This window comes from Hemicordylus capensis, chromosome 2 (assembly GCF_027244095.1).
Source record: "Hemicordylus capensis ecotype Gifberg chromosome 2, rHemCap1.1.pri, whole genome shotgun sequence".
NCBI classification, from domain to species: domain Eukaryota; kingdom Metazoa; phylum Chordata; class Lepidosauria; order Squamata; family Cordylidae; genus Hemicordylus; species Hemicordylus capensis.
In genome coordinates this window covers 68,660,010-68,804,188 of record NC_069658.1, presented here as the reverse complement: position 1 = coordinate 68,804,188, position 144,179 = coordinate 68,660,010, and the positions used below count along the sequence as shown (strand labels likewise).

The following is a 144,179-nucleotide window of genomic DNA, read 5'->3' as shown; positions in this document are numbered from 1 at the left end:
GGTGAACAAATGCGTCTTGACTGCCCTTTCAAAAGTTGTAAGAGATGGGGAGGCTCTTATTTCAGCAAGAAGTATGTTCCAAAGCATCGGGGCAGCAGTGGAGAAGGCCCATCCCTGAGTTGCCACCAGACGAACCGGTGGCAACTGCAGACGAACCTCTCCAGATGATCTCAATGGGCGGTGTGGTTCATAGCGAAGAAGATGTTCTCTTAAATACCCAGGGCCCAAGCTGTTTAGGGCTTTATAGGTTATAACCAAAACCTTGTACTTTGCCCAGAACTTATCGGCAGTCAGTGTAGATATCTTAAGATAGGAGTGATATGGTCTCTCCGAGATGACCCAGAGACCAACCTGCCTGCCGCATTCTGGACTAACTGCAGTTTCTGGACCACATACAAAAGCAGCCCCATGAAGAGCGCATTACAGTAGTCAAGTCTGAAGGTGACAAGCAGATGTACTACTGTTCTGTGGCCATTTATCTCAAGAAATAGACACAGCTGGCGTATCAGCCAAAGCTGATAAAAGGCACCTCTGGCCACTGCCTCAACCTGGGATACCAGGGAGAGTTTTGTGTCCAGAAGAACCCCCAGACTGCGTAACTGTTCCTTCTGGGGAAGTGTGACCCCATCCAGAACAGGCAGATCAAAATCATCTCCCGAGTTCTGCCCCCGCACAATAAGTACCTCCATCTTATCTGGATTCAGTCTCAGTTTGTTACCTCTCATCCAGCCCATCATTGCCTCCAGGCAGGCATTTAGGAAGGTTATGCCTACTCCCAATGATGCTGATATGGAGAAATAGATTTGGGTGTCTTCGGTATACTGATAGCATTTGCACCAAATCTCCTGATGATCTCTCCCAGCAGTTTCATGTAGATGTTAAACAATGTTATACTGATAGCATTTGCACCAAATCTCCTGATGATCTCTCCCAGCAGTTTCATGTAGATGTTAAACAACATCGGAGACAATACAGAGCCCTGAGGGACACCATACCGAAGTTCAGTTTTTGAAGAACAGTCCCCGAGAGACACCATCTGGAATCTGCCCGAGAGGTAAGAGTGGAACCACTGCAAAGCAGTGCTTCCCACCCCCAACCCCTTCAGATGCTCCAGAATGATATTATGGTCAATAGTATTGAAAGCCACTGAGAGGTCCAAAAGAACCAACAGAGTCACACTTCCTCTGTCAATTCCCAGTTGGAGATCATTCATCAGGCCAACCAAGGCAGTCTCCACCCCATAGCCCACCCGAAAGCCGGTCTGAAACAGGTCTAGATATGACAATTACTATATGTTGATTAAAACACGTGTCTAGCTTTGTGGAAAATTGCAGTGTGCCCAATAAACCATGTCCAGAACCTCCAAGCTAAATATATATTTGTTATCCCCAGAGGGCATTTTCAGATATCAGAATTATTCATGAAAATATTCCTGTACAATTAACTGTCATGTGGAAGCAGCCTTCCAAATTGTTCCATTACTGATGTTCCAGTAATGGAAGTTGGTTTGTTTTGTTTTGCAGCCTAAAGAACTGTAGGGATCATCTTGCAAAAACAAACATATCAAAAACATGTATTGAACTTTTCATTGACTGTAAGCTACAGGGCTTCAAACATATCTTAGAACTGCAGGGATGAGTGTGGTGACAACTTTTTCTGAAGGAACTGTTGGGGGAAAAGCTAACCTTAACATGACCTTTGGCATACTCAGTTGTAAGATCAAGAAGAAAACCAAAGAAATGTTCAGAAAACCTCTGCACCTCCCTGGAAATTTTTGACATTTTGGACTTCCTCAGACAAGCAGCTCTCAGCTCTTTATAAAATAATTTAAAACAGAGAGCAGATTCACTTTCACAATACCTTGGCCATGTGCACACTCTAGTGGCACACTGATGCATTTCTAGACAGCTAATTCCACCACAATGATTCCAGCTGTACAATAATATTGAAGTTTTTATTAGCTATATTTCATGCATGGAGCTAGTTAGGTATTTTAGCTAAGGACTATGCTGTACAATAGGTGAGCTCGTTAATAACTGGGCATTTTAATTAATACTAGCTGCCAGTGCTAGTATTAATGTGCAAGGAGAATTATGTTTTAGTAAGAATGCAGTTTTGCTGAAGGTCATTGGCTCAGTCTTCATATCATGCAATGTTTACACATTTACAATAAAAGATGGATGTGCTGAGACTCTTGGACCTGTCACTGTGTCAGTACAGGCACAGCAGCTTATACAACTGTGTTATAAAAGGGCCATGGGGTCATTCACACTATCAAAAACTGAGGCTATTCTCACAACCAGCAAAAATCGGGCTGGGAGAGCCTAGCTCGATTTTTGCTGCTCGTGTAAACCACCGGGCTTGCAGGCCAACCCAGTGGTTTACAAGCGGCTGACCCGCTTGAGAAGCCCTCCCCTTAGCCCAGGTTAGTGGAACGAGCGCTCCGCTAACTGGGAGCGCTCGTGTGCTGCCGTGGCGTGGCTCCACGGCAACTCACAAGGAGACCCCTGTCCGGGAGGCTAAAATGCAGCCTCCCGCATGCTCTGCGCACTTGCGCAGGGCATGCTGGAACTTCCGGGGGCCACACGGCCCCCGAACTCCCAAGCCCCCCCCTTTTCCGTGATGGAGCCAGCAGTTGTGTGGGTGGCCAATCTGACTGCCCAGGCAGGGCTTGCTGATCATCTGCAGGGAGAGTGGGCTTAGCCCGCTCTCCCTGCAAACCCTTTTAAAGCGGGTCTCACTGATCATGAGACCCGCCTCACTGTGTTCTACCCAGGCTTGGTAGCTGTGTCTGTGCCTAGTTTTTGATTGTGTAGAAGCAAGGTAAGAGGAAAACCTGGGTAAGAGTGATTGCATAGAAGCAAGATAGGAGGAAAAGCCACCCAGGTTTTCCTCCTACCTTGCTTTCACATAATCACTTCTCCCCAGGTTTTCTTCCTACCTTGCTTCCACACAACCGAAAACTGGGAGCACACACAGCTCCCAAACCTGGGTAGAACCATTTTTGATTGCGTGAATGTTCTCCATGTGTTCTCACTGGGATGGGGCAGTTCTGTACCAGTTCTGAGCACTGGGCCTGAGCCAGCCTTTTGGGAGGGAACTGCATATTGCAGTCTCTGTGCAATTCCAGCTAAAAGCCAACCCATCAGACTGGATTTCCTGACAGCTTTCAGCTCAAAATCTAGTGTGTTTATTTTAAAACAGGCATGATGCAATATGCCCTAAAAAGCTTTGGTGTGTATTGCTCACAACAGTGAGTAATGGGGCATTCTTCCTTGTAATTGCTTAATCAGGCCCTATTTGTGCCACCTGGAATTTGTTTGTGTAGCTGGAAAATGAAACTAGTTTGTGACAGATTTAAAGATGAGCCAAGAGAAAATGGAAGGAAAGGAGCTTATCAGATGCAGCACATTAAATAAGTGCTTGTTCTAAGGCAACAATCTGATAAGATGATATTTGAGCGGAGGGGTGGGGTGCTGCTTGAAATTGCTCCCTAGAGAATTACAAGAGAAAAGGCAGCTATGTTGCCAACTGACTCTGGAATGGTGAATATAAACAGTAAATGGATCTCCTTTCAGGAACAGCTGCCCTACCTGGGATTCCTGTTGGCTGCTCCACAATCTAATATTTGGCAACTGCAACCACTTATGTATTATAATCACAACTTAGTGTTTTAATTTAACTCTTATGAGCATCAGCAGTAATCAGTGCTCCTTTGTAGAAGGCAAGTCTGTAGTCTTGCGAGGATCTGCTAGATCCAAGGGCCCAGACACATGGGAACATGGTATTATTTTAAAAATCCACTGGGCTAGGGGTAAATTTCAAAGGAAGACTGTGCACTTGTTCATACCTTCCTGATTCCAGGGATTAAAGAAAGAAACATGTTATGCTTGACTGTGTCCTAAGACTCTATTGTTTATTTAATGCATGCATATAGTGCTTTTTAAAATATAAAATTTCCCCAAAGTAGTTAGCAATTAAAATAAAAGAAGTCCAAGTACATTAAAAACAAAAACTTCAAGACAACAAATAAAACAGCAGTTCAGAAGGACAGCTGGTCTTGTGGTAAAATAAAGTCGTGCCTTCAAGTTGGTGTCTACTCCTGGCGACCACAGAGCCATGTGGTTGTCTTTGGTAGAATACAGGAGGGGTTTACCATTGTCATCTCCTGCAAAGTATGAGATGATGCCTTTCAGCATCTTCCTATATCACTGCTGCCCAGTACAGGTGTTCCCCATAGTCTGGGAAACATAACAGTGGAGATTTGAACCAGCAACCTCTTGCTCCCTAGGCAAGTTACTTCCCCACTGCGCCATTAGGTGGCTGGTCTTGTGGTAGCAACCATGAATTGTCCCCTTTGGTAAGCAGGGTCTGCCCTAGGTTTGCATTTGAATGAGAGACATGTGTGAGCTCTGTAAGATATTCCCTTTAGGGGATGGAGCTGCTCTGGGAAAAGCAGAAGGTTCCAAGTTCCTTCCCTGGCATCTCCAGGATAGGGCTGAGAGAGACTCCTGCCTGCAACCTTGGAGAAGCCACTGCCAGTCTGAGCACAGTTGCAGTCTGACTTGTGTGATCAGCGGTGACTTGACATGTGTAAATAATACTACTTGGTAGCGGATGTACTTGCAATAGCTGTACACCTTGGGTAAACACAGCCATTTTTGTGGCTTTGTCTCATAGACTCCAGCTCAAGGTCACACCAAAACACTAGACTTTTTAGTCTCTGTTCCTCAAGAGCTGGCAAACCTAGGTATGCAAATCCCATCAGACATATACGTTATAAAATTATACAGGATTCCCAATCTGAGCTGTGTGTGCTGGTATCATGACACTATATGGTGTGGCAACACCATTCTCACATACAGTGTTCCTGGGCATGCACTTGGAAGCTGTGCCACTCCCAGGGGGAGAGTAACTGGCCCTATCCACCTCCAGCACAGTACCTCCAGTTTCTCTTGTCTATCCAGTCTATCATGTTTCTTTTTAGCTTGTGAGTCCTTTGGAGACAGGGATCCATCTTACTTACTTACTTACTTACTTACTTACTTACTTATTTATTTATTTTGTTTATTTATTTATATATATATCTCTGTAAAATGCTTTGGAACCTTTTGTTGAAAAGCGGTATATAAATTGTTGTTGTTGAAGTGTGGGAAGTGGGAACAGCATTTCAGAGTACAACTTCCAAGAGTGCTCTCAGGGACTGTGCACATGAGTGCTCCTACTATGTATAATATCTTCATAGGGTCCTTGTGTGTTTCAAGGATTTCCTTACATGCTTGCAGAGAAATTCACAGTGCCCACTATCCATTCACAGTGCCCACTATCCATAAGAAATGTGACCCATCAGCTTTCTTTTATTTCCTCACTCCGTCTTATCTTGAAGTACCCCTTCATAAGTTATGGTTAATAGTGCCTGGAGGTTCCCCTGTAAAACCCATTTCCTAAACTGTTTCTCCACCATGGAACATGCCTCGCAGGTTTTAAAATCTGAAAAAGTACATCAGGAGTAGACATGACAACCCAGGGAAAGATAACCACTTTTAAATCCCATGGGATTCACAACTGCTATTCTATTTTCACTTGCCTGATATTATACCCCGTTGATTATAGTGGGACTTAGTTCTGATTGAACATGAGTAGGATTGTGCTGTCAGTTTCCTACTGAAATCAGCTTTGGCTAGGTCAGAGGTTCTCAACCTTGGGTCCCAGATGTTGCTGAACTACAATTCCCATCATCCCTTCAAGTTCAAGTTCTTTAATGTTACAGCCACAAGCCAAAAGAGAAGAGAAAGATTACAGTTATATAATTGAATGTATGTAATTAAAACAGGTTGAAATTAGAATTAGTTAAAAAAAAATTGACATCATCCCTAGCTACAATGGCTTTTGAGTATGGTAGTTGTAGTTCAACAACATCTGAGGAACCCCTAAGCTAAAACATCCCTTTTTTCATGATAAAGTTTTAGGGCTATTTAGAATATGTCAAGATAATCAATGAGGTCATTCACACAATAAAAACTGTGTTCTACCCAGGTTTGGGAACTGTGTGTGCTCCCAATTTTTGGTTTTATGGAAGCAAGGTAGGAGGAAAAGCTACACAGGTTTTCCTCCTACCTTGCTTCCACACAATGGCCAAATTTGCATGTAACGCGGAACCACAGTTGAATTGGCCAGCAGTTCCATGGACATTACACCTGAATGTGGGCAAATGAGGTTTGGTGAGGCGACAAAACCTGGAACCCTGGTGAGGCGACAAAACCTGGAACTCGAATCTGAACCCTTAGGTTGTAGTGAGTTTCACAGCCGCAACCTGAGGTTCCACGCAGCCTGTTGTATGTTCAAATGCAGAACTGCAGGCTGTGCCCCCTGAAACCAGAGTTGAGGGAGGAAACTCCTCCTTCAGCTACAGCATGATTGGCTGTGCGGGCTGTCCTTCAGTCAAAAAGGAAGCCCACACAGCCAGTTACCCCTCCTCTCTGCAGTGGCCATCAGCAGATCTTGTGGAGCCCTCCAGTACATCTGAATACAAGTGGGAGAGCAGGATGGGGGGGGGGCATGGAACCGTGGGTCTGTTGGACCCACGGTTCCATGTTATGTGTGAATGCAGCCAATCACTTCTACCCAGGTTTTCTTCCTACCTTGCTTCCATACAACCAATTGGGAGTGCATACAGCTCCCAATCCTGGGTAGAACACAGTTTTTGATTGTGTAAATGACCTCAATGTTTTGGGGGTTTTTTAAGGCTCAGATTATCCACAAATTTTATTAAATATGCTCCCAAAAAAGTCTGGCTTTATCAAGTTCCAGATATGGTAATCTCAGTGTTAAATTCAAGCCCAACTCACCTCAAATCAGTATAATGAATTGTAAAATAAATATAATGAATTGATTTGTAACATTTCAAGCAGGGTGCTTTCTTTGGATTTTGAGTACTCAGTGTGTACTGCAGTTAAAGCATCTTTTCTACATAATTAAATCTATATTTGCTAGCTTTCTGCTGAGTTGAAAAAGAGTTTTAAAAGGCAGGAATATAAGTTAAAGCAGAAATTGTGTGATGATAAGAGCTAGCTTGATATGCCTACTGCCATTTTATAAAGCTGACGCTGTATTTGGAGAGTTAGGAAACTGAGTCTTTCCTTCTTGTTCATTACCAAATCAGTGAAACCTATCACTCCCCCTTTCCATTGACTTGAACACTCTATTCAATTACTTAAGTACTTCAGATATTTGAGAGAAATTTCCCAATCCACTTCTGGCCATAATAGCCAGAATTTATTTATTTCTTTATTGCACATTTAGACCTCCGTGTGTCTTTTGATCCCAAGGCTGCATAAAGAATTAAAATATCAAAACAACAACATAAGCACTCCAATTACAACATTTGGAACTTGTGGCACTGAGCTGATGGGGGCTGAGGCACATGACATCTTGGGATTTTAAAATGAAATGAAATCAAAATCCTCAAAGTAAGAGTGGATTATTGTGTTTCATTTCACAAAGGACAAGAAACCACCCCCAGGACAAGTAAAATAGCCCAAGTGGAGAAGAGCAAGATGGTAGCCATTTATCCATGTCATCTCTGCAGCTTTTACGGCCATTTTCAATACCACCCAGACATATAAAATAATATTGTTCCTGGCATAGGTGCCACAATTTACCCCAAGAAGGTCTGAAAATTTACACACACACACACACACACACACACACACACACACACACCTTTCCACAAAACCTTCTTATCTGTGCTGGCTGTTAGTAACTAGGGCAAAACTGGGACAGTTTTATCTTATTACAGTTTTGTTGGGAGGACTTCCTTAGCGATAAATTACTAGCAATCATTTTCATATTTTGCTTTATATCCACTGTAATGCACTCTCAGCCCTACAGAATCTACATTTTAAAATATTATGTGCTCTTCACTTCCCCAAAAGGTGATAAATTCCAAAGATGGCTACTGCGGCTTTGGCACCTTTGGAGGAGAGCTCATTGGACTTATTGTGTCTTTTTAATATTTTTCTTTATAAATATACAAATTGAGCACAAGTAAAGGCAAGCACCACACATGCTGCTCCATTGCAGCAAGTTCACTATCAGATTCTTAGAGAGGGGACCTATACCTCCAAGGTGCTTCAGCTCACACTCTCTCTCAGTTTCTCATATAGTCTGTCTCTCCCAGAAGCTGCCAAGCTGCCATTTCTTTACACTCACACTCCGTATCAGTCCTTTACCCTCAGCTGGGTCATGGGCATTCACCAGAGGGTAAATCAGAATCTGGACCTGGGAGCTAGGGGAGCCAGCAGAGAACCAGAAGCGAGCCCGGTGGTTCCTGAGCGGGTAAACCACTCAAGTAACCCGCCCCTTAAACCGGGTTTGTGGAGCAAGCGCTCCACAAACCCGGGTTTTTTGGATCGTGAGTAGCCGTGGCTGCTCACAAGGAGACCCCTGACCAGGAGCCTTAAAAGCAGCCTCCTGGCTCGGGGGTCTCTCCAGTATGCCCTGCGTGCTTATGCAGGGCATACAGCAGCTTCCAGGGGCCGCATGGCTCTCGATCCTCCCAGCCGGCTCCGTCACGGAGCCGGCAGTCATGTGGGGAGCCGATCCAGCCACCCAGGGCTGCTGCCCTGCTAGTCTGCGAGGAGAGCAGGCTTAGCCCGCTCTCCCTGCTAACCTGGACAAAGCAGGTCTCACTAATCATGAGACCTGCCTCCAAGAATGAAAGTCAGGATTCAAAGCATGACTCAGAGCTGATGCCAATGGTCAGAGTAAAGAAGAGAAACAGGAAACAGGAACCAGGAGCAGAAGACAAAGTGGACCAGTTCAAATGTAAGAGGAAACCGGAGGTCCCTTCACCCCGCCAGTTCCCTAACCCAAACACCTTAATTTGGGGAGATGGAGTTTGCGGGGGAAAGCAACCCACAGTTTCCCTCACCAAACTCCACTCTGAACCTTTAGTCAGAGCGGAGTTTCACTGCCACAAACTCCATTTCTGTGGTGCCAGGGTTACATCCAAATGCTGGCACTGCAGTTGGGCCCCAAGCTCCTCCCTCACTCTGGCCTTTTCCTTCAGGAAAGAAGGAAGCCTGCACAGCCAGCTCCTCTACCTCTCTGCAGTCTCAGTGACTGTAGAGAGTCAGCTCTCTGCATGTCCAAACGTGGATGGGTGAGCAGGGGAGGCGGTGTGAAACCGCAGGTCCATTGGACCAGCAGTTCCATGTTATGTCTGAATCGGGCCAGCCTGTGTCAGAGCTGAAGCCAAGGTTCAAAGCAAACAGGCCAGAAATAGAAGACAAGTCAAAAGTCAGAGCTGAAACCAGGGGTCAAGCTAAACAGGAGCCGGGATCAGGAAAGACAAAATACAAGACCAAAGAGATTTTGCCTCTGAGGCTAAGCCTGAGAGCAGACAGGAAGCCTTTATATCCTTCCTATCCTAGAACAGCCTGGCTGGGCAGGGTCAGGCCAGGACCTGAGAACTCCATGCTTTGCCAAGGCTGGGGTAGTTCAGCTGGCTATCCCATAGGATGGTAGCCTGAAGACTCTTAGATTCCCAGCCTCAACACAGGTAGCTCCTAATAGAGGAAGACCTTTCAACTCCAGTGGCTTTTCCGCATTTCACACATTCCAGAGCCATGTCTGTATACCTCTCAACTATCTGTTCCTATTAAAGGAATTTTTCTGGCCATGAAGGAACTTTTATCGGTTCCCAGACTCTAAAAAGGTGTTGCTTTGTGGGGGAGGGGACATAATGATAGGGCCACACTGGCAATCAAATCTACTAGGGATGTGCAAAATGTTTAAAGCTCAAAATAGCTGTTTCAAATGTTTTGAGCTCAAAACAAATCACCCTTAGAATTAAGGGCCTGTTTCGAGCTTGAAACAAAACAGCCCCGTTTTGACTTGAAACATTTCAAGAATTTTGAGCCTGGAGGTCTGTTTTCCCCTTTCTGATTGGTTTTCTGGCACCAGCTTCCAATTAGCTTACAATGTCATTGCTTCTTGATTGGCTTATCATTCAAATCAAGTGTTGTCATGGGGGCGGGGGAGGCCAAAGGAGGGAGTTTCAAAATGTATTTAAGAGGACGGGGACTGGGAGCAGAGCCTTATACTAGTGTTCCTCTCAGAGGAGGAAGGATCAGCACTGCAGCACAAAGAGGTGGACGAAGGCCTGTCTGCCCATGTGGGAAGAATGACAGAGTGTGTCTGTGGCTTATCTGTCTCTCTTTCTTTTTCTTTGCAGTGCCAACTGCTTTTTATATATATTTTAGGTTTGGCCTGCCTGTGTGGCTTCTCTCTCTCCTCTCTTGCAGTGCCAACTGCTGTCTATCTGTCTATCTATCTATCTATCTATCTATCTATCTATCTATTTATTTTTAATTGTACAAACAGCCCCAGTCACTTTGAAGGGGTGCTGCTGTGGATTTTTTCCCCTCCTTGTGTGAGTGGATTTCTTCTTCTTGTAGCCAGCCTCAGTGCCTTTAATAAGTGGGGTGCTGTGCTGGGACTTCTTCTTTTTCTTTTGCAGCCCCATGCTGCATCACCTTTGCTGCTGCTACTGTGTGCCTTCTTCTTCTTCTTTTTATTTATTTAGTTGGGCCCTCTGCCCAACTGTTGAGTCCCACAGTGTCTGCTCAGCACTGTTTGGGTACATTAGCAGTGCATTTTTTGTCCTGCCCAGATGGATGGACCTCCTTGTCAAAGAAGTTAGGTGAGCTGAGGAGAGGAGGCTGGTGCACAATCAGAAGGAGGGTGCTGGAGTGACTACTGCTAATGCTCAATCCACCCCTAGCAGCAGCATCACCACTGCAAGTCCCCGGTTCAGCAGCATGGTGTCCCTGGCAGGGCCAAGGGAGCCAGTAGTTCCACTTCAGTGTTCCACCCGGTGGTTCAAAGAGGGGTTCCTTCGCAACTTGCCATGGAGACAGGAGGAGCCAACCAAGCCCTCAGCAACAGTGCTGAGCAGTGTCTGCAGGAGCCGGTGGCAGGCCAGGAGATGGAGCCAATCCAGTTTTGGGCAACACATCGCCAAGTCCGGCCAGACATGGTGACAGTTGCCAGTCAGTTCCTCTTGTGCCCACCGAGCATGTCTAGAGCAAGAGGGTGTTCTCCATGACCAGAGACGTGGTGACATCCCATTGCTCATGTTTGGATGCTGACTTGGTGAAGCAGCTGGTCTTCCTGAAAGCCAGCCTCCCCTTACTTGACTATCCAGAGCAAGCCATGGAGGGTGAGTGACTCATCGTCACCCACACCCACTGCAACACCACTAGCAGCTCACCCCACCCTGGCCAACCCCAAACCCAGATATGCCACAGTCTGCCCATTAGTGCTGCTGACACACACAGACATGCACACAGGCCACTGCCATGGCCAATGATGAGATGATGGACTGATGCCCTGACCCATGTGTCAGGCTGTCAGCCAGGGCCCAGCACCAATGTGAAGCCATGGTGTTATCCAGACCCAGGCAGGCAAGCAGGAAGCAGTGTCGTTGCAAGGGATATACATAAGCTGGAGAAGAAGAGTTCTTCTTATAGCCAGCTTATTGTTTCTTCTTTTCAGACCTTTGGATTGCTCCACCTAACTCAGTATTGTCTACAGTACTGTGTCCACCTTTCTTTCTGTGGCAGGCTGGAGGGAAAGAAGGAAGATTTGATTTTGTGGTTTTCCTGTCAGCACTACTGAGTATAATATGCTGTGCAATTGCTGCTATAAATATCTGGTTTTTCTGGATCTCAGAATCCAGACAGAACTTGGGTGCCCGCCTTCCTTAAATTGTGGTTTGTTTTGTTTGTGAGATAGTGTTGTGGTGAGAGAAATGGATAGTGACAGGTGTGTGTGTAATATTTCTTGGAGATTGCTGTGATGGGTTCCATGTCTGGCCTTGAGTATAGACGCTTCACTCACTGCTCTGGTCTGCTCTGCAATCTGCATTGCAAGGTGTACTCAGTCAAAATGTGGCTGAAGTTGTTCTCGAGCATTTGGCTAAGCTTGCTGCTAAGTAAGGGTGCTGCTATGGCAGCTTTTGCAATCCTGCTAGGATAAAAAGTAACATAAAGGACTCATCATGTGTGAGAGAGCAACTTGCCAATGAGATTACTGCAGCACAGGCACTGTGGCTTGCAGTGGATTCTGGGTCAGTGATTCCTTTTTGGGGTCATTTTTAGACCGTCTTTGAAATGTGTGTTGTGTATCAGGAGGGTCAGATTCCCGTTTACGATGTGCTTCTGCAGTGTTTTTCAAGGCAGGTTGCACTTTTCAAAGCAACTGTGCACTCTGTTTGTTCCAGCCATAGAGAACAAAGGGGAACTTGAAACACCCCATTCTTCCCCATGGGTAGCTCCTAGGGACACCAAAGTGGGTTGGGTGATATGGCATGAGGGGCACTACCCATCACTCAAAAGAAATGGACAAGCAGGCAATTTTAACACATTTTAACCTTTCCACATAGAATCCTATGGAGGTTTGGGAGAAAGGTTAAAAAATAATAATAAATCAACCCACTGTCCATTTCTTTTGTGGTTGGGTAATAGGTAGCACTCATCATCCCTAGGAGCTACCCATGGGGAACAATGGGGTGTTTTGAGTTCCCCATTGTTCCCTGAAACACTGAAAACATTTCGGGTTTGTTTCTTCGAAACAGAGAAATGTTTTGTGTATTTTGCGTTCCGTTTCAAGCTCAAAATGAAACACAAAATCCATTCCATACACGCTCCTAAAACTTTCAACAATGTGAATACTTAAAAATCCATCTACATATAAGCAAACAAGAAGCTAAGGATGCAGATATGTTCAGGGGAAGTGCCAAACAGATTGTCAAATACACATACACATTAAAAGCTCTGCTGTTCAGCCTGATTAACTCTTGAAACTTTTAAAATATCTAGTTAAATCACAAGATGTGACACGGCCTTGATTTAATTTGAAATAATGTATTTTGCTGGTTCAAGAGTCCTCATATTCCCCCATATGACAAATTTTGTATAGCTATAGAATAGATCCTGCTAGCTTTGCTAGCATTGCCACCTGGTGTTGATACCAATGATGTTTCAAGCTGGGTAGTTTAAACAGCAAAGTAGCCCAGTCTGTAAGGAATAGGATGATGATGATCATCATCATCATCAACATTGATTTTGTAAGTCATTTTCAACACCAGCTATTGTTACACATTCCCTCAGCAGCTGCTAATGTGATCGTCTTGGCCTCGTGCTATTTTCACAGGTGATTAAGCAGAACCATCACGTTAGAATCACCAGTCGTGATGACTTGTAATTTTCATGTGTTTGTGTGCATTTAGCAAAACTAAAATGACACTGAGGTTTATGAAGTGTAAAGTAAAGCCACTCATCTTCCGCCTCCCAAGACCTCATCCCGTGTCCTGCCATTCCAAACGCGGCCCTTGGCTCCACTAACAGCACAATCCCCTGAGATCTGCCAGAATACAAATCTGATTCTACAGAGGACATCACCCATAATTTCTGTTAGGATGTAATGGCACCTATTAGCAGGTACTCGAGGTGACATTTTCCACAGTGCCGTTTAGCTCAGAAAATCATAATCTGGGAAAGGTCAGTAACTGGCTGGGGAATCCATATTCATGTTACTGTGGTTTTGTTTTGTTAGGAGCCAAATGGTGAAGGATTAGAGACCATGTGGCACCCTGTCTTCACTTAATAAAGCCTTATAAGCATCAGCAAGAAACATCCTTAGCTTCTCCTGAATGGCTTTTTTGAAGTGGTCATAGATCCAGTTCACAAGAGCTTGCCTTCAAATCCCTAAACACAACTTTCAAATTGGCTGATTAAAGCCAATTTCAATCACTAGAACAAGACTTCTGCCCAGCCCACAATCTCCTTTCTCAATAGGAAATATGACTTGCCCCACCCTTTGACATGTCTTCAGCTCTTGCAGTTATAAAAGCATCCTGCAACTCTGCAATGAGAGCAGAACTGGCAGGCTCTGCCACCTGCTTCTCATCCTTCTCTTCGTCACTTCTTCCTGTGCCTTTCTGCCTGTGCCTTTTTGCATGGAGCTTCTTTCATTACCCTTCTAATCTTCCTTGTGGAGGGAACCTTGACCCACTCTTTATAGTCTGCTCATTGATAATGAAACAACATAACACTGGATAGGCAAAAGAACTTTGTTGACCCTTCCTCCCCACCACACACACATTTAAAAAAAAACAAAAAACACCCATGTGCCATTCCTGTACCATATACAGGATTCAGGAAGAGCCAGTTTGGATGATACATCCAAAGTGGCTGCTCCCACACAAGATCAAGGACGTGTGTCCCACTCCACCGCACAGCATACCATTCTTGCTTTCATGATCATGCATTTTCATCCAAACAATCCGTTCACATGCTTAAATTATGCAATTATCAAAACTGGAATAACACACCAGTAAGTGGAACGGGACATGTAGTCTCACATCCCTAATCCCAAGAGTGGGTCCTGTTTGGACTGTGGCACGCAGTGACATAGCACTTTTATCTGCACTGTTTTTGCAGGGAGAATCTCCCCTTAAGTGGCCATTTGCCCTGGAAGTGGCTATGTGCAGCAAACAGGCACTTTGAGAGACAGGAGCAATGGTAAGTGCAAATGGAAAGTGTTAACCTTTCCCCACACAACTCACCATGTGCCACAGCTCTGAACCAACTTGGGATCCCTTGCAGCTATATCTGGAGATAAAATGACCACTTACACAGTAGCTGATTAAGCCCATCTGTCCATAATAGGTTTAATTTTATGTGTTGTTTGTTTCTGTGTTACTACCATACATCAAAGCATAAGATCAGACTTGAACAAAGATGAAAAGGAAATGTTACAGAATGATTGCATTTATTGTAGTAATCATTGCAACACTTGAGGAATAAATAGTAACATACGATCCACATTCTTCTTTATTTTACTAAAATATGCAGCCCTATCCTATGCATGTCAGTCTACTCAGAAGTAAATTCCACTCTGTTCAATAGGATTTACTCCCAAATAAATGTGCTTAAGAAATCAATCTAAAGCAGTAGCCCTATGCACGTTTATTTGGGAGTAAGCCCCATTGTGGTAGTTCTGAGTAAACCTAAATTTACTGAGCTGTAAATATAAATAAGTTGTTTTTATTTGCTTAGCCATACATCAGCACTCAATTAATGAATCCCAGCCATAATGCAAGATAGAGGCCGTTGAAATTGTTTCGCTGTGTTTCTACTTCCATTAAAATACTGAGCTGAAGCTAAAGTGTTAAAAGGTCAGTCCATTATCTTGCACTGTATAAAAACTAAAATCGTTGGCAACAAAGTCCTTTCACATATCCAATGTTATTACTTTGCTTCACTATCAATAAGCAACCTATAATGAAAACTGCCTTTTAGCCTTCACCTAGTACATTATCTCTTGGGGGAAACTGTGTCTTTGCAGACAATGCTAAGATAATGTAGTGCAAGTCCAGATGATGAGCAAGCAACTCTTATATGCTTTATATTGGCTACCATTTGGGAATGCATCTGAATAACAGCAGGATAAATTACCCTTGTGTGTAGAAGTGATGAATTGCTTTATTAGAATTGTTTTAAATAGCTTTCAGATGCCATCTGCTTTGAATGTGAAAACAGAATTATTAACACGTTTGATAATAATTGCTAATATTTTGTTGGCTATTCCCTTCATTGATGGATTCATTATTGTTCTTCCACATTAGGACTACATTAAGAAGTGATTCTTCTTAGGGCCAATTTGAATGACATTGAATTGTACATTGGAGATATGAATTTTTGCAGAGTTCAGTCAGTGGCAAGCCAATCAAGTGACTCATTGCAACTCACTTCTCAGTTACTACATCAAAATAAAGATGCTCACGTATAAAGTAACACAAACATTAATGGTGTACTGTAAATACCTGACCACAATAGGTCATACTGTTTGTTACAATGTCCTTGGGTAATTGTACAATTACCTTGATGTGTGTGGAACTTTTGCTTGCACGTGTGTTACTAATGGGAACAAAAGTTGGTTCGTTAAGGGCGTTCAATCCTGCATTGTGAATTGCTTAGTCATGTAAGTCAGCATGTTGTGCTGAAAATGAAATGTGTACAGCTGTAATCCCCCAGTGCCATGAAGACTGTACTGGAAATATGCCCACATTAATCACTGCCCCTTTGCACACTATACCAAACCTCAACAGATTTCCCCCACTTGGTAGACTCCAACATAAGGAGGAAAGGACACACCACCATGGGGGGGAAAGATGGGGACAGTTTGGACTACACATCCAAGCTGACCCCACCTATGCCCATATCCAGGATGCTTTTCCCATTCTCCTAATCATGTGGGGAGGCAATTCTGTGCTTTCCTACATGATCTAATTCACCTGTGAGGGGACAATGTGAGGACACCCTGACTCCAACATTAAACCCAGAGTTACCGATCCAGTATTATGTAGAATCCAGGCCTGTGTCTGATTCCATTTTATTAAGGAATCAACTAATGCCTGAATTCAGATGAACTGACCAGTACATGACACCCAGGTCTCATGACTGCCTCTGATAATTGCTTTGCGAAGGTAGGGGTAATCTAGCATTGTTTCTCAGTGTTTGTGAAATGAACACTCAAAGGAGACACAATGGCCAGGCTTGGTTTCCTGTCCCACATGTATCCAAATGCTAAGATTAACTTGCTCTCAGGTAATGTCTCTGGGGGAAGCTAATCCCTTACCTCCACTGACAGAATGCTTATCGTGTTGATGTCACCTATATTCTGCCTTCGTCAAATGTATTGATTAACTAGCCTCAAACATGTACCCCTATGCTGTTACTTTAAACATTCTTTTGTTATAATTACTTCCTAGATAGATGTACACAAGAAGTAATTTAATTGCTGTCTCACACATATAGACCTGATTCTTTACTAACACCTTTGACTTTTAACATTCTTGGGACCAGGTGGCAGAAAGTCTGGGGACAAGAGAAGATGCAGATTTGCTTTGGGGGGTGTCAATAGAACAATATCTTTCCCAAACAGCTAGCAGGAGATGGAACTCAGATACTGTTTACCCTGGACTGACCTAATATTCTGAGCTAATTTTGATAATTAAAAGATAATATCCAGAGGCTAACAGGAATGGACACCTTTTTGTGGTCCAGGAGACTCTATGGAGATCAAAGGGAGAAGCAACTATAAGCAGGGGCGTAACTAGGAGTAGGGCAGGCAGGGCACATGCCCTGGGTGCCACTTGAAGGGGTGCGCCATTTTGTTAAAAAAAAATTTTTTTTAATTGCTGCCAAAAACAAAATGGCCGCCGTGCATGCTCAAATGGCCTCTGTGAGGCCCTAGGTCATGCCAGGCCTTGCAGAGGCCATTTGAGCATGCGCGGTGGCCATTTTGTTTTCAGTGGCCATTTTTTAAAAAAAGATTTTTAAAAATGGCCACTGCACATGCTCAAATGGTCCCTGCGAGGCCCTAGAGGCCAGTGGGGGGAGGAGGAACCTTTGCAAACCCCCAGCCTTTAGGAAGCCCCCCAAAGAGGCTACAGGTAAAAAAAAATAATATATAATATAAGTCACTATACACATATTCAGATTGGCACTATGTACAGAGAATCAGGGCTTGTGAATACTGAGCTGATGCTTATGAGCTAGGATTGTATTCATTTGCTCTTACTTTGCTTCTTGTGATAAGTGAGTTAAATGTGATGTCTTGCTAACGTGGCTATTAATGGTGAATTTGTCTTTGAATCAGTGTGAAATCCTTAATATTAAGGCCCACTGGGAGTTTCTTGCTCTCTTTCTCTCATTTTAACTGTCTTTCTGAAAGACTAGAATATATTCCAAGCAGTGACACAGTTTACTCAGCATATCCTTTAATTACTTACAGAGTATCTGGGAAAAGTCAAATTCTCCATTTATTTTTAAAACTTATGTAATGGTGATGCTACAGTACATAGTAGAGAATTAGACAGGTACTTCTGTTTAGTTTTCCAAGTACAACTCCACATAGTATTTGGGTATTTCATGAGCCCCCACATACTGAAATTTGTAGTTTTCCAGCATTTTTTGGTCTGGCTAAGTCCACTGCTAAAATAGTTTTTGAAATATTAAAAGATTAACGAGCCTGACTTGTATTTTTCAGCTGATATTATGGTAAAGTTATCTGAAAGATGGGTGTCAGATGCTTGGACAGGGGGCGCAATTTCAGTGTTTGCCCTAGGCGCTATTTTCCCTAGATACGCCTCTGACTATAAGAATTGAGCTCACCAAACAGAGAGCTAGCAAGCTTTGCCTAACCAGCAGATCTGTGCTCATGTGCGCATCCCAAGTACTGCTGTCTAGCTACGCAGCTAGCAGAGACTTGGAACCTGCAGACAAGAGGCTGCTCAGTTATTATTGCCGCGTGGCGAAGAATCAAGGGCTGACTCTGTCTGTGAAATCCAGCACCAGCCTTTTTCCAGCTGAAGCCTGCATCGCTCTCAAACCCCAGCAATGAACAAATCCTTTGAAGACTTCTTCGTGAACCTGGTGAGATGCCTATCCAACGCACAGCCCAGCCTGCTCCCCCACTTCCCTCCTCCCTACTAATCACTGCCAACCCTTTCCTAAGCCCTCCCTTTCTTCTTCTCTCTCTGTTTCTCTCTAAATGTTTTATTAGGATTTATTAGACAGCTGTAATTATTGATTGCACACACATGTGATAGCTAGGCACATCGCACTAGACCTTGAACCAGAAACGTGTTTAATTTGGATGACCTGTTTGAATTTTATCCTGATGAGCAACTTTCTATAATAAAGCCCACTGAATTGTTTGAGAGTATTTTGGGTCTTCTTTCCACCTTCATGGCCACACTATACATGGTCACCATATAAAGAACTGGTCACTTTGTGACACTGATGAAACAAGCCTAATTTCATATGCTAGCTCTGGGGCATATCTAGTATACAAATCAGGCTTGGTTCACAACAACAGTTGGATGAACTGCGAGCCACAAAATCAAGAGTAGGGGAAAGGTGCATCAGGAGGAGAAGGGAGACTCTTGCACAGGGTTTCTCAACGTGTGGGTCCCCAGATGTTATTGGACTTCACCTCCCATAATCCCCAGCCCCAATGGCCTTTGGCTAGGAATTATGGGAGCTGAAGTCCAATTACATTTGGGGACCCACACGTTGAGAATCCCTGCTCTTGCATGTCCATAATCACATGTGAGCAGGACTGGTTTAGTCATATCATCCAAACCAGCCCATGACTGGGATGGTTCAGTAAAATGCAACCCCCACTAGTCCTCTACACATTTAACCCTGTTTAAATAGGGTTTTGCAGCAGGTGTAGAAGGGTGATTCAGATTTCCTAGCAAAGTAATCAACATAAAATGACTTTGCCTGGTCAATGACAGGCCTCGCCTATTAGTTAAAAATAAAGTCCATGTACACCTAATTACGCAGTGGGGAAATGACTTGCCAAGCGAGCAAGAGGTTGATGGTTTGAATCCCCACTGGTATGTTTCTCAGAATACAGAAAACACCTATATCGGGCGGCAGCGATACAGGTAGATGCTGAAAGGCATAATCTCATACTGCGCAGGAGATGGCAATGGTAAATCCCTCCTGTATTCTACCAAAGAAATCCACATGGCTCTGTGGTCACCAGGAGTCGACACCGACTCGCCCAAAATACAATTTTAGAGATTAACAACAAACATAAATGAACATTACTGTGGTTTAAAGTCACAAGTGGCAGTTCTATCTATATCTGGCATTTTTGCTAGCATTTTTTAACAATCAGAATTTAATTTAACAATTAAAACCTGTACAGATTCTCAAGAGATTGTAACTTACTTATACAGTGATGGGAGACCAGAAATGCCAACCTACAAGGTTGATTTCATCAGATTTCATGGTGGTTTTTCATATATAATACAGTAATATTGTGGCAATCAGCATCACATTACTGTCGTAATGATACTTTGGAAGACAGTTGAAATCCTTCCAGAGTTGTTAAAGATCAGACACATTAGGGACTGCTGACACGGCACTGTCACCAACATGTTTCTCAAAAGTAATAAGGTTGGAGGTACCCTTCAAATAACATGAAACATTCTTTTTTTGAACATGTTATTTCCAATTACTATTTCCCACTTCTCCTTCTAAAATGCTTAGCATGATTTAACGTCATAAAATAATAATGTCAGAAATCTATAAATAGAGCAGAGGATAAGAGGAAAAAAGATGTACGTGGTTTTAAATATCAATATCTTGAGGCAGTGTGGGAGAGAACTATGGTGGTCAGGCTATAAAATAATCATTTGACTAAAGAGCACAAATTGCCTGGACTGCAGTAATAATAGACTGTGTAAGAGAACCTTCCATAACAAGGAGGTGAAGTGCATAATTCCTAGTTGTGCAAAGCCAGTGAGATGGTCTTACATAGGTAAAAGGAGGGGGGAAGGCAGGGAGACAGTTACCGGCCTCTTCGGGTTGAATGACTGATGACATAACAACCCTCTGCCACTCGCCACTAAGCATTGTAACTTTGTTACATGTTCATTACATTTGAAGGGAATTATGTACATTACATTTAAGGGGAAAGGTAACCCACATATAGTGGATTGCACCCAGAAAATCCTGTTGGCACCTGTTTGGAGGAAACAACAAACTGAAAGTTGCTGGCTGTTGCATGTATTAATGTTTTGCTCTGTCAATTACTGTTTAGCTTCTATTTGCCCTTAGATGTCCTTTTGTCTCCCTCACTTCTGGTTTTTCATCACCTGTTAAGGCTGTTTTGTTTCCCTAGGTGTTTTGAGTGCTTTGAGCTGTTCCTCACTGTTACTGTTGTTGGATCTCAATATTCTGACAGTCTTTTAATCTTCATTTTGTACCTTGTTCTGAACATATATATTTTTATTGTGTTTCATTGATTTCATCTTTGATATTTTGTGAGCCACCTCAGGAACTGAAAGGCAGGGTATGCATCCATGGGTGTCTACACAAACATGTGTGCATGTGCACACATACACTTTACAGTTATCTTATGTAAAATTTTGAATTCACTTTAATTTGCTTGTAAGCCACCTTGGGGTTTTTATAATTTTTAGGGATGTGCAGAACTTTCCACAGTTGGAACGTTCCAACTTGAAAAGGGCCATTTTGAGTGTTCCATGCTCAGAACAGAATGCCTTTTGAATGAAGGGCCTGTTCTGAGCTTGGAACAGAACCCCGTCCTGAGTCGGAACATTATGATGGTTCCAATCACCATCTTGGACTCCAAAATGGTGCTCTTCTGGCCTCTGCAGATGCGTGGCAGCCATTTGTGTGGTCAGCACCACCATGCAAATAGCCGCCACATGTGCACAGAAGCCAGAAGATCACCATTTTGGATTCCAAAATGGTGCTCAGAATGGCTTGGAACGTTACGAGTGTTCCAAGACTGTTCTGTCAAAACCGGCTCAACCAGTTGTTCAACAGAATATTCTGCACATTTTCCATTCTGTTCTGAGCTCGGAATAACAGGCAAAATGCATTTCGTGCACATCCCTAATAATTATTTTTAATACATTAAATAAATGTCTAATTAGATTTGTATTGCTGTCTGAAGAACATATTTATTTCTGTACCAAATCTCTATAAGAAAGCTAATAGAAATGAAACAATGAGTTCCATATTATACAAGTATTTACAAGCAGGCTGGTGTCAAAGGTCACCATCTTTGGCATCAAATGGAGCCCATTAGCCCTACTACTCTTCTTCCTTCCTATCACTGTCTGCTCACCTGTCCTCTCTGACCAAACAAGCAGTACAAGGAATAAGGATAAGCAGCAGTAGCCTCTGCTTGCCTTGCCCTAACCCACCAGGCATAGGCAAATTGGGCCCAGAGGGAAAGGGTGTGTAGATAGACAATATCATGTGTGGTGAGGAGGAAGTGGGGTTAGGTGGGGGACAACCGAGAGTATCTTGCTAAAGAGGCTCCCAACACTGGAAGCCAGCATTAATCCCAAAATTTAGTGTAATTCTTGGAGTATAAAGAAAGATTTAATAGTAATTTTACACTCATAAAGTTCCATAATAAGAATCCAATAGAAGAGGCCTGATACAATATTTTATTTTTCTTAAATTTGTATCCTGCCCTTCTTTTTTCACAGAATCCAGAGTGATGTACATGGGGTACAGCAGATGGTCACCCAGCCAGGCACTGACCATACCTAGACTTGCTCAGCTTGAACAAGTGATGGTATCCTGTGCTTTCCGATCATGCCCTGGGACCCATACAGCTGAATTTCCAGCAGCCCTGTAGCTCAGGTGTCTTTGATCCTTTCTCCTGTGACAAGAGAAACCAGACGTTGTCAATAGGGATGTGCACAAAACCAGCAGTAAGCGATTTGAAGGTGGGGGGGATACCTTTAAGGGTGGGGGGGTGCTCTTACACCCCCACCGCATTTCCCCCGCCGGAGCTGCAATTTAAAAGGGTCCGGCAGGACAGCAGCATACCTCCCTGCTGCCCCCTTGCCTCGTCTGACCAGAAGTGACCAGAGTACCCTAACGAGGCAAGGAGGCGGCAGGGAGGTACACTGCTGCCCCACTGGACCCTTTTAAATTGCAGCACCAGTGGGGGAAACTCAGCGGGAGGGGTAAGAGCACCCTCCCCCACCCTTAAAGGTTGCCCCACCCTGCCTTCGAACCGGCTGAACTGCTGGGTTGTTGGAGCCTGTTCTGAAGCCCATAAGAGGGCCTCTTAACAGGTTCATGCACATCCCTAGTTGTCAATCACCTGAACATTTTATATTCTCATGCCAAGTCAGACAATTGATCCATGTAATCCACTATTGTAATGACTGATAGCAGTTCTCCAGATTTCAAGCAGAGGCGTTTCCCAGCCCTTCCTGGTGATGCTAGGGATTAAATTTAGGTCCTTCAGCATACAAAGCATGAATACTACCAAAAAGCTACCACTCATGCTTACAGGCACTTGTACAATGTTGGTGGGATATTCAAAGCTATTAAAAAGGAGGCACTCATAACTGGCATGAGACTGAGTGGCTTGAGTTGCTTTTTATTTTGTTAAGAATATAAATCAACTATATAAACTGTAAGGGAAATGTAGGGTCTCACAGGTTAATTGAGTTTAAGGAATAGACATTCATTTAGCCTGGTGCCTATCTCAAATGCCATTTCAAGTTGTCATGTGTGTTGTTGGTAATAAATGTATTGTCAAAGGGGCCATTACCAATCCAACGTCTAATAAAACATGCTATACATTCTAGAAATCTATGGAATTAGTTTTAATATCTTTGGCTGGTACGATGGAGGCATACATCTTCAAAGGATATTTGAAAAGCCTTTGGGGGAATGCATGTTTCAAATGTTGCTCATGTACTCAGAGGTGCACCAGAGTTGCCATTCTTCATGTTTCAAATGTCTCCCAGTATCTAGAAAGTTAATTCTCTCACTGGACGATAGATGCTTCTAGCATATGTGGGCATACTAAGGAGCTGCCTGTGATACGACTGCCATGTCTCACACTGTAGCTATTTATTTATTTAAAATATTTATACCCTGCCCCTCCAGTACACTACTGCTTGGGGAGGTTCACAACATTAAAGACTAATAAAGTTAAACAAGTTAGAAGACCAGGCTAAAAACACATTTAAAATTACTTTTTTAAAACTGATAACTATAAGAACTAAAGAACCTACCAGATATAAGCAACAGATAAAACATTAAAAAGCCTCTCTTAAAAGATGTGTTTTAAATTGTTTTCTAAAAACATTGAGGGAGGAAGCTCTTCGGGGAGGGCGTTCCAAAGCCAAGGGGCCACAACCGAAAAACTGCTAGCCTCATGCCCAGCGACTTTTGGTATCAGATGCAGCATGGGATGTTTCAAATACACAAAGTGTCCATAAAATATGATAATGAATAAAAGGTGGAGGGTATAGTCACGTATACATAAATTTGAGTAAAGCTGCCACTTGCTCATGATTTTTACACCTTGCAATGCAACCTGCAGGGTCCATTCTCACTTTACATTTTATACTTTGGCATGCATACCTGAAATGCCCTTATTCCTCAGCAAACAGAGTTAGGTACATGTGTTAGGCACTCAAAGTCACTTTAAATTACGTGTGTGGAATTGTTCCCATTCCCTAGAGAGCAGTGATCTTCACTGTTTTTGAAGTGGGGGGGCACTTTGGCAAAAAGCCTTCAATGTGAGAACCTTTTCGCACTGTCCTGACCTCCACACAGTACTGGGCTTTTCTCAGCACCAGGTGTACACTTCCCAGCATTCTAAGATGGTGCAGGGATTCAAAAGGGCTCCATTTCCCTTAAATGAGCACATGGTCCTGGACAAAATGTAGCACTGCATGGTGGAAATGGTTGCCTCCAAATGATGCCAGGAGGATTGTGCAGAGTATTCAGCTTTGATCAAAGCTTCTCACAGGCCCAATAAACAATTACCCAGGGAGCTACTGGTCCCTGGGCTTTACAATGAGAAACACTGCCCTGTACACAGACAGTCCATAAATTCCAATGAACACTGTTCTGCATGGCCCAAAAACTAAAATAGCCATGCAGCCCAAACCTATGCATGTTCACTCAGAAGTAAATCTCACTGTTGTCACTGAAACTTACTCTCAGGTGCAAATAAGAGACAACCCTCAAAACAATATACAAAATCAAAATCATTTCATGTGTTTTATTTCAGGAAAAATGCACCAACCATGTTTGCAACTGGAAAAACAAGTTTTTTGTTTTGTTTACTTATTTATTCTCTCTAAAATATTTTTTGTAAAAAATGTCTAAGTGCTAGAAAAATCCTGTAAGTAAACTAGAATTCCACAGAGGGAAAATCTTCTAGGTTTCCCTTGAGGCTTGTCTCTGTGACCTCTTAGGTGCTTCACTACAGCCCTGGTGCCCGGTATTGGCTGTGTCACTTCTTTTTCCTTCTTCCTTTTGTGTTTAAGTGGGCTCAATTCTATTACTTAAGTGGGCTCAATTCTATTATCCAGACTGAGAGTCTCAGGATTTGGTTCCTGAAGGCTTCAGCTTTTCCAGTCAAAGGCACCCGCAAATTTCATGAAGGCCAAAGATTACCACGGAAAGAACAAGCTCAGGGTAGAGAGATTCCCAAGGAAACAGTGAGGAATGAAGTGGTTGATCTCTAAGGAAGAGACGTGCAGAGGCTGCAAGCTACAGCTTTTGAGCTGAGGCTAGGCAGTCAGCACATAATGTGAAGCACCGTTTTCTATTATTTTATGTGATCCAAGTTTGAGAGTAGGCATTGGAAACCACTTCAAGAGCTGAACCCGACTCCAAGCATTTTCAGACACAACACGTGAGTTGCAGTGTTAAGCAGTATTTGTCTGTAAGTAAATTCCACAAAATCACTGGGGCTTATTGCTGGATAATCATTCTTAGAATTGGGGTCCAGCCTTTCAGCCACTCTGTGTGTTGGGGGGGGGGGGCGGGGGGGCTCTCAAAGAGAGCCCAAGAGAAATAGTGCTAAGGTCTTTTATTGCAGCTGCTTCTGCAGACGTAAGGAGATAAAAACTTACAACAATCTTTATATGTAAGTCAACAGGCAGCTCAGAAGTTTGTTCTGCCTAAAATAAAAGCTGGTGTTTAGTCATTTAATCTTCTTTATTCCTGGAAAATCATAGAAATTATTTACCAGGAACATTTTCACACAGAATAGCATTGGCAGCATTTTCTCTCCCACTGTTTCTGCTGCATGGGAAGATTAACGTGGAACGGAGAGCAGAAAACAATGTGTACACTAGCCAAAAAGAGATTCTTCAATCACATTATAAGCCAACTGACATCCCCCCAAATTCAGGGGGAAAGAAACGGAAATGTGGTGCAGAAACCAAGGAAGTGCAGGGCTGGTATGGGCACGTATGCACAGCAGGCAGGTTTGCAAGTTTTTGAGAGGGACTGGGTGGGCCGCCGTTTTGGCCCCCAAAACCTGCTCTGAAATAACTGGGGGGGGGGGAGAGAAAATCACCCGCCGCCACGCAGGACCCATACATTAAAAAAGCCAAGACACACAGCCTGCCCCTCCTCCCTCCCCACAGGGCTCTTTCTTCCCGCTTCCTCTGCACGCCTCGCACAGGCAACAGGCACCTCCCCGCTCGCGCGCGGCGCTTAAGGGGCAACGGGCCAGACAGAGGCAGCGCTGCTGACGACACAAGCGGGGAAAGAGCAAACGGCAGCCAGCTGGCGGAACCGACGCAGAGTCCAGCCCCTCCCCTTCCTCTCGCGCTCTGAATCCCGCGACCTCCGCAGGCTCCTTTCTCCGTAAGTCGCCCGGCGGCGCCTGTCTCCTTTGGGAACCGGCCTTTTACCGCCATCTCCTCCACCTGGCCCTTCTCGCTTACTTGCCCGCCTGGCCACCGTCCACGGGAGGCTACTCAGGGCGCGGAGAAAGCCGTGGGCAGGCGAAGAGGAGTCGCGTGCTCTCTGCCGGCTGTTTTGCTAGCGGCGGAGCAAGAGCCGGTGGTTGAGAGGCCGGCCAAGGACCGAGGCGGTCCCCGAAGCAAACTGGGAAACTTCCGGGTGCTGTCAGTGGCCAGTCCGCCCCTGTAATAGAGATCCAAGCTGATCCTTTTTATATCTAGTGGCGAAGGGCCATTCTTCGATCAACCGTAGTATACTGGTTAGGAAGAGGTACGGCTTCTTAGGTGGGTTGTCAGCAAGATATGAATTGAGATTTTGGTCAGCAAGATATGAATTGCCGCAGCCTCTGCAAAGCGTGGTGCATGTGATGGATAATGAGGAGGAGGAGGAGGAGAGCTGGTCTTGTGGTAGCAAGCATAACTTGTCCCCTTAGCTAAGCAGGGTCTGCCCTGATTGCATATGAAAGGGAGACTAGAAATGTGAGCACTGTCAGATGTTCCCCTCAGGAGATGGAGCCATTCTAGGAAGAGCAGAAGGTTTCAAGTACCCTCCCTGGCATCTCCAAGATAGGACAGGAGTTTTTTTAAAAAATAGGACAAGAGTTTTTTATTGAACCAACAAACTACCAAAGCATACAGTACATTACCAAGATAGGGCTGAGAGAGATTCCTGCCCGCAACCTTGGAGAAGCCGCTGCCCATCTGTGAAGCCAATACTGAACTAGATGGACCAATAGTCTGACTCAGTATATGGCGGCTTCCTGTGTTCCTAATGATGAACCAAAGTTTTCGTACCCTTACTGTGGTGGAGCATTAACTGTAACTGTTTCTTATCTGAAAAGCAATTCTGCAAACAGCCGATTTTGCAGTCTTCTCATATATAATATATATATATATTTGTGATAAAATTATCAAATTAATATGCAATATGATATTAAACTGGATCTGCAGAACGCAGTCCGGTGTTTTAAAATGTCTGTTGTGTTTTCAACCAAACAGATCATGGCAGATATTCAAGGGAATCCAAAACAACAATTGGTTGCTGAGTTTCACAATTTTGCTGCAGCTGGAGACAAAACCAAACTTACAACACTGCTCAGTCATTCTCCATCCCTTATTAATGAAACTGCTAAGAATGGGTGGACAGCCTTGATGTATGCTGCTAGAAATGGGCAGTTTGAGATTGTGCAGACGCTTCTTGAAAAGGGGTAAGAAAACTAATTATTTAAATGATCTGAACACATCCCATGTCCTGCTGGACCTTACAGCAGAACGATTCTGTGTTTAATTTTGTAGTTTTAAACCTAAAAAATTTAAATACTTTTTTAGCTTCAGGGTTAAAATTAAAATATAAAAACAGATTAAATAAATTCTGTTTATATTTCAAGCTGTTTTATTCTTGAAAGTTCACAGAGATACTTTCACTGAGCACTGATACAAACCAGAGAAAAACAGTGAATTCAGGTAACTTGTTAACCACAACTGTCATGTGGTGTGCTGGGGACTATGGGAATTGTAGTCCAAAACCAACGGAAGGGCTGAAGTTGAGCAGCCCTGTGTTAGACTCATAATGTAGGAGTTTGTCTTAAGAAAATCAATATATGAAGAAAGCTTCAAGCTAGGGCATCTTGATCATCCCAGTCCTAGTGAAATTAAAATTTTGTGCACTTACAAGGGAGGAGAGCATGAATTGTTTACTTTGCTAAACAGGATCTGCTCTGGTTTTGCATTTGGATTAGTGACTATATGTGAGCACTGTCTGCTGTAAGATATTCCCCTTAGGGAACAGGGCCATAGCTCAATGATAGAGCATCTGCTTGCCTACAGAAGGCCCCAGGTTCAGTCCCTGGCATCTCCAGGTAGCCTGGGAGAGACTCCTGCCTAAAACCTTGGAGAGCTGCTGCCAGACTGAGTCTGTATAAGGCAGCTTCCTGTGTTCCAAGGAAGGAGCAAGACCTTTGCCATCGTAGGGCTCCTGAACACTAGGAGCCTCTACACACGATCCATGTGTAGAGCCTAACTGGGCTCTCCCCACAAATGAGCAAGGAGCTGTCCCTGGGCGGGCGGCCAGATCAGCCGCCCACACGATTACCAGCTCTGTCACAGAGCTGGTAGGGGCAGCAAGGATCAGGGTCTGCCCGGCCCCCGGAAGTCCCAGGATGCCCTGCGTGAGTGCACAGGGCATTCTGGGGAGACCCCCGAGGCTGGAAGCCTTGTTGGTGCTCACTCCATTAACCTGTTTTAAGGGGAGGGGTATTTTTGAAGGCTTACTTCCAGGAGCCATGCAGCTCCCATTGCAGCACACGACCATGCAGAACCAGGCTGGCCTCCCTTAGCCCAGTTCCGTGCGGTCGTGAGAATAGCCTCTAGCTGTGTTGCAACGTTGCTACACCGCACAGTAGGGATATGCAGAACGGTTTGTGGTCGGAATGTTCCAACCACGGACCAGGCTGTTTCGAGTGTTCCGACCTCGGAACGGTACACAAATGCCATTCTGTGCACTTCCTTACATCTCAGTGCACAGGGAGTCGGACCTGGAAGCAGTTTTTCCGTATCTCACCTCCCTGTTCACTGTCAGGAATATGACTCTGAGGCCTATGTTACCTGGCAGTGAAGAGAGCTTTTGGAGGGAGGGAAGAAAAGGACTGCTTCCGGATCCCCCTCCTTGTGCTCTGGACAGCGGATCGGTGTTGCAACACAGCTAGTGTCCTGGCTCCCAACGAGCTCTGCCCTTTTCAAGCTGTGGAGAATGTGGGCCATTACATCCTGATAGCTCTAATTCTGTGCTACACAACATCAGTTTTGCGGCTAAGTAACTTGGTCTAGAGAGAGAAATATAGAGTGATTACTACAAAAATAATTGCTGTAATGGAAGAATGATTTGCAGATGCATTATCAGTATGACACAGAGTGTTCACAGCGAATATTTGGAAATAGATTATGGCTTCAATACATCCCCTATTGCATGTTGTCTCCCCAGTCTTAGTCCAACACTCTAACCATGACACACACTTTAGCCCTCCCACTTTTGACATTCTGTCTCTTGATAGGTTGTGAAGTTGCACAATGTAAGTTGAATGGTGTCTAGTACACTGTAAAGTTTTATGTGACAAACAATGCTCATAAAAAGGAGTTGTAACTCTTTAAATTCACTTTTTTTCCAGATGCGACAAATCCCTTATCAATAAATCAAACCAGACTGCACTAGACATTGCAAAATTTTGGGGCTATAAGAACATAGCCACCTTGTTAACTAATGTAAAGTATGGACAGAAGCCATTTTTCCTGAGCAGTGAAACTGGAGACCATGATAACTTCTTTTGCAGAACATTTCTAGACAGAAAAAGTGAGAAAAGGGTCGATTCTAAATGGCTAGACATAAAACAGAAGCAGCCAAATACTGTATATATCCTTTTTTCAAATTTAAGTCCATTAGCTATATCAGATGATGGTCATGATAGTCCCCAGTATCCAAAAGTTAAACTTTGTAGGTTTTGCTACAAGGATGTAAAGGAATATCTGGAGCAGACTGAAGCAGTCACCTTGATTTTTCTTGGATTGGAACTTCAGGGGAAAGACAACTTGCTTCCAAATGGGAAAGATGCAAATGAAGACGAAGACAATAGTCTAGTTGCTTGGTTTGCTCTCAGTATAGAAGCTCCTGCTGCTGAGAGCTTTATTCAGAAGCATAAGGGCTGTCACTTCCTTCAGCCACCAATGCCAGCTCTGCTGCAGCTGTCTGAAAACGAAGCTGGTAAGGTCCCCAGGCATTTCTATTTGATTGTTGGTTTATTAGGAATGAGGGGCAGTGGCCTACATACAGCCCAAGGACCCACTGTCTCGAGTAGTGATGTGCACGGAACCGCACCTCCGCAGTCCAGCTCTGGGGAGGGGGACTCTTTAAGGGCGGGGGAGGGTGTACTTACCCCTCCCACTGCTTTCCCCATCCAGCGCTCCAGGTTTTTAAGGCATTTGGGGTGGCAGGGTATCTCCCTGCCGCCCCTTCCCCCACTCCTCAGCTAAAAGCTTCAAAAGGCAGACGACGTACTTCACGTCTGTGCGTTGCGTGCGCATGTCTTACGCACACACGGCCGTGACACGAGCGCACGGTGTGTGCATGCGCAGTCCACCTTTTGAAGCTTTTAGCTGAGGAACAAGGGAAGGGGTGGCAGGAAGATACCCTGCCACCCCAAATGCCTTAAAAACTGGGAGCGCTGGAGGGGGGAAAGTGGCGGTACACCCTCCTCCGCCCTTAAAGTTCTACACCCACCACCACCCCGACATTGGACCGCTGAACCAGGTCCGGACCAGTCCGGAGGCCCTTAGAATGGGCTCCGGACCACTCCGTGCACATCCCTAGTCTTGAGCTGGGACCTGCACTGGTTCTGTCCATCTTAAAACCATGTGCATGCTGCTGCTGGAGAGCCTCTGTGGCTCTTAAGAGTAGTGTCAGCACTTACCAGTGCCTCTCCCATTATGCAAGAGACTCTGCTAGGTAACATTATTCTTCGAAGCCATGGAGGCTCTCCAGCAGCATGCGTTCAGTTTTCAGATGGATGGAACCAGTGTGGACACCCTGCTTTTGAGTCAGCAGGTCCCTGCGCTGTATGTAAGCCAGTAATAGCGAAGAGTACTTGTTTGCCGACCTCTCATGATATAGTTCCTATTGACGGTTTTCCTGCATTTGATTGGTATTATGGGTTCCTGCACCTGTAACATGCACCTGACATTATAGAAAATGTCTAGGGATTAGTTTAGGGACAAGGTTATCACCATGTTTAAAAAAGTGCATTGGTTTGAAGGCAGGATTATTATTTTACAGTTTGCCCTGTGACAAAGATGTTACAAATCCACAAACTAAGCACTGAGAAGATCGTCTGTAGGACCCTGTCATATCTTTGGCATTGTTATTACCCCCTTTCTTCCTTGTTTTTCTGCTAGAGAATATGAGGTATATTGATTTTTCCCCTCCCTATACAATAAACAAAATTATAACTGATTTACATTACATTATCTGTCTTCACTCACAAGCATGTTCTAGCCATGTAAACCACAAGTTCATGGATCCCTAGCATAGCAGTTGTTGAAATCTCGAAATTTCAATGATTCTGAAAGGTGGACCTCCATATCTGAGGACCATGGCCACAAGTAACACATGTAAAATGGATCAGTATGCAAATAAGTGCTTATATTAGATCAGCTTTTTTCTAACAAGCCCTATGTGAATTTTTTTTTAACAAATTAGAAATTTGATATTGGGGTGTGTGTGTGTGTGTGAGAGAGAGAGAGAGAGAGAGAGAGTGAGTGTGTGAAGGCAGTGGGGGAGAGAGAGAAGTATGTTGATCATTTTCTCTCTTGTAATTTTTAAGGAGTTGTGGCTCAGGCTAGGTCTGTTCTAGCATGGGATCATCGTTATCGGTTCTGCCCAACATGTGGCAGTGGAACTAAATTAGAAGATGGAGGCTACAGGAAAACTTGCTTGAAAGGAGACTGCCCCAGCCATCAGGGAATTCACAACACATGCTATCCAAGAGTTGGTAAGAGAACTGTAAACATATTGCTTCATCATCACTACATCTGTTCACCCAGGCTTTTACTTAATATTGTTTTAATGGTTTTAATGCTGTTTTAAAATATTGTTTTAAAATTTTTTAATTGTTGTAATGTTTTAAACTTTTTGTTCTTGTTTTAACTAATGTTTTACTTTCTGTTTTTATTTTGTAAACCACCCAGTGCGGTATAAAAATATGTTAGATAGATAGATAGATAGAATCACTAAGACAGCAGTAAGGGAAAGTAATGTTTGTATTCAGAATAATTTATATGCTCCTTTTCAACAAAGAAGTTCACTTTGTGGTATACATTGCAAAAGGAATGGTGGAGGGGCAGGAATGTTCCCTGCCCCCAAAAGACTCCCAGTATTACCTGAAATACAAGGGAGATACCAGTCACAGCCACTGAGAGAGGTGCTCTGATGGGTTGAATAGGGACAATTGTTCTCGCCTTACTAAATACAAGACAGTCATGACTTTAAAGAAGGGCTCTTCCTCGGTTAACATGGGTTTAACTATTTAAATGACAAAATGTTACACTGTACCTTGCATTCTGAAATTATTTTCTTGCACTGTGTTCTAATTGTACAGTGACAAGACCCCTTTTATGGTGCATAGAAGGTGAAAACACAAATTGGAGATAACGTATCTCCAGTTGTTTCACTACATGTAAAGGTAAAGTGTGCCATCGAGTCACAGTGTGCCACAGGTGTCAGAGCCCTGTGGTTGTCTTTGGTATAATACAGGAGGGGTTTGCCATTGCCATCTCCTGCACAGTATGAGATGCTGCCTTTCAGCATCTTCCTATATCACTGCTGCCCAATAATAGGTGTTTCCCATAGTTAGGAAACTTACCAGCAGGGATTTGAACCAGCAACCTGTGGCTTGCTAGTCAAGTCATTTCCCCACTGCGCCATTTGTACCTTACCTTTTTTCCTTCTTTAGAAATTTTCTTGCAGTTTGTGTTTTAAAAAATGTATCCTGTTGTCTTGCTTTCATATCTTAACAGCTATATATAAACCGCTTATAGCTGCTTAGTTTGATATTCATTCCAAATTGCCTTTCTAACCTGCACCTTCCTCCTTCCCTTCTCTGTCACAGAACTTTGTATGCCCGTCTCTTCTCCTTTTAATTGTTTGTTATTCTGCTTTCCTTTTGATCTTGGTTGATCTACTCATTCTTTAAATTTTACAGATAAGTTTGTTGAAGTTGCTAAGTTCTTAAATCTTTAGGAGCCTACACAAAGGAAAGAATTGTGAGCAGGATAAGATGTACAAGTGCGCTGAGTCAACAGTTGTGTTTCTAGTAACATTTCCTTAACAAAAGTAGCAGTCAGCAGGATTGGAAACTTCTGCTGCTTGCCTTACAGCATATACATTTTCCACAGGTCATCACTCTTTGAAACATATTTACCTAATGGGATTGCCATATCAGTCATTTTGACAGGAAAGAAAAAGTCTGAGATGAGAAGCCAACAAAAAGGGGAGAATGCAGCAAGAAGGGTGAATATCAAATTAAAAGAGATTCACTTGCTGTGTCTTCATCTGAAGAAGGAGCCTGAGTCTTTAAAGCACAAAGAGAAGATGCTGTTACTGTATCCCCAGCATGCTGCTCCAGTGGTCCCTTGGTCCACCACTAACACCCCTCCACTTCAGCAGAATCCTACTTGCTTGAGGAAGGTGGAAGGTGGACTGGTGGAGCAGTGGAGTGAAGGGCACAGCAGTTGTCGCCTCTCTCAGGCACTTTCTATGGATGAAAATCCGGAAACCTTGTAGAGGAGGCAGGAGAAAACCTGCAAGCACAGGCTCATTAGAAAAAACAAATGTAAAAAGAGTTTGCCAGAAAAGGAAATGAGTTGAACAAAAGGTACAGAATAAGAGCCAGACTATTAAGCACATGCCATGTAGCTGAGTATGAGGAGCATGTAATAGTCTGGATCCGGACCATGGTATGGGGAGAAAGTTTTTAAACTTTTGCTCCTGCCATAATCCTGATTCAGATTACCTTCCATGAATTACTTGATAAAGGAAAAGCAAGCAGCTGCAGAACCGGTATTTAAAGTAACATCTAGTTTTCTCCTCAAAGGGGAAAACAAAGCAGGAATAAAGATCCCCTCAAACATTGTAACATTGCTATATTAACCTTATTTTGTGGGGGTGGGAACAGTATAGCAAATTCTATTTCAACTTTGCATCAGTGGCACCTATGTTTCCCAGCCTATGATCTTTTGGTACGGTTTATAGACCAGAGTTATCAGAGGCATTGTAGGAATCTGCTCAAAACAAAATTCGGCATCCGAATCATAGCACAATCCCTTTAAAACCAAGAGATTACACAGCCCCTTTAACATGGAGGAGAGCAGGCCCATTCCTGCTGCTCCTCCACTCACCACCACTTCTGTAATTGGGGCACTCACCCCAGCTATGATTGCGCCCCACACGACACTGGCACGCACACGGCCTCTGCACATGCATGGTGGCCATGTGCTTGCTGCATGGGAAGCAAGGAGACACCTCACTGGCATGCAATTATAGCTGTGGGGAGTGTCACAATTATGGAAGTGGCGGCAAGCAGAGGAGGAGCAGGTATGAACCTGCTCTTCTCTGTGTTAAAGGGGCTGCATAAGCCCTCTGCTTTAAAAGGATTGTGCTGTGATTTGGATGCCAAATTGCATTTCGCACACATCCCTAAGCCACTGAAATATAATGCTAGGAAGAAACGGCTCATGCAGTATAATGCTGGGAACAAACAGCTCATGCACTTCCTCCTCCCCACATCCCAAGATTAGAAACTTCCAATTCAAATATTTGCCTTTTTTGTCCAAACCCAGCAAACTATGGCTTGCAAAAATCATAGTTTGCCTGCAAACCGGGATTGCAAAAGGTTGGGCTGGTTCTCACAATTGAGCAATGCTCATAATGCCATCTGGAAGCAGAAGCCTGTGCGATCCCGTGAAAGTTGATAAAGTGATTGTGTAGTGGCTCCAGTGTTGCCTGGGTGCAACGGCCCACCAAACATTCAACCAGTATCAGTAATCCAAGATCCAGTCTATGCTACTAATCCTGGTTGAATGTTCAGCAGTACACAGCACCCAGCTGACATTAGAGCTGGCACACCATCACTTTATGGGCTTTCACGGGAGCATGCATGCTTCCACCTCCCGAGTTTCAGCAACATAACTAACATTATGCAAACCCATCCATTGTTTACATACACACTAGGCCTCATTTGGAGTTGTCAGATAATTTGAGTGGCCAATCTTCTCTTCTCTTTAGTGAACCATTGGAGACACTCATTCTCTTCTAGAAATTAAAAGGCAATCTAATTGAAAGAGAAAAGGAATCCCACCCCAAAAGGCAGTGGAAAGTGAAAGGGCAAAATAGAGAATGACTTGTAAAAGGTACTGTTATGACACAGCTGTGAGGAAAACTGCATCTTATTGTGCTTCAAATTCTGCATTACATTTGGAAATATATTCACCTGGTCTGTTAATCTGTGACTGCAAGAAGCTGAAGGCAAGAATTCTTGCTGATTAAGTCACTGATTTCTGTTGAGTGTGTAAGTAGGTCACTTATTTCAGTATTTTTATGAAAAGCATGCTACAGTTGCAGGTTATTTATCTCCTGAGTTTCACTTTTCGACTTAAATATATCCCCGCAAGGTATCTGTGTTACAAAAACAGGTGAATACATATTTTAAAAGAACCTGCAATAAGTTTACTAGCTATGGGGCTTCTAGAAAATTGGACTTCAAGCTTTTAAAGGAGATATGAATACTGAGTGAGAAAGGGTACTCGTGCTCTTTGTTGCTGTCTTTTGAAGCTATTTAAATATGAATAACTTGTACCTGTATTCCAGATCCTGTAGTGATAATGCAAGTTATTCATCCAGGTGGCAACCACTGCCTTTTGGGACGAAAAAAAAGATTTCCTCCGGGCATGTTTTCTTGCCTTGCCGGATTTGTGGAACCAGGTGAAGTTTTCTTCATGTATATTGTGTCAACTTCCTGTTTTTCACTTCTACCCCAGAATACTTTCTTATCCTTTGCAGGACAAAATTTATCTATTAGCCTTTGTTTTCTAAATGGCAGCTTTTTGTTTGGCCTGTAGCAAACTGTGTTACTTTCTTTATAAAGCCACAGTATAAAGGTACAATTCCTGTTGAGTGTACTTTAATCATTCATTTATTTTGTTCTTAACCTGTATAAATTTCTTTTGAGTTTTTAACTCGGTGTCCTATAACACATATTAAAATAACCTTTGCATATCTTTATTATTGTAATGTTATCACATTTCCTCAAACTCATATCTCTTATTCATGGACACCTTGTTTGGGTGTCCTAGGGTGGCTGTGCACCTGACACTCTTGGGGCTAAGGAAACCTGTTCCATTCTGCAGCTGTGGAGCTCTAAAGCAGATGAGGAGACAGGCTGTTGTCTGTCCAGTAGAGCTGGCTCAGATTACTAGCTCCCACAACCAATCCGCCAGAAGCAATGCTTATATAATTTGGGTCACGGGGCTAAATAACAGACCATCAAAGGGCCAGTTCAGAAGCTACTTTTGCCCCCTGAACCATTCCATGCAATTAAGAAAGAGATGAGCCGAGCACATGCACATCTTGATCTCTTTCCAAGGTGTCCCTCCTGGCGTGCTTCTTTATGTCATGGGAGGTTGGTTCATCTGAACCATCTCTAAACATGTGACCCAGATACTAGTACTGGTGGTGAGAAAGTATAATCTGAAATGGCCTGTGGTAGAATATCTCAAAGAGATAAGTAAAGTCAAAAGACCAGGACTTCTCCAAATAGCAAGGTTTTTATTAGAGAGTCAACCCAACAGTAGGGGAATTAATTGAAAGCCATCTGAGAGTAGGGATTTTGCAACAACAAGTGCTGCATGGCAACAGTGAAAAGTAAAAGAAGAGAGAAGGAGACAAGTTGAGATTGTACCTATCCCATTATTCTGATGCAGCAGATCTCAAAAGAGGAGGGGTGAATCTCAAGTTGGGGATTGAGGGTTCCATGCTATAATAAAGCCTTCATCAGGCTGGATCAGTATCCTGAGCTGTGTGGATAGCACCTAATACAGGGAGTTCCGAAGGCATTTAGGCAGCATCCAGTCAAGGTATTTATGAGCCTTATGCCCAGCATGTGTCAACAAGCCGGGTTCCAAAGTGAAGGGTGCAGAATAACTGGGGTGCAGTGATAAGGTGATCTTTCCAAGAGCTTCAAGAGAAACTCCAAGAGCTCCAAGGCATGTTGTGTACCAGAAGCTTGCTCTAAAAAGCTTGGCACAGCTCAGATCCGAAAGAGTGCAGGCGTGGGCACTCAGCTGAGCCTTCTAGGGGGGATTTGGGCAAAGCATCTCCCAGTAAGCCTGTGGGGTTATTCTCACAATCAGCAAAAATTGGACTAGGAGAGCCCAGCCTGATTCTTGCTGATTGTGTAAACCACCGGGCTCGCAGGCGGCTAGCCCGCTTTTGTAGCCCTCCCCTTAGCCCGGGTTTGCCAAGCAAGTGCTCCGTAAACCCAGGCTTTCCAATCGTGAGTAGCCGTGCCGCGGCTCCGCGCTACGGCTACTCAGGAAGAGACCCCCGGAGAGGAGGCGAAAAGCCACCTCCCAGCTCTGGGGGTCTCGCAGCATGCCTTGCGCACTCGTGCAGGGCATGCTGGAGCTTCCGGGGGCCAATCGGCTCCCGCTTCCCCCAGCCCCCACTGGCTCTGTCATGGAGCCAGCAATCGTGGGCAGCCAATCCGGCTGCCCAGGGCTCCCTCCCTGCTCATGTGTTGGGAGAGTGGGCTTAGCCCTCTCTCCCCGCACACTCACAAAAACCGGGTCTCACTGATCATGAGACCTGGCTCTGCTTCTGAAAGTTCATTTGGATCAGGAATCCATGCTGAATTATAGGGGATTAAAGCAAAGACAACAAAAGACTGAAAAGGAGCTTCTTGAGTGGCAAAAGCAGATGTGCTAGTTTCTAGTGGAAGAGTCATAGAGATTGAATAGGAACCTCCATTTGATGGCACTCATTGTTCAGACATAATCTACTGTTTTTGGTTCTTACCACCACATCTCAAGGTGCTATGCAATTAGACCTTTGCTGACGATTTAGTGAGGTGCTCCTACTACTTTCCATCTTGTGGTGTGGTTGCTTTCCATCTTGGTTTGACTGCCTTCATTCTCACAAAATATGGATAAACTTTGTTTTCCCACCTTAGGAAATCTTCTGCTGATGCCCTTGGTCTTTGGCCAACATTCTCTTCCCTATGTGCTACAGCTGCCTTTGGTCAGTGTAGAAGCATATGGATCTGTAGGGTATTCAGCAAGCCTAGGCATGGGATGTAGACAAGAGGAAATCTTTGCTTCAGTGCTTCTACTTGGGGATCCTCTGGGGTCTGCTTCATGACTCTCTCTTCTATGTGTGCTGAGTTGCTCCCCATCCTGCTATTGGGAAGCTGCTTTAAACCTTAAATCCAGCATGCCTAATAGAGAAAGGACATGGCTGGGCTTTTCCTACATTTAGCTTCATCCCGCCAGCCAAAGAGATGGAGATACAGTAGCCCATGTTGTTATCAGACCTCAGCCTCCCTTCTTTCAGTCAGCATACTAAGCGACCTGTTTGTTGTTATGTGGGATGTCAGCTATGGCTGACAGTTGTCTCTGGTGGAGTGCTGCTGTCAATGCTGTTTTTACAACGATGTTGCCACCATTGATCTCATATGGAGAATGTGCGGTGGATAGCAGTTATTGTTGTACTATTACTACTATAGCTTACTATTCTTAGTAATATCTAAGGACACCTATGTGTTTGAATATAGTTTAGTGGCTTAGTTGTGCTAAAAGTTACACAACTAATACCGGAAGTATCCATAGGATCCCAGCATGTAACTGCAACTCTCAAAGTACTCTAACAGCCTTGTTCACTACACTGAAATTGGGCCTGTCATTATACTTTGAGGTTCAAAGGTATTCAGTGATACTGAGAAAATGGCCACTGAAAGATTTATAAAATCAACTTACAATGTTTAAAGTATATAAACTGAAAAATTATAGTTATTGGCCAACATGAGGAAAATTACTCAAAGTAGTCCTGTTGAAATGGGACTACTTTGAGTAATTTTCTTAATCGTGTCAGCTATTGAAAATTCATGGCAGTCTCTAATTAAAATCAGCCTAGAAAGGCATTGCAATGTTCTTGCAGTTACTGATGTTTTTCCCATTCTTCTGCATACCTCTTCTCAGGATGAGGTTCAGCTTTTGGAAATTATGAATAAGAAGGTGTTCACTTTAAAGAGTCAGCATTTACAGTATGGGCTATGAGGTTTTGAGTCCCTGACTTCTGCCCCAGATCAGGCAGCATCCTGACTAGGACTTGCACAAGCAAGTTCCCTGACCCACTCACGTAAGAGGAGGAGGGGTGATTTTTTGCTAGTCTCTCCTCCCTTCTGCCTTAAGGGTTATGTCCTTGAGGGTTCCCTGAGCCAGCAAAAATTGCCCCTCCCACCTTGCTTGTGGTGGTGAGCAAAATATCTTGTGTTTGCACAAGTACTAGATAGGATCCTGCCCATAATGTCTGCATCAACCATGCACAGTAAAAGTGGGATGCAATTGTTCTGGTAACGTTGAAGTAATACTTGAAAATATTGTTTTCTCTGTATTTGTAAAAACAATTGCTTAGGTCGGGGAAAGGCTGCAAACGTGGCACATTTGTACTCATGAAAGAACTAGCCAGCATTGCTGTAGATATCTTGGCATTTTTCTAGATGTGTTTTCAAGTTGGAAATATTGCCTCTCTCTGTTTGTCATACTTCCCTGACTTGCGATTGTGCCTTATCTGTGGGTTCTGTGGATAACATTTCAAATCTTTTTGAGTCACTTGAAAGTACAAGATATAATCTGTGCTTGGAGCTATGTCAGTTGCCTGTGCTTTCCTTTCTTGGATTAGGAGAGACAATTGAAAATGCTGTTCGAAGAGAAGTAGAGGAGGAAAGTGGAGTTAAAGTGGGCCATGTTCGGTATGTCTCTTGTCAACCATGGCCAATGCCCTCCTCCCTAATGATTGGATGCATAGCGGCTGCAGTGTCTACAGAAATTAAAGTTGACAACATTGAAATAGAAGATGCCCGCTGGTTCAGTAGAGAACAGGTAAAGTTCAATTTAATTTCCTTTCTTTATTGATTGCCCTCTGACTGTATCAGTTAGGGCATGCAATATGGATGTGTGTGTTTTTTCCCAGTTGGACAAATGAGTCTTTGTACTCTCTCTTTATTGTACAGTGATTTACAGTGAAATACAAAATTATGTGTTGCTAAAAGAATTGGTATAGACAATTGTTCCATTACTGAGCCTCTAGATCTTGCCAATAAGTCTTGCAGATGCATTTCAAAGGCAAGCATTAAATGTGCATGACTTTCTCCAGGGATGCCGATCATGCAGATTCAGCTTTAGTGTATCTGCCATACAGTAGCCAAGATATTTTTAAAAAATAAATACAGTGATAATCTTTTGGAAGAACAACTTCCATTTGGATAAAGGTATTCAAGCTTTTCGGTTAGTCTTACCTTAAGTGTATCATAATTAATGTAAAACTCCCTCTTCCTCACTATCGTTTGGGTAGTTCCACACTAGCACACCTCACTAGCATTTGGTTAATTCCATAGCAGACTAGTTATTTAGAGATTCTTGAACTGCCCCTCTTTTTCCTTTATACACCCACCGAAAAACATGGAGCCCTTTCTCGCGATCAAGTGAGAGGGCCTGAGGGTGGGCAGCAGGGAAGGCAGCAGAAGCTCACCTTCCCTGCAGACAATCCACATGGAGTTGCTGGGTGTGCGAACCATGAACCCAGATGGTCTGCGGTTGTCCCAGGCAGCATGGAGGTGTGTGTGTGGGGGGAGGGGTTTGGGAGAATCCCAGCCCCCAGAAATCCCACAATGCACTGTGGGATCCCACCCCCCAGCACTGACTGGGAGCCCTGCAATGTCTCCCCGCAAGCATCCAGTTCTGACACACAGGCAGTTACACAGGGTTAAGAACACAAGGGTGCCCTTAACTTCAGCTAACTGGTGGGCTTGTTTGGCGGGTTTGCTGACGAGGTGCCGCCGGGAGCCACTGATTCCTGGCAGTTCTCACGGGCAACCAAGGCTGCCTTCGCCTGGTCGTGGCTGCTTTTGACAGCAGCCTCACAGCGTAATATGTGGTCATAAGATTTGGAGAGAGAGAGAGAAAACCTCTAGGAGCAGTATTGTTTGTTTTGTTTTCTTGATATTAATAACTAGGTATGAAACAGCTCGGCCAAGCCATCATCAGAACAGTTACAAACATTTGTGGCTTTCCCACCACTGAGTTCAGGAATCCAGTCAGGAGAATGAAAGATGTTCATCACACTAGGAGTAGCACATGAGGGTGAAGATAGGAGCCCTTAATACTGAGGCTATTTTCATGACCTGCAGAAACCTGGCTAAGGAGCCCAGCCTGGTTTCTGCAGGTCGTGTGCTGCAACGGGAGCCCCGAGGCTCCCGGCCGCAAGCCCGCTTAATTGCCTCCAAAAAAACCAAGGTTAGCAGAGTGCACACTCCACTAACCACAGGGAGACCCCCAACAGGGAGGCAACAACAAGCCTGGAGCATTCTGTGACTTCCAGGAGAGAGAAGGCCCCCGATCCCCACCACCCCAACTGGCTCCGTGACCAAGCCAGTTATCTTGTGTGCGGTCAATCCAACCACCCTGTTCTAGCCGCCTGATCGTTTGCGGAGAGAGCGGGTCAAGCCTGCTCTCTACCGCGAAATCCCTTACGGCGCTCCACACTGCTCGTGTGGAGAGCCTCATTGGGGCTATTCTCACGATCAGCAAAAATAGGGCTAGGAGAGCCTAGCCCGATTTTTGCTGATCATGAGATCGTGTGAGCCCGGTGGTTCTAGAGCAGGTACCCCACTCAAGTACCCCTCCCCTTAGCCCGGGTTTGCGGAGCGAGTGCTCCACAAACCCGGGCTATCTGATCGTGAGTAGCCATGGTGTGGCTCCGCGCCACGGCTACTCACAAGTAGACCCCTGGAGGGGAGGTGAAAAGCCACCTCCCGGCTCCAGGGGTCTACCCAGTATGCCCTGTGCGCTCGCGCAGGGCATACTGGAGCTTCCAGGGGGCACGCGGCCCCTGAGCTCCCCACCTCCCGCCGGCTCCATCACGGAGCCAGCAATCATGTGGGCGGCCAATCCAGCTGCCCAGGGCTCCCTCCCCGCACACTCTCAAGAACTGGGTTTCACTGATCGTGAGACCCGGCTCATTGTGTATTATGGAATGTAGTTATAGGTGAAGTGACTGAGATCTTTCACACAATCAAAAAACATAGTCTACCTGGGTTTGGAAGCTGTGTGTACTCTCAATATTTGGTTGAGTGGAAGCAAGGTAGGAGGAAAACCTGGGTAGCTTTTCCTCCTGCCTTGCTTCCACACAACCTGAAATTGGGAGCACACAGCTCCCAAACCTGGGTGGAACACAGTTTTTGGTTATGTTAATGACCTCCCTGTCTAGTTTTCAACAAGATAACAGCACTTTGCATAAATAGTTAACTAGAATTGCACAAGAAGCAGAATCAATTCATATAATTTATGAAATCTCTTAAGATTAGCTTTGTCACACCTCTCTTGTTAAAACAATTGGGTGCTGTTGTTTGTAAAAGACTTCAGATTGAGTGGACTATTGATCCGATGATGTACGCAGTTTCCTATGTTGGTGTTTAACTTACTCAGATGCTATTTTTATGTGTTTCAGGTTGTGGAAGTCCTCAATAAAAGGAACCAGAGTGCTTTTTTTGTGCCACCACATCAAGCCATTGCACACCAGTTGATAAAGCACTGGATTGGAATGAATGCAAGTCTTTAAATCCAAGGAATTGATTTGTCTATCTTATCTCACAACTTCCTGAGGCTACTAATACGTTGGCATTAAACTCAATATAATTAATCACCCAGCATTGTAAGCTACCATTATTTTGGAGGTTTAATCTAGTAACCTCCCTAAATATAGCTGCACACATGGTACGTTTCTGAAATTTTCCAAGGTCTGTTCGTTCCTAGATTTCCAGGAAAACAGTGAGCCCTTTCTCACAATCCATGAGAAGGGCTTGACAAGGCACGGGGAGGAAACCTTGAAAAGCTTACCTCCCCCACGGACAATCCTCTCCTCGTTCTTGGGCGTGTAGATTGGCCGTCCAGATGATTGCCAGCTTCTGCTGGCAGCAGAGAGGTTTGGGGACCGGGAGGCCCCCGGAACTCCCATAATGCTCTGTGTGAGTGCACGGTGCGTTATGGGGAGTTTCGTGACGCCAACCGGGAGGCTGCTGGTGTGTGGGTGCCATGCAGAGCCGCATGGCACCAACACACGATCAGTTAACCTAACAGCCAGGGCTCCCTTGCCGGTTTGCCCCCAGTTTTGCCTGCGCGTGAGAACAGCCTCAATGTTTTGCATTCACCTGAGTCATGATTTTGATTTGTTGTCATACATTTTATTGATTGCTGACTGGTTTAACTTTCTGAATCTGATGCTTTGTTGGAGGAATTGAACCAAGGACTATTTCAGGATGCACACTTCTAGCCCAAATGACTCCCTGCTAAAGCCACTCAGCAATTTCTCAGAATCAGAGCCGAGCAAAATATGCTTTCTCTAGGCTGACAAAGGATTAGGAAGGCTAATGCTTCTGTTTATTGGAACAGGCATGTAATACTAGCACGTGGATACCTGTATTTTGGGATTTGTTTTTGTTTTTAAAGAAAGAAGCATTAACACAAAGAACGCGTGAGAAAGATGATGTGTAATCAGCAAAGTGTCCTCCAAGCGATAGGGCCAGTGTGGTGTAGCAGACGGCGGATCAGGCTAGGACCAGAGAAACCAAATTCAAATCCTCAATCGGCCACAAAAGTGACTTTAGGTCAGCCACTATTGCTCAACATAATCTACCTCATAGGGCCATTGTGAGGATAAGATCTGGGAGAGGGGGACAGAAAGACCCTTGTGTGCTGCCCTGAATTTCTAGAGGGTGAGGTAGGATAAAAATTGAAACAAACAATATATTCTCAGACTTCAGTGTCCACTGTATGCAGCAAAAGCTTCTTTGAATAGTTACTCACAGGACAGTGCTTGGGATTACTGCACACAGAATAACACACCATTTGTTCCTCCATGTTATTACTGCTGGCATGGGCTTGGACTGTACATTTACAGCAACTGTGAGCAAAATACGAGTTGGGGGAAGCAAGTGACTGCAGCTCTGTCGCCATCCTTGCCCTGGAGAGGAGAGCTGGTCTTGAGGTAGCAACCATGACTGGTCCCCTTAGCTAAGCAGGGTCCACCCTGGTTGCATATGAATGGGAGACTAGAAGTGTGAGCACTGTAAGATATTCCCCCTCAAAGGATGGAGCTGCCCTGGGAAGAGCAGAAGGTTCCAAGTACCCTCCCTGGCTTCTCCAAGATAGGGCTGAAAGAGATACCTGCCTGCAACCTTGGAGAAGCCACTGCTAGTCTGAGAAGACAGTGCTGAGATAGATAGACCAATGATCTGACTCGGTATATGGCAGGTTCCTATGTTCCAGGTGTGTAGTATTTTAAGCCTGCCAAAGATTTGGCCCATCAAAAATTTGATACTTGGTATAGGATTGTCAGCTTTTCACTGTGCCTTTTCAAAGCAATATTTCTAGTATTTGCAAATGCTACTTCTCATAGGGGAAGCAGAATATACCGTGTTAGTTCTGTGACTGACTGTATAACCCTGTATAACCTTCAAAGTGGCACTCTGGCAAAAATCCTATTAAAGTGACTATATTACGGTACAGCTGAGATCATTTCCTTATTACATTCTACGAGTTGTTTGCATTTCACTTCACACTGTATTTTACCAGTTACATAATTACAGCATTTTGCTAAATCACAGAGCTCCTTTGCTGATTTAAGAAAATCACATATTATGCGAATACTGTGCTACAAAACTGGATTTTAGGTTGCTGCAGAATGTGCGTTCAGTGAGCCCCTGGGTTTCTCTAGGGCTCTCTATGTAAGAGCACTTGGAAATAATAGAATCCTGGAGTTGGAAGGGACCTTGTGGGTATTCTAGTTCATCTCCCTACTTAGAACTGCCCCAAGTAGCATTGTGCTGGAGTGGTGAGATATAATATTTTAAATAAATAAGAACAGTAAACTGTCACAGTGTCCCTGACAGATAACTGTCCATCCTCTGAAAACCTCCAGTAAAGGAAAGGCCACCACTGTATGAGACACACTGCCTACTGTCCAGTAGCTCTTGCCATTCTTCCTAATGTCTAGCCTGAAGTGCTTTCCCAGGGCTGCTCAACTTTGGCCCCCCAGCTCTTTTTGGACTTCAACTTCCATAATCCCCAACCACAGTGGCCAATAGCCAGGGATTATAGGAACTGTAGGCCAACATCTTCATGAGGTCCAAAGTTGAGCCTCACTGCTTTAACCCTATTGGTTCTAGTCCTGACCTTGAGCAGCAAAGAACAAATCCGCTTTTCCTCCTGTATGCCAGTTCTTCAGATATTTGAAGAGGGCTATTATATCTCTGCTTAGTCTTTTCTTCTCCAAGCCAGACATGCCCAGCTATTCTGACCGTTCATTATAGGACTTGGCTTACCGATTTCTGGTGATCTTTGTTGCCTTCTTCTGAACCAATTCCAGTTCTTCAATGTCCTTAAGATGTGGTGTCCAGTACTGGACAAATGTCTGACCAGTGCAGAATAAGGTGGAAGTATTACTTTTTATTACCTGGACATTATACCTCTGTTAATGCTGCCGAATGCAACATCGCTAGAGGGGTAAATGTCAAAAATCACTATGAGTGTCCCCTGAGATGGTACCAGTGGCCAAAATTTGTGACCCTGGCTTATGGACTACAACTCTCATAAGGCTTTTGTTCTTTATTATTTTATATCCTGTCTTTCTTCTATCGTGGAAATCAAGGTAGGTTTTATAGGGTTCCAGGTGGTCATCCATCCAGTCATTGACCTCACCTTAGACCTGCTTTCTCCAGAAAGGTGATATTATTCTTGACATGTTAACACTCACTGGACAACTAGTCCGGTGCCTCTCTTCGAGACGCCATATTCGCAAAGAAACACAAGATAAGTTCTGATGCACCCATTTCATTTTGCTCCACAAAGGTTTCTCAAACCCGTTCACCCATTGTGCTGAAAGAGCACACCCAGCAAAGTTGCACAGGGCAAGGATTAACTCCTTTGTCCATCCCTATTGTCGCCTTTGTCAACAGAAAGGTGTGGTCAGCATGCTGCTAAGGGCAAAATCAATCAGGGAGACACAATCAATCAGTGAGACTCGCTGAGAGCAAGTTTGCGGGGAGAGCGGGCTTAGCAGACGGCAGTTCAGGCAGCCCTGGGCGGCCGGATCGGCCACCCACACAACTACCGGCTCTGTCATGGAGCTGGCAGGGGCTGTGGTGATTGGGGCCGTGCAGCCCCCAGAATTTCCAGGATGCCCCATGTGAGTGCGTGGGGCATCCTAGAGAGACCCCCAAGGCTGAGGGGCTTGTTTCAGCCTCCCAGCAGGGGTCTCCTCATGTTGCAGCGCCATGCCGCGCCATGCCACGCCATGGCAATACACGACCAAAAAAAAATGAGTTAGCAGAGCGCTCGCTCCACTAACGTGGGCTAAGGGGAGGGGGAGTTAAGCAGGTGACCCGCTTTGGGGAAACCAGGCTCGCCTGCGAGCCCAGTGGTTCCCACGATCCATGGGAAGTGGGGTAAGCTCCCTTAGCCTGCTTTCCACTGATCGTGAGAATACCCTCAGTGTGTCTCTTCCTTGGATTCACCAGTTGTGTGTCCATACGTTTAGGCATTGGCCACTTCATCTTGCCTTGCCTGGACTCCTGCTCCTATTCCGCTTGTTGCTACCAAATCGGCCCTTTTTCCAAGCCTGATCTGCACAGTACACTTGACTGTGATATACTGGTCTTCTGAAATCAGATCCCCTTTAGATTTGCCTGGTTCCTAGACCCTCGCTTGGCCCTTGGGTTGCTGCCTTTTGCCTTATTGCCTGTCCTAGGGGAGAGAGATCCCTCAGCATCAGCTGAGTTCCAAGAGTCCATTCACCCCACCGGACAGATTTAGATAGTGTAATTAATCTCTGCTCTGAAATCTCTGGCTCCCCTCCTTTCTCACTCCTTCTGAAATCCAAAGATGTTCTCTTAGAATATTTATTTGGTCAGCCTTGAGTGAACTTAATTCGGAACTCTAACCAAATTGCCTCTTTATTTATGTATTTATTTATCTATTTATTTATTGAATTTATATACCACCTAATATAGAAATTGTCACCTTAAGTGGTGCAGTTAGTCAAGAAATGCTTGACTAACAAGCAGAAGGTTGCCAGTTCGAATCACTGCTGTACTATATCGGGCAGCAGCGATATAGGAAGATGCTGAAAGGCATAATCTCATACTGCGCCGGAGGAGGCAATGGTAAACTCCTCCAGTATTCTGCCAAAGAAAACCACCAGGCTCTGTGGGCACCAGGAGGCGGAATCGACTTGACGGCACACTTTACATTTAATATAGAAATCTCTTTGTGAGCCATAACTTAGTCCTACTGAATTGTTAGTTTTGATAGTTAAGTATTGTGTTGCATATTCATCACTATTTCATTTCCTGTAGCCCAAACCCTAAATTAAACCTGATTCTATTTTTGAACTTCACACACTCTGTCAGTGCTTTCCGAGACCAGAGCTTTGCACAAATTTATTCTGAGGTGGGCTGCTCCATTCACGCTTGCCAGTTCCCCACACAAGCCCAAAAGTAGCTAAGGGTGTTTGCCAATTCCCCAGGGGCACTACCATTAACAAAGTATTCCTTCTAAAGTAAAATCTAGCGAGAGAGAGAGAGAGGCCAGTGATAAGAGGCTTACTACAAAGCTTTTAAAATGTTTTGTCTAAACATTTATAAAACCATTGACACTAGATTCCCAGAGCAATGTGTGATCTATAATTATGTGATCATATTGCACAAGCAAATAAATTAATATATAAACAAGTGAGTTTTGGCCCGTTGAATAACGGGCGCTAGTAACGGCGCTCCTGGCCCCCCGCCGCCATTCCCCCTCCCTCCGCCGTTCCCCACCCCCTACCTTTAAGGGCCAAATCGGCCCAGGCACTTGCCCCCGCCAGGCCAGGGAGACGGAGACCGGGGGCGGAGTGGAGGCCATGTAACATTAAAAAAAAATTTACTCCCGCGGCAGACGCCGCCGACCGCCCACCCTCCCTCCCAGCTGCCGAGTCCCCCTTACCCTGGCCGACTGCTGTCGGCCGTACACAGCCCTCAATTTAAGAGGCAGAGAGGAGCTCGCAAGCAGAGCTCCTCTCTGTGCAAAGCCTCTTGCCGAACTGCCGCTTTGGGCGCAAGGGACGCAAGCGCCCAAAGCGGCAGTTCGGCAAGAGGCTTTGCACAGAGAGGAGCTCTGCTTGCGAGCTCCTCTCTGCCTCTTAAATTGAGGGCTGTGTACGGCCGACAGCAGTCGGCCAGGGTAAGGGGGACTCGGCAGCTGGGAGGGAGGGTGGGCGGTCAGCGGCGTCGGCCACGGGAGTAAATTTTTTTTTAATGTTACATGGCCTCCACTCCGCCCCCGGCCTCCATCTATTTTGGCCGAGGCGGCGGCTCTGCCACCGCCTCGGTCACTTTCCCACCGCCGCCTCTCCGGCTTCTTCGGGGCGGCCGCTTCTGGCCGCCCAAGATGGCTGCCGGGTGCCGGCGAGCGTGTCTCCTTTGCCCTGTTCTGGGCCTGCGCTTCGCGCAGGCGCAGAACAGGGCAGGGAGGCACGGACACACGCTTGGTGTCCGTCCACGGACGGACACCAAGCGTTTTATTAGAGAGGATAATGTTCGAAGTTCTTATGAAAACAAGCTTAAAGCATGTGGGCAACTCCTGATTAAATCTCAGAAATCACAGTTGGAGCTGAACAGTTTTTCTGTGGTCCAGGATGTGATTTTAGTTCTCTGCATTGCTCTTCATCCTTGCCCATGACCGGCAAATACAGAACAGATCATGCAAAAATATGTGCAAACATAAATATTATAATATATGCAAACATTGAAGCTGTTCACCTAAACTGGGCTAGGAAAGCCAAACCCAGTCTTTGCTTATTGTAAGAACTGCTGGGAGTTGCGCAGGTCCTGGCAGTAGTGCAACAGCAAACCCCGCAAAAAGGCCACCCTCTTAAATGGGGTTAATAGAGCTAGCGCGCTCTTAGCCCCGTTTTCTTGATCATCTGCCAGTGGCTGGGAGACTGTGGGGCTCTCAGCTGGTGTCAGGGGGGATCCCCATAATGCATCATGCACTTGTACATGCATTCTGGGAGTTCTAGGGGGCAGGAACAATGATTCCCAACCTGCAACCCTCTATGCTGCCAGGTGCAGCTGGCAATTGTCTGGGCAGGCAATCTGCCCACCCAGCAAAGACAGAGGGATCGTTTGCAAGGAGCTAAGTGCTAGCAGCCTTCCTCCCCACTCTCCCTCAAGCCCTTTCTCATTGATCATGAGAAAGAGCTCATTATAATGCCAGCACACTCATCCACTGTTGATGCAGAAGGAATAGTATTGTCACACCACAGTGTTAGTATTTGTTTCTTTTTCATGAATCTCATATTCCTCACTGACTTGTACGAAGAACACCAATACAGACAGTCCTTCTTGAGTTTGGGAATTCTGGTTAATTGTTTGTTTGGATGTAAACCGTACAATGGTCACATTAATTAAGTAAAATTTACAACTTGCTTATAACATGGTCTTAAGTGAAAATGGCTTAGGTTGCTTCCAGACTAACCAGTTTCTTGAGAATTAGCATCTATCTATCTATCTAGCTAGCTAGCTCTTCCTCTTCCTTCTAGGAGCCTAGAACAGTGTACATGGTTATGTTTATCCTCCACAACAACCCTGAGAGGTAGGTTAGGCTGGGAATTAAGTGGGTGTCCCAGTAAGTTTCATAGTTGAACATGGATTTGAACTTGGGTATCCCCAGTCCTAGTCCAACACTAACCACTACATTCATCCACTTGCTTGTTACAGAGAATCTAGATCATGCCACAGCCAAACGCATCTATATAAAAGGCTTAGGTGGTCTGTGGCAAATGGTTTGTGGCAAGCCCTGCCCACACAGTGCTTTACCAATCGGAGGTAAAAGAGCAGGAGCACCGTGGTAATTGGGCAGTGGGAATTCCATATGCAGATAGGGAAGAGGAGCCTGTGATGATTAATGTCAGTTGGAATGCAGCTGTTGCTGGTGGGAAAATTGAAGAGGAGAGAAGAATCTCTCTATATAAAAGGATAGTGGGCAGGGGTCTGCGAAGAGAGGGGTTGTGAGGGAGGATAGAGTCCCTTCAGGAGAAGGAGGCTGCCACTGCGAATTAGATGAGGAAACAAGATCTGTTAACTCAGGAAGGGAGAGAGAGAAAAAGAGAAAGGAGGGAGGGAGGGGAAGAGCAAGTGAAGGAAAGAGAAAAAGAAGGGAGGGGAAGAGAGAAAGAGGAAGGGCAAGGGACAGGCCTGGGCCAAGAACAGGGCCTGTCAGTGACATGAGGGGAATGAGTGACAATGCTGGCAGCGAGGAAAGGCCTGATCAACTGTCGCTGCTGCTCAGAGCTACAGAGGCCATTGACAGAGGGAGGCAGGCAGGCAAAGGACAGGCCGGAGCCTGTCAGCGTCCTGGGGGGGATGAGCCGCCATGGCGGTGGTGGCAGTGAGGAAGGGCCCGGTCAATGGCTGCTGATACTCCTGCAGGGAGGAGCAAGTGCAGGGCTCAAATGAGGTTGGGGCGGCCTCTGGGGTTAGGGGGCTGCAGCTTGGATAATCAGCTCCGGCAACACTGCAGCCGCAACCAAGAGGGGTGAGTGGAATGGAAGCAATGGGATGGAGAAGAAGGAACAGGAGTGCCGCTCAGGTGAAGTGGGCTGTGGCAGGCGGGGGTGAGGGGAGCAATCAAGTACTAAAGCACAGATGTTCTGCGCAGGTTAAGCTAGTTCTAATGATTTCCCTGCTGTCCTTCCTTTATGGCAAGGTTTGTGTGATTGCCCCCCTGCCACACACACACACTTTTTAAATGCAACTGTAGCACCATAAGCAATATTTACTACCATCTATGAGATGTTTAAGGAATCATTTCTCCCTTGCCCTTCCCCCCCCCCATGGCTTCTGCTTTCCAGCCCCCATCCTTTAATTAATTGCTTCTTTTATTCATAGCATGACTGAATCAGTCTTTTAAACAATCATTTCCTGTTTCTTGCCAATGAGCTTTTTAATTACTTGTTTTCTGTTTGCTGCCAGAGCAATGGTTCATGTTTTTATTTTATCACAATTGTGCAAATGTACAAGACATGCATGCAAGCAGTCTATCTTCAGATGTGTTCATTAGTTGCCTATTGTTCTGACACAATGATTTTTTTTCCTGAACAGTTGCTTACCTTTGACCTAACTTGCTTTTTAAACACATAGTGATTAGTGCAAGGAAAATTGTAATGCTCATCTCCTTCAATCTGTTACATGTGAAGGAAAAAAAAGGTGGGTGCCAATAGACTGCTTAACAGTAGGCCCTTCCTGATGCTGCATGGAATTAAGTATACTAATCGGATTCTGAGCTTAAGGGTCAAAAATAGAAATACAAAGAAGTAGAGCAGGCCAATAACACTTAAAGACTTGTCCAGTCTCTGTCCTTTGTTTTAATGCCTTTTTTTTTTTTAGCCTTTTCCGAAAAACAGGGAGACTCTTATATAGAACTTGATCAAGTGGGTTGATTATCTTTTTCATGTATTGTTTGGCCCACCCTGACAATTAAACACAGTGTGCTTTTTCTCTTGTGCTAGTAAGAAGGATACATGCCTACACTTGTACTATTATTACTGACCTGAGCTGACAGTACGGAAAAGGATAAGTGTGAAGCAGGGAGAGGGTAAAGAAAGTAAGCTTGAACTATCTAGCCTACTTAGTTTCCTTTTGGCACCAAGTGCATCTATAGTGAGCTTGCAAATACAGTGATTAGACCATAGTTCAGTGGTAGACCAGATGCTTTATATATCTATCCTCTGTTAGCAAATGGGAGCCATGCATGCCTAAGGAAAATGAAGCTTAGCTCCTAGTCACTGTAAGTATTTATTTGAATATGTTATTTTATTTTATTTTGGTACATAAATAGCCAAATGATGCAGCTATGGAATTCTGTTCATTCACATGTTTGCTCCTGTGAAGTGGAAATGTTCTCTTTGTTTTCCTTGGTAAAAAGAATACTCCCATAATAGCTGTACAGAAAACTACTTTGGGAACAATCAGTTACAATTCAGAGTAAGATGTGCTTAATGCTCTTAAGTATTTTCATTTAATAGAATTTTTAAGTTTAAATATTTCTGCATTTTTAAAATACTGAAATGGCTAGAAAAACTAGTTTTTTAACTCTAGAATGTCCAGTCTAAATATGCTTGCATACACTCAGTGGATTTTACTTTTGTGTAAGTATACTTAGGATCATGGCTTTACTTTTAATTCCCAAGTGTATTTACTTTGGAGTGTGTACTTCCACTGTATCAGAAGACTTGTAAGTATTCCCTGAAGATTTTCTAGCTATATTAAAAAATTATTGTCCCCTAATTTTTTTTCAGATGATTCACCCTAGCAGGGACTTTTAAAATTAGGTAGCAGCTCAGCAATGTGCAAAATTTCCCTGAGAAACTTTAGCTACCTCCCTATTTGCTTCAAGTTCCTGTAAACAAAATTAGTTAACATATCTGTTATGAATGTTATATTCATAATTTCATGATAAATGATGAAATGGAGTATTCGTTTATTTAGATACATGTAATTTTCAAGTGCTGATTATCTGTAATTTTCAAATTTGAATTGCTCAAATTTCAGATGAGAGGGTTGGAGAAAAATGCAGGTTGAAAGTCTTCCTTCAATCCCCCAACACTGGCTGAAAGTGATGGATGGAATAGGCAGAGACTATATATACAGACATTGTTTTGTGTGTGTGTACAGGAGTCTGTACAGATGTATGCGGTTTTGTGTGAATGGCTGTACATACGTTCATTTTAAAAATGAACCTAGGAACAGGCCCCCTTAAGTGCAGGATATAGACAGGAAGTTTACAGGCATATCTGTGTTGAAACTGAATAATAGTATGTTCAGATCTGTATATGTGTACACTGTACACAAATTGCCCTGCATTAAACATAACTTAATGTGATTAACAAACTTGGAATTGAAGGGACCTATACATTTTGCTTTGGTGTGCAGAATGCAATTTGGTGGACTTTAATACTACAAATATTTAACAAATATGCAAGGTAGTGGTCCAGCTGTGAAGCAAAATTTGGCTTTTTCCCTCCCAAAGAGTTTTTGATGTAACAAAGAATATTTAATGTTTTAGAGTATGTTAAAGTAATATCAACACAAATAAGCATCTTTAAAGCTCAGTTTATCATACTGATAGATTTGAACCTATGTTTTAATCTGAGCTCATTGTTGATCACCATAATCTTTAAACGCAGATTTCCATTTTACTGAGGGGTATAACTGCCACCAAGGTTAGTAGAGAGGATAGGTTTCTAAGAAGGTTTTTTTCCCCTTTTAGTTTCAAGACACCACATATTAAAGTGCTCCAGAGATGGATGAATAACAGGAAAGTGGAATTTTTAAAAAGCCCTATGGCAAGCAAGAGGATCCTTTTTCTCTTCTTCCTACTGTTCAAACTCAAATTGCCCAGTTCAAATATTTCTAAGGCAATAGTCAAAATGCAGATCTAAAGGAGATGACTAGACACATTGAATATAGAACTGTGGAAAATGAATGGTATAAAAGAAGACATTTTGGTTTCAAACTTATTTATTCTTAGTGCATTCTGGGCCAGCAAGGAGATTTTCACTGTTATGCTGTGACTGGACTTGTTTTTAATGAAAGGAAAATGCTTGACCTACAGGTAGAAACACTCATATAACAAAATAAAGGTTAGACATTACAGTAAAAATGTGAAGAATATGTTATATAACTGCACAAGTGTGGTGGAAGTGGGCTGTTATAACCATTTTTTAATTTACTATTGCAGAAAAGTAATAAAATAATTTTAATTCCATTCTTCTTAGTTGCTTGGATTGCTTTCCCGTTTCTTCTCCCATAATCACTTAACAGTTTTACTTTGTTCCTTTTTTCAGGCCAGTGCTATGCACTATAAAGTTGCTCTGTGTTATGTTTTAGTAGCTATCTAGCCAGTTAAGAAAATAAATCAAACAAAAGGTTAATCCAGTCACCTGTGCATGAGTGTCTAAATGCATGATACTAAAGCAAAGGTGGTTTATATTTGTTGGCATGTAAATAAAGTGATACAGCTCTCTTCCCTTTTTTAAATGGAAAGGTTATTGTTCACTATCATTGTGAAAAAACAAAAACAAAAAAAAGCTTAATTTGGGTTGGAGAGGTAGTAATCCCTTGCATCTTTTACTTAAGTAGTTACAAATATGCTAGTTGCTTGTTCTGAATCCAGCCAGAGCGATGTTCCTTGTTACAAGCTTATTCTGAAACTTGATTGCTATTTCTGTATGGCCTGATTCTAATCTGGCAAATGGCTGAGCACCCTTGCTATCTCTTTGACTCAAAGAAAGTAGAGTGTTTGGGTTTTTTTCCAGGTTTAGGAGCTAGAGCTTACTATCCTCATTCATTCATGTAATCCTTAGTGAAGTCAATGGGACCATTCATATGTCTAAGGATTGTCGGATAAATGTCATTCCCATTAGAATCAACATATCTTACAGAGAAACCTACAAACTGGCAGGTAGTGGGGGAACTTGAAACCATGTAGTGCAATCCTTTCAAAGGCTATGTACTTGCAAGCCAGCTTCACACGATAGCATGCCAGTAGTGAATGGGGACACACAGACCTATTGCCAATAATGCCACTTGGTCAGGGTTGTCATCTCTATTCTAATCTACTGCTATCATATATCAGCATGAAGCAACCTTTTATTTTACATTTCTATCCCTCTCTTCCTCCAAGGAGCCCAGAGCGGTGTACATGGTTATGTGTACCCTCACAACAACCCTGTGAGGTCGGTTAGGCTGAGAGATATGTGACTGGCCCATAGTCACCCAGTGAGTTTCATGTCTGAATGGGGATTTGAACTTGGGTCTCCCCAGTCCTAGTCCAGCACTCTAACGACTACACCATGCTGGCTCTGCAGAACACTCAGGGACATATTTGGCAAAAATCTCCTCTTCACCATTATACATGTATGTGGTACATGGCATTCACCTGGGTGTTGGCCATTGTTCTGCCTCGAAATAAGAAAATGTAAGTTGAAAATTGTCTCTGTTTAGACTACAGGAATTTTGGAACAGAGAATTGTTCATTTGTTTTTTTGTATACAGGCTAAAGTATCGGAGCCTGAAATACAGGCTTCTCTGTGAGATTGTTACGGGTTCCAGATACAGGACTGTAATAAGATCTATCAGCAGCCCCATGAAACCATTTTCAAAAGAGCTGATTCTAAACTGTCTATAAACCACAGATCTCACAGTCTTGCTTAGCATGATAAGAAAAAAATATCAGCCCTAACAATATTGCTATTGTTGCCAACTGGTTTCTGTAAGAAGGAGGAAGTTTTCCAGGATTATGTCTTCCTCCTCCCCGCTATATCTTTACCTGTGCTGATGGAATCCCTCTCGATACCATATTTCTCTATAGCTGGATATATATATATATATATATATATATATATATATATATATATATATATATATATATAGGACCAAAGAGGAAGATGAGACAAAATCAAACTGGAGTTCACAAAGTTCATGAGGAAATAAGCAATTGCCAATCACCAGCTTTTTGGCCCATCCTCTTAGGAATGAGTAGAAATATATTCATGTTAGGTGCCAAGGAACATAACAACCATGCTGGATCAGACCCAAGGCCCATCTAATCCAGCATCCTGTTCCACATAGTGGCCCAGCAGAAGCCACTGGGAAGCCCACAGGCAGGAGCTGAGGGTATGTCCTCTCTCCTGCTGTTACTCCCCTGCAACTGGCATTCAGAGGCATCCTGCCTCTGAGGTTGCCTATAGTTCTCAGACTAGTAGCCATTGGTAGACCTCTCCTCCATGAAGTTATCCAAACCCTCTTAAAGCCATCCAGGCTGTTGGCTTTCACCACATCCTGTGGCAGAGAATTCCACAAGTTGATTATGCATTGTGTGAAAAAAGTACTTCCTTTGGTTGATCCTAAATTTCTTGGCAATCAAGATTCTTGGCACAAGTATCAAGGACTATAGAATAATTCTTATTTAATGGGCAGATAAATGGCAGGGCTCCGAGCACTCAGTGCCATGTGTGGGCTGGAATCCACACTACCATTGGTGTATCTATCATATGTTGTTCAAGTACCGCTGAATCAGCAAGTGATGATTGTCCAACTCCACAAAAAGGGCAAGTTGCAATCTGGGTGCAAGTGGACTAGCACTGTGAATTATGTTTCCCATCAAGTCCCGCAATTGCACTTTTGAATAGCAATAGCAATAGCAATAGCACTTACATTTATATACCGCTCTATAGCCGGAGCTCTCTAAGCGGTTTACAATGATTTTAGCATATTGCCCCCAACATTCTGGGTACTCATTTTACCGACCTCGGAAGGATGGAAGGCTGAGTCAACCTTTTGAAGTTGTCTGGGTTCCTACCCTTCCAAGGAAAGCTGCTGACACTCTCAGCTGGCTATGGTGTTCCCTTCTCTAGGTTAAGATACAAGATTACCCCCATCAAGCACATCCTTTGCATTGGCAGACAATGTCTATTCACATCAACTAAATATCTCAAGACTACCAAGAAGATTAAATCACAAGATTCACTTTATGAATTTGTTTTGCCTTTTGGGTGTGATTCATACATTCAATTAATGAGATCGTTTGGACCCAGAAAAACACAGTGGCCCACATATTACGCAGGCTTATGCCAATGTTTCCATCAGCCCACACTGATGTGGGTGTCTAAGGAAGCAGAGAGGAGAGCTGGTCCTGTGGTAGCAAGCATGACTTGTCACCATAGCCAAGCACGGTCTGCCCTGGTTGCATTTGAATGGGAGACATGTGTGAGCACTGCAAGATATTCCCCTCAGGGGATGCAGCTGCTCTGGGAAGAGCAGGTTTCAAGTTCCCTCCCTGACTTCTCCAAGATAGGGCTGAGAGAGATTCCTGCCTGCAACCTTGGAGAAGCCGCTGCCAGTCTGTGAAGACAATACTAAGCTAGATAGACCCATGGTCTGACTCAGTATGTGGCAGTTTCCTATGTTTCCTATGTTCCTAAGCACTGGCAGTCTTGCACACATGCTCAAATACTTAAGTTGCTCACTGTCCTGCCTTCACCAGTGATTGCTAGATACAAGTAGCCACTAACTGTGTGGTCTCTGTGGGGACAAGGCAGCAGGATAAGTAGACATCCAGACAAAGACAGTGAGCCAGAGTGCAGCTGGTGGTCAGCCAGGGCGCTGAAGACTGCAGCAGGTGGAAACAGAGCTGAAGGATGCCTAGGAGCAGTTATTGATCTGGACTGCAGCCAGGCAGGGAAAGCAGACAGAGCTGGCATGAAGGCAAGACTAGAGTGAAGCACAGTCTCCTGAGACCAGGGCCGCAAGATCCAGGGTGCTGGAAGACATAGCAATGGGAACTATTGTACCAGCAGTCAGTCTATGAAGCTGTGTGGCTAAAATAGCTGTTAATTGGAGTGTCATCAGAAACCCCTTGTCCCTGGCTCTGTTTCCTCCTCCTAAATAGCTATTTCTGGGGAAAGGTATCAAACTGCCAGTCAGACGCTTCTCCAACACTGCTGCAATCACAACTCAAAGAAGGCAATGGCGTAGCTTTCTTGGGTTAGAGGGTGATGGCAGTGACTCCGCTGTCATTCATTCATTCATTCATTCATTCATTGGATTTCTATACCAGAATAAGAGTTGCTTCTGCAGCCTGGACACCTCCAGTTGCTCCTAGAACTACATTTTTTGGGTGGGGTGTGGGGATCTGCAGAGGGCTTGGAGAGGCCTGTCATTCCAGGAATGTTGCCGGTCCAGGGTCACTGCCATAGCTGCTTGAGAGCATCTCATCGGTGGCAGTCTCAGGGTGAACATTGGAGGCCCTTTCTATGTTCTGATCAGGGCAGACCCTCACACCACTGGCTGAACAACTTTAAGTATTTGCAGCACAAAACTGCTGGCTCAGCAGTGTGGACCAATCAGAAACAGTAGCATAAGCCTGAGCAACATGTGGGCCAGTGGCTAACATCCAGACTAAGTTTCTGGATATTACTACTCAGGACTACTTAATTTCAGTAGGGCTTCTGTTAAGTAATTTATTCAGTATGTCAGCCAGTGGCAGATGCCTTCTGCCTAGGTTTTGGTTAAAGAATGTAAGATTTGTTTAGTTAATCTCCTAGCCATTGTAAAAAGTAATTCTCTGCTGCTGAAAAGTTAGAGACATTATTGGGGGGGATGTTAAATATTAGTATGGCTCCTCAGTCCATAAGAATGATGAATCACACTGTTGTGCCCAACTATGAAAGTGCCCATTTTAAATTGTGCTCCCTTTTAAGATGACTGTACATTCAGGAAAGTCTATATTGCTAGCTGCCATAAAGCTGCTATTAAGAGTGGGGGTGGAGGGGGGGACTCTATGGACCATCTTTTCATCATCTGACAGTCAAAGTGTTCCATTTTTTAAAATAGAGATTTTTAAAGTATCATGCCAACACAAATGACAGAGCTAAAAACTTCCTATCAACACCTTTCAAAAAGGGATATCTTGACTGCTCCACAGCTGCTTTTTTATATATAATGTGACATTATGAAATATTTTACACTTGCAATACTGTCAATTAACATCCTCTCAATCTCAGCTTTTAAAATCACTCTGTATGAACCTAATAATCCCCTCAAGCAGTGTCCAGAGTTGCAACTTTCAAGCTCCTAATCTTAATATGACTTTAGTTTAGGGCGGTATATAAATGTGTTAAATAAATAAATATCATTTAATTAAATTTAAACTAATTAAAACACTGTATTCAACACATTACCAAACAGAAATGTCCAAGTAGGTGGTAAGAGCTTGTGGCCTTGGAAGGGAATTTTTGTTCAGGGAATAACTGTCCTCAAGTGAGTTTTCAAGACTATGGACTCCTGTTCTAAAACTAGTGCTATCTAAAAAAAAAAACCTAAAAAAAAACCCTAAAAACAAACTTGTGCCCATTTTAAAAACAAACTGTATAAAATTGACATAGGAACATACATATACATCCAAATTATACATTGATTATGTCGATATTACTCAATAAAACATTAGAAATAAACATAAATGCCCCGACAATTACATCATCTTCATTTTATAGAATTAGTACTTCAGCTATTAAGTAGTGCAATCAGAAAAACACACCATCTCTATATTTCCAATTATTTAAGTGATTTGTCTTCCCTAATGTAACATTTGAAAGAACTTCAGTTGGAAGATTTGCCTGGGCATTTTCTGTTCCAGTAGTTCACAATTTTTTCCCATTCTTTTGAGCAACTAATCAAGGCATCATTCCTTTTCAAAATTTAAAGTGGTTAACTTGCACATGATGATTACCCACCAAATCCTACACCACGTCAACTGTGGGAATGTTAGTGCTTCTCCAGTTTGTTGTTAGTATTTAAATGGCTGAACAAAACATTGGATCACCACCGTTTCTCATCCAGAGATCCCTTAGTTTGGACTACATGCCACCAGAGGAGGTTTCTATGGATGATTCCTAACCTTTTGCTTACAGACCAACATTGAGATCCTGTGTGAGCAAGGGAAAAGAAATGAAAAGATCATAGTAGCAACACATTGAACCTAGGAATTTCATTTGGAGCAAAACTATTGCCCTGTCCCTGAGTTAAATTAAAACAATTCCTAGTTATGTTATAGGGTGTGGGCTGACCAAAATGATGTGTGCTGCAGCTAGAGTTGTAATATATAGCCAAGATAGGCCTGGACGGTCCAGAAATTGGACATCCTGTTCAATCGATGTAGGAAAAGTGTCATCCTGGATATGAAATGTTTGAGCAGGAACATTGATTTCATGATTTTTACCCATTTTGCCTGTGATTCTCTCCAAGTGTTGTAGTTACATGGCACAATGTTTAGAAGCCCCATATTCATACCCTTTCTCTGGCACCAGTGCTGCGGACCAGCTAGGTTGGTTCTCCACATACGTTTCCATACCCTCCTTTCTGGATCATCTATAGAGTTATGGCAGGTGGTGGTGGGCCTCTTGGTTTAGCTGTGAAGTATATGGACAGAGAGAGTCCCCTTTTTTTCCTAGTCCAATTTTATTTAAACAATGATCATTTTATAAACTGTTATTAAACAGTAAACACTTAATGCAGGTTTTTTTCTCATTTCTCATCTGCATTTGTGTTACTGTCATTATATTTATTTCACATATTTAATTGTGTGTATTTAGATGAAACACTCCTAACTCTCTCCTGTGCAAACACTCTTAGAGGGAAGTGCACAAAACAGTTGCCAAGCTCCACTGTCAAACACACTTTCCAATCCCATTTTTTAAAAGTGGGTTTTTTAATTTCCAGAGGATCCCGCCTTTTGACAGTTGTCCGGGAATTCTCTCCAGACTGTGGCAACCCTAGCTGCAATCCTATGCACACTTGCTTGGAAGTCTTACTTCCAAGTAAATGTGCATAGGATTCAGTTCTTGGGAGTGGGCAGAAATATTAGGAAAGATTTTATTTATTTATTTATTTATTTATTTATTTTTGAATTTATATACCGCCTTTCATTAAAAACAACCCCAAGGTGGTTTACAAAAGTTAAAAACATACAATTAAAATGACAATTAAAATATAAGCTAAAAATATAAAACAAATCTAATTTAAAAACTATAAAATACAAGCATAAAAACTATAAATGAGTAAAAACACATAGAAGCAGCAGTAGAAACAGTCATGTAAAAGCCTGGGTAAAAAGCCAAGATTTAAGAAGCTTTCTAAAAACTGTGATGGAGTCCGAGGAGCGAATGGCCACTGGGAGAGCATTCCAAAGTCTGGGGGCAGCAACAGAGAAGGCCCTGTCCTGAGTGCATGACAGACGAGCCTCCTTCATTGTAGGCACCCGGAGCAGAGCCCCCTCAGATGACCTTGTCAAGTGGGCAGCAACCCTTGGGAGCAGGCAGTCCCTCAGATACCCCAGGCCCAAACCGTTAAGGGCTTTAAAGGTCAAAACCAGAACCTTGAATTGGACCCGGAAATGAACTGGCAGCCAGTGCAGCTCTTTCAGGATGGGTGTGATGTGCTCCCATCGGGCAACTCCAGATAAAACCCTAGCTGCCGCGTTTTGCACTAGCTGCAGTTTCCGGATATTCTTCAAGGGCAGCCCCACGTAGAGCACGTTACAGTAATCCAGCCGTGACGTGATTAAGGCATGGGTAACCATGGCCAGATCTGCCTTCTTGAGAAAGTGACGCAGCTGGCGCACTAGCCAAAGCCGTGTAAAGGCACCCCTGGCCACCGCCTCCACCTGAGCTTCCAAAAGCAGAGCTGGGTCCAGTAATACCCCCAAGTTGCGTACTTGCTCCTTCAAGGGGAGTGCAACCCCATCCAGAACCGGTAAAATCTCCTCATCCTGATTGGTTCTCCTACTGACCAACAGTACCTCCGTCTTGTCCGGATTCAATTTCAGTTTATTAGCCCACATCCAACCCATCACGGCCTCCAGCCCCCGATTTAGGACATCCACCGCCTCCCTAGGATCAGGTGACAAGGAGAGATAGAGCTGAGTGTCATCCGCATATTGCTGACAACTCAGTCCAAGTCTCCGGATGACCTCTCCCAGTGGTTTCATGTAGATGTTAAACAGCATGGGGGACAAGACCGAACCCTGAGGGACCCCACAGGCCAGTGTTCACGGAGCTGAGCAGTAGTCCCCCAGCACCACCTTCTGGACCCTCCCCCCAAGAAAGGACCGGAACCACTGCAACACAGTACCTCCGATTCCCATACTCGAGAGGCGGCCCAGAAGGATACCATGGTCGATGGTATCGAAAGCCACTGAGAGGTCCAGCAGAACCAACAGGGACGCACTCCCCCTGTCTAGTTTCCAGCGTAGGTCATCCACTAGAGCGACCAAGGCAGTCTCAGTCCCATACCCAGGGCGGAAGCCAGATTGAAAAGGGTCCAGATAAGCCATATCATCCAAGACCCTCTGCAGCTGGGACACCACCACATGCTCTATCGCCTTGCCCAAAAAGGGTAGGTTAGAGACCGGTCTATAGTTGTCCAGGTTGGAGGGATCAAGGGAGGGCTTTTTAAGTAGTGGTCTTACCACTACCTCCTTGAGGCACGGTGGCATCCTGTCCTCCCTTAATGAGGCATTAATAGTCACCTCCAACCATCTACCTGTACCCTCCCTGGCAGCTTTTATTAGCCATGAAGGGCAAGGGTCAAGAGCACACGATGTCGCCCGCACACTGCCCAGGATCTTGTCCAAGATTCATGACCATCACATCATTATCTCAAGCAAAAAGCTCAAGTTATTAAACAAAAAATAAAAACAGTTTACATACATAAAATCAATGTCTACATTATGTGTTGGAATATAAGTTTCTGTAACTGATGCTTTTGGAGTAACAAACAGTCTAATATTTAAGATAATTGTGAGCTGTAATTTAGAGGCCATTGGATCAAGATGGCTTCTTAATCATTCCTAATATTTCTGGTGCCCTTATATAAGTATTTGGCAAAACAAAACCAGACCAGAGATGACATCTTGCAAACATCACAAGGGCATTATGTGTGTGGTATCAGTGTGTATGAGAAATGATTCAATATATTGTCAACTTAGGTTTCTCCTTTAGTTCTGGCACATCTGTGGGTTTATTGACCTGAAAAGGGAGATAAATTAGAGAAGAGCCAACCTGCAAGTGAATACTTTCTAATGATTATCTCCCATCTTATAGCAAAGCAGGAGAACATTGAGAACCTCAGGCTTCCAACATGAGCAGAAAGAGACGAAGAAGCTGCAAGGGCAGCAGGAAAAGCTCAGATACCAGAGAAAGTAAGTTTACAGCAATGGCTCATCTGAATTTCTTTTTAAAAGATGTGTTTACTGGGACCTAGTCAGTGGTCCTCAAAGACCTCTGCCATCAGTAATTGCAGTCATCTAAATGTGGTTTGAACCACAGCCATGCCTCGAGGAATGGGCTGCATCCCAAAGACAAATGATAGAAATCAATATGGTGCAGTGTTGTAAAGCTATTTCCTACTTGAATTACTAGTGTATTGCTTATGCTAAGATTTCTTTATTAAATATTTATAAATGAAAGCAGTAGCTTTATGAGAGGAGGTTTCGGCCCTGTGGAGTTGCTATTATCTCTGTTTCGGGAAAGGCACTTTCCAAAGGGCTGTTTTTAACTCTTTCGCATCCATTTTATGTTTATTAAGTGCAATCTGAACTCTGCTGAATCCAGTGTCAAAATTCTTCTTGATTCTCAAATTCTCAATGACTGAGAGCTCAATCATTGACTGCAGTCACTAGAGGCAGAAATTATAACATGGTCCTAAGAGAGAAGAGGACTAGTTTTTCAACTGATTAGGCATTGCAAACCTGAATGGGGCAATAAATACCCAAAGGGGCTTCAAATCACATGTCAACACGTTAGCTGTGGCCTGCTATATTTGTAACTTCTAGGTCTGGGGTATATGTTTTATTTGAGGTCTTATTTCATAAAATCACAGTCCTACAATGCATATTTATTGCTCCTTATTACAAGAAACTATAATTCCATAGTATTCTATAAAAGAGGCACCACAATAGCACATTATTCACTGCTTCATACATCGATTCAGATAATATATAGAATGAAGTTATGATTTATTACAATCGATTGTGATCCTCACTGATCAATAGAATTGTAGATTATTATTTCACTAATGTAGATGAGCCAATCTGACAAAAAATATCAGCGTCCATGAGTCCATGCAGCTGCAGTAATGTTTTGTTGGCTTTCCATTAGGATCAATAGGACTGCATGGTAAGCACACATGCCAGTATTATTCATCCTTGGAATATGGCCACATTGGTTCTTGTATGATGCTACTATCAAATAACTTTCAGTGGCCTTAAAGCAGAGCCCTGACCACATGGAAGATATCTTTGATGTCAACCACACCAGCATGGTCACATTCGAATTGTGCCTATAAACTCATATTTTGTGGTCACAGTTGCTGCACTGGAGCACATGGCTAGGGAAGGAATCCCCAGTTCTACTCCCCCTGAATAGGACTGGGTTCCCCCTGAATAGGACTACCTCTTCCATTTGCTACCCTCACCAGCCCCTGCTCCATCTACATCTGACTTGTGACTATTTGGTGCTGCGGCACTGGCACAATATCTTAGATATTTTGCTGCAGTAGAAATTATAGTGGTGTGCTGGTGCATCAGTTCTTCCGCCTAATCCTATCCCATTATTTTGCTTTGCACAGAGCTGTATGATCAAGCTGATATTTTTTGTTGGATTGGCTCATCTACATTAGTGAAATAATAATCTACAATTCTATTGATCAGTGAGGATCACAATCAATTGTAATAAGCCATAACTTATTTGCATTTGAATGAGAGACATGTGTGAGCACTGTAAGATATTCCCCTTAGGGGATGGGGCCACTCTGGGAAAAGCAGCTGCATACCTGCATGCAGAAGGTTCCAAGTTCCCTCCCTGGCATCTCCAAGATAGGGCTGAGAGAGACTCCTGCCTGCAACTTTGGAGAAGCCGCTGCCAGTCTGTGCAAACAATACTGAGACAGATTATCTGACAATCTGACGATCAGACAGATGATCTGATGATCAGACGATCTGACTCGGAATAAGGCTGTTTCCTATGTTCCTATTGTTTCTTTCATTCTCCCGTTACCAGCTCCAGTCAAATAGATGTTATAAGTTTTTGAAATACTAAACCCTACAAAGCATAGTGAATGAAGGCAAATTGGGATGAACAGTGAGCTTTATTTCAAACCAGGGATGTTGCTAGATACTTAAGAGATCTGGAGCTCAGGCCCACAGCCCTCCTTTTGATAATTAAACTCAATCATAACCCCACCCCCCCAAGAGTTATGTATGTTTTTAAGGCCTCTAATGTTATAATACAGCACCAATGGAGGTGGAAGCAGCAGAAGGCTAGATGAGGCTAGAAGCTTTCTCCCATGCTCTGTGCAGATGCCTCCACTGCCGCACTTCTTTTCTGGAAGAGGTCATGGAGGAGAGAGGTACCTGATGAGATTTGTGGCTCTGAGTAATTCACTGGGGGCCTGTGCCCCATGGGCCTCTCCCTAATGACGCTCCCATTTCACACCATTTTCATTTCTCTGAAAAAAACTGTTATCTGCTTTCAGCCTAAATGTTAAGATGATGATACTTAAATAACAGTTACTGCTTTCTTCCCTTCCTCCCTTCTCTTCCCTTCCTTCCATTCTGCAGATGAACATTTGCCAATCATTTGCAGATGCCAGCAAAACACTGAAGGTGCTGAAAACAAAACAGGTGAGGATACAACCAACGTCCATGAACCACTGGACATGGAACAGGCTGACAAAAACAGAAACAATCACTCTTGCACACTAGAGAATGAAAAGAACCATTCTGACGGTCCTGAAAATAAAGAACAAGATAATATAATTGACAGTGAAAAAGAAGGAAAACCAGAAAAGGATTGTGCTTCCTTGACTTTTTCTACTCAGCAAAATGAAGCCATAGCAGTGGTAAATGTTGATGAACTGGGAATATCATCAACAGGAAAAATTGCCCTGCAGTGCAACTCAAACACAGAGAGCTCCCTTCACTCAGACAATGGACTTATTACAGAAGTGAAATGTGGTTCCTTTACTGTAAAGGTGGAAGTGAAGAAAACTTCATTGTTTGATCCCAGAACAGATTATGTGGCTGGGGAAAGGGAGTGCCCTAAGAACAGACATTATCATAAAGGACACTGTCATAAGTGGCACAAAAAGCCAAGTCCACCCACTGGCCATTCAGGAAAATATGAGGCACTGCCTAAATACACCATCCAAATTGCTAATAAACAGAATCCATCCATGAAAGTTAGTGTTGCAGGAAATGAAATTACAGTAAACTATATCAATGGAAAGCAAAAATTAATGGTTAATATCGAATCTGGTGTGGAACCAAGAAAATGCAGTAAAGTCAGAAGCCCAAGCAATGGGAATACATTCACTAGTGATACGGATTATTCTGCAACAGACACACCTTGCCATTCAGATTTTGAGTCTGATTTGAGCTTTCAGGAGAAGGAAGAATCTTTCACAGGGTACTCATGCCCCAAGTGGTATGCACTTATCCCCCCACCAGCTCAGTTTGCTGACACTGAGGACATTTGCTTAGACAGCACAACTGAGGTTGTATCCTTAAGTCCATCAGGTGATGTACCTGACACTTTCTCAGCAATCTTAAACTGTGGAGAGGGAAGTGATGTCTGCCAAAAGGAGGATACAAGAAGGAAGGAGTGTGCCAATGGAAAAGATTTTTATGATGACATCATTTTTTCAGAATTTAGTTATACTGGGGAATCTCTTCTAGAAGATTACAGTTCCAGAGAGATACATTTTGTAAAGAAACCTAATAATGAAATGATTGATGTGCTCCAATTAAGGAACAAGAGCCTTGTTGACACGAGGAATATTATGCTAATTTCACAAAAGGAATCAAAGAAGATAAGAAGAAATTCTTTCCCAGCCACCTCTACTGATATATTGTCATCATTTCACCCTAGAAGAGACTCGGGTTTTTATTCAATGCCATCTCTGTCCTTAAAGGTCCTGCCCAAGCCAACAAAAACAACAAATATTTACAGCAAGGGTATCTATACACCCAACAGTTGTACAGAACTTTGTTCAAGCTTTGCATCATTGTTTGGCAACTTCAGAGATCTTAAATCTTCGTGTTGTTATGCCTTCGCCTCATATGACCATGATATGACTGTATACCATGCTGAGCTGGAAGAAAACCTAGGCAATGCTTTTTTCATGGATCATGGTGTAGAATTCATGGGAAACTGTAGAGAAATTGGCCAGACAGTAGTGGAGGGTTTTTATTCCAATGCAGAATGCAAGGAGAAGCATGGATCAATTGAATCGCTGAGGAGCTTAGATGCATGTGAGGAATACACTGAGTTTGCAAAAACTGAATTTGGGAGGAAAGGTGATAGTGATCAGCACAAAGTCCAAGCATATTTAGAGTTACAGAATGAAGCACCATTAAGTCAAGCTCCCTCATTCTCCAGAAGTCCATCAAATGTCTATTCTAACTATAATAGCATTTCTACTAAGATAGCTACAGAATGCCTTCAAGACCAACATTCAGTAATACAGCCCAATACTGATATTCAGCAAAGTACTGCAGAGACTGAAGTAACCAAAAAAAGGCGGAGAGGATCAGTGATGACTGTAATAACTGGAGAATTAGAACGACGACTCATCATTCAGGGTGACAATAAGGCTATGGCAGATTCCTTTGGTTTGGCAATGAAAAAGGAGTCCATATTACCCTGCAGCTTAAGGGAAAAAGCATTTATGTCACCACTGTTGGATGCTGAGGAACCAGATCTAGATAATAATGAATTCCAGAGTTTTACTGACAGTCCAGAGGTGTTTGAAAGCACTCATGAAGTTTCTAATTGCCAAGATTATTCTGTCCTGGCTACTGCAGCATCTAACTCTTTGGAGGATGAGCACATTTTGTCCGATGCCTTCCTCACAGAATCACAAGAGACGCTCTCCAGTGAACAAGATATACGTCATCCTGATCATTTTGAAATTCATCCAGTAGCAGGTCAAAGGCAAGAATTACCAGAACCCAGCTGTGAAAAAGATGAGATACCAAGTGAAATAAATATGGATTTATGTCAGAATCTGGACACATCAAAGTCCCCAGAGAATCAGACAGGTGGGTAATTTCAGATACTTCAAAACTGATATCCTCTTGTCTTCTGCAATAAGGGAAAAGCAAAGGCTGTACTAAGATATCATTTTGAGAACTTTAAAGATTCTGTTGGTTCTTAATTCTCATGCAGTCTAAGCAAAGCAGATGCAGCCTACAGGCCTTAAAACGTCTACTGGGCTAATGCTTCGTTCATATACCTGCTTCCCCATCAAACTGCTTCCTCATCAAACAATTTATGCTGATATCCTGAGGCACTGTGCCTACTATAAGCAGACCTCAACTTTTAAATAAAATTAATAGTACTTATCCTTTATACTGCATTCTCAAAAATAAGGTGTTTAAATGTTCTTGGGAATGGAGTATGAATTTGAATTTGACCAGGCCAAGCATGTGATTATTCTCAAATTGCTTTAAAATGTGTTGCATTACAGACACATAATGTTCTTCAATGAGAATGGTGGACAAGCTTCCCTGAAAGATAGCTGTCCCACCCTTACTGATCTTCTCTTGAAATATGAAACTTCAGGAAGGGTTAAATGTGTTCTAAGGAGTACAGAAGGCAACAGTGACGCCTAGCGTTTATAGCACCTACATACAAGTGCACACCTCTGAAGACACCCCACAATCCTCTGCAACATACAAGAGTTCCATGGCAGTTGTGCAAAGATTCCTCAGCAGACTTGCTGGTGTGGAAAGTGTTCTGTAAAGAGAGAAAGCTGAAAATCACAGTTCACATTATTAATAAATCACATCAGAGTCACAAATCACATTATTAACATATACATACCATACACCTATGGTACATACAATCTATATATTATGGAATGGTAGGGACAATACCATCCCTGCCCACAGGAAGAGGATGCACTGAGATCATGCCTTTTGGGGTATCCATGGGCTACACCCCCAAACCCTCCCTGCATGCCCCTGCATTACATGGCAGGCTGTTCATGAATGTTTCCTCTACACATGCTCCAACTGCATATTTAAACAAGTGTTTGGAGCATGTGTGGAAGGGCAATTCAAATGAACCCCCCCCCCAAAAAAAACCATGCAATACTGGGACATGCCAGAAGGATGTTGGGATGCCCTCTATGGACATCCCAATGAGCACACTCTTGGTACATCCCCTTCCTAATTATGTGGGCAGGGACAGTATCATTCACAGCAACCCTAACATGCCTAAATGCAGCTAACAAATACATCTTTGCAGCTATCGGAGCTCCAGTCTGCATCTGGAGCATCCCTGTTTAGTTCAATGGAAGAGACACTTTCGCATGAGTGCATGGTGGTGGTGATTACATGGTAGCACCCTTTCTACTGGACTGAATAGGAAAGGCTTCTGTGTAAGATGCACCTAGAAGGATATAGATTGTAGGGGAAATAGATTGGTTTGTTAGTATGTGAGTGGTTGGTTGTTATTCTACAAGTCAGCGTTTATTAAGGACGTTCTTTCTTGCAAAACCAAAACTCTGAAATATTAGTATATTAATAGACATTTTATTTAAGCTTCTTGAATTGTGTTTAAAATGATTTCTAGTCCTACACAATTGATAGTGTGCCATTTCTCATGACAAGTTGGATAAATGTTATCACATTTTGGATAAACATTATTACAAAACTATCTAATGATGAGAACTTGCTCTCATAGAAACAGAAGATTTTATGGACCAAAACAGCCCAATATATGCCCATGCTGACAGAATGAACTCACTATAATGAGATGTCGATATAGAGACATCTCTATAGGGAAGAGGAAGGTATAGGCAAGAATCAAGATTAAGGTGCCTTCTTATCTGTTTGATTGGGGGGCTAGTGTGGAGGACCCTTGATTTTTCTTTTTTTTACCCTAACACTTTCACTGGACAAAATGGACACCTCAGGGACCCCCTTGGGGCCAGATGACACAACAAGGAACACTTCCTTACTTCCTGTAATCACATAACTGGGTATTGTAACAGCCCATAATGATTTTGATCTGGTGCAGAATACCTGCATATCCCACAGATGTATTTAACTCATTTCTGAAACTGGGAAGTGGCAGGTATAATTGGAAAGTGGCAGGATAGCGCAAACTAAGGATTTCATAATCCTTCAAGTGACAGTTTTCAGGTGCCAGTTTCAGTTGAGACAGAGGATTATCTTTCCATTATGCTGTGCTGCCTAATAATACCACTCATCATTTTCCTGATCCAAAAAGAAATGTTAAGCATAACAAAAAGTGAAAGAAACTATAATCTAAACAGCAGGCAATTGGCTTTGCGAGCACTACCCCTTGATAAGATGCAATGAAGTCAACTAATATCACTAATACAGAGATAGAAACAAAGAAGCAATCAAAGATTCCCTCTGAGGAAGAAAGTTTTTTTGCACTTCTTAGAAGTGCATACTGCAGGGAAACTGTATCTTAAAGCCCCCTTTTTTCCTGTTAAAGAAACACTGAAGAGACAAAGTTCTCAATTGTTCAAGAACACTTTGATTTTCTGGCCATGGCGAACTGTTCTTTGCTGTTTTACTAATTTGTTATGGCATGTTCAAAAGATTTGCTTTTTCAATATGTTATGAAGCTCCTTCTCTGTGTTACACCTCACAATAAAAAATTGCAGAGATCTGTTAGGCTTCTCTGCCCATGTTCGGAGCTGCCCCTATTAAAAACAAAAGTCTGTAGCGGACATCCTGGCTAAATTTACTTGAGGAAGTTACATTTATCAAAGGACAGGTTCGGCATGCAAAACATCTTCTTTTAATTTCAATGGAACCTCCTTGAGTAAATTTAGTCGGGATGTCAGCCAATGTTTTTAGAAGGATAATTAGCATTCCTTCAGAGCATGAGGACAGAGCGTATATTAATAGGGACTGGCTAAAACTAGGGGATCATTGATGATTCTGTGGAACCAGGAAGGTGTGGGCGTGGGGTGGCATTGCACACTAAAAGTAAAATACATTCACTCAGAGTTGCCATGCTTTTCTATGAAGTCAAATGCTGTGATCGGTGTACAGGGAGAAATCTTTATTGCACAAATTTTTATTTATTTACTTATTGTTAGATTTATATACCGCCTTTCATTAAAAACAATCACAAGGCGGTTTTAAAAACAATCACAAGGCGGTTTGCAGCCAAATGCAGCTTTCTCTGCTTTGCTATTTGCATGCTGAAAACCCTGAAGCCCAAACTAAAACCCCATCCTGAAATTATTTATTTTTGTGACTTTGGACACCAGTTCTTAATACTCAGCTGACAGCCAAAGCTCTATTTACTGTTGGGTGGGGCTTCTGCCCAAACAATATTTTGTAAATAGGGGTAGTGGAGTGAACAGTAGCCATTAAATCAATGGCAGCTTCAGGCCTTTCAAAAATCAAAATGTCATAGTTGCAAAGTTCAACCTTACATCTGCACTTATGCAAACTGAGCAATGTTGCATGCAGATGGTAATGTCAATGTCAAACATATTTACAAAGCAACCTACTTATACAGACAACAGATTTAAAATTACATTTTGGACTGTGACCCAATTACAGAAATATTTGCTTAAACATATGAGTTGTAGTTGGTTGGTTGATTGAATCTGTACAATAAGGCTAACAAAAACCCTTGCTATTTCTGGATCATCCATTGTAGCAAGCATAATCACAGAAGAGGTATTCCTTCTTTCACACAGGAGGGAATGCCTCCTTTAAGATTGTGCTTGCCATCTGCAGTTATAAAAATGCAAATTGTAAGTGCTATCTAAAAAGAAATTGTGCTTATATAAGGTGAAAGTGCATTACTGTGTGTATGATAGTGTTTGTAAAATCTGCTGAGCAAATAATTGGGAGCACCATCTTTTAATGATTAACCAGCTAAACACTGCCGCCCTTGTATTTTTGCAGTATCTTACCACGTGGTGACCGCTCGATCATTGCTTCTGTGATATGCAAACTGAGATGATGCAGAGTGCATTTTATTTCATGGAAGTGTGCACATTTAGAAAAGTAATGGTAAAAGATAGTGTGGAACTGGAACTCAGAACACCCTGTGGAGTCTCTTTTCAAATCTCTCCTTGAAAACCATCTTTTCTGTGACACTTTTGGTACAGTCCACGTCCTACTGAAACTCTAGTCCACATCCTACTGAAAATAAGCATAAACAGTGTACATTAAATAATCATATATTATTCTCTTGTATCCTCTGTTGGAGATCCAGCTCCAGATGACATCAACCTTTTGTGCCAGTAACCCTAATGACCCCTAGGAGTATTGAGAAGAGATATAGTCAGTTAGGGTCTCCTTCTCTTTCCTCTTTATCTGTGCCTTTGTGACCCCCTCAATTGATAACACTGTACTCAGGAACTTCCTGGGAGTGACTTCCTCCTCTCCTTCTCCTCCTCCTCCTCCTCCTCCCAAGAATGCTTCTAGCTCTGTCTCTGAGCATCATGCTTCTATCAGTCTCTCTCTGACCAACATGTAGCCAGCAGTTAGATATAGGTCTTTTCTACCATCATGTACTTCTGTATAAAGTAGATTAGTTTAATCTTACATGAATCTCCATGCTTAATGATAAGCGCTGTTGCCCCTGAGACCCTGTTAACTTCTGCTGCAAATGAGAATGAGTTAGCTCCTGAAATACTCTGATATATAAGTAATTACCCCCCAACATACTCTGCTTCCTTTTCTCTCTGCTCCCTCTGTTGTCTATCCTTGGGGCAAGGACCTGTCCTCTCATTCTCTGTAAAGCACCATGTGCATAGATGGTGCTATCCAAATAAATAAATAATAACCATCCAGCTTGTAATATGTTTTTAAAGATCTACACTGCTTTTTTTCTCTCCTACAAAATACGGTCGCTATTTAGGAACAGCAGCAGAAGACAAGAGTGTAATACTCTCCAATGAGCATGTAGCAGAAGATACAAAAGGTAATAGTGGCTCCCAGGAAGAAGCAACCGACCGTTGGGCCAGACGAAGGAAGCAGTTCAAAGACAGCAAGAGATGCAGTTCAATTGGAGGAAGTTCCATCAACAGTACTATCACTGAAGGATCACGTAAGCACTCCACATTCAGTTGCAATGATTAGAGGAAAAGGCATTAAGCTAGATAATTATGAATAAGTTCTTGCAGTTGGGGAGATGTCCTTGTATTTGTGTTCTAATTATTTTGCTGTACCACTCAGAATAACCTTGCATCATGTGGACTTTTCAGCCTATGCCTCTGCTATACATACCATACCTGCAGGGAACCAGCACAAACCTTTGCTTACTTACTTGCAGATTTAGCTCGCTCTTCCTCCAAGGAGCCCAGCACGGTTTACATGATTATGCTGATTCTCACAACAACCTTGTGAAGTAGGTTAGGCTGAGAAATAAGTGATTGACCCAGAGTCACGCAGTGTGTTTCATGTTTGAATAGACATTTGAACTTGGGTCTACCCTGTCCAGATCCAACACTCTAATCTAACTACTATACCATGCTGGCTCTGTGAGCATGTATGGTTTTGTAGGGCTTAAATGTGTCTGAAGAGTTCTTTCCATCCCTCAGAAAAGCCTGCATGAAAGCTTCATTCATAGTTATTAGTCCACCCTAAGAATTTCCCAAGCCAAGGGCTCCTTGTCGCTTCTCTAGAACATACAAGCTCTTTCCCTAGAAGATTCTGTGTTTCCTTCCATTTATTCTTCTAATTAGGAAGCAGAGTTTTCTCAATGGGAAATGGGTCAGGCAGCACCCATACCATCTGCTGAGTGGTGCTCATTTGCCAGAAGCTCTTTCTGTGAACAGAAGGAGAGTTGCAAGCACTCAAGAACCCCTTCATCTCACACATCATGGACTCCCTGAGTGTGTGCTACTCTTCTTCCATTCATGAAAGGGGGTTCCGATGATGGACCCCCGTTCTACTGAAGGTCTGGATGCTGCTTGATCCATTTCCTGTTAAGAAAACTGCTACTACAGGAAAAGAGCCTGTATGCTGCGGTGGAGAAACAAGTAGATGTGAACTAAGACCTAAGAAGAGCATGCTGGGATGATTTCAGAGTACTGGATTTTTCCCTGCATTAACCACCTATACAATGGGAATAATTTACCCTAAATTGCTATATGGATATGAGCCCCAATCCAATGATCCTTGTGCTTAACTGTGGGTACATTAGGACCTGAGCCAATTGGGATCACTGCATGTGCATAGCAAGGTGCTTGTCATCCCCTCTTGTTTTCATAGTCTATATGGGTGTGTGTGTGTGTGTGTGTGTGTGTGTGTGTGTGTGTGTGTCTGTGTGTCTGTGTGTGTGTGTGTACATACATACACACACATACACTACAGATAGATAGATAGATAGATAGATAGATAGATAGATAGATAGATAGATATAGTGGGCTGCATTCAACAGGTTGGGTCACAAGTTGGGCAGGCAGCTCTGCTCAACAAGCATGTTTCCCATCTGCTCATCCTGTATAATTCTACCAGGACACTATTACAGGAACACCATTAATCTCCAGTAGTCTCTGAAGCTATTCGCATGAGCAAACCTACCCAGGCTTGTGCAACCCTAGTGGGGCAAGGCCACATGTGTGAAGTGCCAGGATTGAGACCGGGCTCAGGAATTTCCCCCACTCTGTTACCAGGGGTAGAAGAGCGTGAGCACCCTTCCACCCTAGCCAGGGGCAGATTAGGTTTTTTGCTGCCCATAGGCAAAAAGGCTTTTGCCACCCTTTTACCTTGAACAAAACATGTTTGCCTTTTAAATATAAGGTAAAGGGGGGGGACTTTCCTCGCCGACTCCACCCTTGCTGGAGCAGCCTCTGCCCACAGAGAGGGGCGGCAGCATTTGAGGAGGGGCAAAATTTACTGCTCCTCAAATTTTGCTGCTGTAGGCAAATGCCTACTCTGCTTGTCCATTAATCCACCACGGACCTCGGCCATGAGTGTGGCTGGGCTGCAGGCAGCCCAAGCACACAGAGAGCCAGGCGGCAAAAGCATCCAGCTCTGGAGAAGTCGCTTGATGCACCATGCTCCTGGCACAGTACACTGGAGGATGCTGGAGAACTTCCTCCTCTGGTTCCCTGCTCTGCTGCTTGGCACGGTGAGCCTCACGTGCCTCATGAGCGGCAGAGCCTTACAATTTCATCTGAGCATATGAAGGGAGGCTGGTAGGAGCCTGCCTGCTTGCCCACCAGCCCTCCCCTTACAGGTTGTGTGAACGGCCTTTCTGTTCACCAACACTATAAAGTTACATCTGAAACTATAGCTGGTCTAAGGACCGTAATAAATTTACTACTACTCTGAAACTACTATACTTGGGGAAGTTCAGTGTCAAATAGAATATTTACCATACAAAACTTCCTGTCTGTAAAGTGTGTGTGTGGGGCGGGTGAGTAGGGTTGCTCACGTTTTAGAGATTTCGGAAATCCCAGCCGTCATACTTCATCTGTCTTCAGCATTGTGTCACCAGATATGTAATGAGGGCATTAGCATGAGAAAGCAACATCAGAAGCTTTGAACTAGAGCTTCCAGAGAGTAAGATGCTGTTCAGTGCAGGGGTTACGCATTTCAGAATCATGTCATAGATGTCAAAACAGGCTCATTCCTCTATGTCTGTCTCCCTACATATACATACAAAATTATCTAATGCTTTCCCCCATGACTCCTGCTGATTGGATTAACCTTCCTCGTCCCTTGTCTAAAAGTTAGACCTCATTATTATTTTTGCTTTCCTTTCACTTGTTTTAAAATATTCTAGAAATGCTCGTCTGAAGTCTCAGGGGATAGCTTTCAACTTAAGATGCCTAATGAATTTACAGTGCATGCTGCTGATAGGTTCCCCAAGTGGGAATTTTAACATCTAGGTCACAGCATATGCTTCGCTTCCAGCAAGCTGGTATGTTTGTCTCCTGATTTGTCAGTGTAGCTAAATTATAGTAAAATTAATTGTATGTTTTATTATACCTAATTATTATTGTTGTTGCTATTCTTATTATTCTTATTCTTATTGCTGGTATGTTCACCAGTTGCATAAAAGTTTTTTATTTTTAAGCTTTTCACCAAAAATGCAAGATTTACAGATACATTTTAAACATAAACAATCTCCCCAAAGTAATAATTTGATGATACTTATTTATTTTCAGAAAAAGAAAATCCATAATTCCCATATCATCATCTACACCAGGAGCAGCTTGTCCTAACGAGTTGGGGAGGGCGCCAAAGGAGGCACAGCTGACTCTCAATTTCAGAGCTCCATTTGCTCCTCTCTCTCCCATCCCAGCATTAATGAGAGCTGATCTGCCTGCAGACTGGCCATTCATCAGGTAGAGCTGTGTGGGCTGGTCAATGATTAACCATCTCACATAGCTCTACCGGCTGAATGGTCAGCCTGTAGGCATTGCAGCTCTCATTAACACTGGGGCGGAATGGGAAGGGGGAGGGAGGAGCAAACGGAGCTCCGAAAAAGAGAGTCCGCCGTGTCTTCTTTGGTGCACTCCCCCAACTCGCTAGGATGAGCCACTCCTGATCCGCACAAGGGTTGAGTGCAACCCAACATTGACATTACAGATGAAAAAACAATTTGGTCCAAATGTATATGCTATTGTGGCAGATTTCCTTAGCAAATACATCTCAAGTAAAGAAAATAATTTGCTGGCAACCAGGAAACAGTGGGGGAAATGCTTCATTTACAAAGCTTCCTTATCCTGAATCAGGCTGTTGGTCCATCTAGCTTAGTATTATCTATACTGAGTGGCAACAGCTGTCCAGCGTTTCAGGCAGGGGTCTTTCCCAGCCAAACCTAGAGACGGGAGGGGCTGAACATCGGACCTTCTACGGGCAAGGATGTGCTTTGCCACTGAGCTGCAGCCCTCTTCTCCTGCTGCAAGGGAAAGATCCAAGAGGTGTAAAGAGGTGTATTACATCATCTCAGTCTGGTTTAGTATTTGTTTGCCCATGTGCACTTTCCTTGTCCACTCCTTTGGACACTGCTCCATTAAAGAATAGGCTGGATTTTCTCTGCATCCAGTGGCCACATAAACGAGGTTGTGTGGAGGATAGTATTAAGAAAGAAGCACAAGGCTTTGTCAAATAATGTGATCCAAGTGAATCACACCATTGTGGATGGGGCCGTAGCTCAGGGGTAGAGCATCCACTTTGCATGCTGAAGGTCCCAGGTTCAATCCCTGTCATCTCCAGGTAGGGCCAGGAAAAACTCCTGCCTGAGACCTTGGAGTGCCACTGCATGTCAGTGCAGTACTGAGCTAGATGGACTAATAATCTGATGGTATGAGGCAGCTTCCCATGTTTCTAATAGGCTTGAGCCTGAAACATTTTGGAGACCATTATAGAGGCCTCCGAAATGTTTCGGCTACCGGGCCGTTTCGGCGTTCTGGAGGCAGCGGAGGTGTTCCTCTAAGGGTGGGGGAGGATGCACTTACCACCACCACCACCCCGCCGCTGCATTTCCCCCACCAGCGCTCCGTTGTAGCAAAACCCTTTGGGGCGGCAGCATACCTCCCTGCTGCCCCATTGCCCTCATTGGCTGAAAGTGGCCAGAAGTACTGGGCGCGCATGCACCCGTCATGTGCTCGGCAGATGGGCATGCACGCACGTGACGGGCACACAGGTGCCCTGTACTTCCGGCCACAGATGAGGGCAATGTGGCGGCAGGGAGATACGCTGCTGCCCCAAGGGGCTTTGCTACAACAGTGCGCAGGCAGGGAAAATGCGGTGGGAGGGGTAAGTGCACCCTCCCCCACCCTTAAGGGAACACCCCCACCGCCTCCAGAACAGTTCTGGGCACATCCCTAGTTTCTAACCTTCCTCCTGAGCCCTCCGCTCATGCCATGCCACAACAAACTCTCAGGGATTTTGGCAGCAGTGTTTTACCCACCATATGGGAGCAATGATGGGGAAAACAGGTGATCCACCCTGTTGTGCCTCCAGGACTCTCTGGATCTGCTGTCCACATCATGAGCACAATCCACGGGGAAGTTCTCCTCAGAAAGTATCACTGAGATGAATGGGAGCTGCACAAGAGCATGGTGGTTGTATTTCCCCGTAGCAGTGGAGGTCAACCTCTTTTACAAGTTTGCCACATCAAGGACAAACCATGAGACTGAGCCACTGCAAAGCACACTATATGCAGCCATCCATAGCTTGTGTAACACTATTTCTAGTCTACTGCTTCTAGTCTGCAATCAGGAGTGCATGCTGGAAAAACTATGGCATGTGAAATTGAATTAAACCAATATTTAGGAGTCTGAAACATGAACAGCTCTTCTAGCCAGCAGGTGGTGCTGTAACCCACCACTGTAAATTCATATGTTATCTGCTATTTAGGATTAGTTTCCTAATTGCAGTAGTCCAATCTGGATGCTACCAAGGCATGAGTGACTGAGGTCAGGCCCGACTTCTCCAAGTAGGGTTGCAGCTGGCGTACCAGCCATAGCTGGTAAAAAGCACTTCTGCACACTGCTGCCACCTGTGCCTCCAAAGACAGCGTCAGGTCCAGAAACACCCCCAAGGTGTGAACTTTGTCTTTCAAAGGGAGCGTGACTCCATCCAAAACCTCACTACTCATATGATCAGTTTTACCAACCCAGAGCACATCAATCTTATCTGGATTAAGTTCCAGCTTGTGTGCCCCCTTCCAGTCCAGAACAGCCTCCAAACCCTAGTTCAGAGCATCCACTTTATAGCAGCAAAGCACTCCAAATAAATTCCAAATAAATCCAAATATAGCAGCAAAGCATTCCAAATAGCTCTGTGGGACAGGCTGATTTATTAACTCAGCTGACAGTTCATATTGGACTGGTGATATAAACAAACCTGCTCCTACCCAGAGTCATCCCATTCCTGCTGTTGGTGCTACTTACGGCATACATGCCACAGGTTGACCTCCTTTTTAGTTTGCCTATTTGGCACAGTTCATTGACTCAAGCTGTCCAGAGCTATCTGTAGACTTCTTAAGTGCACCTGTTCTCTGCTTTGATCACAGCAAAGAATGAATGACAAAGGTTAGTTGGAGAGAGGGTGCCTGATGGGCTTAATTACATGGCCTTTTAGGTCCTTCCAACTCTGATGCTGTGCCCAAAACAGTACACTTTTCCTGCATTTTGTTACAAAATGAAATACAAGATTTTCCATAAGAAATCTTGGAAATGGAGCACTAATCAGGAACAATGGTAAGCAGGTTGCTGAGTGACAAGGAACAGATCTAAAGGGTGGGGGGGGACAAGGGACAACACTGGCTGACATCAAGAGCTATGTACTGAGGATGGAGCAGGAGCTGCATTCTCACAAATGGACACTGCCCTTAATGCAGGCAGAGACTTGCCAAACAATGGCGCATGCATGCACACAAGAAGGGGGAAGAAAATTTTGCTGATCTCCCCAGCTGCTCAGTGCCTTCCAGAAATATGAGCCTCAGGGCTGTTTTTGGAAAGCACAGAGCACTTCTGGAGGCAGGGGAGATCAACTAAAATTGATCTCCTCCTCCTCTCTGTGCCCATGCACGCTGCTGCTTGGGAAGCCTCTGGGTGTGAGGACTCAGCCTCTTTTTGCATTCTTAGTTTGTTGTTCTGGGTGTCAGCTACTATTCTTGACATAGACTAGGATTTCACAGATCATTTAGTCCAGACTAGTATTTCATTCAGATCAAGTTTTTCACTACTTAAACTCAGTCCTGTCCTGTACACAGAGCTGTGACATGCTTGATGTCTTCCTACTTGGAAGTGCTATATCACAAATGTTGTTGTGCCTTATGTAACAATATGCTGATGAGCACTGTCTGAGTGACTGAATTAACTGTGAATCACTCATCCATATGATCAAATCTGCTCCTGGGAAACTCCCTCTCCGTCTTTGCACAGTGGAACCATAAACAATAATCACTATGCTTTAAAGGCTGTGGATTTTGACAAAGACAATAGATTTATTACACATGGACCATCAGTGGTCAAAAGGGGAACACAAAGGTAAGTTGGTGCAGGTGTTTGTGTGAGATTGTATTTATCATTTTATTTTCCATGATCCAAATAAGTTAAGTTACCTGTAAAGAGGGAGTTAAGGAGACAAAAATCTGGCATTGAAAAAGTGAGCCACAGAGAAATCTTAGACTTCTGTAACTCTGTATATATAATATTGTCCTAAATTAGGGATTGGTCAGCAGGTGTTGTAGAAATGTATTGGTTAATGATGACGGTAGTCCTATGCTCAGGATTAGAAGTTAAAAATATATTTTTAGATGCTGCCATACCAACAAAAGGTGCTTCTGGTTCTGAATGTAGCAGGTTAAAATGTTAACTTGGTAAATGTGGAAGGAATATTAATATAAAAGTTTGGAGGTTTTGATACATTGATTTTTGTCTGCACTGAAGAGTCAAGATTAATATGAGTGCTCAAACCTCTCAGGCATTGCTTGAGTGATATTACTTATTTTAGATTCACTTTTTCCTTCCCACACACACCCGCTGCTTGCCAGTTTCTATTCCTGACATTAACAAGCATCTCGGATACAGGCTCATCATACTAAATCTCCAGAAACCTCATCTGCTTTCCTAAGCAATAAGAATGCACCAAAGGCTTTGTTTAAGAAGGTCAAAAACTAAGCAGAAAAATGTCTTACAAAACCAGTGGAGCTGCACAGGAACTGAACAAAGTTGAAAGTATGTCTTAAGGGTAGAGTTGCCGGGTCTCTGGAGCCTCAGATCCTCAACCTCCAGAGCCTCAGGGGGAGGAGCCTTGAAGAAATGGGTGGTGTGTTGGGCAGATCTGGAACTAGGTCAGATCAGGCACCAGGCTGGAGCCTGGAGGTACAGGAGTGGACCCGGTGGAGGCAAAGGATGACATCTCATGGTACCTGGAGCTCAGAGGTGGAAGTTAATGGACATGAGAGTGGGACTAATAGCAGAAGTTCTCAGCACAAGCAGAAAATAGGTTGTCCCTTGATTCTGGCACCTCGCCTTGAGATTTTACTGATATGGAGCCTCACCTGCACTCTGATGTGTAAATGGAGCCATTCTTCATATTGGCTGCCTCACTCATTTTAGTGGATGTTGCATATCTACAACTGCAAGAAAAAGCCATATGTGTCCCATCACCAAAATGAATAGAGAAACCCTTGTAGGCAAGGAAATGTCTCCCATACTTGTGGCTAGAGTGTATGGCATAGCTACCTACATACACATATCTCCCATTATCTCCAATGAAAATGAATTATCTGGTCCCTACTTTTCCCTCTCCACCTCTTATAAGCACCCAAAGCTTCAAATCATTCCAATTCCATTAATACTTTCAAAAAGATAACTATCATCTCAGTTTTATTTTTATTTTTAAATTTCTCTTTCATTTCCACCCTCATTTATGCCAGTTCTTCCTTTCCTTCTTCAGTGCCATACATTTTTCATTGTCTTTATCTGGGATACAAATAAATCATTTTTTATCTTGCTTCTTTCCAGTAAACTCCGAAGATGGTCGTTCATTCGATCTAAGTGTGCATGGTGACAGTGAAGAGAGAGGTTTCTACACTGAGATCTTCCACTCAACTTCTTGGGTGTTCAGAGGAGATGATGCCAGCCCAGATAACAGCCCCAGATGTCTTAGCAAAAGGCCCAGGCCAGTAGCAGGCAAGTATTTATACTTTTAAAGCTATTAAATAAGGAGTAGTAGAGGTAGCAGCTGTGTATAAAAGCTATTAACTTGAGCTAGAATGATCATTTAGGAATATTGTGAGATGCACCAACTTCAGAAACAAAATTTCCAGATGACATCACATAATCTGCTTTCTGTTCCTTTTAAGCAACATGAACAATGTTAATTGTTCCAACAGACCTGAAGGATGGCTTGGGGACAGGGATGTGCATGGAACCATTTGACACTCCCTTCCTGGAGTGCCGAACCAGTTCCATCCACTGGCGTTGGAACCGGTTTGGAGGGTGGGGAAGTTGTTTAAATGACAGGGAAGGCACTGCCTACTTGTCAACCCCTGCCGTGCCGCTTTTCCCCTACTGGCGCTCTCCAGAAAAGCAAGCACGCTGGATTGCAGCATTCCTGCTTACAGCCCTAGCAGGGTCTCCACACTCATTGGCGGCCCACACGTACACAGTCCATGACCGTGGTGACACTGCTGGGGCTGGAAGCAGGAACTCTGCAGCCCAGCACGCCCAGTGGAGGGAAAGCAGTGGGGTGGAGGCTGACAGGCAGTGCCTTCCCTATCACTTAAAGCAAAACATCCCTACTTGGGGAGACCAGATTGGAAAATTTCACAGTGGCCAAATGGCATGGTTATTTCACCCTCAGGAATCCCTTTTTCAAGCAGTTAAGGAAAAAAAAAAGCTACGTCCTACAATGCATGCACTCATAAGAACTAGGAAGTCAACAGATTTTTGTATTATTGTTTTATTCACTTTGTTAGCCACCCTCAGAGGTCCCATCCTAAAGAATGGGTTTCTAGTATTTTAAATGAATTAATTAAATGATTATTCATAAGTCATCCTGTTCATGGATTTTGTTGTAAGTACAATTGAGGCTATATTAGTATATTTTCCTTCCTCAAATCTAAAAGTGTACACTTTATTTACTTTTTAATTTTTTTCAGTTGAAATTTAAAGTCCCATCTGTGGCTAATAAATTTATCTTTACTCAAATTCAAAATTACTCCAGGTTAGTAAAAAATCCTAGTGTCTGAAAACATCTGTTTGGCTGAATCCCTTCAGCTATATGAGACATTTTTATATAAGGCATTTTACTTTGTTTTTCTTTTTTCTTTTAGTTCGCGAACGAACCGTGAGGATCGCTAAAGGAACTGGTGATTACCCTTGGGGATTCCGCATCCAGTTCTCAAAGCCCATCCTGGTGACTGAAGTGGATACCAGTAAGTGATACTCCCCAAAATTGTTTTCCTTAAGGGAAAATCCAAAGTGGCTTGCATGGCAATGTGTTTAAAAGAAGTCAACAGCATCACTGAATTAATGATGACAAAGTGCCTTGGGGCAATAAGTGGCTATAAGCTCAACAAGGTTCCTGCTTATTACTCTTATTAGTGAAGGTTGTGGAGTGACAGGAGTTTAGTATAACTGGCCACAAAAAGCAACTTTGCATATTATAAACATACTTAATATGATTATGATGTCTTAGACCGTTGTTGTCTATAAAAAGCTTAGAACATGAAACTGATGCCACACACACACACACACACACACATACACACAAAACACACACACACTCCATTTACTTACTTATAAATGATCTTCCTTGAGTGAGTTTGATTTAAGCAAACTAAAAGGGTCATACATTGCCCTAAGCAATTCTTCCTGGTATATACCTTCACACTAAGCTGAAGAGAAGTGATGAGAATGCCAAAAATGGTCAATGATCCATATAAAACAAGAAACTCTTTGGCAGAAAAATTAAATGTTTTCCCCCACTCTGTCTTTTGAATAAGATCAGTTTCTCTCTACAGGAAGTGTTATTCTAAAGAAGCTGTAATGGCATGCATACCCTGTACAGCCCAAACACCGGTGCAGCCCCAATACCAGTCTAAACCAGGCTTTTCGCAGGATCTTCAGGGCCCAATATCCTAAATGTATTCAGGCTAGGTCCCCTTCCTTTTTGAGTTTGTGAATACACACTAAGCAGAGATGCCGAATTGTGAGAATCCAACAACCATTTATCTATGCCTCTATGGAAACAGTAGTCACTTTGTTCCCAATTTGTCCTGGGGTAAATATGAAAGAGCACAATGTTTCCCATCATGCTTTCGCCTCCCATGATGCCTGCAAAACAACAAAGACCAGCTCTATGTGAAGTATAATCATCATTGTACACATCTGACAGTGATGTAAGGCAAATCATTTTACTTTTAGACTAACTCACAAGCCATATATCATGGGATAATGTACTAAAGTGCAGTGTTTTGAAAAGGGATGCAGGTATTATAGCTGCTGTCCTTTCCTGGTGATAATATAGTCACTGCTATATGAAAAAAAAATATTTTTCTATGATATCATGCCACAGAATGCCTGTTGGTAAAGTTCAATCCATAGCTACTTCCCTAATAATAATAAAAAGTTAACAATAAAGCTTTGACATGTAGTATGATATATTCCATATTAACAGAAGACATGATCACAGAATTGATCATTGTTTTATCCAGATTACTATAAGGATAAGCTTTACTGTTGTAACAGCAAGTAAACTGATGTAACTGTCAGTTTGCAGGGATTTCTTTATTGAGAAATGGTGAACTTTAGCTGTCGTCTCATCTATAAAGGGTAATGGAGGCAGATTAAATACCAACATTTATCTGTTCCTTATTTTCGAGGAAACACCTGGTATAAAGTACTGGGGATATATCTTGCTGAAAGAAACCAATACAACACATGTTAGTATGCTGTTAACTGTACAAGGTGTGTATAAAAATATCAGTGCAGCTGTCCATATTAGGAAACACCTATGCAGTTATTACATATGAGTGAGGGCATGGACTCTGGGACAGTGATCTTCACTATTTTTCAAATGGAGGCCACTTTGGCCAAACACACACACACAGCCTCAGCGTGAGAGCTATTTCCCACTGTGCTGAGCTCCACACAGTATTGTGCTTTTCTCAGTGCTAGGAGGCCATTTAAGAGAGATGGAGTCCTCTCTTAAGAAGAGCTCTAGGAGGAAAGCACTGGGAACAGCTACACTTCTTAGCACACACTCTAAGATGCACATTGCAAAGATAGTGCAGGGGCTCAAGAGGGCTCTGTTTCCCTTAAAGGAGCCCTCCCCATGCAGCACGGCACTGTGAAAAATGTCAGCTATGCATGATGCCAGGGCTCTGTGCGGAATATCCAGCTTTAGCTCAATAAACCATTAATCTGGGAGCTTGGCAGGGGTTGCCATTTTGCCAGTGACTAGGCCTTACAGTGAAGAACACTTGTCTGGGGTGTGCTGGAAGGAAGTCTTAGTTCTGGAGTAAAAACAGAAGGCAATTTTATTAAGCTCATCCAACTACCAGCATACCTTGGTGGTTGGTGGTGGGCTGGGGCATAAGCATCATAGTGGTGCCCATTCCATTTGTTGCATTTAAAAAGTCATTAAAAAATGACAACAGGCAGAGGATGGTATGGTTCTATGATTACTGTTCTTAGCCCCCCAAGAGTGTGATTTTTAATCCTAGCTGGCCCAGTTCGGACACGCAAAGCCCTCAATGAGTCATAAGGAGCCCCGCCCATAGAGGACTGCCATTTCTCCATTCTGTCTCCAAATCATTGCTCCCTGCAAGCGTGCCACTGAACTACATCAGTTCATGACATCAACCAGCGTTACCTTCAGTCTAAGGGCCCAAAAGGCCTTAGCGTGGCTGTCCTGCATCATGTCCAGTAGTGGGAAGGCATGATTTCAAGGAGAAAAGTGGCAGGTAGGGCTCGTCCCCTGTACGCCCTTCCACCAGCCAGGTACACCCTCCTGCCACTTGTCTCCTGCACTCTCTTCCCAGCTTGAACTGGGGCACAACCAGGCCCTCGTCTCAGGGACAAAGGTAGCCCCTTTCCCTAAAGTTAAATATAGCCATTTCTATCTGCTTTCTGAAACCCCCTGAGGGGGCTTTGGAAGCATCAGCAGCTGAGGTGGGATTTCAAAACGAAGGCACACTACAGGTAAAATACAGAAAAATTCAGGAGAATAAAGCAGTTCTATGAAATTCTTTTTGGCTTTGGCTTTTGTTTCCAAATGGCAGGAACAAATAATCTTGACCAACTTCTAAGAAAACAGCATGTTTCCCCCAAATTGCAGCAGATAGAGATGACAAACATTGCTACTAAAAAACTGTATTGGTTGCATATTGAACTCTCATGTCACCACTTTGTCTGTTGAATTGTCCTAATACGTGATTTATCATTTGAATGTAGTTTTATGAAAATGACATGAACTTGTGGTGGTCCTCTTATCCTTCTAATCGGTTTCTCCACTGCTTAAAAAAACCTGTCTCTGAGTTTGTGTTAACGAAATTTATTAAATTACAGCCTTCCAGTAATTTTAAATTATATTTGTACTAATCAAGAAGGGCATTTTGTGGTTGTTTTTTTCTGGAAGAAGATACTTGCATGGTACATTAAGACAATTTAATTATATGCTGAAAGGGGAAAAATATAATTCTGAGATACCTGCAGGTGGGATTCAAACGATAGCATTAAAATGCAGCTAAATGGAGCATATTTCCTGCTTATGCAAGTTCTCTCCTATTCCTAGCCTGTCTTTACATAAGTCTTTCAATGAGAGAACATGCAGTTTTCAGCTGCCGATCAATAATCTGAAGGAGGATAGCTTAGCAGTTCTAGGTCATTCATGCTTTTATATCCTATCAGCAATTGCTTTTCTTACTAAAAGAATGATATTCAGGGCTTCCATCCTTTCTGGCATAAGTATAATGATGATGGCACAGCAGTGAGAGAAAAGCAAGCAAGATTTAGACCTTTGAAGCAGACTATACAGTGCTATGCTTTGATCCTATTAAGTATTAAGCTTTTCATTGGTTGCAACCCCAAATGTAACAGAGAGGAGGAAAGCAAGCCTGTAAATCTAATCTCTAGACTGGTATCTCACCCCTTTCTGCATTTAGCACAGACTTATTTTCCTTATTTCCCCCCCCCCCCACACTCATGATCTTTCCCACCTTCCTCTTTTCTTATATCCCAATCTTATGTATAGCCCACCTTTCAATTTTTTTAAATGCCCAAAGTGCTTGCATCTGCGTGGTGTAGTGGTTAGAGTGCTGGACTAGGACCGAGGAGACCCGAGTTCAAATCCTCATTCAGCCATGATACTTGCTGGGTGATTCTGGGCCAGTCACTTCTCTCTCAGAATAGCCTACTTCACAGGGTTGTTGTGAGGAGGAACTTAAGTATGTAGTACACCGCTCTGGGCTCCTTGGGGGAAGAGCGGGATATAAAATGTAAATAATAATAAAATAATAATATATTGTAGACCTCACTCACTCACTAGTTCACTCACTGACATGAAACTCCCAGACCAAACCACAAAAGTTAGAAACATGCCATTTTCTCAGGTAGGTTCCAGACCTCGCCCAGACTTAAAAAAATAAAAAATCCAAAGCCCTGGAAAATTCATTTACTTTCACAGAAATCTGGAAAAACTCTCCCATTGGAAAGCATGGAGAATGAGACTTCGTAGAGCTAGGAATGGACTAGAGTCACATAGTAGTGTTAGTTCAAGGGAGTTGGGTAAAAATACCTGCAAAAAATAGCGAATGTTGCCACCACTGGCACCCAGGATCCTGCAGGAAGCCCGGGAGGCTGCACCACCCTCAGCAATCAGCTGGCCTCTGTGGATGTCTGGCAGCCATTTGAGTATGCAGCATGGCACCTGACTGCTGTGCTGACCGCTCAAATGGCCACCACACATGTGTGGAGGCCAGCTGAGCAGTGCAGGTGGGGTGGCCTCCTTGTGGGATCCTGTTGGTTTTCCGGGCTTCCCACAGGATGCTGGGTGCCAGCAGTGGGGACTGCTGTTTTTTTCAGGAATTTCCCCCTGCCCTCTATGCCCCCCTAGAACTGCCATCACCAGCAGAAGGCTTGCAAAGTACAAGCCATTTTACTAGGGGGTGGGGTGAATAAAAGCATCAGTTTTATTTACCCAACCGCCTTGGGGCTATCTTTTAACAAAAGGCGGTATAAAAATGCAAAAAGAAAAAAGAAAATTAATGGGGGGGAAAATACCAAAACCAGAAGCAATAACCAAGTCAAACATAACAAAACTAAATTGGGGAAGCAGAACTGACAGAAGACAGCTACTAAGGAAATGCCACATTGATTGAGTGATTGATTGACTTGCCATCTAAAATTAAACAGAGATTAGCTTCCTTCAGACAATCCCCTTCCCACATACAGTGCACATGTGAGGGATTTAGCAGGATTGAGTGCCTGCTAGCTGCACCCCTGCACTGATGTAGTACGGGTCATACACTGCCATTGGCCATATCCCCTTATGGTGAGTATATTTAGTATGTGTGTGCAAAGTGGAGCACAAGCCGGCTGGGCTGCTTTCCTCATGCATTTGCAGTGTACAGAAGAGAAACTGTCTGAAAAGAGCTACTGTTCCAACCAAACCACTCTGGCACTTCAAACGCAAAGGACTACAGCCAAGAAAGCTCTGCTGCAGGTCTTGCAGCTCTGCCTGAAGATGTGAAAGGTTCCATAAAGACCAACAGAGCTTTCCCAAATGGTGATATAATGCAGCTTCGCTTCATTTAGACTGGGGGAGGGGTAGTTCATATGAGGGAACCATTCAGAACTACCTCAGAACAGTGGTGGAAGGTGCCATCCATACAGCCCATGACATTATTCACCTTTTTTCCAGACGATTCGCAGTTACTGTGCATTGTATGCATCCCCAAAAAGCATCACTTTGGTGCAGTGCCCAAAATGGCTTAACTTGAGGCATTTCCTACCTCAGTAAAGCTGCCCATTTGGGAAGTCCCTCAGACACACATCAAGCCCCTCCCACTCCTCTTTTCCCTCCATTGCTGTCCTTGCGTGCATATGCTTTGGAATTGGAAAGCCCAGGCCTCTGGAACCAACCCAGAAATTCCCCCTCTTCCTTACCTTCCATAAGCCATAGGATGTCATCACATGACCATAATGTGTAAAGTGTACACAAGTACAGATCTGTACACAGGTACAGTTATTCAACAGTTGAACACAGGTACAACAGAGCACTGCCTATCTGTACCATGCATTTGTGGGGCTGGTAGCCAGGCTCTTTTAAAATGGACACAGATACTGTCATTCACACAAAAAACATATAGATGTGTACAGACACCCGTATGCACATAGAACATGGGACTGAATAAGGGCCATGCCATGCCACATACAAAGAGTGGAATCTGCTGCAAATCAGAGTTAACAATTTAGATTTCATAGCTTTTCTCTTGTAAAGAGAAGCAAAGCATCCATCAACAATCTAAATTGCCCACTTGTGACTTAGGCCACACTTTTCAGCCACATCAGCGAACAATGAAAAGTAGACTCTGCTACCTAGAGGGACCTGAAGGGCAAGAAATATGTTTTGCAAAATGTACCCAGAATAGCTTGAGCAAATGAGCTCTCCTAACTATTCCAAGGCAAGGGAAAATGTTCCCCAAACTGCCTGGGGAAAATATTGCTTCTCAGACCACAGTGGGTTATATATGCATGTAACATTAACTGTAGTGGCTGCCATGATACACACAGCCTTACAAGGTAAAGCAAGAGCTCCATTCTTGCAAGTAGCCTAAAAAATAGGTGCAGGCGACAAGGCTTGCCTTGCAAATGCAGTGTGGAGGGAGAGGGGTGCAAAGGCAATTTTTCCCCTCCCCTCCCCTCCTCACAAAAGCCCTTTTTGTTGCCAGAAATATGTCCCTGAGGACTGCACAGCTGCACATCATGTCAGCCATTGTCTCTTTGGAGTTCATATTATCAACACATCCCTACATGTGTTGGGATGTGTTGGAAGTGCCAATACACTGGCACTTCCCAGTGTATTGCACAGAGTGCCACATGTATGACTATTTGCCCCATGGGCAGAAGTCATGGGTTTGTGCTTGGTGCAAGGAGCTCCTGGCTCTCAGGGAACAAATCTGTTCCCTTGAGACCAAGGTGGCAGATCTGGAGAAGCTCAGAGAGACAGAGAGGCATGTGGACAAGACCTTCAGGGATGTGATAGAGGCATCCCACTCCAGGGCTGGTAGCTCCTCTGCTGTCAGGGAGAATAAAGGTCTTGGGCAAGGAGGACATCGGTCTGAGGAAGAGGGAAATGCTCCTTTAGAAGGGACCCCTTCCGTGGATGATGAGCCCATATCCTCTCGCACAGGGGATACTCCTCTGGGGGGTGGGGGCCTCCTTGTAGTTGGTGATTCGATCATTAGAGGGATAGAGAGATGGGTTTGTGACACGTGTGTTGACCGCACGGTGACTTGCCTGCCTGGTGCAGACATTACGCAGTGTCTAGACAGACTTCTAGGCAGTGCTGGGAAGGAGACAGCTATCGTGGTGCACGTCGGCACCAATGATGTGGGGAAATGCAGTCAGGAGGTCCTGGAAGCCAAATTTAGGCTGATAGGTAGCATTTTGAAGTCCAGGACCCCCAAGGTAGCATTCTCAGAAATGCTACCTGTTCCACACGCAAGTACAGTGAGACAGGCAGAGCTGAGGTGTTTCAATGTGTGGATGAGACGTTGGTGCCGGGAGGAGGGGTTTAGATATGTTAGGCACTGGGACACATTTTGGGGCAAGCAAGGCCTGTACAAAAGGGACGGGCTGCACTTGAACCAAGATGGAACCAGAGTGCTGGCGCTTAAAATCAAAAAGGTTGAAGAGCAGCTTTTAAAATGACACCTGAGGAACAGCCGATGGGAGCTGGGCAGAATCCCGTTTGGCAAAAGCCACCCTTTAAAGTGTGAGGCTGCAAAGAATTCAGATAAAACAGAAGGGGACAGAGCAGAACTTCATAAAGAGCAGATGAGAGCCTGTGCCAGCAGGTCAAAGAGTCAAAAAAATAGCATACATCAGGGGAGAGATTCAGCGTATAGGTGCTTATATGCCAATGCCAGAAGCCTCCGAGCCAAGATGGGTGAGCTGGAGTGCTTGGTTGCTAACGCAGAAATAGATATAGTGGGCATAACAGAAACATGGTGGAACAGTGAGAACCAGTGGGACACTGTTATCCCTGGATATAAACTCTATAGAAAGGACAGGGAGGGACGCCCTGGAGGAGGGGTAGCACTGTATGTTAGAGAAGGGATAGAATCTAACAAGCTAGAAAACCTAGATGGACTGGAGTCCTCCACAGAAACCCTGTGGGTGACTATACAAGGCCGGAAAGGGAACGTGCTACTGGGGACGTGCTATCGCCCTAAGGATCAAAATGCCGACAGTGACTGGGAGTTGCAGGAGGAAATCAGGGAGGCATCAAGGAGAGGCAGGGCTGTAATTATGGGTGATTTCAATTACCCACACATAGACTGGGTAAATTCACATTCAAGTCAGGACAAAGAGGTCAAATTTCTAGATACGCTAAATGACTGTGCCCTAGAACAGTTGGTCATGGAACCAACCAGAGAGAAGGCAACCTTGGATCTAATTCTGAGTGACACCCAGGACCTGGTGCATGACGTCAGTGTCATCGACCCTTTAGGGAACAGTGACCACAGTACCATCAAATTCAGCATACATGCGGGGAGAGAATCACCAAGGATGTCTAACACAGACATTTTGAATTTCAGAAGAGGAAACTTCTCCAAAATGAGGAGTATAGTGAAAAGAAAGCTGAGGGGAGAAATTAGGAGAGTTACTTCGCTCCAGAGTGCATGGAGTTTACTCAAAACCACAATACTAGAAGCCCAGTTAGATTGTATACCCATAAGGAGGAAAGGTACCACTAAGTCCAGGAGGATGCCAGCATGGCTAACGGGTACCGTCAAGGAAGCCATGAAAGGTAAGAAGACTTCCTTCCAAAATTGGAAGGCCTGTCCAAATGAAGAGAACAGAAAGGAACACAAACTCTGGCAAAATAAATGCAAGGTGACAATAAGGGAGGCAAAAAGAGAGTTTGAGGAACATTTAGCCAAAAGTATCAAGGGGAATAACAAAAACTTCTTTAAGTACATCAGAAGCAGGAAACCTGCCAGGGAGGCAGTTGTACCATTAGACAATCAGGGAGTGAAAGGGATTATTAAGGAGGATATGGAGGTTGCAGAGAAGCTGAATGAGTTCTTTGCATCTGTCTTCATGGCAGAGGATACTGAGCATATACCTGTTCCTGAACCAGGCTTTTTAGGGATGGAGGCTAGAGAGCTGAGTCAGATAGAAGTGACAAGGGATGATGTTCTAAACTGTCTGGAAAAACTGAAGCCTAGCAAATCACCAGGGCCGGATGGCATCCATCCAAGAGTCCTCAAAGAACTCAAATGTGAAATTGCCGACCTCCTTGCTAAAATCTTTAACTTATCCCTGCAATCGGGCTCTGTACCAGAGGACTGGAGAGTAGCAAATGTAACACCAATTTTCAAGACGGGATCCAGGGGCAATCCAGGAAATTACAGGCCGGTTAGCCTAGCGTCCATTCCAGGCAAATTGATGGAAAGCATCCTCAAGGATAAAATTGTAAAGCACCTAGAAGAACAGGCCCTGCTGGGAGTGAGCCAGCATGGCTTCCGTAAAGGGAATCTTGCCTCACCAACCTTTTGGACTTCTTTGAGAGTGTCAACGAGTGTGTGGATCAAGGTGATCCAGTTGACATAGTCTACCTGGACTTCCAAAAAGCTTTTGACAAAGTTCCTCATCAAAGACTTCTGAGGAAACTTAGCGGTCATGGGATAAGGGGAAAAGTACATGTGTGGATTGCTAACTGGTTGAAAGACAGGAAACAGAGGGTAGGTATCAATGGAGAGTTTTCACAATGGAGGGAAGTAAGGTCCCCCAGGGATCTGTACTGGGACCGGTGCTTTTTAATTTATTCATAAATGATCTAGAAGCAGGGGTAAGCAACAATGTGGCCAAATTTGCAGATGATACCAAACTCTTCCGGGTAGTGAAATCCAAAACGGATTGTGAGCAGCTCCAAAAGGATCTCTCCAAACTGGGGGAGTGGGCGACAAAATGGCAAATGCGGTTCAATGTTAGCAAGTGTAAAGTGATGCACATTGGGATGAAAAACCCCAACTTCAAGTATATGCTGATGGGATCTGAGCTGTCAGTGACGGACCAGAAGAGGGATCTTGGGGTTGTGGTGGACAGCTTGTTGAAAGTGTCGACTCAATGTGCGGCAGCTGTGAAAAAGGCAAATTCCATGCTAGGGATCATTAGAAAGGGGATTGAAAATAAAACAGCTAACATTATAATGTCCTTATACAAAACTATGGTGTGACCACACTTGGAGTACTGCGTACAATTCTGGTCACCATATCTTAAAAAGGACATTGTTGAACTGGAGAAGGTACAGAAGAGGGCAACCAAGATGATCAGGGGCCTAGAGCACCTTTCTAATGAGGCAAAACTACAACACCTGGGGCTTTTTAGTTTAGAAAAAAGACGACTGCAGGGAGACATGATAGAGGTCTATAAAATCATGCATGGTGTGGAGAAAATGGAGAGAGAGAGATTCTTTTCCCTCTCACACAACACTAGAACCAGGGGTCACTCCATGAAATTGATTGCCAGGAGGTCTAGGACCAACAAACGGAAGTACTTTTTCACACAACGCGTGATCCACTTGTGGAACTCTCTGCCACAGGATGTGGTGACAGCCAACAACCTGGATGGCTTTAAGAGGGGTTTGGATGACTTCATGGAGGAAAGGTCTATCAATGGCTACTAGTCGGAGGGCTGTGGGCCACCTCCAGCCTCAAAGGCAAGATGTCTCTGAGTACCAGTTGCAGGGGAGTAATGGCAGGAGAGAGGGCACGCCCTCAACTCCTGTCTGTGGCTTCCAGCGGCATCTGGTGGGCCACTGTGCGAAACAGGATGCTGGTCTAGATGGGCCTTGGGCCTGATCCAGCAGGGCTGTTCTTATGTTTCTTATGTACATAAGGGCAATTTTTCCATTCTGTTGCAGACAGTGCCGCTGAAGAAGCAGGGCTTCAAATTGGAGATATGGTGATGGCTGTCAATGGCACCGATGTCACCAGCATGCCACATTCAGAAGCTGCAACTCTGGCAAGGAAAGGTAAGGATGTCCTTTTGGTGAAATGTTTCATTTATGGCATCTCTCGGAACTCGAATGTCTTTCAAATCGAATCTCCCTTTTCCTTACTCCTTGATATGGACTGCTCATTATGAAGGAGGGTTTCTTCACTTGCTCTTATCTTTTCTCAAACGCTTGCACATTGGGCCTGCACCTGAGGAGGCACTGCTGCTGCTTCGTACCTAGTGGTGGCGTCTCTGCCACCCACCACCACTGCTCCTTCTTCTCCTCCTATCCTCATCTCCCTAAGAACATCTCCACTCTAGGAGCATCCACCACCACACTCCCCCTTCTGCTCCATTACCCCCTTCCCTTTTTAAATTCACAGTGTGTGGGAAGAGGAGAAGCAGCAGTAGGTTCAGGAAGGTGTAGGCAGATAGCAATGGCAGCCCTTGCCCACTACGCTCAGTCTGCCTCATGGACAAGCCAGCCCTGCCTTCAAGCCTCCACCACTTCTTTTAACCGTGGGTAGAACTCCACCACCATTCTAATAATAATAATAACTCCTTTCTAAGATCTTCACCCTGCCCAAACCCCAACCCGTCCACATCCATGTAAGTGGCAATTCCTGAGTTTAACTCATCTTTACCTTCTCCAAAGTACAGTTTGTGCAGCCACTCCTGGCTATATCAAAAATTATTTTCCACAACCTAGCAACTTTCTCCCGGTCCACAATAGCCACCCTTCAGGAGTAGCAGACATGCACTTACTCTAGAAAGGGTTCATATGAGCAGACAAATGAAGCTGCCTCATACAGGAGAACCCTGTTGTCCGTGAGGGTTCTGTTCTCCACTTCGACTGCGGATAACAGAACCACGGATAACGGAGCATTCAGTAAATGGAAAGGGGGGTTAGGTTCCCGGAAGCTGCAACCCCCCCCCCAAAGGTGGAAAAGGGCAAAAATAATGTAAATAAAGTGGCCTACCATGCTTCGCAGGTCTGCAGCTGTCCTGCAATGCCCCCCAAGAGTCCAAAATCTGACAATTTTTGCGGGGGGGAATGGTTACTTCTTTTAAACAAATGAGCCACAAAATTGCTCCTTTCCTTAAAATGGTGGCTGGTCATTTCCAGCCACCCCAAAACTGTGGATATGCGAAATTAACCCTTTGTTGACTCTCCCTCCACCCCGATATATACTGAGGTCAGGTCCGCAAATGGCGAGGTTCACCTGTACTGTGTCAGACCATTGGTCTGTCTAGCTCAGTATTATCTACACTAAATGGCAGCAGCTCTCCAGGGTTTCAGAGAGAGAGGTCCCTTCCAGCCAGACCTGGGGAGGCCAGGAATAAAATCCAGAACATTTTGTATGCAAGGCATGTGCTCTAACACTGAGATATGGGCCCTATCACAGTGTGCCCTACGATTACAGCCTGTGTTTCCAAGCAGAGCACAACTGCTAAAAAATATAAAGGACCTGCAGCTAGGCACTTTAAAATTGCAGATTAAGGTTAACGTTGGTGGTTCTGAGCTGGTCAAATAGCCCATATGAGGCAGTGAACAGGATCCTCAGTGGTAGGATATTAGAAATCAGCATTGGCACAGGGACAACAATAGTTACTAGACCAGCAACAAATACTGTAGAAGGACAGAGGAATAACTTTGATGACACAAGGACAGAAACTGCTGCTATGAATGGGGTGAGGAGGGGAGAGAGAGCGAGAGAGCTGGTCATGCAGTAGCAAGCAAGCATGAATTGTTCCCTTTTCTGAGTAGGGTTCACTTTGGTTCGCACTTGGATGGGTAACTACAGTGAGGGAAATAAGTATTTGATCCCCTGCTGATTTTGTCCGTTTGCCCTCTGACACAGAAATGACCAGGCTATAATTGGAATGGTAGGTTTACTGTAGCTGTGAGAGACAGAATAACAACAAACAAACCCACAAAAGCCCAGTGCCCAAAAGTCAGTGATGGATTTGCATTGTAGTGAGGGAAATAAGTATTCGATCCCTTCACAAAAGATGTCTTAGTACTTGGTGGCAAAACCCTTGTTGGCAATCACAGAGTTCAGACGTTTCTTGTAGTTGGCCACCGGGTTTGCACACAACCCAGGAGGGATGTTGTCCCACTCCTCTTTGCAGATCCTCTCCAAGTCAGAAAGGTTTCGAGGCTGAAGTTTGGCAACCCGAACCTTTAGCTCCCTCCACAGATTTTCTATGGGATTAAGGTCTGGAGACTGGCTGGGCCACTCCAGGACCCTCATGTGCTTCTTCTTGAGCCACTCCTTTGTTGCCTTGGCTGTGTGTTTTGGGTCATTGTCATGCTGGAATACCCATCCACGACCCATTCTCAATGCCCTGGCTGAGGGAAGGAGGTGCTCACCCCAGATCTGATGGTACATGGTCCCGTCCATCGTCCCTTCGATGCGGTGAAGGTGTCCTGTCCCCTTAGCAGAAAAACACCCCCAAAGCATAATGTGTCCACCTCCATGTTTGACAGTGGGGATGGTGTTCTTGGGCTCATAGGCAGCATTCCTCCTCCTCCACACACGGCAAGTTGAGTTGATGCCAAAGAGCTCGATTTTGGTCTCATCTGACCACAACACTTTCGCCCAGTTCTCCTCTGGATCATTCAGATGTGCATTGGCAAACTGCAGACGGGCCTGTACATGTGCTGCCTTGAGCAGGGGGACCTTGCGGGCACTGCAAGATTTCAGTCCTTCACGGCGTAGTGTGTTACCAATTGTTTTCTTGGTGACTATGGTTCCAGCTGCCCTGAGATCATTGACAAGTTCCCCCTGTGTACTTCTGGGCTGCTTTGTCACCGTTCTCATGATCATTGCAACTCCACGAGGTGAGATCTTGCATGGAGCCCCAGACCGAGGGAGACTGACAGTTATTTTGTGTTTCTTCCATTTGCGAGTTATCGTGCCAACTGTAGTCACCTTCTCACCAAGCTGCTTGGCGATAGTCTTGTAGCCCAGTCCAGCCTTGTGCAGGTCTACAACCTTGTCCCTGACGTTCTTCGACAGCTCTTTGGTCTTGGGCATGGTGGTGAGTTTGGAAGCTGAGTGATTGCTTGCTTCTATGGACAGGTGTCTTTTATACAGGTACTGTAACAAGCTGGGATTAGGAACACTCCCTTACAGAGGGTGTTCCTCATCTCAGCTCGTTACCTGCATATAGTGAAAAGACACCTGGGAGCCTGAAATCTTGCTGGTTGATAGGGGATCGAATACTTATTTCCCTCACTACAATGCAAATCCTTCGCTGACTTTTGGGCACTGGGCTTTTGAGGGTTTGTTTGTTGTTATTCTGTCTCTCACAGCTACAATAAACCTACCATTCCAATTATAGCCTGGTCATTTCTGTGTCAGAGGGCAAACGGACAAAATCAGCAGGGGATCAAATACTTATTTCCCTCTCTGTACATGAGAGTGTGGTCTGCTGTTAAGAGATGGGGCCACGGCTCAGTAGTAGAGCATCTGCTGGCATGCAGAAGCTTCCAGGTTCAATCCCTGACAAGTCCAGGTTGGGCTGGAAAAGACTCTTAACCTGTAACTCTGTAAAAGGCAGCTTCCAATGTTCCTATGATGCTGGCTGTCTACTGTGAGACATAAAATGCCACTCAACATTTTTTAGATCAAGAAAGCAATGTAGATCAGATAGAAATGCATAGGAAGGAACTTTGAGCATGCTGTCGTCTTAGCTGTATGTAAAATGATACACTGGCCAATAACTGATTGGTTTTTCTTAGTAAGTTCTTTCTGTAACTGAAAGAAAAGAGCACAACTAAGAGAACTAAAACAAAACAAAACAAAAACCCCACCAAAAAACAATTGGAATTTCTCCTCTGAGAGAGATTGAAAGTACAACAGATTCGATATTTTTTGTCTTTAGAGAGCATGACTGCCTATGAATTGTTTCACTCCACTACGTGGGGAAAGCTGACTTTGACAGTATGGGCAAGTTACTTTGGACATATGGAGACTGATGGAGCAATAAGGTGACAGTGATCCAAGAGGAAGGTCTGGGTTAGATAAAAGACCCTCATTTTCTCTCTGTGCCAGCTACTAATACTGTTATCTTCTCATAGTATCACTTAAATCTGGGCCAAAATGTCAGGTGGAAAGAGCACATTTAGCAATATTGCTTTTGGGGCCCATGCCTTGAAGACAGATGGATCCTGACAGTAGCCTCCAAGACATCAATCTGCTATTCATGTCTGGTGGATTTTCTTCAGGAGGAAAATTCATAGCTGGCTCAAAGAACACATTAGCCCTGTCTGCATTACAGAAGTGCGACAAATATATTATTTAATGGGTAGGGCCATTTTCTACACCAGAAACAACAGGGGAAGTCTAGGATGTATAATTGTTAAGATTTTTGTTGTAATCCACTTTGAAATGTGTTTTAAATTTAAAAATATATAATTTTGATTGCAAGTAAATCAAATTGAAAGTACTCTGAACTTCTCCTTAATATGGCTTTGATAGGATTAAGAGAATTTTAATTAGTAAAAATTATTTCACAATATTTCACACTTTTAATTAGATACTGTTTAAACAGTCTAGTGGTTTTTAATAGTTTTAACGTTTAAAATTTTAAATTATTGTAAAGTTTTAACCTTTTTTATTTGTTGTTTATATTGTTTTGTTGTAAACCACACAAAGACTTGCGTTTTGGGTGGTATACAAATATGTTAAATAAATAAATAAATAAATAAATAAATAAAATATGCTGACATATTTCATCCTGTCTGAATATTACCAAAGTCAAATTTCCCTCTAAAGAATATTCATATTAAGCTATTAATAGCTTAATTTTCCCCCAAAATACTGCTGTCATTCAGAAATCATTCTTTTTAATAAGAATGTTAATATTCAAATTAAAATAATGACTTTTGAAAGACAGTAATGCACTTTGAAAATATGTTTAAGCTATGTATTTTTAGAGGGACATTTGAATTTGAAATATCATTAAGACTTGGGGGAAAGAGCAGTGAAAATCCATCCATATTCAGGTTGTGTGACCATTGTAAAATGGAAGGTTTGAAAGGAAAGCTTAACATATTGTCAGAACAATAGTATTTTAGTATCATCTTGGGCTAATTTTGGTTAGCCAGTCAAAGGACAAATTGACTATCATAATAAAGGAGCCATTCTAAATCCAGGTCAGAGGGGTGTCTTGAAGCACAGTATTTGGGTTGGACCTGTGGAATGATGAATACCATAATTGTAAGTAACCAAAAGTATTTAAGACAAGAAAATCAAATTTTAGCAGGGGGTTTCAGGGCTATATGACTGTTTATATGTCTCATTATGAATTTGATAGGGTTATTTTACTTGTTACAGCTGTCCCATGAAACCTGGTTAAATCCTTAAGAAGCTTTTTTTGACAATATGGTCATGAAGTTATGATAATATTTCCTCAGAAAAAATCGAACAAGGAGGCTTCATAAATTTTTCCTATAGTTCCTGTTCATTTCTTGTATCATGGGGCATAGAAGAGTGCTCTTTTTAATTTCACAGACTTGCTTTTAATTTACTATTATTTACTTATTTTTTTTGGGGGGGGGGAATTCAGGTCCAGATGTCTTGACCTTGCTGGTTGGCTCCGATATAAGCCGTTGTCCCAACACCCCTCGTCCAACATGTCGAGGTTACCTACACAAACGGACCCAGTCAGGAATTCTGAAGGGCTGGAGGAAAAGATGGTTTGTGTTAAAACATGATGGTTGCCTTTACTACTACAAACACAAAAAGGTAAGACATATGCCTAGTTGGATTGTCTTAAGAGATTCATACAAATCTAACAGATTTAACGTAGGAGTATATTGGTTGGTTTGATATATATATATATTCTACCAAAGTTAGCCTTAGGATATGCAGAACTCAGTGCAAGGAGTAGAGAAATTTCCTGTAGAGCAATCGCAGCTGCCTACCATATTTGGTGGATATGGATGCAATTTAAGCTTAAGGCAAAAAAGGATCTGGAATAGTTGTAGATAAACATCAAAAACAAAAAAGCTATCAGGATTGACTGTCTTATTTCTTACAGAATGTGTTTCATTTAAGAACTTTTTTTTTCCTCAAGAGAATTTTGAAATCCTAAGAACCCATTTAGTACAATTCCATGCCAACTAAAGAACTGTCTTTCTCAGGGGAATTTTGAAATCTAAGAAGCAACTCAATACAACTCCATGCAAACTAAAGAACCAGATTCTTTAAATGCTCTCCAGCTTGCATGGAATTGTATTCAGCTGTTCCTTCGTTTTCAAAATTCCCTTGAAAAAGATTTCTTAAAGCATGTTGGAAACATCTATAATAAATAGTAAAGAGACCTCTTCCTGGAGTTTTGAAGAGCCACTGCCCATCAGAGCCGACTGCACTGGATTAGACAGATGAATGGCCGGACTTAGTGCAAAGCTGTTTCATGTTAGGAGTGTGCTAGGAGAAAAATCTTTCAATTTTTTATACTCACTCCTCTCCATTTGTAGCATTATTCTTCCAGTGATATATGCACATTCATTTTGAGGAGCATCTGCTTGCATCCTGTTTGTTTCATAACTTTCCATTTGTTTTTGCCTCTGTGCAACTACCTCCTGGCAACCGCCATATTATTTTCCCACATTGCCCTGGACGCAGCATCATCACAAGACAGTGTGAGCAAAAAGTGTTAGCTACCAGTAGAGGGCACTGTTTCAAGCCACCATAGAATATTGTAGTTGGAATGGACCTTGCAGGCCTTCTAGTCCAGCCTCCTGCTCAGTGTAAGGAACTACGAGCATCCCTGACAGATGATCATTCAGCCTCTGTTTAAAAACCATCCAACCAAACGAATATTTATATACCACTTTTCAACAAAAGTTCTCAAAGCGATTGACATAGAGAAAATAATAAATAAGATGGATCTCTGTCCCCCAAAGCAGCAACCACTGGAGGAATGCTGTGTTGGGGCTGGATAGGGCAGTTGCAAGCCGACTGTTGCACTGTAGAACAACTCTAACGGGAAATTCTTCCTAATGCCTATTTCCTGGCAGAAACCATTGTATTTACTCACACTACTCCAGGATGATGCTGAGTAAAATAAAATGGCAGCCCCCAGGAGGTGGCTACACAGAGAGCTCCTGTGCCAGAAAACGTAAACCACACCCCATTCCAGAGGAGTTACAAAGGGGTTTCTGAAAAACATACCCATGCTTAACACTTTTGAACCTTACGTTTGTAACAGTTCCCTGAAATTCCAATGCTTATTTCAAACTGTATCCAGCAGGTGGAGTACTTGAATCATTAATATTTTTCAGAGTACTGGAAACTTTGTGTGGCCCTTAGCAAGATTTTCTTAGAACTGGTGTATTTTAGCTCATATTGCATTTGCTTTGCATGACATGTATTTTTACAAAAGTTAACATACAAGTTGATGATTTATGTCATTGTTATTAGCAAAGGTGGGGGGGGTCATGAATTTGTAATACGAATACATATTTTAGCTAGACTATTTATTACTTTTTTAAAAAAGAAACATGTTAATCATGCCCTTCCTCCAAGTGAAAAGACCAGAAAGCTGTCATCTGAGCATGCACTGAGGAAGGAGCTCAAAACACAGAAAATGGGTGTTACTTAAAAATTTATTTAAGATGGGTCTTCAGAGTATAAACAAAAGGCTATGTGGGAAAGGTAGCTTTTTTGAAGAAGGATTTGAAGAAAGGGTGATGGGTGGCACCATGTACATTATGAGGCAGTTCCATCTATAGGATGTGTAGAAGGATGTGCCATTGCTGGGAAAACTTCTGGCAATATATCAAATTAAGGGGGGTTACAGACTACAAACCTTCTAGTTTGGTTCATTTTTTATCTTTCCTAATATTTCTAGTTTCCTTTTTCTGGATCTAGACTTTTGAAGTATATCCAGAATATTACCTTCACTTTTTTTAGCTTCTCCTTTGAGTTATTTGTTTTCACTCCTTTTGCCTACAGAAATAACCTCCCAACTATAGAGTAATGTAAAGCCAATGACGTGTAGCTTATCAGTGTGGAATATTGAATCAGGAACAGACTTATTTGGTTAGTCTACAGTGCCTGTTCCAAAGGGCATCAAATATTGACATACATGTTCTCTTCTTCCGAGTAGCAGTGATCTTCACTATTTTTCAAACAGGGTCCACTGTGGCAAAAAAAACCCTGAAAAAACTTTTCATATAAGAGCCATTTCCCACTATGCTGACCTCCTCACAGACCCCACTGCTCTCAGTGCTGGGGGGCCCTTTAAGAGAGAGAGAGCCCTTTCTTATGAGTTCTATGGGAAAGCACTGGGAAGGGCTACACTTCCCAGTTCTCTGTGAGCACCTTCCAAGATGGTGCAAGGGCTCAAGAGGGATCCATTTTCCTTATGGATTGCTCTCCACCCACCCACCCACCCCAGCTGCTGGGCAAAGTGTAGCACTGCACAGTGGAAATGTGCACTTCTGCAAGGTGCCAGGAGGCAGGCAAGGTGCAGAATATTCAGTTTTGGCTGGAGCTTCACACAGGCCCAATAAACAATTAGACAGGGAACTGCAGTCAGGACTGATGGGAGCCACCACTGCCTTCCAGACCTTTCAGTGAAGAACATTGGATTATGGTGTCAAATCGAATGTGAGAAAGGAGCAGAAATAAAAAGTCACAAAGCACAGAAATGAGTTTCTTGGCTGTTTACTGGCAGAAATAACCTCCCCAAAATCCTCTATTTTTAATAAGAATGCTTTGTATTTCAGTAGTGCACAAACTCCGTGCCTCTAGGAAGCCCTAAGGCAAAGAATCTGTGCAACTGAGTAGCAAATGACAACTGTGATTTACAAGACAGGAAAATACCATATATTTCATAAGCACGGCAATATTCATTCAGACAATATAGGTCAATAGATCCCAGTATAATAAACTATTAATAGATTGCTTAGCATGTTAGCTGCCCAAAAAAGGTGATTTTAAATTTTATTTTATTTTATTTGTGCATCAACCCAAACTTAAGTTTCTGCATGGTTTGCAACAATATAAAACAAAAATTAAAACCTTAAAACAATTTAAAACTAAAATTCTAGTTAAAAAGACTGAGCAAATAAATGCATCTTTAGAAGCTTTTTAAAAGCTGTCAGAGATGGAGAAGCTCTTATTTCAGCGGGGAGCACGTTCCAAAGTCTCAGGGCAGCAACAGAGGGCCAGTTCCTGAGTAGCCATCAGACGAACTGGTGGCAAATGCAGATGGACTTCTCTGGATGAGCTCAATGAGTGATGGGGCTCATAGTGAAGATGACATTCTTTAAATACCCTGGGCCTAAGCTGTTTAGGGCTTTACAGGTTATAATTAACACTTTGTATTTTGGGGTGGTGATTTCTGGGAGTTTGGGGGTGTTGGGGTGATTGCTGGGGGTTCCCCCTCACTCCTCTCGCTGACTATTGGTGATTTGAAGGGATTCCTGGTGATTTTGGGCTATTTTTAATCTTTTTTCTGTATTTTTTTGGTCTTTTCACAACCACAATTCCCCTAACCCCCTATTCCAATGCTTTTCCATTGCTTGCCAACCACGAATTCACCAACCGCAAGGTTTTCCCAGAATGGAACCCTCAAAATTGGCAAGGAATGACTGTATAAATATCCATCATACAAATATCCGTTGTCGTATTCGTATGTAGATGTTAAAAAGCATTGGAGACAGTATGGAACCCTGGAGAACTCCATAGAAAAGTTCACGTTTTGACGTTTTATGACATCCGAAGTCAATGGTTGACCAGCTTGGGCAGCAGCCAATAGCCCAGGCCATTGAGCCATTAAGGGCCCATACCCCGCCTCCCCCCGAGCCTGGATGGTGGCTGCCAAGAAGCACTTCAAGCTACTGCCAAGCAGGGGCAGAGCAAGGCTCAAGCGAGCCCTGGGACAAACTAAAGATGGCCTTTCCCACCTGCCTTCTCCTTCAGTGAGGCAGGAGGGAAAGAGCAAAGAGCAAGCTGTTACTCAGCTGACAGACACCACCCCCACCCCTGGGGCCTAGGGACATTTATCCCTCTTGTACAATTATAGCTATGCCCCTGCTGCCAAAGTAGACCTCCTCCAAGGCCTTGTGTAGCCTTACATGAGCAACAGTAGTGGTGGCAGCTCAGAATGTTCTGTGGCAGCTATACTGGCATCTGCCATCGTTCTTTGTGCATAATAAAATGCCCCCACCTACAACATTCAATGTAACTGTGGGAGCAGAGGCATGGCACTGTTCATAAAGGAAGATGGCAGGCATTCACTCCTGGGCTCTGCCCTACCCCCACAGGATCACACACACACACACACACACACACACACACACACACACACACACACAGCCAAGGAAACTCATGAACCTGGCACTGGCCCTGACACAATGTATCTTGTTTTAATCCTTTCTTCTGTAAGCCAGATGCTCGTGATCCAGCAAGGCTGAGCTGCATGCCGAAGCTGTTCTGCCCACACTCTCCTTGCCAAATTAGCAACCATATGTCCAACTGGCTGGATGCCCACATTGAACAAGCAGGGCTGCACACGGAGCGTTATTTGCTCAGAAGGAGTGGTGTTTGCTCAGAATCCAACCTACTAAGTTGGATAAGTCGTCAAGGCATTTGGCAGAACAGCCATGAAGGCTGGTGATTTGAGGCTATATTTTATCCTTTTCCTGTATTTTTTTTGGTCTTTTCGCAACCACGATTCCCCTAACCCAGTGGTTAGGGGAATCAAGATTTGGCTTAAAATAAGCCAAATTCTGGGTTACGGCCCATTTGATCCATGGGTATACCCCTTGGGTTCTGGTATCCTTCAGATGACACTTTGCCGATCAACCCCAACACATACAATAAAGACCTTTGTGTGCTGTGAGTGCAGACATCTTCCCTCCCCTCTCAGCACACCAGGGTGTCTCTCTCTCTCTCTCTCTCTCTCTCTCTCTCTCTCTCTCTCTCTCTCTCTCTCTCTCTCTCATCCTGGAGAGGGGGCAGATAATGCTCACTACAAATACTGCTTGTAGATGGGCAGCTTGTCCAAATGTGCCACCCACCACATGATTTGGGGAAATCGCTGTTATGGACAGTGTTCAGTTTTTGGTGAGTGTTTGATCTAAAGTGCACAAAGAGTGGGGAGAGACGTGCGCACTCACAACACATACATTTCGTTGTTGCATGTACTGGGGCTGGTTCAGACAAAGTATAGTCTGACTGGCCCTCCAAAATGTTTTGAAGTCCAGTGAGCCATAAGAAGTAAATAGTAGGACATTTGCTGACTTTAAATTTGCCCATATATACATTGTGTGCTATTTTTTCCTGTCCAGTTGAATGAACTACTGGTTTAAATAAAAGGAGAAAATATTTTAAATCAACTTAATTAATTAATGTCTTAGGTTTTATTCACAGCCCAATTCGTGTGAAATAAATTTTCTGTTTACCACATGTGAACCTTTTGTAGCATTCCACTGGTTCAGCCCCTTATTCTTTTTCTTTCAAGCCTGTTTATTCAGTGCTAAATCCAAGTGCTTTATTTAAAAGGCTTAACTATAAATAGAATTAGATCTGTGCTGTTCCTCCTAGAGATACAACTTGCATTTGCTCTTTATTCTGACAGAGAGCTTTATCTGACAGAGAGCTTTTTTATTCTGACAGAGAGCTTTTTAGGCAGAGCGCTGTACCATTCTTTAAAAGCAATTTACAATCTGATTTAATTTGCAGGGACTCCATTGTCAGAGGAAATGTTTACTAATTAAATACTAAGATTCTGTGTAGCCTCTGGCCCACAAGAGCTTATGCCACACTCAATCTGTTAGTCTTTTAGATGCCACAACTCGCTTAGGCCTCCTTTGTGCTTCTCTCAGTAAAGGATTCACTTTCTTTACTGATGAGAAGCATTAGCTGCATTTGGCGTGCCAGCAAATACTATTAACGTATAAAAGGATATTGCAGTAGTGCAAAGATATTGCACTAGCTAGTTCCATTACATTGGGAGCTTGTATTCCAGACTAGTGTTGCACAGTTCCACAGGGTGCACTAGCAAAAATTCCCCCATAATATTGATGTGATGAAACGTGGATCTCATATGCTTTATTCTTTTAAAGAAAGTATAAAGTCAGCCCAAAGACCTTCCTCTGTTAGAACCACAATTGCTAACCACAGGATAAGTTTTTTTAGATGTATGCCTTTAAAAGTGAGCTGAATCAGAATGTCTTACTCTGCCCACTTCCCAAGGTGTCCCTTGAGAAACTCCCACATACCTTAGAAAAGCTAATAAAGGATTATCTCTTTATTGAAATCAATGGGTTTATACTGGCAAGATACACAGCCAGTTTAACAATGTGAGAGAAACTGTAAGGCTTCATCTTACACTATTGAACAAGGTTTATTTATTTATAAACTTTTTTTTTGTTATTTTTGCCCAGGACGACATATATGGCTAAAAAATACCCTAAAGATTCGATATAATAAATACTGAATATACCCTAAAGATGAAATATAATGAAGCCTAGGTCTGTGTATTTATAACATGCATTACACTGGACTTTTATTATATTGTATACTAATACAATACAGAATGTTATATGTCCAAGTTCAGTTTCTAAAATATTTATTTGCTATGTTGGCATCCTCCTGTCTTTCTTCCAAGGAGCTCAAAGTTGCATTTTAGCCTCACAAGAGCAGTGCAGGGGCACACCTAGGTAATTTTGAAGCTTGGACCTGAAGGGCTTCGGAGGCCCACCTCCCACTTAAGGGCTTGGAGGGGCAAGTCTAATCTCTTTGAGGGGTACCTTTTAAATGTCTACCGCTGTGCAGAGGGGACAGAGGTGGCCACTCAAGGGGAGACCAAGGTGGGGGAGGTGGTGGCAAGAGCTTGGTCTCCCCTCGAGTGGCCGCCCCGGCACCCCCTTCCCTGCCACGCAGCGTCGGATGGTTAATTTTTTTAAAAAAAGATTTAACTGGTATGGCAGGTGCAGGGCAGTGGCAGGGCAGCAGCGGGGCTCTGGGGAGGCCCCCCAAAACATTTGGAGCCCCCCCCCGGAGGCAGGAGGCCACGGACCTAATCCCCAAGGTCCGTGGCTAAATCCACCTCTGGCTCAGTGGTAGAGCATCTGCTTTGCATGCAGATGGTCCCAGTTTCAGTCCCTAATATCTCCAGGTCGGCTTGGAAAAAATTTCTGCCTGAAATCTTGGAAAGCCGCTGCAGGTCAGTGTAGACAATACTGAGCTAGATGGACCGATAGTCTATGTAATTATGTAGTTGGGGCTGGGGACAACAATGTACTGTAGACAATGCTGAGTTAGATGGAGCAATAGTCTGAACTTGGGATAAGGCAGCTTCGTATGTTCAGCACCACAATTACTCTTTAGGGGATGGGGCCGAAGCTCAGCAGTAGAGCATCTGTTTTGCATGCAGAGGATCCCAGGTTCAGTCCCTGCATCTCCAGGTAGCACGGAAAAGGACTCCTGCCTTTGGAGAGCCATTACCAGTAAGTGCAGACAATACTGAGCCAGGGGCGAAGCTAGGGGAAAAGGGGCCCATGTTCATCCCTCTCCCTGGCAGCCCTTTGGAGTGAGGGAGATAATGAAGCAAAGAGGGAGGGGTGCAGCTGGAGGGCCCTCAGGAGCTGGGGGCCCCAGGTTCTTTGAACTCATCCACTTAATTAAAGCTACGTCTCTGTACTGAGCTAGACAGACTGACGCGGTATAAGGCAGCTTCCTATGTTCCCAAAAGTAGTGTAAAGTTGAGATGGAACAACTTCCCCAGAGCCATCCCATGAACACTAAAAGCAACGTTTTCAGGGGCATAGCAAAGTTGAGGGTGACCCTGGGATGAGATTTGAGGGTGAGCCTACTGCTGCCCCACCTTCACTGCCCTCCTCACACCTTCTCAGCCTGCTGGCCTGCCTTTCCTGGTGTTGCCTACTTGTTGGGGCCAAGAACTGTATTTGGCACCCCTGCACCGGCCGTGCTGATGTGGTCTTGTTATGTCAGTGCAACTGCACTGCAATGAATTAGGTCAGCATGGCAAAATCAGGCACCTCTGAAGTGTCTCAGGGATGCCACACAAAGAAAGATGACATGAGGGGTAAGCCACAGGGGCAGCCCCCTGAATCCAGCAGCTTGGGAACATCACACACACACACACACACACACACACACACACACACACGCCTGAGGGTTTTCCCCCCTTAGGAGACAATAGTATGACTTCTGCCTTGTAGATTAGGAACTTATGAAGCTGCCTTATACCACTAAATTGGACCATTGCTCTATATTGGTCAGTATTGTCTACCCTGACTAGAAGTAGTGCGCCAGGGCTTCATAGGCTCTCCCCAAACCTACCAAGGAATATGCCAGGGCTTAAACCTGGAACCTTTTGTAAATAAAATGTGTGTTCTGCAATTGATCTATGGCCCTTACATGACCATGTTTGTTCCATGGATTGCCCATTCTTGTCTGACATGTGGAATCATCATGGGCACAGACAGGGTTAGTTGCACATTTGAATACAACTTAGTGTATCCAAAACCCCAGCGGTGGTACTTAAACACACACAGAGTATACAGGGAATAATATTATTGTTCATATCATGATTTGGTTCTACTCTTTCAAGGCTTATGGGTAGAGTGTAAATAAAAATGGTAGCCATGGTTATGTATGCAAATAGCAGGGGTAGCTGTTATCCAAAATAAAAGAGTTAAAATGTCTAGTCAAGCAGTATAATTCTTGTACTTCTCTCTAACAGTTCATGCACATTCCTGAATATTGCATAGCTCTGTGTATGGGCTTTTTTTTCTAGTAGCACAGCTGGGCCGAAGTATGTCTAGAGTGGATCTGCATCTCTGTTGATTCTCCGGCCAAATTTTTCCATTTCTGCTATCCTTACCATCACAGTAGCTGCAGGGTTTACAGCAGATGGTGGATGAGAACAGACAATATATGTTGTAGTGACTCAGATATGAGAAATAGTCATACCTCCTCTACGAAGCCAGAGTAAGATCTGGAGCTTAGTTAGACAAAGCCGTTATGGTTTGGTGTTATGATTGACACTGTGGTGTGAAAAGTAGGCTATGCTGCTGTATTTCTATTTTAAATCAAATTGGTGTTTATGCTTCACAACAAAAGCAAGAAAAATAGACTGTATGACAGTTCATCCTGTATGTCAAGAGTTGCACTGGGAGGCTTGAGTTCAAGTCCGATGGATTAATTGTGTGGTTTTTGCAAATCATTAGGCCTGATCACACACTCATTAAAATGAGGGTAGGAGTCATTTTACTCTGGTTTGCATGATTGTGTGAACTCACAAAAATCCCTCCAACCTAGGTTGCTCAAAGCAGGGCAGTGCAACTTTTGTACCCTACTCTTAACCAAGATAGGAAGAGAGAAAAACTCTCCTACCTTGCTTTTCTGGTCATATGGATCCAGTTACTGGGACCCAGTGACTTGTTACTGGGACCCAGCAGGCCTGGAAACAATAGAGAGCTGTGGCTACAGGGGCTGTCATCCATGGATGTGGCTCTCTGCAAAGCACACTCTATGATTTTGTAGCTGGAGTCACTTCAGCAGGGCTGGATCTGCCTCCTGCTCTTTTTTGGCCAGTCAGAGGGCAGCTGCTGACATCATGAGGCTTTCCCGTCTACTGGCAGTGCAAAGCATGCTAGGGAGGTCTGTTAGGCCTTTGGAGAACTTTCCATGCTTGCAGCTCCCAATTTCAGCAATGGATGCCTCTCCTGACTTACTAGTGTGTTTCCTGGGTTTGCTGACCCAAACAGAGTTTCTGATCATGTACTGCTACTGGGGTAGGAGCGCTCTAATCCTCCAGCCTACTCCAAATGGCCATGTGAACAGGCCTCTCTCTATTACCAGTATCACAACCACTTTAGTAGTGATCTAACCTTATGCTGGCCATTAACACATTCCATTGGAGGTAGCGCTGTGGAAGTTCAGTTGTGCAACTTTAAGTAATAGCAGACAAGTCCTTTTCCACAACACCAGGGACATAGCTCTAGATGCCCACAGCAACACAGATGGTTCAGAACTGACCGTGTTGCCTTGTACAACATGTCAGCCATCATTTCCAATGTAGTAGTACTCCTGAAGTACAGATGTGCTGCTTTAATATGTAGGCCATCAGGAATAAGTTCCTGGAGGGTGTTAGTTTGTGGCTAACACCAACAAAAACAACATCTTGTGGAACCTTAAAGGCTAACAGATTTACTCAGCTTAAGCTTTTGTGGACTAGAGACCACTCAGCACTCAATAACAAGCCAAAACTTTAAATTAACAAAATTTCAATTCATTCTGAAAAAATACTTTCTTTAAAACTAAATCTAACTCCAGCAGCATGGAAAAATATTAAGATTAGAATGTCATTGATCATGTGGTCACATTAGCCCTGGTCATGTGGCCACCCATGGAAGTGCGCAATGGAGCCAGCAGGATCACAGTGACAGAATTTACTCTATTGTGGGACAAGTCGAGGCATATAAATGGTGCCTTAACGGTTGTATTTACCAGAATCTAAGATGATTTTTTCCCCTAGTTCTTCTTGCCTGTTAAATATAGGGGTGTGGGTAAGGTTTGTCTCAGATTCAGAGACCTCTTTCATTGGGGCAAATATGGGTATAACCTGTATTTAACCTCTGTCTGTTAAGGCGTTGTCTTACATTCAGAGTCACCTTCTATTTGGGTAAACACGGTAAAGCAAATGGGATTGGGGGTCCTATATGGTAAACACAGTAAAGCAGATGCGATTGGGGGTACTATATGGTCATTTTTTAAATATTAAAAACCCTTTAACTTGCAATACATGTCATGAACTCAAATGAGTTAAATCCTTGTTGTTGTTTTTGTTGGAGGTGGATGCATTAGCCTGGGGAATGAAAGGGTGGGATTATTTTGTTTTGTTTTGTTTTGTTTTGTTTTTCTTTTCTACATCCATGTCTTTTTTTCTTCCCTATGACTTTGTTCCAAAATGTTTTCCAACTTCTTCATTACAGGATGAAGGAAAGTGTAGACCTCTAGAAGTAACCAAGTTAGAAGGTGCTGAAATTGGCGCAGACACTAGCCTAGGAAAACCTTTTGTATTTAAGTGTGTTCCTCAGAGTGGGCACCGGACTTTCTATTTTTGTGCCACATCAAACCAAGAGATGAAGAGGTAAATAATCCACTCATTACATTCATTTCTGCAGTCTCTTTCTCTAGTTTGGCAAATTGCATTTTGTTTATTAAGGTCAGTTGCATAAGCACCCGGCAGTCTCTCACTGGAGGAGGAAAAGAATTGTTTTGTCATTTGATTGAGGTTATCTCATAAATTCATTTTATGTATCTGTATCATTCCATTATTACCATTCCTATTTTCTTTGTGGCTCTCCCTCTTTATCCCTTAACATTCCAGGACTCCTATTTGTAAATTTCCTTACATATGTAATTCGTCTTCTTGGGATGCTAGTTTGGGTCAAGCTTCTTCTCCTTCTACTATTTCTTTATTTCTTTCTTTCACAACATTAAATGTGCTTGCAGTCAGCAGTGTGCTACACCAATAATTTTCCTGGGATATTATGTATGTATATGTGTGGCAGGGGATATATTCTCCTCATAAGGTGGGGAAACATGGTCAGGGCACTTTCCAGATTACACCCTGCAATGGGGTCACAGCAGATCTTGGAAGTGTGCTTCCACACTTCCTGTGTTGTGACACCACAGTTCCTATGCTGACCGCAGGGTGCCATTCACATTTCCGATGCCTTGTTTCAAATTTAATCACTACCATATAGTGCTATGATGTCGTGTATCCAGTGTTAAAAAAGTTGCTGCTTTTTTGGGTCGTTAGTTTCCGCAAGGCTGCTCCCCCTGCTGTTTACGTTTTGAATGTGATTTGCCTGAACGGAAGCATTTTGCTGCTGTTGAGCAGCTAATCTGGAAAGCGCCAGGGTTAGAGATGAGGAGCATTGCAAAACATTTCTTCATACCAGTTTAAGGAATGCTGTGAAAATGTTAGTACCTGTTTTGTGAAATAGTAACTCCAGCATGTCCTTTAACCCACCCCTGCAAAGTGTTCTGTTACACAGACCTATAGTAAGGTCATTCACACAATCATTTTCAGTGGGGTTGGGGAGGGCTGGGGGGGAGGCAGGACACAACCTATCTCCCCCTCACAATTTTCGCCTCTCTAGCATCAATCGCTTGTGCTGCACACTCACATGACTGGCGAGCAAGCGATGCTGGAATGGCGAGGGTGAGGGGGGAAGCAGGCTGAGTCCTCCTGCATCCCAAAATGCACCATGTGAGGAGCACAGTGCATTGGGGGAGTTCCCCACTGCCAGACGGTCCTTCCACTTTGCTCTGTGGAAGCTCAGGATGCTGGCAGCCCAAGCTTCCACTTGACCAAACAGTGAGGTAGGAGGGTGCACACACGCCCGTCTACCTCACTTTAAGCCTGGCGAGAAAACTCAGGCTACACAACCTCAGTATGTGAGTATGTGTGTCTATGTGTGTGTCATTTTTCCTAAAGTGCTGAAAAGCCCAATGCCATATGTTTGTTTTTTTACACAAGTCAAATCTATTCTCATCTGGGTTTTTTTTCATAGGTGGCTAGAGGCCATGGAGAAAGCTGTGCATCCTGTGCATCAGGTAATACTTTATTTGAGATGTAGGCCTGCCTAGTGGATGAGAAACAAGCGTTCTTGGTTTCTACTGACCCTGCTGCTTAGGCTGTTTGGACCCATTATTTCCCCCATCTGTAAAACAACTAGTCAAGCTAATTTTCTCCAATGAGTTGTTCTGTAGATGGATTGGGCATTATATTTTCACTTAAAGAAGTACAAAAGGCTTTACATGCGAAGGGCTAAAATCTGCCTTAACGTGTGCACGCAACAAGGAATCTTGTAGCACTAACAGATTTATGGTGGCATATGGCTACCATATTTATGGTGGCATATGATTTTATGGTCTAGAACTCACTTAAAAGCATAGGAACAGCCCAGCTGGATCAGGCCCAAGGCCTATCTAGTCCAGCTTCCTGTTCCACACAGTGGCCCACCAGATGCCTCTGAGAAGCTCACAGGCAAGAAGTGAGGGCATGCCCTCTCTCCTGTTGCTGCTCCCCTGCAACTGATATTTAGAGGCATCTTGCCTCTGGGGTTGGAAGTGGCCCATAGACACCAGAATAGTAGCCACTGATAGGCCTGTCCTCCATGAATTTGTCTAAGATAAACTGCAGACTTCATGAACTGCATAAAGTATATAGGTACTCACAACAGCAACACTTTAGCCCTATCCAGACATTACATTATACCTGTGTTCAGATGTCTGTATGCACATATGTGTGCATGCGACTGTACCTTGGTACAGGCCCCTCAAATGCATAGTATAGATAGGAAGTGTACTGCTGTACCTGTGTTCAACATAACATATGAATAACTGTACCTGTGTGTGCTGTACATGGATTGTATGAGAGTTCAACATAATGTGTGAATAAGACTTTGGTAATAGTCTTATCTGTCTGGCTTTGCTATGCTAATTTGTTACCTATACTCAGAAAGAAAACTCTGGTCTAAGACAAGGGAAGGCCAGATCCTTCTAATCTGCCTTCTGATCCCACGGTCATGCCATACACCTTATTAAGCTCCATTTTTAAAAAAAGCTAATTCATTTGCCCGCATAGTCAAAACCTTGGTCCATAGAACCTTTCCCTCACTCTAAGCCAGGTAGCCTGACTTGTAATTGATTTCACTGGAGAACTGGAGAGAACCACAGCTCTGGAGCATTAATGTTTTAAAGGGCAGTGTAGGGATGAAAGATGGATGTTACATGTAAGAATCAGGCCATCAAGCCATTTGGAAGTGTTAACATTTTTATTAATTCATCACTTTCACTGAAATAAAGAAGATACCAGACAGATTCTTTGTATATTATGTGGTTTTGTTTTTACAAAACCTGGTAGAAATCTTGGCATTATTCTAATACAATTGTCATTTAAGCTGAAGAGGTTTGAATATTAAGGTAAATTAATACATGTATTATTATCAAAACAGTCAAATTATACATGTTTTTAAAATAAGCCAAATTTCACTAAGCACAGACTGGGGAGAAAGAAGGGGATGTTTATTATGATAATTTTCCAGATCAAAATTTGCACCTTAGATTTTGCAAGAAAATGACTGCATGCTACAACAGACATTTGGCAATTTCTTCTCCTTTTTTTCAGAGTTATTTTAATGTGTTATTGCTTTTACTCCTACACTACATTTAGGACATTACTTATTCATTTTCTTTCATATAGACATATACAAACGATTAGTAATCTTTGTTTTACAGTTCATATTTTCTGTCTTTTAAAAACTGAACACAAAAACAGCACAAAAACACAATCCTTTTCGGTCTGACAAAGCACCCAGAAATGCTCAAGATAAATAGCAAGATTTCCAAAGGACAGTGGTTCTCTTCATCTCAAGCTCAATGGCGCCATACACTGAAGCACTGGCACTATGTCATCCTAATGAGACTAAGAGCAGGCTATCTGTTCTGCTAATGTACTGTGCATCACTGCAGTCCTGTCATGCACTTTGCTGGAGTGCTTCCCAGAAGGTTCTCCATTCACAGGGGGGAAATGCAGCTAACAATATTTCCTGAAGTTAACTCATCTCCGCTTCACAAACTCATCAAGGATCAGGGAGAAATAATGTGATTTAAAGGAAAACAGATTATCCAGGTCACACTCAATATTGCAAGGCTTTTCTCCGAGGAGTTCAGATGAACAAAGATATATATTGATACACTGCTCAAAAATTGTTTAAATAAAACAAATCTGTTAGCTGTAGACAGTAGAAGTTGGGCTCTAAGTTTCCTTTATGGATGAATTAATAGAAAGAATTATCTGGTTTGTGGTTTAGTCATCAGGGCAATTTATCCTTTAGATGATGTTTTTATTTATTTCCCCCTGCAACAGCAAGCTATTTTAATTATTAAGAATCCTGTTACACTTTCTAGGTCTATTCTACATAATAAACTATGGAGACATTCCTACCTTCCCCCTCCAGGTAGCAATAGGGAAATATTGAGGTTGTCAAAGATGCCAGAGACAATCACAATATATAGCGTGGTGTGCTCTCACCCAAGTCCTTAGTTATGTTCTGTTCATATTACATATTGATATCATTATGAGCTAAATTTTTGTAAGGATATTTTGGAACCCTTTATTTGAACACCATGTGCTGATTCACACAATGAGGTCACACAACCATGGCAGCGGTGAGGGGGGGGGGAAGGGAGGATTAGTTCCCCCCGATGATCCACAGAGTAACTGAGCTGCGCAACTCGCATGCCCACACGATAGGCACCGCTGTGTGGCATCCTGGAGGTCAGGAAAACGAGTCGTGGCCTCCAGGTATCCTGCAATGCACTGTGCGATGAGTGCGGTGCATTGGAGGAATCTCCTGTGAGTCGGGTGCTCTAGGCGCCCAACTCTGTCTGCACTTGGGCTGCGTGCAGCCCAAGAACACACACAACCCTGGCCCTGGCATTGAGGGCTGGGGTTAAAAGTTGGGGTTTGTAGTGGAGGCAGCACCAGGATCTTCCTCGATTCCAGCGCTGCACACGAGCAGGGTTGGGCTGCCCTAGCCTGGGTTGGGCTGCTCTTGTGCACAGCCTCAGTGTTTCTGCATGTTGTTAGCCACTGATTGAGGGTGTGCACACAAGCACAGGGGAGACTGGACTATTTTATGTCTGCCTTATTAAAGGGCACTTGCAGCAAAGCAGTGGTCAAACCACTCTAGTTAACCAGCATTTATTCAGGATAGATAACCAGGTTTCAATGATTGGCTGGTTAACTAGAGCAGTTTGACCAGGATTGCCCTGAAATTTTGGGTTCATGCAATCATCTCCACCGAGCTCACTCATCCTGATTAACTTTTTAACCAGGATCCTTGTGAGTGTGTGAACCCAGCCATAAAATAAGAAAATGTGATGATAAGTAAAATGAGATGAAAAGTAAAACCATGTGGGAATTAAAGCAGTCATGGTGTATGTGGTAATTAAAATAGTCATTTGTTCTTTTGATAAGGGGAATAAAAGCATATGACAGAGTATGTGCCTTAAAAGTGATTGAGAAGTACTTGTCATGAATTATCTACTGCACACATTGTTAACATTCTAAATGACTGCTGCCACATCTTTACCTGTAGGGAAAAAATTATCACTTTTCTTACTTCAAAATACAGAATCATGTATGGGTAGATGTCACCATTCACAACACAAGCCTTCCGCCACTTGCTATCAAAAACCCAGAGTGCCTGGGGCTTCTTCACCAGCTGGACAAAAACAAAGATATGTGGATTCAACACTACTGCATTTTAAAAGATGGCTGTTTGTATTTTTATGCCAGCATACGCTCTACATATTCCCTTGGTAGGTGACCAGCTTTATTGTTGCTGTTGTTATTGTAATTGTTGTTATTATCTGGCATCCTGAATTACAAAGTGCAAGTGCTGCTGCTGTATTCTACTAACACAACTCCTGCGGCAGCTTCACTGGTTACTGGTCTGCTTCTGAGCTAGATTCAAGGTGCTGCTCTTCACCTTTAAAGCCCTACACAGGTTGGGCCAGGGTACCTGTCGGACCGTATTCTCCCATATGAAACTGCCAGGGCCCTTGGTTCAGTATTTCAAGCCCCGCTTATGGCCCTGATAGAGATCTGGTTGGCGGGGACTAGAGACATGGCCTTATCGGTTGTGTCCCCTTGGTTTTGGAACACCCTCACAGAAGAGCTTCGCCATGTTCCCTCCCTTAGTGTTAAAAAACCCCAAATCTCTTTAGCAATCTTTTTAAAGAGGCTTTTAAATATTTTATCTGCTGCTTATATCTGGTAGGTTTTTTGGTTCTTAGTTTTTAGCTTTTTATTAATAACTTTTAATTTGAACTTTTTTTTAAAAAAAAAAGTGATTTTAAATGTGGTTTTAGCTTGGTCTTTTAATTGTATTAATCTTTTACTTTATATTGTATCTATTTTATTGATGTTGTGAGCCCCCCCACCCCTGGCAGTAGTGCACTGGAGAAGTGGGGTAGTTTAAATAAATAAATAAACTCTGACAGTTGGCGGTGGGGGATTTTCAATGACTTCCTCTACCGCCAGAGGTGCTTTGTGGCATGTAATAATATGACCCTGCAGAATGTCAGCCATTATGTCTAAAAGAAACATTCTAGGAAGTATCAATGGAAATTTATGGGACAATGAGAAAGAGCCAAGTGGATAGTTGGAGAGGAGAGAGCCTGTGAAGGGGGCTTAGTGGGCCCGATATGACCTGAAGACTGTTTCTTCAGGAAAGGGCCCTTATTTGTTCTGTGATGGGCATATGAACCTGCCTTACACTAAAAACTAGAGAATTAAGACTGCAATACACAATGAAAAGGCTGTAGGGTACATTCCACACATTCAAATTTTAATAAAATAAGCCCTTCTGTGTTACACACACCAAACAACTCAACCAGCTTTCCTTTTCTGCCTGTTCTCTTCTCTGCTCCCCCATCAGTCCAGGAATGGACTAGGCTGCCTGTAAAAGGTTGGCCTGGTACGAGGAACCGGTTCCTTAAAAACACCAGAAACACTAAGGTGAATCTAGCCCAGTATTGCTTACTGTATCTGACAATGGTTCTGGCCATTTTTCCACCCCCAGAAGTTCTTCCCAGCCCAGTCCCCCAAGTTCTTTTTAACTAGCGGTCCCAAAGGGAGGAGAGCTGGTCTTGTGGTAGCAAGCATGAATTGTCCCTTGTGCTAAGCAGGGTTCACCCTGGTTGCATTTGAATGGGAGATTACATGTGAGCACTGTAAGAAATTCCCCTTAGGAGACAGTGCCGCTCTGGGAAGCGCACCTGCATGCTAGCATGCAGAAGGTTCCAGGTTCAGATAGGGCCGAGAGAGACTCCTGCCTGCAACCTTGGAGAAGCCACTGCTAGTCTGTGTAGACAATACTGAGCTAGATGGACATATGGTCTGACTCAGTATATGACAGCTGCCTATGTTCCTGTGATAAACCTGGGTCTTCAGCATATAAAACATGTGCTCTCTACTAAGTTATGGTGCCTCTTTCCCTTTCTAGGTGGGATTTACTTGCAGGGATATACTGTGAGCGAACAGGCCCTTGGGTCCAGGAGATCTGTGATTGAAGTTAAACCTCCATCTGAAGAGTTTAAAACCTTCTACTTGTGTGCAGAAAGTGTAAATGAAAACAAACGGTATGATGATCTCATCTTCTTAATGCTTTAGTAAATGCTCTTGAGATTTTCTTCCTAGCCTATTTCTACCTGCCTGTTCACACCTTTCCTGAGCTAAAGATATAATCAGACTGAAGCAGAATGTGTTGAGACCTCTGAATCATTGCCAGAAAGCTGCCTGTCTTCTAGTAGATACAAAGTATTTTGTGAATAGTAATAGTTCAGATAGGGACATCACATGGATAGTCATCCTAAATGGAAACACCTGGCTTTAAAAATCATGGTCACCCAGTTGCAAGGAACAGGTATGTAGGAAAATACAAGAGCACCTTTAAAAGCTTACAGAGTATTTTTGCAATGCCCTGGCTGGCTGGGTGAAGGCTGGAATTTCTTAGTTTAGTTACGTTACAGGTAAACGATCATAGAACAGTTTCAGGGATATACAAAGCGCACACAAAAGAAACCGAAAGTTTCAATGCAAAATTTGACTAAACAAACTTTCCCTAGACTAAACTGCCTGAAGCCAAAGCCCATGCTTCCTTTTTCTTGAACTCACCCAAACCCTAGTTGAGAATTCAGGCCCCTGCAGTTCTACCTTCTAAGAGCTGCAGTCATCTTCCTGGAGCCATTCTTCATGGCCACATGTGTCCTCCTGCACCTTCTTTTCACAAAGAAAGTTCTCCTTCCTCCCAGTGGTTCTCTAGGTCCCACCTACCTGGTGTGCTGATTGCCTGAGCCCTGGAGTTCACCAACCTGTCAGTCAGGACAGGGTTCACTTCCAGTTAACTCTTTAGTGGAGGAGTGGCTGATCACTACAGCACCAAAGACTAATTTGACAGTAACTGAGGTGATAGAGCTCCTGTGTAGTGATTTTTAGTAAGCTGAATGCTTGTTTTAATGTTTTGATGCAACAGACATACAAAAGGAGCATCCTAGCTCAAAGCAGCATTTTTGTGTGGGTGTATATTTTCGACATTGGTGAATTCCAGTCAAACCAATTATCTTATGAAGGATTCAAATATTCAGATCACCAGGCACCATTGCTTAGCAGAAAATAGCGCTCTATGGAAGTTTCTGCAGGTTAACTATTTGGTCAAATTGTTCTTCTGAATCCAGGTCCTACATAATACTTTTCATTTTATTTTTGAAAAAAGAAACCTGAACTAACAAAGAATAAGGATTTGTGGGATCCTGTGTAGTATAAAAAGGTATGAAGTATTTTAAAACCTTGGCTAACATACAGAACAAGGAAGCACCAGTGCAGCCAGAGAAGCAGGCTAATGGCACCTAACTACATTGGTGCACCAGGGAAGAGGTAGTTTTGACCACCCCCTTCCCCAGGAACTGCTCTGTGCCACCCATAAATATGTTCCTGAGGGTTGCACAACCCTCAGGGATATGTTTTCAGATGGTACAGAGCGCTTCCTGGGGAAGGGGGAGAGAATCAAAAATTGCCTATTGCTTGGTAATGCTGTTAGCCTTCTCCTCTTGCTGCTTCGATGCTCCCTTGCCCTATATATCAGCTCTTGACTACAGTACATCCCTCCGGAGGATACTTGTTTAACTTTGCCATGCTACCAATCTCAGCTGCATTTGGTATAACATCAACTGTGCCATGATTATGCGTGTGTCAAACAGTCTATCTTGCAGTTAGACAAAAGTCATTCATTCTGTGATCAGTTCTGGCTTTTCCTTTCTTCCAGATGGATTACTGCACTGAGAACCTCAGTCAGTAAGTGGCTGCCTTTAGACAAGGCCATTCAAGACTTCATGAATCGCCCACTGGAGGAGACTAGAATGTGAAAGGAAATAAAGTCTTTTGTTCTAGAATTCAAAACCGGAATGCTGCAGACAAACGTCCTTATTGAAAGAAAATTTAGCAACATTTGGTCATGTCAAATTTCTCTTGAATTATTAGCCAAACAATTTTGTAACCATTAGTAAATAAACAAAAAAGCCACTTTATCTTATATACTTGGATAATTTTGTTTTTCTTATTTGTGTCTTTGTTTTTTTGCTTCCCCTGTCACCCCTCCCAAAGGATGATCTACAGTTAAATGCACTCAATACGGTGTATAAATAGTATCATTTCCATTGCTGGGAATATTCTTCTCTGAATAGGAGAGTGTTTGGTTGCAAGTTGCTCCTAGGAGTTGTTTCCTGACCTTTTTTTTAAAAAAAACTTTTTATTTTTCATTTATAATGAAACCAAATAGTAGTACCAACAATACAACAGTAGAAACAGGGGCAGAGCCACCATTGTGAGGTAGGGTTCAAAGAACCTGAGCCACCAATGAAAAGGGCCGCCGGTGCCCTCCTTGCACATGACACACATAAAGGGGGCATGGCCCGATCACCAGAGGGCCCACACCAGCCCTCCTGATTGCATTTTCAGCCAGTGTTTGCTGGCTGGATGCATTCATTTCCCTTTCTCTCCCTCACTGGAGAGAGAGAAAGGAAAATAAATGCAGCCAGCCAGCAAATGTTCACTGGAGGTGAGTTTGGAAGAGCTCTCATGAACTCTCCAGTGTCCGGGCCACGCCTCTTTGTGCACAACGTCATGTACAAAGGGGGCATGGCCCTGGCTCGGGAGAGCCCATGAGCTGCTCCTGAGCTCATTTCTGACCAGTGTTTGCTCACTGTCTGCATTTATTTCCCTTTCTCTCCCTTGCTGCAGAGAGAAAGGGAAATGAACTTACTATTAATTTTTCAAAGAGTGTTTCTTTCCTTCTAGCTGTTCAAAATATTGAATCTGGAGATATTCAAACTAGGGCAAATTTCGACAATCCATTTCATCCAGGAAATCCTTCTTTGATTACATATCTTTCCCTTGCATTAACTAATGAATTCGCTGCAGTGATTTCAGTCTTCACAGTCTGAACATGTATCTGTTTTGACCTGGCTTTAAAAAAATGTTGACCCAACATTCTAGAAGATGAAGACCATCTCAGAGCAATCTTGTCCTGTCCATTTAGGAAATGGAAACAAAATATTACTGAATATCATTGCATCTTGCTCTGAAGCTTGTAATACATTTTCAAGCTAATGCTAATGGACAATTGTAGTTATAAACAGCAAGATATAATTTGGTGCTCATACATTTTAGTTGACTTAATTATAGGTATCTCTTGTTGCTGTAACATATTGATGGTTTTTTTTCCACAGTAGTGAGTTGATATTCTTTTCTCCAGAGCTCTCTCCAAATCCTTGCTGAAAGATTTTTTCCAATGTTCTTTTGCTTATGATTCTAATTATTTTTCAGCTACTTCACACTTAAAAAAAACCTTCAAGCTAATATTTATTTGGAAACAAAGAACCATGGGTTTGTATTTGGTGCATTTATCATAAGTGTGTACATACACTAGGGATGTGCACGGGCCGGGGCCGGCACCGAGGGGGGGGTCTCCCTTTAAGGGCGGGGGGTAGAACTCCATGAGGGGCCACCAGGGAGAGAGGCAAACATGAGCCCACTCTCCCCTAGCAACACACCTGTGTTTGCTGCAAAGAGCAGCATGCACACATTGTGAGCACAATGCTACTCGCCATGCTTCCGAAGCACATTCACTCTTGTGCAAGAGTGCAAACTTTATGGAGCTCTCCCAGTGCTCTGGAAGTGCCCCATTAGACTAGAAACATGTCCCTAACCCTCAAAGGTGTTGAACAGAGTGCTTCTAGAGAACCAGGAGAATTCCAAAGTATCCAGGCCGCTCTAGGAGGCTCCAAAGAACATTTGTGCTTCAGAAGTGTGGAGAGTAGCATGGGGCTAACACTGTGTGCAGACAGGTGTTTGCATTACTTATGCAGCATTAGTCAGGATGTCAGCTGGTTACCTCTATTTTTAGAAATCTAACATGTGGGGCAAAGCCTGTCTTTGTCCCTGTCCCCACAAACTACATTTTGCCCCTTCTGTGCCCTCCAGAGGCGTAACTATAGGGGGGCAGGGGGGGCACGTGCCCTGGGCGCCATCTTTTCGGGTCACATGGGGGGCGCCGCCATGACCAATTTTTTTAAAAAATTTTAATACAAATTTCTCCTGCTCAGTGCAGCAGCGCTGCAGCAGTCACGGGAGCATGTCGGCACCCCCTCCCCCACGAGCGGTCCCTTCCGCGCCACCCGTGCCCCCCCCCATTGCTTTGCTGGCAGCCAGTCAGTGGCCTGGCTTGGCGGTGGCGGGCGCCTTTCATGCTGCTCACTGCGCCTGCCCTTGGCTGAGGCTTGCTCGCTCTGTCGCTCGCTTAGTCTGGAACAGCCAGAAAGAGGCCCTCAAGTGGCTTGCAAGCCAGAGGGTCTCTAGTCAGTGACGCACGCGCGACTCAGCTGGCGTGCCGAGTCGCGCTGCTCATGCATGTGGTGCGTCCGTCCTCCTCTGTTCGCCTGCATGTGGTGGTGCGGTCGCCGTCACGGAGGAAAGCTTGGTTGCTGGGGCTGGGGCTGCACTGCAGCAGGCGCAGGCAGGACAAGGAGGACACACACGGACACCCTGCACGGAAGAAAGGATTCGGCGGCGGGCAGGTAGAAGCAGCAGACCAAGTATCAAGGTGAGAAATTGAATGAGTTGCAAAAACTACAGAAGCCACATGTGCGGGGGGGGGATATTAAAGAATCAGGCTTTTATTTTGCTGCCCAACTATGGTCTCAGGTGCCTAACAGGTGTTAATGTTTGCATTATACGCTCCTCTCTCCGCCCCAAAAGAAAGAAAGAAATCATAATAGCAATAGCACTAGCACTTACATTTATATACCGCTCTATAGCCGGAGCTCTCTAAGCGGTTTACAATGATTTAGCATATTGCCCCCAACATTCTGGGTATAAAGATTCTTTGGCACTCAATCTTAAATGCATGCATGTATATGGAACTGAGAGTCAATTCCCACAGCCTGGGTAGCACAGCAGTGTGAGTTGACTCAAGCAGTGTAACATAGCTGCCTGTGCATTGTTACAAGGTGTTTCAAGAGAGTTTTACCATGAGTTCTGCTTGCTGGCATGCTCGTTTTTGCACTGTGAAAGCTTGCCTTGTGATCTCAGTTTACGCTGAAGTGCTCCTATAACAGCTCCATCTCAGAAAAACCTGCAGTGTTAGCTTTAACAAGTGCCTGTGGTATCCTGCTAAAGACACAAAGTTTGGCAAGAAAAATGGGGGAGGGGGTTATATGCCAGGACCTTTGGAGATTGTCTCTTGCTTGTGAGGAAAAACCTAAGTATAATGTGGTGTGTATCATCAATCATTGCATCATAATTCTGTTGTCTGAGATACAAGCCAACTCCACAGGGTTGTTGCTTGTGAGGAAAAACCTAAGTATAATGTGGTGTGTATCATCATTGCATCATAATTCTGTTGTTTGAGATACAGGCCAACTCCACAGGGTTGTTGCTTGTGAGGAAAAACCTAAGTATAATGTGGTGTGTATCATCATTGCATCATAATTCTGTTGTTTGAGATACAAGCCAACTTCACAGGGTTGTTGTGAGGAAAAAACACATGTGTGTCAGTCAGATGTATGCTGGGGGGGCGGCGGCGGGGGGCGCAATTTCAGTGCTTGCCCCGGGCGCCGTTTTCCCTAGTTACGCCTCTGGTGCCCTCTCCAGTGTTTTTTTCTGGTGCTTTACTGCACATCACTTTTGCATTCACAACCAGGATAGATAAAGACTGGTAAATAATTCACTCTTTCATAGCATGCCTTTGGCTGAACCATTTGGATATACATGGCGGGGGCGGCGGGCAGAATCACATTCTCAGTTCTACCAGCCTAAGCATGAGAATGACTGTGTCTTTGAAGAACATGACAGAGAAGAGAAGGTAGCTTGGAGGTCAGTATTCTTTTGTTAGGAGATGATTTGCAATGTTGCCAGTAAATTGGCTGCAGCAGCAGGAGATAATTTAAACTGAACAATTTGTCATCTGCTAGGAAGATATGACAAAAACATGCCCCAAGGTCTGTTACATCAGGTCAGAGATCAAGAACAAAACAAACGCACAGGATTTTATTATTTAATGTTCCCTGGATTGTTGTTCACGTTTGAACTGTAGCACATTGTAAAGTGAAATACATGCTAGATACATGGAGAAATATCTCAATTTTGTATTTTTGCTATGCGAGGGACAATTTGTAAGTTAATTATTATATGCCGTGAATATTTATTCCAAAAAACTTCAGATGGTACTTAATTTGTGGCTCAGATAGGGGCTTCTCCTCCCTGAGGCCAGGTGAGGTGATGGTTTCAAGTGGCAAGTGAGTCAAGGAGCGGTGAATATAACCATCCCACCCTGCTCGCCACCATGGGCTTCACCTTGCTTACCTGCTGCCACAATCCCTGCCTTATCTGCACTGCCACCGCCCCATCTCGGTCTTATTCTCTCTTGGCACTTACCCAGCCTCACCTCCTTTGCTAGCCCAGAAACGGCCTGCTCTTCTTCCCCCTCATCACTGGCCTGAGGCTTCAGCTATTGCACCACAGCGTGGGAGGCAGTGTGGGTGGAGGGGAGGCCACGTGGGCTGGCCTCTCCTCTGTGATGCTTGGCAGCAGCTCTTTTAGTCTCTCTTCACTCCATGCATCCAATGTGTCCACTTTGTCTCTGGCCAAGTTCGGTGTTGGAAATAATGAGAAGGAGAGGGAGAGAGCTGGTATTTGCACAGTATCACAAGAACTCCAACCAACACTGCAAGCCTGACAGCTAAAATTACAGCTTAATGATGCCACTGCATTAGTTTATCCTCCATTGCTCTCAGTTCACAGAAACTTCCAGGAGCCCATTTATTCCTCAAAGCCTTCAGGAGGCTGCCTTGATAGACTCTCTCTTCAGACCTTCTTTCCCTTCATCCTCTTAAATAAACTGCTGGGCATGCTGCTGCTGGGTGCTTCTAGGGTGCAAAGGAAAGTACTTCTGTCCCCTGTTCCTGGAATGGGGGAGAGTTCCGATGATCACCAACACAACAGCACACAGTCCACTCAGTTTCCAACCCCATTGCCTGCATGCAATGTTCATGTTTGTAAGAACAGCCTTTCTATTGTCTCACTTCCATTCAGGGGTGTAGTTATAATTGAGCGGATGGGTTCAAAGAACCTGGGGCCCCCAGTTCCTAAGCATCCCCCAGCTCCACACCTCCCTATTTTCTTCATTATCTCCCTCAGATAATGAAGACATAGGCAAAACTAGAGTAGGTAGGCCAGGGCACGTGCCCTAGGCACTATGTGGGGGGGCGCCAGTGTCATGCTGCCCCCCACCCCCTCCCCGATTCATGGATTTTTTTCTTTTTTAAATTTTTTTAAAAAAATTACCTGTAGCCCCTTCGGGGGGCTTCCTAAAGGCCGCCGGGGGGGGGGGGTGTCTGCAAAAGTTCCCCCTTCCCCTGCCGGCCTCTTAGATCACTGCCACAGCCTGTCCCAGGCTGATTTTCAGGCCTGTTCGGGCCTACAAAGATCTGTGCAGTGGCCATTTTGGAGGTCGCAACACATGCTCAAAAGGTCTCTGCAAGGCCTGGCAAGGCATAGGACCTCGCAAGGACCATTTGAGCATGTGCGGCAGCCATTTTTAAAAAAATTTAAAAGGCTGCTGAAAACAAAAATGGCCAGCACACATGCTAAAATGGCCTCTGCGAGACCCAAGTCTAGATTTTTCCCTGATCTAGGGAGTCATAAGAATGCAAAGTTGTTGGCAAGGGACCCGAGCATTTAAAAAACAGATATAAATGGCACAAAAGTAAGTGGATAAAACATCCCTTAAAAAGACAATGTTGGTTTAATACCTTGTAAGCTGGCAAAACTGAAGGGTGGTGGGGAGAAGCAAGGAATAAAATGGAAATATCCACTCGCATGCTGTTTAATTCTCTATAGAGAGCTCTATCTTATCTGCGTATTTGTCAAGCAATCTGATTATAAGGTTTGTGGGATTTCAAACTTGGAAAGTGCCTGCCTTTAACTTGTGTGATGCTTTTTTTTTAAAAAAAAAAAAGAAACCTGTTGTAAGAATTCACACCCAGAAATGTTGCATTTGCAATGCATTGCCATCCCTATGTTTCCTTGGGAAGGCGACTGGCCCATATGTGCCACATGTGTGGTTGTATGTGTGTATGCATGTGTGTGTTGCTTACAACCTGCTTCTCCTGAAAGTGTCTGAACTTGTATTTTTGAGCTGATATTATGGTAAAGTTATCTGAAAGATAGGTGTCAGATGTTTGGACAGGGACGCAATTTCAGTGCTTGCCCTAGGTGCTATTTTCCCTAGATACGCCTCTGAATGAAGAAAATAGGGGCCACTGGGGAGAGGGTCAAACTTGGGCCCCCTCTCCCCTAGCTATGCCCCTGCTTTCTTTTTCTTGTAAAGGTCCTTCTGCTCCTGGATTAATTTTCCCTTGAAACAGACCCACACAGACACATGCATTCTCTGGGCACCTTCTTTTCTGTCTGTTCACTCACTCTACCTTCCCCATTGGAAATCTAGTAGCTCATGTGCAGCAGTGTAACAATCCAGTGGTGGGTTCAGAACCAGGGTTATGAACTGAATTTTCCTTTATTTCAAGCAGCTTTGTAGCCCCGATTCAACTGTGTTCACAAAAAGCAGTGGCTGACATCTGGACTAAATTGCTCAGTGGAAGTTCCATTGAAAGATAGTCATGAAAAGTAGGTTCTGGAAGCCTTAAGTCTGCTCACTCTTGCTGTATAGCAAAGGCAATCAGTAGATCGGCATGAGGGGAGATATAACAAGAAGTTTAAAAAGGGAAGCTTTTGCTGCATAAGAACAACTTGGGCATTCCTACCCTGGCCAGATCCCCCCTTTCACCTCGCCAAAAGGGTATCGTATCGTTTGAGAAATAGAAGGAAGGGCTTCAGCTGAACTTTGAGCAGATGACTGAAGTCTTCCTAGTAGCATCATATAAGCCACTTAAAGTTTAAAGTAGCTTATCCCAAGGGCAAATTAGTACTTGTTTTCTAAAAGCAAGAGAAGGCTGACCTAGGCCAACACCCATGACCTTAACTATCAGCCCTTTAACCCAGCTGTGTGTGGACGGACTGTGATTATTCAGTGAAAAGGAGACTACACTGTGCCTACCGCTGGCTGCCAGAGGACTTAGTTCAAGATTCTGACTGGCACGATGAGACCCCATTGAAACTGAAATCAAAATAGCTCCATTGAAATTAAAAGGAGAAGTTGTCCTTTTAATTTCAATGGGCCTGCTTTGAGGGTTTTTTGTTTTTTTTCCATGTCACCCACTGTTGTTGGGGTGGCTCTGTGTCTGCTAAGGAGTGCATCATCACACTCCCACTCCTACCCCCATAATAGTATATTCCCTAACTGTACTCTGTATTTCAGGAGGCCTACACTCAGTTTCACATTTAAAATGAACATGTGTACAGTCAAAACATGTAGAGGCATCTGAATTCAAGTACAATGTAATCTCTGAATAGGGCTTGGAAGGATGTTCCAATGTAATCTCTGAATAGGGTTTGGAATGATATGGAGAAACAGTCTGAAAAAAATCTCCAAAATTTCTGCTTGGGAGGAACTCTGACATTTGGAGACAATTTCTACTTTGAAGAAGTTTTGGCATGCTGCCCAGAAAGTGGTGAGAGTCTTGTCCCTTAAGTGCATGGGTCTGTGTATAGCACAGCTGTACTGTGCAGGGGCAGGGAAGAACTGGTTGCAGCCATGACCAAGAAAGTGGTGCATTCACTTGGAAATAAAGATCACATTCACATATACAGCCATCCCTCACCAACCGCAAGGGTTCTGTTCGAGAAAGCCTCAGGGTTGGCAAATTCGTGGTTGGAGAGCAATAGAAATACATTGGAAACGGGGTTAGGGGAATAGCAGTCACGAAAAGACTGAAAAGAAAAAAGACTTTTAAAATACTCTCTCTCCTCTTATTCTCTCTTCCCTCCATGCATCCATTGTGTCCCACCAAAAACACCTGGAATCAGCCATAGTTAGCAAGAGGAGTGAGAGGGAACCCCCAGCAGAGGCGTAACTATAGGGGGGGCAGGGGGGCACGTGCCCCGGGAACCATCTTTTCTGGTCGCGTGGGGGGCGCCGCCATGACAAAAAAATTTTTTTTTTAATTTTTTTAAATTTTTTTGTTAATACAAATGTTTCCTGCTCAGTGCAGCAGCGCTGCAGCAGTCAAGGGAGCGCATCGGTGCCCCCTCCCCCACAAGCGGTCCCTTCCGCGCCGCCCGCACCCCCCCCATTGCTTTGCTGGCGCCTGGCGGCCAGTCAGTGGCCTGGCTTGGCGGCCGCGGCAGGCGCTTGTGAGGAAAAACCTAAGTATAATGTAGTATGTTGGGGGGGCGGGGGGCACCATTTCAGTGCTTGCCCCGGGCGCCGTTTTCCCTAGTTACGCCTCTGACCCCCAGAAATCACCTCTGAACCCCCCCAAATAACCCCAACCCCCCAAATCAACCCTGAATCCGCAGAAATCACCCCATCCCCCCCCCCAATTGCCAAAAATCTCACCAAACCGTGGGTACTCAGGTCATGGTTGGCGAGACCTGTCACAATTTCCCAGTCGCAGATACTTAAAACTGCAATTGGGAAACCCGTGGTTGGTGAGAGATGACTGTAACATGGAACCAAGGGTCCAAGGGACCTGCAGTTCCGCTCCCCACTCCCCCATGCTCTCCCATCCAAATCTGAGTGTTCAGGAGAGCAGTCTCTCTGTAGTCAATGAGACTGAAGAGAGGCAGGGGAGCTGGCAGTGGGCATTTCCTTCTTTTCTGAAGGACAGCCCACACAGCCAATCATGTTTCCTCCCTCAACTCCGGTTCCAGAGTTCCAGGCCAGCAGCCTACCCTGCGGTTCCAAATTCAGACATTATGCAGGCTGCCTGGAATCTCGGGTTGCAGCAATGAAACTCACTACAACCCGAGGGTTCAGATTGGAGTTCCAATTCTGGACCCTGGATTTTGTCACCACGCCAGACTCAGGTTCCCTACATTCGGACGTCACATCCATGGAACTGCAGGCCTATTCAACAGCGTTCTGCATTACGTGCGAATGTAGGCCCTATTTGTATTATTTCCTCTACACAGGACTGGGATGGAGAAGTGGTCCTTCATTTTTCTCTGACCAAAGGTCTACAGCAGCACCAGGGCTGAAGTTATTATTTATTTATTACATAAATTAATAACATTTATTTACAAGTTGGGTTCCAACTCTGCTGAAAGAGATCTACTGCCACTTGTAGGGGCACAAGAACCTTTGTATCAATTCCAAAGAGTTCCTTGCCATTCTTTAGCACAGCTATTCGGAGGGTCAGACTTATAATAATCTTGCTTCACCCACAAAGAAGGGTATTTAAAATGTTAATAGCATCCATATTAAATGGGCAAACAGACTCTGCAACTATTGGCTTTCTGTTGCTTTCAGTTGATCTTTTTTATCAGGTTCCCTGGATCCTGTGGGGTTTGGTGGTTGTTTACTGTCTAGGAACTCAGACATTATTTTCTCCAGAGGTCACTTCCCAGAAGCAGTCGCTTTGCTACGAAATCTTCAAGGAGACCATTTTTAGACTTTTACTGCGGTTGTTTAGTGAACACCAAAGAACTAATAATACCAATCAAAGCTATGCCTAATTGAACTTGCTTCATAAGGTTTATTTCATTTCCTGCAATTTGCTTTTTAGAGTGTTACCTTGACATTCATACAAAAGCAGTGAACCCAAAAATGTGAAACGCGTCTCAAGAGAGGAAGCTCAGGGGGTGTTGTGGGGTGGAGAGAGAGAGGAAGCATCTCTCCTGAGCCTCTTGCTGCTTTCGCCTGATTGCAGTATGGCTCAGAGAACAAAGGCTCGTGAGCAAAAGCTGAATGGCAGACAGCGTGTTTGCCCTTGACATTTTTAAATTGTGCTCCAATAAGAAAAGAACTCTCTCACTTGAAAAGCTATACAGAAGATGTGGAAAGAGAAGGTTCTCTGCATTTGCTTAGTCCACAATGGAACAGACAGAAGTTGGATTCAGATGAACTGCTAAGGGAGCAAAGCCACCATGGACTGATTTTTGTTGTTGGCTTCTTCTTCGTGTCGGAGCATTCACACAGACAAGGGACAAGACAGTAGCTCATATCTCCAAGTTCATCCCCACATTTTAAAGTAAGGAAGTGAGGAGCTGGTGAAGAATAAAGGATAGAGTGCTTTTTGATTAGGGCTGGGGAGAGCTGTGTTCAAATCTCCATTCAGCCATGCATTTCATTCAGGGGCCTTGGGCCAGTCAGTCTCTCTCAGTCTACCCTATCTCACAGGGTTGTTGTGAGAATAAAATGTGGGGGAAATAGGCACATTTCCCTAAGTCCCTTGGAAGAAGGGTGGGATATAAATAATAATTGTGGCTGACATACTGCACAGGGTAAATCAGCCTAGCAATAAGCCAAGCTGCATTGATTCATTGTCATTAAGTCAGTGTAGACTCTTATTGACCACATAGATAGATTCTCTCCAGGATGATCTGTCTTCAACGTGGCCTTTAAGGTCTCTCAGTGGTGCATTCATTGCTGTCATAATTGAGTCGATTCAACTTGCTGCTAGTCATCCTCTTCTTCTCTTTCCTTCAACTTTCCCCAGTTGAATTACACAAGAGGAAATCCATGTGGTATGGCATACCACCACATGGGTGCAATCACTCTTGCCTGCCCATCTATCCTCTGTTTGCCACTCCCCACCCAACCCTACCCCACCATACCTCGTCTCTATTTCTCTCTCCTAGTGAGTGGGCTGCTCCCCTCCATCAGCCTCTTTCCTGCGTCCAGGTAAAACCAGCACCACATCAGAGCTGCAAAAGCAAAGAGACAAAGGAAATACAGGGCAAACAAACCAGACCTGTAGCCAGTCTAAACCCATTCTTGGAAGGAACCAAAAACATGGGGCGGGGGGGCAGGTTTTACAACCTTGTTGCTCTTAATTACATCACAATATAGCATTTTAAACATTATTTGTTTATAACGATTGGGGGAGGGCAGAGAGAAATGGTGGGGGCCTTGGCTACAGGTCTGAAAAGAACCATTTTAAAACATGGAGGAGAGAACAAATCTAAGAATTAACAGAGATGCAGGGGATAAATACAATAAATACCAAAAGTAATGAGAAGGAGCATGGGAAATTGTTGATCAGATGAGCTATAAAAGAAAGTAATGCTTTCCTGAAAGTATGAGTTTCAGGAGAGATGCTCTGTGCACCGGAAAATGTGAAGATAGGAACATAGGGAGCTGCCATATACTGAGTTAGACCATTGGTCCATCTAGCTCAGTATTGTCTACACAGACTGGTAGCAGCTTCTCCAAGGTTGCAGGCAGGAATCTTTCTCAGCCCTATCTTGATGCCAGAGAGGGAACTTGGAACCTAGATGCTCATCCCAGAGCGGCTCCATCCCCTAAGTGAAATATCTAACACTGCTCACACTTTTAGTCTCCCTTTCATATGCAACCTGGACAGACCCTGCTTAGCTAAGGGGACAAATCATGCTTGCTACCACAAGACCAGCTCTCTTCCCTTAAGAGAGGGAAGACTACATCCAAAGAGCCACCAGAGAGAGCCGCTGGCCTTTGGTAGCAGCAACCTTTGGCATGTAGTCTGTTAGAGATACTAGATATTTTCTCTTAGTCAGATACAGAAAGCTGGAGCTGAATGGCAACAGCTGACAGCCCCACTAAAAAATTATTATTGGCTGGATCTGCCAAGCAGGAATAAGGTTTAGCAAAGAGAGCAGTCAAAGAGGATAGAAGGACTTTACTAACATTCTCAGTTCCAGCTTCCTGCCCTCTCTCCTTTCCTTCCATGTCTTTGGACAGCAGTGATGAACCTGCTCCCTGGAGGAAGTACTGTTCGTTTCCAAGGATTCAGAATAGTGTACTGAGTACCTGTGTATTCATACAGAGGAGGAGCAACCTTCAAGAAAAGTATAACTGCAAGGCAAATAAGAAACAAAGGAGCACTTGTTTGACAACAACCTGAGCATGTGAAAAGGCTGGTACAATTCAAATTATCCACCAGATATGCTGTTTTATAAATTCAAAGAAACTGGAAAACACCTGCACATCTATCTCATTCATTCTTTAATAGTTTGCTTGACCCCACAAGTGGAAGCACCATCATTACAACCCCTGCTAACTGGGCCAAGAGGCACCTTTCAAAGTGATGATTCTCTTATATTTATCAGGAGTCTTTACAGATAGGGCTTCTGCCCCAAATCTCCTTCAGAAGAGAGTGTGGGCATTCACACACCAGCCAAACCTACCCCAAAGTCCTTTTGAGATCCTTGGACCCATTCCACACGCAAATCGGCTGTTGTCTTGTGAATTCTAGCTTATCTCGGTGTATTTCCGGGTTTTAAAAATGCTGGTTCTAAGCTACTTTTTCTGAAAATGCCGGAGCAAAGAGGGAGAGGCACTGACGTAGAATCATTAGTGTGATAAGAGGGATGCTCTCTTTACAGATGCAGATATAGCTCTTTAGCTATCTCTCTCTTCCCCTGCCCCTCCTTGACTAGAAGGAAAACACTATATGAACTAGCTTCAAAAGAAAACCCGAGAGCAAAGGGGAGGGGCTGCTTCCCTCAATGCTGTGAGTGTAATTCGAAGTGGCCTTGCTCAACATTTACCCCACAGCATGAAGCCATGAGCAAATAACTCCCTGGGAGAGAGCAACTGGCCCCATTCAACCACAGCACAGCCTCTCTCCAGTGGCTGTTGCTGGTGTCTACATTTTGTTTCTTTTTAGACTGTGAGCCTATTGGAGACAGAGAACCGTCTTCTTCATAGTATTATTTTTCCATGGAGAACTTTTTTGTTGAAAGGTGGTATATAAATAGTACTAGTAGCAGCAGCAGCAGAGTCTGCAACGAATTAGGGTAGCCAGAAACTCATAGGGGCTATTCTGACAATCTGCAAAAATCGGGCTAGGAGAGCCTAGGCCGATTTTTGCAGATCGTCAGAACCACTGGGCTCGGCTGCGAACCCAGTGGTTCTAGAGCGGGTAACCCGCTCAAGAACCCCTGCCCCAAAACCAGGTTTGCGGAACGAGCGCTCCACAAACCTGGTTTTCAAAATCATGAGTAGCCACGGCACTCATGAGTAGACCCCCGGAGGGGAGGCAAAAAGCCGCCTCCTGACTCTGGGGGTCTCCCCAGTATGTCCTGCACGCTCGCGCAGGGCATACTGGGGCTTGTGGGGGCTGCATGGCCGCCGAACTCCCCAGCCCCCGCCGGCTCCGTCTCGGAGCCGGCAATCATATGGGTGGCCGATCTGGCTGCCCAGGGCTCCCTCTCCACTCATGAGCGGGGAGAGCGGGCTTAGCCCACTCTCCCCACTCACCCGAAGAAACTGGGTCTCACGGATCATGAGACCTGGCTCATAGTTATGAGCTGGCAAAAAGGGTATATTATTATGTCAATTAGATGGTAGGGTCATTTAATGAGAACTTTTACACCATGCAGTCTAGAGAAATTTAGCTAATGAAGCTCAGGGCATAGATCTGATCAAAAGGATATCTTAATCAGGTATTGGGTTAAAGATTTGCACCTCAGACTTACAGACATTTATTTGGAAGACAGTCAGAAAGTAAATAGCCTGTGGAGGTATCTTTATTAAAGGGGCATTTGACACCTCTCTGACAAAATGCTTAAAGGGGTTACTTATTTCCCCTTGTTCTCTGTCTCTCTTTATCCTGCAATTTGCAGCTCTTTTATATTCTTGCTGAAGTGACTTCTCAGTTAAAAGCATTTCAAGTGATTAGGAATTTTCTTCATAAGCAAAGATAAAATAATGATTAGGAGGGAGTCTATGAAGCATACAGGAAAAAACAAAGTGTACAAGTACTACCCTTCAATATGTGCACAAGTACCAATGAGGTCCTTTACCTAGACAGGAACAAACTCCAGAATTGTTCCTAGGGTGTAAATGAATCCTTTAGCAATGGAGCACCTATTCTAACCAAAGTCATTTTTAATACAGTTCCATTACATTATTTATATCTGAATACTTATTACTAGCATCAACTTTCTGCCTGCAAGACTTCTAAATGTCTTAGTCTGCCAGATTATCAACACAGTTGATACTAAGCCCTGTTCATTTAAGTAATAACAAAATGGAGCACCATCAAAAAGAAGAAAAGTTAAAACTCTACCCAAGACTGCATGAAAAAAGTATTGAGAAAATACAACTACAATGGGCTATTTCAGATGCAACATGGATCCTCAGTTGAATGTGAGAATCCCTGCTGTGCTTTTCTGTCCAAATATATCTCTCAAATTCACCTGAGGTTCAATTTGGTCAGACAAACCAAGTTTTTGAAACTAAGGTGTGTAGTTGGCTTGTTTGTTTTAATCACGGCTGAATTTGCCATTGTGTTGTATCCGAACTGACCCCTAGACTTTTTTCTCAGCTTGTTGCAAGAGCTGCGGCACAGAGCAGCTGAGAAACAGCCATGGATTAGACTAAGAAACCACCAGCAGCAAAACAAACCATGTTGCTGTCAGGTCATCTGAAGATGGAATTCTCTGCTTGTTTTTGGAAGCTTTGTTAGACGCTTCCGTGGCTTCATGTTTTGTCTGACAGGGCCCAGTGTCTACTGTGAACCAGGGGCATAGCTATAATTGAGCGAAAGGGTTCAAAGAACATGGGCCCCCAGCTCCTGAGGGCCTCCAGCTCCATCCCTCCCTATTTTCTTCATTGTCTCCCTCACTCTGAGGTGCCGCCAGAGAGAGGGATGAACACGGGCCCCCTCTCCCCTAGCTATGCCCCTGCTGTGAACACAGTAAGTAAACAAACTACTGCCAAGGTAGTGGTGATGGTCGCACACTCAACTCTCCACCTTCAACACTCAATGGCTTTCCTATTTAGTATCCCGATAAACAGATGGGCCAGCCTGGGGCAGTTGTTACTTTGCCTTTAGGATAGTAGATTGGCTCAGGCTGGTTGACTGATGCCTTAGTACCTCGCAGGAAAGATGGGCCCACAATCCCTAGTTCTGAATCAAAGCATGTCACTGGAAATAATGTACAAGATCCAGTGTGGTGCAGTTGCTCACCAAGGTGCCATGACACAACCGACTGCAATATCCCCACATCAGTTCTTCACTCTTTCTGAGCATCTCCCTCAAGTTAAATGCAGAGAAGACACTATAAATTTTGCTCCTTTAAGCAATATTTTGCCCAAGTGGTGGAACATGTTTATAGGGACAACAAGCTAGAGCTTGTCAGTGAATGTCAGGGAGTTTAAGTTACAGGGGAGACTGGGAGAGAGCTATTGTGGCCTAGCATGTTGGAATGCTGGAAGTAGGAGACATTCGAGCTGGAAACCCAAAATGTTTAACCTTCAAGCTTGTAGACATTTTGTAGAATAACTCCGTAGTCCATCTAACTCTGTACTGTCAACATTGATTGGCAACAGCCCTCCAGGATTTCAGACAGAGGTCCTTCCCAGCCGTACCTAGAGATACCAGGGACTGAACCTGAGATCTGCTGCATGCAAGGCACGTGCCCACAGACCAATGTCTCCTCCTGTTGTCAGGGAGCCTAAGGAGGCAAGAAAGCATTGAAGAACAGCCAGAATATAAACAGTGTTAATTTAAGGGAAGAGAACTGTCTGGCAGATTTGTATCCCATTCCCATTTAACCTTCCAGTGCTCGTCTAAGGAGTGTGAGAATCCAACAGCTTTAAGACCAGCCTCAGGGTCTACCTCTGCAGTAGGGAAAATGTACAGCATTTAAACATAAAATTGCACATGAGCCACTTTGAAAGACCTCAGCTTAAAAAGTGGTATACAAATGTATCTATTTTGGTACTATATCCAGCCCTACAAAACAAATACAGAACAATAAATGAACTAATAGATAGCAAAGAAACACAGGAACATAGGAATGCCTTATACCGAGGCAGCCAAGTGGTCTATCTAGCTCACTGCTGTCTGCAGTGACTGGCAGCAACTCTCCAAAGTTTCAGGCATGAGTCTCTCCCTGGCCTACCTGGCAGGGGCATAGCTAGGGGAGAAGGGGCCCGTGTTCACCCCTCTACCTGGTGACCCCTCGTAGTGAGGGGAGATAATGAAGAAAATAGGGAGGGGTGGAGCTGGGGGCCCCTCAGAAGCTCGGGGGGCGGGTTCTTTGAACCCATCCACTCAGTTATAGCTACACCCCTGCTACCTGGGTGCTTTCCAGACTAGACCCTCCTCGGAAGGGTCTACCAGCACCAAATCTCAGAAGTGTGCTTCCACACTTCCTGTGTCATGACACCGCAGTCCCTACATGGACAGCAGGGTGCTGTTCACATTTCCAATGCCTTGTTGCAAATTTAATCGCTGCAATATAGAGCAAGGACGTAGTATATCGGGCGTGAAAAAGTTGCTGGTTTTTTGGGTTGTTAGTTGCTGCGAGACTGCTCCCCCTGCTGCTTATGTTTCGAATGTGACTTGCCCAAACGGAGGCATTTTGCTGCTGATGAGCAGCTAGTCTGGAAAGCGCCCTGGAGATGCCAGAGAGTGAACCTGGGACCTTCTGCATGTAAGCATGCAGAAGTTTTTCCACTGAGTTATGGCCCCAACCCTGTGCTGACATGTAGTCTTCCATCCAAATGCAAACCAAGCCAGATCATGCTTAGTAAAGCAGACAATTCATGCTTGCCCTCCTCCCAACATAAAATCATAAAGGCAAAGGAAAACAGCGCCATCCCACTCCATAAGAAATGGGCTGTAAGTTTAACCTTTACAATGATTATTGCAGCTTTCATTAACCTTTCTCGCCTCTTCCCCCAGAGAGAGGGCATAGTCCATAACTTGTACTTTCCATTTGGGAAAGGGAAAGGCTAGATTTCAACAGCAGCAGATTACTGTCACACAAATTGTTTCCTGCCCCTCTCCTGTTACTACTAGTTGAAAACATTTTTTTTTTCATCCTTCAGTGAGATGCTGTGGAATAACTTAATTGAAAATGTCTATATAATAGGGACCGTATATGCTATTTAGAGCATAACTTATTAAATCCTTAGCTGGCTTAGATCACGTCTGACAGATTCGATGTTTGTCTCCATGTTTCTGCTTTGAGGTGACCTTGGGCTCATGTCGAGCCTGCGTAATCTGAACATATCGAGAGTACAGCCAACTACACACTGCAGAATGAAAGATTTGCTGAAATCAGCCACTTGTAAAAGGCACTGGCAAAGGCAACAGAGAGCGTGTGCTCCAGAATAGAAATCTCCACCGTCATTCACATCATTAAATCATGTCTCTGCACACACACCATTTGCTTGCCTTTTCTATGATGACTCATCGGAAGTGCTTAGCTGTGAAAGCTCTAAGATCCACAGATTATTTGTTGCATTATATCATTCCCTTGAGGTCCTCCTCAAAACAAAGCCTTTGCAGCAGGCAGCATTTCAGGATTCAGCTTCTAGGTCACAGTCATAAGGCCTGCCAGTGCCGGGGGGGTGGGGGTGGGGAGAAGAGGCGAAGGAAAGCATTTCTTTAGCAGTTGATATAGTTGTGAAACAGTCTTCATTGGTATCATGATTGTCCAATATGGCAGGGATTCTCAAACTTGGGTGATCAGCTGTTGTTGGATTACAACTCTTCTCATCACCAGTCACAGCAACTTTGGCCATAGTAGCTAGGGATGATGAGAGCTGCAGTCCAATAACATCTGGTCACCCAAATTTAAGAACACCTCAATAACATTCCACTTGTATTTTTAGTCCAAAAATCTCACCCCAGAGCATCATTTGCTGCACCAAATTAAAAGATGCCATAGTATAGTGCAGGTGTGGGGGGGGACTCTTCAAATCTAAAAACAAACTGAGGAAGAGAATTGTACAAGGACTGCGGAGCTGGATCATTACTGCTCAATGTTTATCATTCTTTTTATGGATGACAGGAACATATAAGGATTGGTTTATGCACTTACTGTAGTGGGCAAATGAGCGCGCATCCTTTCCTCTACGATGGACCTATAATGATATATCATAGATATTATATGATATCACAGGAACTCTGTGTGGGGGCCCATATGTGCATAAGCCTGATTCACAGAATTCGAGTCTCCTTTGTTTTCTTGAGGACATGTGTACAAATCAGGCCTCCATGCATAGCGCACTCATGTAATATTACATTAGGCATATGTAATAGAGCAAGGAACATACCTCCACTGCAGTAAGTGGGTTGCTACCTAAGCATTTGAACTGGACCCGTGGCTATCAGGACATCAACCTCCTGCTTGAGGACTTCTGTACCTCAGGATCCCCCCCACCCCCACCATTCTATGATCCATTTGTTTGTTCAAGCTCAAAAGTCTCAATACTTTTTTCTCTCTTGCTTCTTCAAAGTCCAGTTTTCGCATCCATAGAGTATCATGGGGAAAAACATTGTCCAAATGATTCTAATCTTTGTGGGTATAGACACGTCACGGCATCTAAATGTCCTTCCCAAGGCCTTCATGTTATGTTCAATGTATCTACAGCAGCATGCACAATCTACATTTTTAAGGGGCCCAGAACATAAGTTCATGTTTAAAATGAATGCATGTAGAGTCATTCAAATGACAACATGTGCATATGTACAGACATCTATATAAAAACACAGTGCAATGTGTGAATAGCCTTGTTTGTATTTCCAGGCTGTTTGGGGTTAATTCAGCTTCAACAGATCTACAATAATGAGCCCAGACTTCAACATTCCCATTCAGATTGGGTTCTCTTGCTATATCTTTAGTAATGAGATACGTTCACATCAAAAATGCAGAATGTGAATCAGGCCTAAGTATAAAGGTTAAATAATGCTTCATGTGCACAATGTGCACGAACCCCCATTTGCACCGCGATTCAAATCTGAACCAGTTCATGGTTTGGTGACCTAGTTTCTTCCAGACCACAAACCAGTTTGGCGGTTCGAGGAAGGCGCTGTCTGGGGGGAGGGGCAAGCTACACCTTTAAAAGTGAGTAAAGCAGGCTTTACCTGCATGACCACTGCTCCATACAGCTTCCTAATGTGGGCGGCACTCCCCCCAGCAGCCCACATTTGGTGGCATGCACATGGCCTCTGTGCATGCGCAGAAGCATTTTGTGCAGTCAGCAACACCATGCTGATCATGCAAATGGTTTCCGCACATGTGCAGAGGCAGTGCGTGCTGCCACTGCGATGCCACTGTGCATGGGCTGTTGCGGGAACCACTACCCATTGCAGGAAGCTGCAAGGAGCGGCAACATACAGCTAAGGCCTGCTTTACTCACTTTTAAAGGTGCTGCTCACCTCACACCTGGCGTTGCACTCAAGCTGTGGAATCAGTTTGTGGTTGGGCCAAACTGGAACAAACCAGTTTGCCAAACCACAAACCGGTTCAAATTCAAACCGCCACACAAACCAAGGTTCATGCACATCCCTAAAGGACATATTTCTGAAGTCAGAAAGGTTTTTTTGAGGAGTAGGAGAGAGCAGAGAGTATTGCTCCCCTTTGCCCTCTATCTGTGTTTCCTTGTCATTAACGCAACTCCTGTTATGCAGTTCTGACACTGCACTGAATAGCAGGCACTGCCAACATCCAGAGCAATGAATCTCATGCAGAATGAACAAATCTGTGGCAATGCAAGAAGTCAACTTAGCTGTGCTGAAAATGATGATTGCATAAGAGCACTACAGTATAGTCCAGAATCCAGGCTCCAGACTTAGCACAACGGCTTTGTGCAGTTCATTGCTCTGGATGTTGGACATTGTGAGAATAATAAACATTTTGGAATTAAGAACATTATCAATTACTGCAAGGTACACATTCTAGGCTCACATTTGGCTGGGTTTAGTCTTCTAGTGACAGTTTGAGATGTATTCAAAAGAATATGAACAACAAAGGCCTCATATTCCACTGAATTCAGCAGGTTACTTACCCTACTCTAAAAATCTAGGCTGCAAATTCCAGCAAACATTCATAGTGTATAATGGTTCAAAGTAGGTCACAGTTTGTGCCTAGAGCAGTCAGTGATCTTCTAAAGCTGCATTATCTTTTACGTAGGCAGTGTTACATGCTAGTGTAAACAAAAATATTTCAGTCAGCTTCCACAACATATACACAAGCTACTGTCTTTTTATATAGACAATCCATATGAAAGCAGAATACATCACCAAAGCTAGGGTATTTTAGGAAATATAAATGCTTCATGCAAAAATGTAATTATAACATGCCCAAAGTTTCAGCAAGTTGGGAAATTTGGAAAATTGATAGGCTAAAGATGGTTAATTGTTGTTGTTTTTGCAGATAGGCAAGTTGCCTTCAAGACAGATTGTGTGGATCTGACAGACACTGCCTTGCCCATTTGTGAAATCTGGAACTTGAACAAGACAGTGTGTTATCAATTCATCTAATAATTTTCCCACATAGGCAAGCAGGGAAGTAACTCCAACAATTTACAAAAAGTAGCATTTGAAATAGCTCTAAAAATTGTGGGGAAAATAGACCCTAGCTGACGTTAAATTGTCATTTTAAAAAATAATCTCTCCAGTATTTCTCCTGTGTGACCACAAATGCTGACTGGTGCTTACATTTACAGTACCTTTTCTTCTTCTTCAGCATAACATGGCTGCCACTGCATCCATAGCCCTGACAGGACAATGAGAAGAACCCCACAAGGGGGAAATGACCATTTATATACCCTACAAGCACCTTTGCAACTCATGTGTAGTGTAGTGGCGAAGTGACTAAGCTGCAAATCAAACACTCTCATGGTTTGAATCTTGCCTCTGTCATGATGACCCCATTAGATGTCCTTAGAACAGTCACTCCTTTCCAGCTTCAGTCCCTCTCCCTACATCTGCAATATGGGGGCAACTCAACTTCCAGGGTTGCTATAAGGATTACAAGATAATACTCGTGATGTGCTTTGAAGACTCAAAAGCACTATACAAATAAGGATTATGTGCATTTGAACTTGGTTATCTATACGTAAGTGCAAAACACAAAGGTGAGACACCATCACGAGAGTATCTGTCCTCAGTCAAGAGAATGTTAATTAAAATCTTCAACAATACAATGAGCTGGGTCTCACGATCAGTAAGACCCAGTTTGGAAGGGTGACCAGGGAGAGCGGGCTAAGCCTGCTCTCCTCGAACACAAGCAGGGCGGGAGCCCTGGGCAGCTGGATCAGCCGCCCACACAATTGCCGGCTCCATGACAGAGCCAGAGGGAACTGGGGAGCTCAGGGGGGCGTGCAGCCCCTGGAAGCTCCAGTATGCTCTGCGCGAGCGCGCAGGGCATACTGGGGAGACCCCCGGAGCCGGGAGGTGACTTTTTACCTCCCCTTTGGGGGTCTACTCATGAGTAACCGCAGTGCAGAGCCACGCCGCAGCTACTCACAATCTTTAAAACCAGGTTTGTGGAGCACTCGCTCCGCAAACCTGGTTTATGGCAGGAGTAGTTACGCGGGTTACCCACCTAGGAACCACCGGGCTCGCAGCCAAGCCCGGAGGTTCACACGATGGGGCGAAATCGGGCTAGCCTCCGCTAGCATCATTGTCGGAATCTATGAGACAAGTATTGTATGTTGCCACTAACTGAGCTTCCTATTGGTTTTTAGGAAGACTTCAACATGATTCAGGTGCCATACTAACCCAATGATGTTCCAGGATACGGGGTGCTTATCCCAGTATAATGATTACAAATCTGCAACCAGGTGGGTTGAGTGTTGGGACTTCCCCCAGAATCAAGCCTCCTTGTGTTGGGATGCCAATTTTGGGAGAAAGACCCATGCAATAGACCCTAACCCACATAACACCTGGAGGAGAATCCACGAGAAAGCACCTCTCATGGCACTGATGGAGATATTAAAGGGCATGTAACTTCCTCCAGATCAGGGTCAACGTGTGCATCTGCATCAAAAGGATGGGCATAAGACACAGTGAGGCACTTCTGCAGGGAGAGCGGGCTTAGCCAACAAAATGAGGTTAACGGAGCACTTGCCCCATTAACCTCATTTAAGGGAAGAGTGGTTTAGGTGGGCTAGCTGCCTTGGGAGTCCAGTGGTTCCCACAGCCACTGGAAAGCAGTCTAAGCTCCCTTAGCCCGCTTTCCACTGATCGTGGGAATAGCTTCAGTAGCTTTCAAATGTGCTCTGCTAACACCTATGAAGAGTTTTTCATTTAGACTGGCATTCATTGAAAATCAACCATAAAGAAGGAGGGGTTTCTGAAAAGACCAAAGGTAAACCACAAACTGGAACCATACAAACAAACATTTTGAATTTGTCACAAGCGTGATTTGGTTGATTTTGATTCAATTTTGTCATTAAGCTGAGGAATCCAATTCTATATATTCTCCATTTTGGAACTGTAGACCCATGTGGATCACCTTTTGCTTGTTTCTGTGTATATGTATGTATGTTTCTATGTATGCATGTTTTCTATGTATGCATTTGCCTTTGTTTGTACTGGCAGTTCTATGTAGTAGCAGTACAGATACCTTGCTATACATTTGTTTGTATCTTGGTTTTTGATTGAAGTTCCAGTTTGTAATTCACCTTTATTTGCTAAAAACAGTCATCAAGCACAAGGTTGGGAGGTCATGCCAGCCAGAAAGCTACATAGATGCATTACTTTTACAAAATACATCTGCAATTATACAGAAGAAATTCGAGACACTCTTTGAATATACACCTTCCACATTTGCCTTTACAACAGCTGGTTAAACAGCTGCCATATTTAAATGTGGATTTTAGCTTTGTAGAGAATAATAGTAAATATGACTTAGTTCCAGAGCTAAACTAACATGGGCTCTTTGACACCATGTTTTGGCAAATATTATGCCTGATAGGCACAGCCACTTTGCCTACTGTGCTTAGATTGATTTGTTTAATTCCCACCCACCCCTGTGTGGTTTAAAAATAACTTTTTAAAAATTCAAGATTTATTTATTTATTTCAATTATATCCCGCTCTTCCTTCAAGGAGCCTAGAGCGGAGTACTACATACTTGAGTTTCTCCTCACAACAACCCTGTGAAGTAGGTTAGGCTGAGAGAGAAGTGACTGGCCCAGAGTCACCCAGCTAGTATCATGGCTGAATGGGGATTTGAACTCGGGTCTCCCCAGTCCTAGTCCAGCACTCTAACCACTACACCATGCTGGCTAAGATGCTATCATAGCTCAAAAGAGAAGTGATATACTACAGGAATCTGTCCTTTGAGATTCAGCATCCTGACTTCAGTGCAAATATGTCCACAGAACTGAACACAATTTCAGAAAAATGTTGCAAGCTACAAAAGCTGAACTGTAAAAGGGGTAAAGTTGACAGAGAAATACTTGTACTGCTTAGCAACCAAGTGTAACCAGGAAACCAGAGTTCAACTATATCTGGCATTTTGACAGAAAGTCTTTTAATTAACAGGCCTAATAGTTTTCTCAGGTACGATGAAACAAGTAACTATCATATACCATTTTGCAGCAGAGATGGTCCAAAATATTTGGCTGCCTGAAATAAAAATAATGGAACGCCCCTTCCACCTGTGGGTGGATATTCAGCATCTGAGGCTGCACTGCTGAGGCAGCAGCACACAAGCACTCTCAGATTATGCCACCAAGCCTGGAAGTGCTAGCCGGGCTGTTTCTAGTTTGCTTGTGGGGAAGGGAAGGGGGGGAGAAAAGAAGAGCTCCTGCAGGCCAAAGAGGAGGAAATGAACCCGGTGATCTGGTGGGGTGAGAAAGGGCTGTGGCAGCAGGTGGCAAGGAGCCCCAAGAGGGAGTGCCCATGGTGGTGGAGAGGCGGCATTTGCTGCATCCCTCTTCATGCTTGCACCTGAGGTGACCACCTCACTTTCCCTCATGAAAGGGCTTCCCCTGCTAAGAGTCAACACACTGCTTTTAATTCTAAATTAACAATGGACACAGTCCACTGAGTATCCCCACCCCCCGCGAATGCCTGATAGGTTTAAAGAGACTCTCTCATTCTTCCTAGATCAACTAGTAGAGCCGTTCCCAGTGCATTGTGCCCAGTGGCAATCTCATCTCATCTCTTCAAGAGAGCAGATTCAGTTTTCTATTCAGACTGGAAGGAAAAGCCTATGCAGAGAGTGACCTATATTTTAAGGAGTGCGTGTGCGCATGTCTGTGTGCACGCGCGCTCTGATTGAATTAGAGTGTCATTAAAAAGCCTTATTAAACAGCATCAGTACCATTAATCTAAACTCATATTTTACAGCCTAGTGAGAGGGAAAGCCATCAAGTTCTGCCTTCCTAGCTCCTCCTGTTTAAAATACAGTCATCTTGTTTAAAATACACATCCATTGGCATTTTTATTTGCTCCCGGACTATGCACTATGCCATGAATGCCTGAATGAAGAGAAGAGAGCTGGTCTTGTGGTAGCAAGCATGACTTGTTCCCTTAGCTAAGCAGGGTCTGCCCTGGTTGCATATGAAAGGGAGACTAGATGTGTGAGCACTGTCAGATATCCCCGTTAGGGGATGGAGCCGCTCTGGGAAGAGTATCTAGG

At 43.8% G+C, this 144,179-nt stretch overlaps 2 protein-coding genes and 1 long non-coding RNA gene across 11 annotated transcripts; 2 read left to right on the top strand and 1 right to left on the bottom strand.

The window, feature by feature from the left end:
• The first annotated feature begins 26,115 nt into the window (after window positions 1–26,115).
• Window positions 26,116–44,740, top strand: NUDT12 (nudix hydrolase 12). 4 transcript variants are annotated; one of them, XM_053300538.1, is made up of 7 exons: window positions 26,116–26,267; window positions 27,365–27,573; window positions 29,530–30,119; window positions 31,735–31,902; window positions 35,775–35,888; window positions 39,861–40,060; window positions 42,687–44,740. In XM_053300538.1, the coding sequence occupies exons 2-7, from the start codon at window positions 27,368–27,370 to the stop codon at window positions 42,795–42,797; spliced, it is 1,389 nt and encodes a 462-aa protein (XP_053156513.1). In that variant the 5' UTR covers window positions 26,116–26,267; window positions 27,365–27,367; the 3' UTR covers window positions 42,798–44,740. The 4 variants fall into 4 exon arrangements, with proteins under 4 accessions (XP_053156513.1, XP_053156515.1, XP_053156516.1 ...); XM_053300540.1 differs by lacking the exon at window positions 26,116–26,267 and adding an exon at window positions 26,274–26,636; XM_053300541.1 differs by lacking the exon at window positions 26,116–26,267 and adding an exon at window positions 26,274–26,650 and having other exon boundaries at window positions 29,530–29,711.
• Window positions 44,741–50,157: 5,417 nt separating this feature from the next.
• On the top strand, window positions 50,158–119,706 carry LOC128347416 (uncharacterized). 6 transcript variants are annotated; one of them, XM_053301997.1, is made up of 14 exons: window positions 50,158–50,809; window positions 52,009–52,060; window positions 62,934–63,031; window positions 65,450–67,930; window positions 72,759–72,947; window positions 81,337–81,504; window positions 82,650–82,751; window positions 93,473–93,583; window positions 99,124–99,302; window positions 110,537–110,694; window positions 112,127–112,169; window positions 115,757–115,943; window positions 117,632–117,767; window positions 119,450–119,706. In XM_053301997.1, exons 3-14 carry the CDS (start codon window positions 62,971–62,973, stop codon window positions 119,547–119,549), a joined length of 3,915 nt encoding a protein of 1,304 aa, XP_053157972.1. In that variant the 5' UTR covers window positions 50,158–50,809; window positions 52,009–52,060; window positions 62,934–62,970; the 3' UTR covers window positions 119,550–119,706. The 6 variants fall into 6 exon arrangements, with proteins under 6 accessions (XP_053157972.1, XP_053157971.1, XP_053157975.1 ...); XM_053301996.1 differs by having other exon boundaries at window positions 50,158–50,863; XM_053301999.1 differs by having other exon boundaries at window positions 50,166–50,206.
• A 4,016-nt stretch (window positions 119,707–123,722) lies between these two features.
• Window positions 123,723–125,191, bottom strand: LOC128346916 (uncharacterized). Its single transcript, XR_008317290.1, has 2 exons — window positions 125,026–125,191; window positions 123,723–124,643 (listed from the first exon to the last, which is right to left on the bottom strand). It is a non-coding gene; the product is annotated as an uncharacterized LOC128346916 (long non-coding RNA).
• Between the last annotated feature and the right edge of the window lie 18,988 nt (window positions 125,192–144,179).

Coding starts and splice junctions, on each gene's coding strand:
- NUDT12 (XM_053300538.1), top strand. CDS start 27,368: ATGGCAGATATTCAAGGGAATCCAAAACAACAATTGGTTGCTGAGTTT. Junction 27,574..29,529: donor CAGACGCTTCTTGAAAAGGG/GTAAGAAAACTA, acceptor CTTTTTTTCCAG/ATGCGACAAATCCCTTATCA. Junction 31,903..35,774: donor CACATGCTATCCAAGAGTTG/GTAAGAGAACTG, acceptor CCTGTATTCCAG/ATCCTGTAGTGATAATGCAA.
- LOC128347416 (XM_053302000.1), top strand. CDS start 62,971: ATGAGCAGAAAGAGACGAAGAAGCTGCAAGGGCAGCAGGAAAAGCTCA. Junction 93,584..99,123: donor TGCAACTCTGGCAAGGAAAG/GTAAGGATGTCC, acceptor GGGGGAATTCAG/GTCCAGATGTCTTGACCTTG. Junction 99,303..110,536: donor ACTACTACAAACACAAAAAG/GTAAGACATATG, acceptor TCTTCATTACAG/GATGAAGGAAAGTGTAGACC.